General features: G+C 47.1%; 4 protein-coding genes across 4 annotated transcripts; 1 reads left to right on the top strand and 3 right to left on the bottom strand.

Moving 5' to 3' along the window:
* Positions 1-25,760: 25,760 nt before the first annotated feature.
* EGR4 (early growth response 4) lies at positions 25,761-28,460 on the bottom strand. Its single transcript, XM_069976054.1, has 2 exons — positions 28,331-28,460; positions 25,761-27,046 (listed from the first exon to the last, which is right to left on the bottom strand). The coding sequence occupies exons 1-2, from the start codon at positions 28,458-28,460 to the stop codon at positions 25,761-25,763; spliced, it is 1,416 nt and encodes a 471-aa protein (XP_069832155.1).
* A 24,349-nt stretch (positions 28,461-52,809) lies between these two features.
* On the top strand, positions 52,810-75,277 carry ALMS1 (ALMS1 centrosome and basal body associated protein). Its single transcript, XM_069977138.1, has 18 exons — positions 52,810-53,033; positions 58,599-58,770; positions 58,848-59,034; positions 59,859-61,848; positions 62,689-62,848; positions 63,070-64,248; positions 64,328-64,452; positions 67,406-68,708; positions 69,223-69,339; positions 70,169-70,321; positions 70,828-71,825; positions 71,938-72,043; positions 72,156-72,332; positions 72,430-72,683; positions 72,771-72,933; positions 74,251-74,314; positions 74,598-74,697; positions 74,991-75,277. Exons 1-18 carry the CDS (start codon positions 53,004-53,006, stop codon positions 75,033-75,035), a joined length of 7,323 nt encoding a protein of 2,440 aa, XP_069833239.1. The 5' UTR covers positions 52,810-53,003; the 3' UTR covers positions 75,036-75,277.
* An 849-nt stretch (positions 75,278-76,126) lies between these two features.
* On the bottom strand, positions 76,127-79,044 carry AP5S1 (adaptor related protein complex 5 subunit sigma 1). The gene is made up of 4 exons (XM_069976281.1): positions 78,774-79,044; positions 77,731-77,780; positions 77,451-77,635; positions 76,127-77,368 (listed from the first exon to the last, which is right to left on the bottom strand). Exons 3-4 carry the CDS (start codon positions 77,624-77,626, stop codon positions 76,942-76,944), a joined length of 603 nt encoding a protein of 200 aa, XP_069832382.1. The 5' UTR covers positions 77,627-77,635; positions 77,731-77,780; positions 78,774-79,044; the 3' UTR covers positions 76,127-76,941.
* An 11,106-nt stretch (positions 79,045-90,150) lies between these two features.
* CDC25B (cell division cycle 25B) lies at positions 90,151-103,182 on the bottom strand. Its single transcript, XM_069976280.1, has 16 exons — positions 102,485-103,182; positions 98,599-98,696; positions 98,469-98,520; positions 95,768-95,809; positions 95,410-95,443; positions 94,733-94,843; positions 94,540-94,644; positions 94,322-94,453; positions 94,163-94,237; positions 93,876-94,061; positions 93,487-93,582; positions 93,310-93,372; positions 93,055-93,153; positions 92,821-92,954; positions 92,403-92,514; positions 90,151-91,780 (listed from the first exon to the last, which is right to left on the bottom strand). The coding sequence occupies exons 1-16, from the start codon at positions 102,661-102,663 to the stop codon at positions 91,640-91,642; spliced, it is 1,659 nt and encodes a 552-aa protein (XP_069832381.1). The 5' UTR covers positions 102,664-103,182; the 3' UTR covers positions 90,151-91,639.
* Between the last annotated feature and the right edge of the window lie 40,997 nt (positions 103,183-144,179).

Raw genomic sequence — 144,179 nt, 5'->3', positions numbered from 1 at the left:
ATGTCCCTGGTGATCAGTGGTTTAGTGCTGATGTCCCTGGTGATCAGTGGTTTAGTGCTCATGTCCTGGTGATCAGGGGTTTAGTGCTCATGTCCCTGGTGATCAGTGGTTTAGTTCTCATGTCCCTGGTGATCAGCGGTTTAGTGCTCATGTCCCTGGTGATCAGTGGTTTAGTTCTCATGTCCCTGGTGATCAGTGGTTTAGTGCTCATGTTCCTGGTAATCAGTGGTTTAGTGCTCATGTTCCTGGTGATCAGTGATTTAGTGCTCATGTCCCTGCTGATCAGCGGTTTAGTTCTCATGTCCCTGATGATCAGTGGTTTAGTGCTCATGTCCCTGGTGATCAGTGGTTTAGTGCTCATGTCCCTGGTGATCAGTGGTTTAGTGCTCATGTCCCTGGTGGTCAGTGGTTTAGTGCTCATGTCCCTGGTGATCAGTGGTTTAGTTCTCATGTCCCTGATGATCAGTGGTTTAGTGCTCATGTCCCTGGTGATCAGCGGTTTAGTGCTCATGTTCCTGGTAATCAGTGGTTTAGTGCTCATGTTCCTGGTGATCAGTGATTTAGTTCTCATGTCCCTGGTGATCAGCGGTTTAGTGCTCATGTCCCTGGTGATCAGTGGTTTAGTGCTCATGTCCCTGGTGGTCAGTGGTTTAGTTCTCATGTTCCAGCTAATCAGTGGTTTAGTGCTCATGTCCCTGGTGGTCAGTGGTTTAGTTCTTATGTCCCTGGTGATCAGCGGTTTAGTGCTCATGTCCCTGGTGATCATTGGTTTAGTGCTCATGTCCCTGGTGATCAGCGGTTTAGTTCTCATGTCCCTGGTGATCAGCGGTTTAGTTCTCATGTCCCTGGTGATCAGCGGTTTAGTTATCATGTCCCTGGTCATCAGCGGTTTAGTGCTCATGTTCCTGGTAATCAGTGGTTTAGTGCTCATGTCCCTGGTGATCAGCGGTTTAGTGCTCATGTCCCTGGTGATCAGTGGTTTAGTGCTCATGTCCCTGGTGATCAGTGGTTGTGTGCCTATGGCCCAGGTGTCCAGTAGCCACATACCAGTGCCTGAGCAGACTTTCAGTAGTTTCTGTTATCTAGAAAGGTTCCTCTTGAAGCCTTCAGCTATCGGACATGGAGATCACATGGAGATCACACGTACTGGTTTCCACCAGTATCGGATGTGACTGGTGGGGTCTCCTCATCAATCTCATGAGATCTGAGATTCCCCGGAACTGGAACCATGAGCAGTAGAAATGGGTCTGGACTCCACCGTAGCCCCTTCCTGTAGTAACCAGCGGTGGCCCCCATCATCCTCCATGGCTCCCCCGTACATCAGGAAGTCATTCTTCACTGGATCTCCTCATGGGTTTTATGTAGAAGAAAACTATGGGGGAGATTTATTCAACATGGTGTAAAGTGAGACTGGCTCAGTTGCCTCTAGCGACCAATCAGATTCCACCTTTCATTCCTCACAGACTCTTTGGAAAATGAAAGGTGGAATCTGATTGGTTGCTAGGGGCAACTGGGCCAGTGTCACTTTACACCATGTTTGATAACTCTCCCCCTAAGTCTTCTCCTATTGTAAGCAGATGTTGGTCCAGGCTACCACCTTGGTCCATTGTCTTGTATGAGACCTCTCAGATCTATTCTGGTGGAGGAAGCGCACATGCTCGCAAAATGGCCGTCATGAGTACGTTGTCTGTGTAGGAGCGTGGCGTCTGCCGTCCCGTAAGATGTATGTATCCATTTTGTCTGCAATGCAATAAAGAAGCATCGCATCAGTGACTTCATTGTGCTGCGGACCAGCGAAGAGGACACATCGGGGTGAGTATAGAGCTCTCCCCACCCCCTCCCCAGCACTGCACCCCTCCCAGCAAGGAAGGGGGGGGTCACTTAACCCCTTCCTTGCTGGGATGGGTGCAGTCTGACATCAGTCTGGCCCCCAAGGGGTTAAGGGGGATGCAATACAACCTCCCTTAACCCCTTGGGGGCCAGACTGTAAGCAGCGATCTGTAAAGATGCTGCATACTGTAAGGTGCACAACACCGCTCACAATGATGGGTGTTGTGCTCCTGTTTGTGTGTTTTTTGTGTGTTTCTCCCTTTTTGTTTTTCAGATATCGGTATCCTGGGGATTACGTCGGATTACGTGGACTACGTCGATGACCAGCAGTTGTTTGTTGTTGTTTTTTTAATAAAATGGTCAATGAGGGGTGTGGGGGTGTTTTTATTTGAATAAAAATTTTTTTTAACTTGTCTCTTGTCTTTATTTCTTTACTTTATAGACTTAGTAGTGGAAGCCGTCTAATAGACGGAATCCATTACTAAGTTGGTGCCTAGTGTTAGCCGGTATAAAATGGCTAACACTAACCCCCCATTATTACCCCAGTACCCAATGCCACCAGGGGTACTGGGAAGAGCGGGTGCCAGTGGTCCCGGAGCGTCAAAATTGGCGCTCCTGGACCGGGCGGCAGCAGGCTGGTAAGATTTAGGCTGGGGAGGGCCTAAACCAATGGCTCTTCCCACCCTGGTGTTACCAGGCTGCTGTCGTTTGGTTTTTAACCCGGCTGGTTATAAAAATAGGGGGGACCCTATACGTTTTTTTTAAAAAAATAAATAAATAAATAATTAAAAAAAAACGCATAGGGTGCCCCCTATTTTTATAACCAGCCGGGTTAAAAACCAAACGACAGCAGCCTGGTAACACCAGGGTGGGAAGAGCCATTGGTTTAGGCCCTCCCCAGCCTAAATCTTACCAGCCTGCTGCCGCCCCAGTCCAGGAGCGCCAATTTTGACGCTCCGGGACCACTGGCACCCGGCTCTCCCCAGTACCCCTGGTGGCATTGGGTACTGGGGTAATAATAGGGGGTTAGTGTTAGCCATTTTATACCGGCTAACACTAGGCCCCAACTTAGTAGTGGATTCTGTCTATTAGACGGCTTCCACTACTAAGTCTATAAAGTAAAGAAATAAAGACAAGACACAAGTTAAAAAAATATTTTATTCAAATAAAAACACCCCCACACCCCTCATTGACCATTTTATTAAAAAAAAAACAACAAACAACCGCTGGTCATCGACGTAGTCCACGGAATCCGACGTAATCCCCAGGATACCGATATCTGAAAAACAAAAAGGGAGAAACACACAAAAAACACACAAACAGGAGCACAACACCCATCATTGTGAGCGGTGTTGTGCACCTTACAGTATGCAGCATCTTTACAGATCGCTGCTTACAGTCTGGCCCCCAAGGGGTTAAGGGAGGATGTATTGTATCCCCCTTAACCCCTTGGGGGCCAGACTGATGTCAGACTGCACCCATCCCAGTAAGGAAGGGGTTAAGTGACCCCCCTTCCTTGCTGGGAGGGGTGCAGTGCTGGAGAGGGGGTGGGGAGAGCTGTATACTCACCCCGATGTGTCCTCTTCGCTGGTCCGCAGCACAATGAAGTCACTGTACTGCGGACCGACTCTTTATATGTGTGCTGAGCCGATCAGCCAATCAGCTGAGCGCACATATAATTCTAAATGTTTCTTCTAATAATGCTATTGTGATAACATAATTAGAAGAAACATTTGATGTTTTAATTACAGTAAAGTGATGATTAGTACAGAATGCTCTATTACCGGGAATATGAATTAACGGCTTACTGGAGCTTCCTGTACTAATTAATATTTAATTAAGAAAACACATTTTCGTTGTAATAAAATCAGTTTCGTTGTTCAATAATTTAATTTAAATTAATCCATTATTGTGCAATTAAATATACTGTCAAAAAATAAATATATATATAAATATACATTTATTTATATATATATATATATATATATATATATATATATATATATATTTATTTTAACAGTATATTTAATTGCAAAATGATGGAATCGTTTAAATTAAATTATTGAACAATGAAAGAGACTTTATTACAACGAAAATGTGTTTTATTAATTCAATAGATTAACCATGAGAGACATCGGCATACTGCAGAGGATCGCAAACCCCGGTAATAGCGATTCCTGTAAACTGTTTCCCTGCTTTCCCAGATGCATCCAGAGGTGTTTGCATCACTTTCTTAAGATTTTATTTGTTATTTTTAGTTGAACCAGATTTCCAAGTAAATGACTGTATGTTTTCAGCCGCATGTCTATTTTTTCCCACGGCAGTAGTTTCAGCCGCACATTTCCAGCCGCATAAAAAATACAGCCGCACACATACATAGTGTGAACATAGCCCCAATCCGCAAATTTCAGTCAGTAACAATCCGCAAATTCAGTCCGTATTGCATCCGTTTTGCATCCGTAAAACAATACGGACCCCATAGAGTTGTATTGGGTGTGTCAGTTACTGTCCGTACTAGGGCCTGTCCTTTTTTTTTTTTGCGGAAGGGATTGCAGCCCAGTACACAACACGGATGTGTGTATGCGTCCATTGAAATACATTGGTCCTATTTTTCTGCGGATCCGTAATTGCGGACAGGAACAGGATGTGTGAATAGGGTGTTAAGTGATGAAATTGTAAAACTCCCCTTTCGGGAATATTTTCTGTCCCAGTTGTCATGGTGATTTGAGCTGAATAGTTACAGCTTCCATAATTTCTATGACCTGCTAGAGACGATGTGTACAGGACTCGGTGCTCCGCTCTCAGCTCTGCTGCTTCTACGCTTATCGGACAGAAGACGGACGGGACAGCTGCAAATGTGGACACATCCTAATCCTGGTACCTTCTCATATCATGTGTCTAATGGTAGAACTTATCCCAAACAGGTATCCAGGACCTCGTGCTACTCAGGGTACAGACCCGTCACATCTGTCACACCGCACACTCAGGAGCGCTGCCCACAAGTTTCTACATGGACCATCAAGGGTTAATTCCCGGGAAAAGGTCAGAGAGATGACAGTATAACCGGTGATATCAGAAACCTTCTACACAGATGAGAACCCAGGGGCAACTAATGTGGAGAGTCCTCCGAAATTGCATCCCAAGTATTTATTTATTCTACTCTTTATAGTGTTATTATAGCAGTTATAGGGGCAGTATTATAGTATCTTCTTGTATATAGGAGCAGTATTATAGTAGTTATATTCTTGTATATAGGAGCAGTATTATAGTATCTTCTTGTATATAGGAGCAGTATTATAGTAGTTATATTCTTGTATATAGGAGCAGTATTATAGTATCTTCTTGTATATAGGAGCAGTGTTATAGTAGTTATATTCTTGTATATAGGAGCAGTATTATAGTATCTTCTTGTATATAGGAGCAGTGTTATAGTAGTTATATTCTTGTATATAGGAGCAGTATTATAGTATCTTCTTGTATATAGGAGCAGTGTTATAGTAGTTATATTCTTGTATATAGGAGCAGTATTATAGTATCTTCTTGTATATAGGAGCAGTGTTATAGTAGTTATATTCCTGTATATAGGAGCAGTATTATAGTAGTTATATTCTTGTATATAGGAGCAGTATTATAGTAGTTATATTCCTGTATATAGGAGCAGTATTATAGTAGTTATATTCTTGTATATAGGAGCAGTATTATAGTAGATATATTCCTGTATATAGGAGAAGTATTATAGTAGTTATATTCTTGTATATAGGAGAAGTATTATAGTAGTTATATTCTTGTATATAGGAGCAGTGTTATAGTAGTTATATTCCTGTATATAGGAGCAGTATTATAGTAGTTATATTCCTGTATATATGAGGCAGTATTATAGTATCTTCTTGTATATAGGAGCCGTGTTATAGTAGTTATATTCCTGTATATAGGAGCAGTATTATAGTAGTTATATTCCTGTATATAGGAGCAGTATTATAGTAGTTATATTCTTGTATATAGGGAGCAGTATTATAGTAGTTATATTCCTGTATATAGAAGCATTATTATAGTAGTCATATCCCTATATATAGGAGCAGTATTTAGTATTTATATTCCTGTATACAGGAGCAGTATTATAGTAGTTATATTCTTGTATATATGAGCAGTATTATAGTAGTTATATTCTTGTATATAGGAGCAGTATTATAGTAGTTATTTTCTTGTATATAGGGGGCAGTATTATAGTAGTTATTGGTGTGGTGAGAGTTCCGGCCGGCACTAACTGTAAGGTACACCCGAAATAGGAAGCCCGGGACTAGAGTCTAGAGCAAACAAACTGTATCCGAACCACGGAACGGCGGTGCAGAGACAGATAAAGCAGGGTATATAATTAAGGGTCAAGAAACAGAGTCTCGCACTCACCGGACTGAAGCTGCAAGTGGTTTATTTCCGATATATCAGAATCAGCATGGCGGGGAGAGGGGAGATGGCAAAGCAGGTGTGTTCAGCAGGAGCAACAAATGTTTCACGCCTTCAGTGGCGCTTCGTCGGGCTAGGAACGCCATGTACGTGCAGGGGAGGTGCTTATGTAACAATGCGGTTAACAATAAAGTTGTTGAAAAACAATCAATAAAGTTATTACAAAGAACAAAATAAAAAACAATAACCGATCAAATCGGAAAACAGTTACAACAGAGTATTAAGGTCGTTCCTCTCGTTGAGGCCATTCGGCCCCGTGGCATCTAAGCGTAGAATCCATCGGGTTTCCCGCTTGAGGAGAAGCTTTAATCTGTCTTCCCCATTGCTGGGGGGATCTACTCGTTCCAAACCTATGAACTGTAGTGACTTAGTGTCACTGGCATGGATAGTACGTATATGGTCAATTAACCTGGGGACCCCCTTTCCCGTGCGGACAGAGTACTGATGTTCTTTAAAACGTGTCCACAAGGGACGTTTTGTTTTCCCAACATAGTACCTGCCACACGGGCAGAGGATGGCATACACGACATGGGTCGTTCTGCAGGTTATAAAGTCACGGACATAGCATTCTCTGCCGCCGAGGTTGACATATGCTTTGTTCAACATTTGGGGGCAGTAATGACAAGTGCCACACTGCTTGTTGCCTTCCGGCAAGTTGCGATCCAGCCAGCTCCTATTTTGGGTGGCCGGACTCTCAGTCAGAGAGTCCCCTATAGTGGTACTTTTTTTGAAGGTGATCAGGGGCTTACGATCAACCACATCCTTCAGATCACTGTCGTGCTGCAATAAGAACCAATGTCTTTTTATGATGCTGGTCACCATGTCATTCTGATTGCTGTTCTGCAACGCAAAAGTGAATCTTTTGTTGCTAGGGTCAAAGGACTTTTTTGACTGTCTGCTGGAATTAGCAGACAAGAGTGAGGTTCTAGAGAGGGTATTGGCTCTGGCATGTGCCTCCTCTAGGAGGTGGGCGGGATAACCTCTATTTAGTAAGCGGGCTTTAAGACTGGTAGCTTGCTGTTGAAAACCTGCTTCAGTGCTATTAATGCGTTTTAACCGCAACATTTGGCTAAAGGGTATTGATCTTTTTGTCTGCGGTGGATGGGAACTAAAATGTAATAATGAATTACCAGCGGTCTTCTTGCGGAAAACAGTGGTATTCAAACCATGGGGTGAAGCTTCAACCAAAACATCAAGAAACTCAAGCGTGTTACCACCAAAACATTGTGTAAAAAACATATTACGTGAGTTATGATGATTAAGGAAAGAAACAAAACCCTGAAATTCCTCCTTAGTGCCTTTCCAAACAACAAAAATATCGTCCACATAACGGTGGAAAGAAACGATACTGGTGATGTAGGGATTGCATGGAGCAAAAACTAAATCCATTTCCAATTGTGCCAGAAAGAGATTGGCATACGTACAGGAGACCGGCGTGCCCATTGCAGTGCCGGTCTCCTGACGGTACCAATCTCCTCTGTAAGTAAAACAGTTATTACCCAAAACAAACAGCAAAGCATCCCGCACAAAATTACGAAAGTTCAAAGGCTTCTCTAGGCGACCGAGGATGCGATCGACAGCCTCCACACCAGCATCATGTGGGATGCGGGTGTAGAGGCTCTCCACATCCACGGAAGCCAGGGCGAAATCGGATTGCCAGTGGACATCAGCCAAGACCTGTAGAAAACTGTTAGTATCTTTAAGGTACGTAACAAAACACTGCAGGATCTGGCGAAGCGCCCAGTCCAGATACTGAGAAAGACCCTCGGTCACTGAGCCGACCGCCGAAACGATAGGGCGACCCGGCGGTCGGCTTAGCGATTTATGGATCTTGGGGAGCAGATACCATTTTGGAATACGGGGGGACTCAGGGATGAGCCGCTCCGCCGTTTTACGGTCTATGGCACCGGTCTGCATGTGGACGTGCAGCAGGGAGTGCAACTGTTCCTTGATCGAGACTGTGGGGTCTTTACTCAGTCTGCTGTAAGTGGTAGTGTCCCGTAGTTGCCGTGTGGCCTCGAGGTGGTAGTCCTCCTGGGTCATAATAACGGCAGCGCCGCCTTTGTCAGTGCGGCGGACCAGCAAATCAGGTCTGGATTTTAGCCACGATAGGGCCCGATGTTCACGGTCCGTCAAGTTGGAAGAGGGTGCCGGGTAAGAGAGTGCCTTGACATCTCTCAGGACTGCCTTGTGGAACAAATCCAATGGGCTACCTGGGGTAATTTGGGGCGAGAATGTAGAAGGGTTTCCCCCGGTGAAAGGGGCATCTGTAGACACTATGGCGTTAGGGGTCAAGTCCACTTCGGTGGTATTTTCTGCCATGGAGGCGAGATCCGCAAGGCACCCCTGCTCTCGGGTGTCAAAGGCAGTGGGAGGGAAGAACCCCAGTGGGCCGATGTGATATTGTACGTCTAGGGTGCTGTTAGCTGATCCTGTTTTCTTCTGCGTGGAAAAGAACTTGTGGAGGTTAATTTTACGTATTGCTTTATGCAGATCGCTCTCAAAGATCGTAAAAGAGAATTTCTCATTAATGCCAAAGTTTAGTCCTTTATTAAGCAGAGACTCACAGCCGTCCGGGAGGACAATACCTGCCAGATTGACTACTGCCGGAGGGTCTATTGTCGCCGCCATGAGACTTGTTTCCTTTTTAGCGGACCTCGATTGGGGCCGTCTCCTCTTCTTCCCGCCCCTGCGGGTCGGCCGCCTAAAGGGGCTAACGTTTGGGGGTGATTGGGACCACTGTCAGATTGGCTCGACTCGGAGTCGGTAGTCCAGAAATCGGATATCCTCCGAGTAGATTTTGGCTTCCTTTTGCCTTTTGTGTTCCAATCAAAAATTCTCCCCTGATCGTAGTCAGCCTTGTCTCTCACGAATTTCTCTCTTTTCCGGTCCTTGATGTCTGTTTGGAGAGTTACTAGACGTTTCTCGAGCTTATTCAGAAAAATCGTGGACTCGTTGTCAGGGAGTCTAGTACGGTATTCTGTTTTGCTCTTCAGCAACTCAGTGGTGATGCGCTCATATTCAAACTGGCTCCTTCTCAGCACAATTTTGGTGAGGTTCAGAGCGTGTAGATGGTGCGCCTCCTGCCATTCCTTCAGAAACGCATCGTCGTCTTGGTATTGCGACGGTGACTTGTAAGTGCGAAGTCCTCGGGGGACTCGGTTGCTGTCTACATAGGACTGGAGGGAGTTCACTGTCCAAAACGATATGATTTCCTTTTCAGCTAGAGAACTGATCCGATTCTCCAAGTACCTAAGTCCTATAACCTGCACCTCCTCCTTGCTGTTACAGGAGGTGAAGAACACACCTGCGCCCACTCTCCCTGCGCTTAGAGCCTCTGTAGATGCTGAAGCTCCTGTGTCCATACTAGGGTCCTGGTGTCCGTCTGGTTGTGCCTGGGTCGGTGGAGGAAAAGACATGATGATATTGGCGTGGTGAGAGTTCCGGCCGGCACTAACTGTAAGGTACACCCGAAATAGGAAGCCCGGGACTAGAGTCTAGAGCAAACAAACTGTATCCGAACCACGGAACGGCGGTGCAGAGACAGATAAAGCAGGGTATATAATTAAGGGTCAAGAAACAGAGTCTCGCACTCACCGGACTGAAGCTGCAAGTGGTTTATTTCCGATACATCAGAATCAGCATGGCGGGGAGAGGGGAGATGGCAAAGCAGGTGTGTTCAGCAGGAGCAACAAATGTTTCACGCCTTCAGTGGCACTTCGTCGGGCTAGGAACGCCGTGTACGTGCAGGGGAGGTGCTTATGTAACAAAGTAGTTATATTCTTGTATATAGGAGCAGTATTATAGTAGTTATATTCCTGTATATAGGAGCAGTATTATAGTAGTTATGCGGTTCAGGGAAGAAAAAGAGTGCTGCACCTCACACCTATGGCTGATACTAGTGCCGCTAGGCTAAATAAAAAACACATCAGAATTTTGTGTATGAATTGATCAAGCCATACTGCCCCATGTACCTCGTGCCGGTATCTGATACACATGGGTCCCTACACTAAGTCCACACCGTGCCAGTCAGTGGCCACCAACCCCGCAGGCGTGCACAGTCAGGGAACGGGGGCCATGGGACGGCCCTGCGACCCCCATGCCACAGGACCAGACCCAAAAACACCACACCAGAACCCGGCCAGCACCACCGGCGGAGAAGGTCGCCCCCAAGCAGCACAAGTCTGGATAAGGAATTACACTCACCATAGCTGCAGCAAACAGAATGGGAAAAAACAGGAGGGATTAAAACCATGTGCACTCAGGTGTCTCCTGCTAATTGCGGTCATGTGGGTCTCACCAGGAGGAGTGCAAAACACGGAGAAAAGAGAGAAACAAAATGCGGTTCAGGGAGTGGAGTTAGCGTAGGGACCCGTGTGGACCAGAGGACCTGCGCGGTGGTACACGGGGCAATATGGCTTGATCAATTCATATACAGACACTCTGGTGTTGATTTTTAATATAGGCCTAGCGGCATTAGTATCAGCCATAGATGGGATGTGCAGCCGTTCCATTCTCTCCAGTTCGTGTTTTACAGTTCTCCCTCTCTGAACAGCTAGCACTCCTTTATAAGACCCACATGACCAAAATTAGCAGGATATGCCTGTGCTTACATGTCTGGACCCTATGTCTTCCCCATTTTGTGAGAGCAGCAATGGTAAGTGTAATACCATATCCATACTTGTGTCGTTTGGGGGCAGCCTTCCCCGCCGGTGGTGCTGGCTGGGTTTTGGTGGGGCTTTTTGGGTCTGGTCCTGTGACATTGGGGTGGCAGGGCCGTTCCATGGCCTCCCTTCCCTGTACGTGCACGCTTTGCAGGGTTGGCGGTCGCTGACCGACACAGTGTGGAGTTAGCGTAGGGACCCGTGTGGACCAGAGGACCTGCGCGGTGGTACACGGGGCAATATGGCTTGATCAATTCATATACAGACACTCTGGTGTTGATTTTAATATAGGCCTAGCGGCATTAGTATCAGCCATAGATGGGATGTGCAGCGGTTCCATTCTCTCCAGTTCGTGTATTATAGTAGTTATATTCTTGTATATAGGAGGCAGTATTATAGTATTTATATTCTTGTATATAGGAGCAGTATTATAGTAGTTATATTCTTGTATATAGGAGCAGTATTATAGTAGTTATATTCCTGTATATAGGAGGCAGTATTATAGTAGTTATATTCCTGTATATAGGAGGCAGTATTATAGTAGTTATATTCCTGTATATAGGAGGCAGTATTATAGTATTTATATTCCTGTATACAGGAGCAGTATTATAGTAGTTATATTCTTGTATATAGGAGCAGTATTATAGTAGTTATATTCCTGTATATAGGAGCAGTATTATAGTAGTTATATCCCTGTATATAGGAGCAGTATTATAGTAGTTATATTCTTGTATATAGGAGCAGTATTATAGTAGTTATATTCTTGTATATAGGAGCAGTATTATAGTAGTTATATTCTTGTATATAGGAGCAGTATTATAGTAGTTATATTCCTGTATATAGGAGCAGTATTATAGTAGTTATATCCCTGTATATAGGAGCAGTATTATAGTAGTTATATTCTTGTATATAGAAGCAGTATTATAGTAGTTATATTCTTGTATATAGGAGCAGTATTATAGTAGTTATATTCTTGTATATAGGAGCAGTATTATAGTAGTTATATTCCTGTATATAGGAGCAGTATTATAGTAGTTATATTCCTGTATATAGGGGGCAGTATTATAGTAGTTATATTCTTGTATATAGGAGCAGTATTATAGTAGTTATGGTAGGTGAGAGAAGTTCAGCCGGCACCAGCTGATATCAACAATTGAATAGAACCGAGGACCAAATCAATGCAGTCAACAATGAATGTAGGTAAACCTTGTAAACCGGGGTGCTTGAAACATAGGAGATAAATCAAAATGTGCAATGGAGTAAGAGGAATCCGCACTCACCGGTAAGCAGAGAAAGCAGGTTTATTGATCCATACACCAGAGGCTAGGGCTGGGAGGGGGAAGGTGTTACGCAGGTGTGCTCCTTACAGCAACAATTGTTTCTCGCCTGCTCGGCGCTTCGTCTGGCTGTGAGCAACGTCAGAGGAAGGGGGAGGTACATTATATGCAAAATACAGGTGCGGGATGAAAACAAATCAGATACACCATAAACGTGAAGAAAACACAAACCAATATTTTCAATAAACCTGCTTTCTCTGCTTACCGGTGAGTGCGGATTCCTCTTTCTCCATTGCACATTATAGTAGTTATATTCCTGTATATAGGAGCTGTATTATAGTAGTTATGGTTCAGGGAAGAAAAAGAGTGCTGCACCTCACACCTATGACTGATACTAGTACCTCTAGGCTGCATAAAAAACATCAGAATTCTGTATGTGAATTGATCAAGCCACACTGCCCCATGTACCGCGTGCAGGTATCTGATACACATGGGTCCCTACACTAAGTCCACACTGTGCCGGTCAGTGACCACCACCCCCGCAGGCGTGCACAGTCAGGGAAGGGAGGCCATGGAACGGCCCTGCAACCCCCGTGCCACAGGACCAGACCCAAAAATGCCACACCAAAACCCAGCCAGCACCACCAGCGGAGGAAGCTGCCCCCAAACAGCACAAGTCTGGATAAGGTATTGCACTCACCATAGCTGTCACAGATAGAATGGGACAGACAGGAGGGATTAAAACCATGAGCACTCAGGTGACTCCTGCTAATTGCGGTCATGTGGGTCTTACAGGAGGAGTGCAAATCACGTAGAAAAGAGAGACACAAAATACGGTTCAGGGAAGAAAAAGAGTGCTCATGGTTTTAATCTTTCCTGTCTGTCCCTTTCTATCTGTGATGGTGAGTGTAATACCTTATCCAGACTTGTGCTGTTTGGGGGCAGCTTCCTCCGCCGGTGGTGCTGGCTGGGTTTTGGTGTGGCATTTTTGGGTCTGGTCCTGTGGCATGGGGGTTGCAGGGCCGTTCCATGGCCTCCCTTCCCTGACTGTGCACGCCTGCAGGGGTGGTGGTCACTGACCGGCACAGTTTGGACTTAGTGTAGGGACCCATGTGTATCAGATACCTGCACGCGGTACATGGGGCAGTGTGGCTTGATCAATTCACATACAGAATTCTGATGTTTTTTATGCAGCCGACAAGCATTAGTGTCAGCCATAGGTGTGAGGTGCAGCACTCTTTTTCTTCCCTGAACCATTATAGTAGTTATGTTCTTTTATGTCCATAGATAAATACAGGACCCTTTTTTGACCCTTAAAATACAACATTAAAGATCTGGGATTTAGGACGATCACCCCAGAAAATGGATGTCACTGGGACATTTCATTCCCCACCATAATGTTGTTTCTCTACTCTCAAGGCAAATGTTTCAGCTATGAGTTTTGCAGAGAAGGTAAGCGCAGTGATTCAGCGGTGACTACTCTCATCCCAGGGGGGTATCTGGAGGAAGAGCAAGCTGCAGCAAGGAGACAATAGTAACACATAGCAGACCCATGTCCCTCCATATACATATGCAACAGCATCCCGGCTGAGAGTAAAGAGAAAGGAAGAGTGCCGGGTGAGGGACAAGGTTACTGTGACATTATTACTGTGACCTCCATGGAGAAGCGGTCTGGTGACGTTACCTAAACACTATAACTGAAATTACCATGCAGACATCCAGGTTATACCAGCATGGCCCATATCACTTTATACATATAGGAGATACCAAGGTTATACCAGCATAGCCCATATCACTTTATACATATAGGAGATACCAAGGTTATACCAGCATGGCCCATACCACTGTATACATATAGGAGATACCAAGGTTATACCAGCATGGCCCATATTACTGTATACATATAGGAGATACCAAGGTTATACCAGCATGGCCCATATTACTGTATACATATAGGAGATACCAAGGTTATACCAGCATGGCCCATATTACTGTATACATATAGGAGATACCAAGGTTATATCAGCATGGCCCAAATCACTTTATACATATAGGAGATACCAAGGTTATATCAGCATGGCCCATATCACTTTATACATATAGGAGATACCAAGGTTATACCAGCATGGCCCATACCACTGTATACATATAGGAGATACCAAGGTTATACCAGCATGGCCCATATTACTGTATACATATAGGAGATACCAAGGTTATACCAGCATGGCCCATATTACTGTATACATATAGGAGATACGAAGGTTATACCAGCATGGCCCATATTACTGTATACATATAGGAGATACCAAGGTTATATCAGCATGGCCCAAATCACTTTATACATATAGGAGATACCAAGGTTATATCAGCATGGCCCATATCACTGTATACACATAGGAGATACCAAGCTTATACCAGCATGGCCCATATCACTGTATACATATAGGAGATACCAAGGTTATACCAGCATGGCCCATATCACTTTATACATATAGGAGATACCAAGGTTATACCAGCATGGCCCATATCACTGTATACATATAGGAGATACCAAGGTTATACCAGCATGGCCCATATTACTGTATACATATAGGAGATACCAAGGTTATACCAGCATGGCCCATATTACTGTATACATATAGGAGATACCAAGGTTATATCAGCATGGCCCATATCACTGTATACACATAGGAGATACCAAGCTTATAACAGCATGGCCCAGATCACTATATACATATAGGAGATACCAAGCTTATACCAGCATGGTCTATATCACAGTATACAGATAGGACATACCCAGGTTATACCAGCATGGCCCATATCACTTTATACATATAGGAGATACCAAGCTTATACCAGCATGGCCCATATCACTATATACACATAGGAGATACCCAGGTTATATCAGCATGGCCCATATCACTGTATACACATGGGAGATACCAAGCTTATACCAGTATGGCCCAGACCACTATATACATATAGGAGATACCAAGCTTATACCAGCATGGCCCATATCACTGTATACATATAGGAGATACTCAGGTTATACCAGCATGGTTCATATCACAGTATACAGATAGGAGATACCCAGGTTATACCAGCATGGTCCATATTACTATATACATATAGGATATACCCAGGTTATACCAGCATGGCCCATATTACTATATATTTATATAGGAGATACCCAGGTTATACCAGCATGGCCCATATCACTGTATACATATAGGAGATACCCAGATTATACCAGCATGGTCCATATTACTTTATACATATAGGAGATACCCAGGTAATACCAGCATGGTCCATATCACTGTATACATATAGGAGATACCCAGGTTATACCAGCATGGTCCCTATTACTTTATACATATAGGAGATACCCAGGTAATACCAGCATGGTCCATATCACTGTATACACGTCCCCTTGTCCCCCTGATGTGAGACCCTCATACATGTCCTCTTGTGCCCCTGATGTGAGACTCTCATCCATGTCCTCTTGTGCCCCTGATGTGAGACCCTCATACATACCTCCTTTTCCCCCCTGATGTAAGACCCTCATACACGTCTCCTTGTCCCCCTGATGTTAGACCCTCATACACGTCCCCTTGTACCCCTGATGTGAGACCCTCATACACGTCCCCTTGTCCCCCTGATGTGAGACCCTCATACACGTCCCCTTGTTCCCCTGATGTGAGACCCTCATATACGTTCCCTTGTGCCCCTAATGTCAGACCCTCATACACGTCCCCTTGTCCCACTGATGTCAGACCCTCATACACGTCCCCTTGTCCCCCTGATGTAAGACCCTCATACATGTCTTCTGTGCCCCTGATGTGAGACCCTCATACATGTCCTCTGTGCCCCTGATTTAAGACCCTCATACATGTCCCCTTGTGCCCCTAATGTGAGACCTTCATACACGTCCCCTTGTGCCCCTGATGTAAGACCCTCATACATGTCCTCTGTGCCCCTAATGTGAGACCCCCATACACGTCCCCTTGTCCCCCTGATGTAAGACCCTCATACATGTCCTCTGTGCCCCTAATGTGAGACCCTCATACACGTCCCCTTGTCCCCCTGATGTAAGACCCTCATACATTTCCTCTGTGCCCCTAATGTGAGACCCTCATACACGTCCCCTTGTCCCCCTGATGTAAGACCCTCATACACGTCCCCTTGTGCCCCTGATGTAAGACCCTCATACACGTCCCCTTGTGCCCCTGATGTAAGACCCTCATACACGTCCCCTTGTCCCCCTGATGTAAGACCCTCATACATGTCCTCTGTGCCCCTGATGTGAGACCCTCATACACGTCCCCTTGTGCCCCTGATGTGAGACCCTCACACACTGACATAGGTGTGAGTGACATAGTAAATCAAAGAGAAGAAACTTGTGACCTGGATCCTTATCTGGAATGATATTTGGGAGGACACTCGTCCCCTCGCGCCGTCCTCTTTTATTGAGGGGTTTGGAGTTTTGCCTCCATTGTGGCCATCATTGGTGCTGTGGATAAACCAAGTTCGATGTTTATGAGCAGTCGTCCCCATTGTTCCCTATCAGAGAGCGATACAATACTGGCATGATTGGGTGGCGGCTGAGAGCGGCTGACACACGCACTCATTACGTAAGGAAGTCTTTGTGCCACACCGGGAGGGATGCTATAATCTGTTACTCTTCACTTTCTGTCAATGACGAGGTGTTATAGTAAACTACACTGAATGATCCTTCCTACACACAGTGCCCCCCCCCTCCCGGGCGCGGATACTTCACCCGCAGCCAATGGCGAACGCTGGATCCCAGAATGAAGGATGTAAGACGCCAGGAAAGCTATTCATTATCCTAATCAGACTGCAGAGTGCTACAATACAGGTGACATCAACAGTGTCAACAACTGGCTCACTGCCAGGCACAAGCATCAGTGACATCATACCCAACTGTGGGGGGTTGGCATCCGTGACATCATACCTAACTACATCGAGGGAGGGCATCAGTGACATCATACCCAACTATGGGGGGCTTCAGGGACATCATACCCAAGTACAGGGAGGGGTGGCATTAGTGACTTTATACCCAAATACAGGGAGGGGGGGCATCAGTGACATCATACCCAACTACAGGGGTCATCAGTGACATACCCAACTACAGGGGGCATCAGTGACATCATACCCAACTACAGGGGGCATCAGTGACATCATACCCAACTATGGAGGAAAACAGTGACATCATACCCAACTACAGGGAGGGGGCATCAGTGACATCATACCCAACTACAGGAAGGGAGGCATCAGTGACATCATACCCAACTACAAAGAGGGGCATCAGTGACATCATACCCAACTACAGGGGGCATCAGTGACATCATACCCAACTATGGAGGAAAACAGTGACATCATACCCAACTACAGGGAGGGGGCATCAGTGACATCATACCCAACTACAAAGAGGGGCATCAGTGACATCATACCCAACTATGGGGGAAAACAGTGACATCATACCCAACTACAGGGAGGGGGCATCAGTGACATCATACCCAACTACAGGGGGCACCAGTGACATCATACCCAACTATGGGGGAAAACAGAGACATCATACCCAACTACAGGGAGGGGGCATCAGTGACATCATACCCAACTACAAAGAGGGGCATCAGTGACATCATACCTAAACCAAATACCCATACACTTTTTTATAATCACTGCATGTGGAGAGAGCTTATAGGCTCAGCCAATTTACGGAGTGCCAACCAGTTACCATAGCAACCAAAGACCCTCTAAAGGCCTATGTGGCTGCCATGGAGTCTCTGCTAACAGTCTGCCTCAGGCAGACTGTACTAGTGCAGATCACTGCAATACAATAGTGTAAGCAATCAGATGATCCAGAGGGGTATAAAGGATGTACAAAAATATATTTATTTTAAAAAATCCTCAACGTAAAAGTTTATATCACCCCTCCTTCACATTCAGTATATAAAAAGTACAACAAGAATAATAAATAAACCGAAGTAATAATATATAATAAAAACAACAAGAAAAATAAATAAATGAAAAAATAATTCAGTTTTTTGGTCTCATCACGTCATAAACAAAATGAATAAAATGGCAAAACATCGGGGCTGTTTTACTGTTCCCAGCAGTAAATTGTCAGGTTTTTGTCCATTTTCCCAGTCGGTATATTGTTCCAACATATTTACTACTGATGTGCGACACAATTTTTCCAAAAATCTAAAAAAAACGTCCTTTTGGGGAAAAAAACCTGCCAAGTGGGCGTGTCATGGGCGTGTCCTTTAAAACCCGACACAACCGACAGATTAACTGAGGTTTTGTATTCTAAAAGTCACTTCTAGTGCATAATTGTAAAAGTAGTTTAATATAATAAACACAATATAAACGTGTCCTGTTATAATGGTACTGACCTGACTAATCGGGCATCCTCTACGTCTAGAGGAAAGAAGATTTCACCATCAGCATCGACGCGGGTTCTTTACTGAACGAGCGGTAAGACTGTGGAACTCTCTGCCACATGACATGTCATGGCCGATTCATTAAAGAAGTTCAAGTGAGGCCTGAAGGACTCTTCTTTCAACCTTATTCACTATGTTACTATGTGGTTACAAGTTAGCTTTACCGCACAGTGAACAGCGGATACAATGCGGCTCCTATAAGGAGAGGAAGAGAAAAACAAATTACCGACATGGAACTTTCCCCTTAGGAGTTAATGTGCGCGGCAGCAGCGGGATCATAATGGGAAGGTGGGGATTGTGTGACATAATGGAGGAGGTAGTGAATGTTAGCGGGATCTGGCGGTGTAATAGCCTAGTCCTGTGGACTGTGAGAGGGGCAGCGGGGGGCAGAGAGAGGTATAAGTGCCCCCAAATCACAGGGTCCGGGGGGAGAGCAGCTCTGAATCACTGAGGTACAACCAATAGGGAGAACTAACCATGTACACCTCCTATAATGTGTACTACCCACAGCTGAGAGGTCGTTACTGTGTATCAGCGGCACTGATCTCTTCCATCACTCACTGATCTCTTCCCTCACTCACTAATCTCTTTCCTCAGTCACTGATCTCTTCCCTTAGACATTGATCTCTTTCCTCAGGCACGGATCTCTTTCCTCAGTCACTGGTCTTTTCTCTCAGGCACTGATCTCTCTTCCCTCAGGCACTGATCTCTCTTCCCTCAGGCACTGATCTCTCTTCCCTCAGCCACTGATCTTTTTTCCCTCAGCCACTGATCTCTTTCCTCAGGCACTGATCCCTTTCCTCAGGCACTGATCTCTTTCCTCAGTCACTGATCTTTTCCCTCAGGCACTGATCTCTCTTCCCTCAGCCACTGATCTTTTTTCCCTCAGCCACTGATCCCTTTCCTCAGGCACGGATCTCTTTCCTCAGGCACTGATCCCTTTCCTCAGGCACGGATCTCTTTCCTCAGGCACTGATCTCTTTCCTCAGGCACGGATCTCTTTCCTCAGGCACGGATCTCTTTCCTCAGGCACTGATCTCTTTCCATAGGCACTGATCTCTTCCCTCAGTCCCTGATCTCTTCCCTCAGTCAATTATCTCTTCCCTCAGGCACTGATCTCTTTCCCCAGTCACTGATCTCTTCCCTCAGGCACTGATCTCTTTCCCCAGTCACTGATCTCTTCCCTCAGGCACTGATCTCTTTCACCAGTCACTGATCTCTTACCTCAGGCACTGATCTCTTTTCTCAGTCACTGATCTCTTTTCTCAATCACTGATCTCTTCCCTCAGTGACATCATACCCAACTACAGGGGGCACCAGTGACATCATACCCAACTATGGGGGAAAACAGAGACATCATACCCAACTACAGGGAGGGGGCATCAGTGACATCATACCCAACTACAAAGAGGGGCATCAGTGACATCATACCTAAACCAAATACCCATACACTTTTTTATAATCACTGCATGTGGAGAGGGCTCATAGGCTCAGCCAATTTTCGGGGTGCCAACCAGTTACCATAGCAACCAAAGACCCTCTAAAGGCCTATGTGGCTGCCATGGAGTCTCTGCTAACAGAGTCTGCCTCAGGCAGACTGTACTAGTGCAGATCACTGCAATACAATAGTGTAAGCAATCAGATGATCCAGAGGGGTATAAAGGATGTACAAAAATATATTTATTTAAAAAATCCTCAACGTAAAAGTTTATATCACCTCTCCTTCACATTCATTATATAAAAAGTACAACAAGAATAATAAATAAACCGAACTAATAATATATAACAAAAACAACAAGAAGAATAAATAAATGAAAAAATAATGAATAAACATAAACAAAATGAATAAAATGTCAAAACATCGGGGCTGATTTACTGTTCCCAGCAGTAAATTGTCAGGTTTTTGTCCACTTCCCTCACTCACTAATCTCTTTCCCCAGCCACTGATCTCTCTTCCCTCAGCCACTGATCTCTCTTTCCTCAGCCACTGATCTCTCTTTCCTCAGCCACTGATCTCTTTCCTCATCCACTGTTCTCTCTTTCCTCAGCCACTGATCTCTTTCCTCAGCCACTGATCTCTTCCCTCAGTCAATTAGCTCTTCCCTCAGCCACTGATCTCTCTTTCCTCAGCCACTGATCTCTCTTTCCTCAGCCACTGATCTTTTCCCTCAGCCACTGATCTCTCTTTCCTCAGCCACTGATCTCTCTTTCCTCAGCCACTGATCTCTCTTCCCTCAGCCACTGATCTCTCTTTCCTCATCCACTGATCTCTCTTTCCTCAGCCACTGATCTCTCTTTCCTCAGCCACTGATCTCTCTTTCCTCAGCCACTGATCTCTTTCCTCAGCCACTGATCTCTTCCCTCAGTCAATTAGCTCTTCCCTCAGGCACTGATCTCTTTCCCCAGTCACTGATCTCTTTCCTCAGGCACTGATCTCTTTCCCCAGTCACTGATCTCTTTCCCCAGTCACTGATCTCTTTCCTCAGGCACTGATCTCTTCCCTCAGGCACTGATCTCTTTTCTCAGCCTCTGATCTCTTCCCTCAGTCACTGATCTCTTCCCTCAGTCACTGATCTCTTCCCTCAGGCACTAATCTTTTCCCTCAGTCACTGATCTCTTTCCTCAGGCACTGATCTCTTTCTCAGGCATTGATCTCTTCCCTCAGTCACTGATCTCTTCCCTTAGTCACTGATCTCTTTTCTCAGCCACTGATCTCTGTCCTCAGTCACTGATCTCTTCCCTCAGTCACTGATCTCTTCCCTCACTCACTGATCTCTTTCCTCACTCACTGATCTTTTCCCTCAGTCACTGATCTCTTCCCTCAGTCACTGATCTCTTTTCTCAGCCACTGATCTCCTCCCTCAGTCACTGATCTCCTCCCTCAGTCACTGATCTCTTCCCTCAGTCACTGATCTCTTCCCTCCGTCACTGATCACTTTCCTCAGCCACTGATCTCTTCCCTCAGGCACTGATCTCTTTCCTCAGGAACTGATCTCTTTCCTCAGGCACTGATATTTTCCCTCAGTCACTGATCTCTTCCCTCAGTCACTGATCTCTTCCCTTAGTCAATGATCTCTTCCCTCAGGCACTGATCTCTTTCCCTATTCACTGATCTCTTCCCTCAGACAATGATCTCTTTTCTCAGCCTCTGATCTCTTCCCTCAGTCACTGATCTCTTCCCTCAGGCACTAATCTTTTCCCTCAGTCACTGATCTCTTTCCTCAGGCACTGATCTCTTTCTCAGGCACTGATCTCTTCCCTCAGTCACTGATCTCTTCCCTTAGTCACTGATCTCTTTTCTCAGCCACTGATCTCTGTCCTCAGTCACTGATCTCTTCCCTCAGTCACTGATCTCTTCCCTCACTCACTGATCTCTTTCTTCACTCACTGATCTTTTCCCTCAGTCACTGATCTCTTCCCTCAGTCACTGATCTCTTTTCTCATCCACTGATCTCCTCCCTCAGTCACTGATCTCCTCCCTCAGTCACTGATCTCTTCCCTCAGTCACTGATCTCTTCCCTCCGTCACTGATCACTTTCCTCAGTCACTGATCTCTTCCCTCAGCCACTGATCTCTTCCCTCAGCCACTGATCTCTTCCCTCAGGCACTGATCTCTTTCCTCAGGAACTGATATTTTCCCTCAGTCACTGGTCTCTTCCCTCAGGCACTGATCTCTTTCCTCAGGAACTGATCTCTTTCCTCAGGCACTGATATTTTCCCTCAGTCACTGATCTCTTCCCTCAGTCACTGATCTCTTCCCTTAGTCAATGATCTCTTCCCTCAGGCACTGATCTCTTTCCCTATTCACTGATCTCTTCCCTCAGACACTGATCTCTTCCCTCAGGCACTGATATTTTCCCTCAGGCACTGATCTCTTCCCTCAGTCACTGATCTTTTCCCTCAGCCACTGATCTCTCTTCCCTCAGCCACTGATCTCTCTTCCCTCAGCCACTGATCTCTCTTCCCTCAGCCACTGATCTCTTTCCTCAGTCACTGATCTCTTTCCTCAGGCACTGATCTCTTTCCTCAGGCACTGATCTCTTCCCTCAGTCACTGATCTCTTCCCTTAGCCACTGATCTCTTTTCTCAGTCACTGATCTCTATTGTATACTCTGAGCATGATGGCACGGGCTACCTGATAATATTATAATAGATGGGATCATACCCCCTATGGTAGATCAGTGAGGATGCCCTCCTGAGACCCCCTGCATTGGATTATCCCACAGTCACTTATCAGAACCCCTATGCTCCACAGCTCATGTCCATAACACTTAAGGCCAGGTTCACACCATGTAAAAACAACAACCATTGTTATGAAATACGGTCGTTGTTTTTACGTAGTATGAACCTGGCCTAAAGGGGTATTCCCATCTAAGCAGGCATATGTTTAATAGATGTGAATCCCAGCTCTGGGTCCCTCATCTAACCCACAAACCAGTGTTTCCTTTCATAGTAAGCATTTTATGTAAGTCCCATTGCTTTTAATGGGAACTTCACCATGCACTATCCGGTAATAAATCATACACCTGTGCACTGTGCAATTCTGTACTTGTGAACATGCATTAGAGGTACATACATATGGGTTAGAGGCTGATACAGGACATGCTAAACCCCCAGCAATGCCTCCAGTGTTATAATAGTCAAAGTTGAGTGTTAGAGTAAAAGCAGGTAGAGAATTAGAGTAGTAGTATTAGGTTATGGTTGTAGTAGTATATTAGGTGGGGTATTAGAGTAGTAGTATTAGGTTATGGTTGTAGTAGTATATTAGGTGGAGTATTAGAGTAGTAGTATTAGATTATGGTTGTATTAGTATATTAGGTGGAGTATTAGAGTAGTAGTATATTAGGTAGAGTATTAGTATGAGATTATAGTTGTAGTAGTATATTAGGGGGAGTATTAGAGTATTAGTATGAGATTATAGTTGTAGTAGTATATTAGGTGGAGTATTAGAGTATTAGTATGAGATTATAGTTGTAGTATATTAGGTAGAGTATTAGAGTAGTAGTATGAGATTATAGTTGTGGTAGTATATTAGGGGGAGTATTAGATTATTAGTATGAGATTATAGTTGTAGTAGTATATTAGGTGGAGTATTAGAGTATTAGTATGAGATTATAGTTGTAGTATATTAGGTAGAGTATTGGAGTACTGTATTAGTCTGAGATGGGCATTATAGTAAATTTGTAGTAGTATATTAGGTGGAGTATTAGAGTATTAGTATGAGATTATAGTTGTAGTAGTATATTAGGTGGAGTATTAGAGTAGTAGTATGAGATTATAGTTGTATTAGTATATTAGGTGGAGTATTAGAGTAGTAGTATTAGATTATGGTTGTATTAGTATATTATGTGGAGTATTAGTATGAGATTATAGTTGTAGTAGTATATTAGGGGGAGTATTAGAGTATTAGTATGAGATTATGGTTGTAGTAGTATATTAGGTGGAGTATTAGAGTAGTAGTATTAGATTATGGTTGTATTAGTATATTATGTGGAGTATTAGTATGAGATTATAGTTGTAGTAGTATATTAGGGGGAGTATTAGAGTATTAGTATGAGATTATGGTTGTAGTAGTATATTAGGTGGAGTATTAGAGTAGTAGTATTAGATTATGGTTGTATTAGTATATTAGGTGGAGTATTAGTATGAGATTATAGTTGTAGTAGTATATTAGGGGGAGTATTAGAGTATTAGTATGAGATTATAGTTGTAGTAGTATATTAGGTGGAGTATTTGGAGTATTAGTATGAGATTATAGTTGTAGTAGTATATTAGGTGGAGTATTAGAGTAGTAGTATATTAGGTAGAGTATTAGTATGAGATTATAGTTGTAGTAGTATATTAGGGGGAGTATTAGAGTATTAGTATGAGATTATAGTTGTAGTAGTATATTAGGTGGAGTATTAGAGTATTAGTATGAGATTATAGTTGTAGTATATTAGGTAGAGTATTAGAGTAGTAGTATGAGATTATAGTTGTGGTAGTATATTAGGGGGAGTATTAGATTATTAGTATGAGATTATAGTTGTAGTAGTATATTAGGTGGAGTATTAGAGTATTAGTATGAGATTATAGTTGTAGTATATTAGGTAGAGTATTGGAGTACTGTATTAGTCTGAGATGGGCATTATAGTAAATTTGTAGTAGTATATTAGGTGGAGTATTAGAGTATTAGTATGAGATTATAGTTGTAGTAGTAGTATATTAGGTGGAGTATTAGAGTATTAGTATGAGATTATAGTTGTAGTAGTATATTAGGTGGAGTATTAGAGTAGTAGTATGATATAGGCATTATAGTACAGTTGTAGTAGTATATTAGATGGCGTACTTGTCCCTTATAAGCAGCAGGACCACCATTCTAGGTATAACAACCCCCCACCCCCACCCCCACGATCCCTATAATAAAAGTCACATGACCAGGTGATGTTGGTGAATCACAACCAGCTTTATTTCTTTGAAAAAATAAACATTTGAAATTTTCACTTTCATCTGAATTTTTTTTTTAATACAAAAATGATAAATACAAGTAAGCAGCGGCTGCCATAAAACTCCAGCATCAGCGTCTATACAAAGAGGATACAGGCGTAATAACAGTTCTCTAAAAATAGGATCCAACCATCTGTACAAGCCGAGCGTCCACTCCTAGCAGCAGTGAGACCAGACTCCCATCATTGTCAGTGGACTACTCCGCCATCATCCACACACACGCACACACACTAAGTGCCTGACAGCAGGGGAACAGTCCATGTCTAATGCAATGCAGTCTCTATATATATATACAGCTCTGCAGTATCCGCAGAGAACGTCTCTCCTTCCACGCTGCTCCCACAGTCGGAGCTGTCCAGGTGCTGAAGCATGGTCCTGATATAAGTATACATCACCAGTCCTGTATACACCACATAGAGAACAGAGGACGGAGCCATGCAAGGAACAGCCGAGCCACAAGCCACACTAGATCCTCCCAAGGAGTAGTGGAGGCTAGAGCTGACAACCTGGAGGAGACAAGTGGCATCTCCAAGGAAGAGTAAAGTAAAGCCAAGTAACACCCTGGTCTAGGGTCTTCACAGGGTGCTGAAGGACAGTCCCATGGAGTAAAAGCCAAGTCCCTTGAGTTTCTCCTCAGTCCTGGTCTTCTGCTTCAGGTGCACCTTGCCATGTCGCTTCTTCTCGTCGCTCCGGGCAAACCTCCTGCCGCAGAGGTCACAGGAGAAGGGCTTCTCGCCGGTGTGGGTCCTAATGTGGGTGGTGAGGTGGTCACTGCGGCTGAAGTTCCTCAGGCAGATCCTGCACTGGAAGGGCTTGTGCCCAGTGTGGATCCTCAGGTGCCTGTTGAGCTCATCTGACCTGGCGAAGCTCCTGATGCAGCTCTCCACCGGGCAGGCGAAGGCCTTCTCATGGGGCTTGGGCCGAAAGCATTTGGCCGGAAACTTGTTCCTGCGGTATTTCTTTCTGGGTTCAGCCAGTGTGTTGGGAGGGAGGATGCTGTCCGCTGTTGGTGAAAGACCCAGAAAGTCAGTGGAGATGACTGGAGGAGAATGCTGAGGGTATGCTTCCTCCCGGCTCATTAGGCCCGACACGGAGGATTGGTGGCCCAGTTGGTACTTGATGTCTGACAGCAGCTGAGGCTTAAGGTCAACCTGAGTCTCAGTGAAGTCATAAGAGTTAGGCTGAGGGGTGAAGTCCATGTTGTACAGGGCAGACTCCTCACCAGGGAGGGTGCCCACTTGGGACTGGCAGCAGGAGGCCATTAGGTTCTCCACTTTAGATTCCAAGGGATGAAACACAGGAGAAGAGTTGTCAGGGGGCAGAAAGCCATCTGTAGGGTAGGAAGCCTGGCCAAAGTTCTGAGATGCCTGTGAGTCCCACTGGCCACTGAAAGAATCCAATGTGGGGGAGATGGGGGACAGGTCCATGTCGTGCTTGTTGGAGACCACTTTAGAGTCAAAGAAGCATTGGGTGGAGCAGGAAGAGCCCAGGTTGGGTGAGCTGGGCACCTGGTGGATGTCCTCGGTGCTGCTGAAGGCAGAATACAGCTGCCCAGAGAAGCCCTGCCCCACCGAGATGTTCAGGTTGGGCTGACAGCCAGAGTACAGGTCCATGTGGTTCTGGATGGCCTCAGGGAGCGAGTAGAGAGAATCCTGACGGGTCACACGAGGAGGCGCAGAGAAAGGAGACAGTCCAAGGATCCCAGACATGATGTTAAACAAGGCTTCTGGGTCATGGCTGTGCTCTGGGCCTGACTCTATGAAGAAGCTCCCAGAGTAGTTAAGAGGGAGAGGTGGGGAGGGCTGGCTGCTTAGGAAGAGGTAGTCGGAGGCTTCCTCACTCAAAGGACTCCCATAGACACCTGAGGGGGGAAAGAACAGCTGTGGTGAGTTCAGTGCCTGCAGGACCCCCATATACACACCCAAGGCCAATACCACCGAGCACTACACCCCGTGCTTCTGTCATTGCACCCCATCCTTCCACCATTCTACCCCATCCTTTTACCTTGCACCACATCCTTCCACCATTGTCCCACATCCTTCCACTATTATACCCCATCCTTCCACCATTCTACCCCATCCTTTTACCTTGCACCCCATCCTTCCACCATTGCACACCATCCTTCCACCATTGCACCCTATCCTTCCACCATTGCACCCCATCTTTCCATATTATACCCTATCCTTCCACCATTGCACCCATTCTTCCACCATTATACCCCATCCTTTCACCATTGCACCCCATCCTCCCACCAATATACCCTATCCTTCCCCCATTGCACCCCATCTATCCACCAATATACCCCATCCTTCCACCATTGCACCCCATCCTTCCACCATTCTACCCCATCCTTTTACCTTGCACCCCATCCTTCCACCATTGCACCCCATCCTTCCACCATTGTACCCCATCCTTCCACCATTGTACCCTGTCCTTCCACCATTGCACCCCATCCTTCCACATTATACCCTATCCTTCCACCATTGCACCTATTCTTCCACCATTATACCCCATTCTTCCACCATTAAACCCCATCCTTTCACCATTGAACCTATCCTCCCACCATTATACCCTATCCTTCCACCATTGCACCCCATCCTTCCACCATTATACCCCATTCTTCCACCATTGCACCCTATTCTTCCACTATTTCCCCCATTCTTCCACCATTATACCACATCCTTCCACCATTGTCCCCCATCCTTCCACCATTGCACCCCATTCCTCCACCATTGCCCTTATTCTTCCAATATTATACCCCATTCTTCCACCATTGCACCCCATTCTTCAGCCATTTCATCTTACCTTTAAAATACTTCACCCCCATCTATTAACCATTACACCCCCAATCCTTCAACCATCACTCTTCTATTAACCCTTTCACCCCACTCTTCTACCACTGCTTTAACTCTTACATCCTCATCCATTGCTTGTAAGCCCCCCTTATACACCTACACAAGTATTGCCCCCCTTATACACCTACACAAGTATTGCCCCTCTTATACACCTACACAAGTATTGCTCCCCTGCCTTGAATCCACAGCATTGACATGACAGCCTGAGTCTTGGAGCCCCCCATGCACCGCCCCCATTTGCAGTGTTCCTATGATCCCCCCATATCCCCTCCAGATAGGTGGGCTCTTACCTCTAGGGTATTGGGGGGCTTCTGGGCTGCTCTGCGCTGCTGCTGGCTGCTCCCCTGTTGCCCCCAGGCTCTGCTCCCCTTCCTCCTCCGGGTATTTGGAGTAGATGGAGTCCTGGCAAGAGAGATCCATGATGGTGAGCTGCATATGAGGCTGCTGCTGCTGTAGGGGGCAGCTGTGTGCCGGGCTGGGGCTGCTGCTGCTGCTGTAGGGGGCAGCTGTGTGCCGGGCTGGGGCTGCTGCTGCTGCTGTAGGGGGCAGCTGTGTGCCGGGCTGGGGCTGCTGCTGCTGTAGGGGGCAGCTGTGTGCCGGGCTGGGGCTGCTGCTGCTGCTGTAGGGGGCAGCTGTGTGCCGGGCTGGGGCTGCTGCTGCTGTAGGGGGCAGCTGTGTGCCGGGCTGGGGCTGCTGCTGCTGCTGTAGGGGGCAGCTGTGTGCCGGGCTGGGGCTGCTGCTGCTGCTGTAGGGGGCAGCTGTGTGCCGGGCTGGGGCTGCTGCTGCTGCTGTAGGGGGCAGCTGTGTGCCGGGCTGGGGCTGCTGCTGCTGTAGGGGGCAGCTGTGTGCCGGGCTGGGGCTGCTGCTGCTGCTGTAGGGGGCAGCTGTGTGCCGGGCTGGGGCTGCTGCTGCTGCTGTAGGGGGCAGCTGTGTGCCGGGCTGGGGCTGCTGCTGCTGCTGTAGGGGGCAGCTGTGTGCCGGGCTGGGGCTGCTGCTGCTGCTGCTGCTGTAGGGGGCAGCTGTGTGCCGGGCTGCTGCCTTGCTGTGCTGAGGAGGAGATGCTGCTCCTGTATCCATGCTCCTGCCTTGCCTCCTCCTTATATATGCAGCAGGGGCAGCCCCTGATCTTCCGCTGCCTGGGATCTCTCCATTTCAGGAGTCTCCAGTGATGCTGCTGTGACGTAAATGCCCATATATGGACACAGGATGTAGGATGGGGACTCCCAAAAAGGAGATCTCTCCTTATTGTGACGCCTCCCGGCTACTGCTGCTGCTGCTTCTTGTTGTTGTGATGTTTTTTTTTTTCTTCTTCTTTTAATAAAACCTGTGCAGGAAAGTTGTGAATTCTCAACACTTCAGAAGGAGCAGATCTGAGGGGAGGGGCTGGGGTGGGGGTAGCATTCAGGGGTGGGGGTCAGGTTAAAGGGGTCATAGAAGTAGGAATAGGGTGATGAGGGATATACAGGGTAATAGGGGAAGGTATGAGGGGCTGGGAAGGGGTGATGAAGAAAGGTTTTAGGGAGAGAATTCAGGGGGACTTGGGGTAAAAGTAAATAGGGTAATGGAAAAGGATACAGGGGGATGGGGAAAGTGTAGAGACATAAAGGAGGTGGAGGGAAGATATGGGGGTGGGGAGAAGATATGGGGGGAGATACAGAGGGTGTAGGGAAGATACAGGGGGGCTGATAAGATACGGGGGTGTAGGGAAGATACAGGGGGTGGGGAGAAGATGCAGGGGGAGAGAGGATACAGGGAATGGGGGAAAATACAGAGGGTGGGGAGAAGATACAAGGGGTGTAGGGAAGATACAGGGGGCTGATAAGATACAGGTGGTGGAGAGAAGATGCAGGGGGTGTGGGGAAGATACAGAGGGTGGGGAGAAGATACAGGGGATGGGGAGAAGATACAGGGGAGGGGAGAAGATACAGAGGGTGGGAAGAAGATACAGTGGGTGGGGAGAAGATATGGGGGATGGGGAGAAGATACAGGGAGTGGGGAGAAGATATGGGGGCTGATAAGATACAGGGAGTGGAGAGAAGATACAGGGAATGGGGAGAAGATATGGGGGGCTCATAAGACACAGAGGGTGTAGGGAAGATACAGAGGGTGGGGAGAAGATACAGAGGGTTGGGGAAGATACAGGGGGTGGGAAGAAGATATGGGGGGGCTGATAAGATACAGGTGGTGGAGAGAAGATGCAGGGGGTGTGGGGAAGATACAGAGGGTGGGGAGAAGATACAGGGGATGGGGAGAAGATACAGGGGATGGGGAGAAGATACAGGGGAGGGGAGAAGATACAGAGGGTGGGAAGAAGATACAGTGGGTGGGGAGAAGATATGGGGGATGGGGAGAAGATACAGGGAGTGGGGAGAAGATATGGGGGCTGATAAGATACAGGGAGTGGAGAGAAGATACAGGGAATGGGGAGAAGATATGGGGGGCTCATAAGACACAGAGGGTGTAGGGAAGATACAGAGGGTGGGGAGAAGATACAGAGGGTTGGGGAAGATACAGGGGGTGGGAAGAAGATATGGGGGGGCTGATAAGATACAGAGGGTGGGGAGAAGATACAGGAGGTGAAGAGAAGATACAGGGGATGTAGGGAAGATACAGAGAGTGGGGAGAAGATACAGGGGGTGGGGGGAAGATACAGGGGGTGGGGGGAAGATACAGGAGGTGAAGAGAAGATACAGGGGATGTAGGGAAGATACAGAGAGTGGGGAGAAGATACAGGGGGTGGAGAGAAGATACAGGGGGGCTGATAAGAAGATACAGGGGGTGTAGAGAAGATTCGGGGGATCTGCCAGGAAGATACCACCAATAATTATACCATTTATACAGCTTTAACCCTTCATTTCCCATATTGAATTATAATGGTATTTTGTCGTATTTTTGTCGTATTTTGCGCAGGTGCAGGAATTATGCTCCTCTGATCCTACAGCAAAGAGCCTCCACCATGATGATTGTTGTTTCTTCTCTCAATGGTCTTTATGGTCTAAAAAATATTTGGAACCCAGAGACAACTCCATTGTTGACCTTGTTCTGCTGATGGGACTTGTAGTACAAGCTCTAGTGGACTAGGTTTTTGAACATACAGGTATAGGGCCACACAGGTGCATTACCCCAGCAGCAGACGCTTAGTAGTTATTATGGTACATACAATCCTGCTCAGGCTAGTATACAAATGACATGGTGCACTGCTGACCTCTAGTGCTCATCTCAGGTATTACAAATATTTTTTTTGCCCATCATTTTGAGATTGATGATTTTCACTGCGTTAAAGTATTGGATTTTCCCTTACATAACTGACGGTTCCTGTACATGTATTACTGCAGAAATCACCTGACTGAAGAGCTACAATGAAAACAGGATACTTAAAGGAGAAGCCCGGGGAAATAAAAAAAATATTCAGTATGGGCCCTGCGTCCTCCCAGCACCACAGTATGGGCCCTGTTCCCTCCCAGTCCCTATGTCATCCCAGCACCGCATCCTGATACGGTAGATGGAATGCCCACCCTCAGCTAGTCAGTGACTGGGGCAGGACACCGCTACAGTCACTGACTGCCTGAGAGAGCTATCTCCCACCCTTTCCCACCAGGTTGTGACGTAACAAGAAAGAGAGAGAAAATGATATCCAGCAGGGTCCAGGAGCCTGGTGATGCAGCACTGCACAGGCACATGGACTGGTAAGTATAGTTTTTTTTATTAAGTTCACCACCACCCCTGCCTGCACTGGAATTGTGAATATTGTCAGACATTTCTTTTAAGGTCAAATATCCAAGACCAAGATCCATTCTTTGCTTAACCTTTGTTAGCGAATCCCCAGCAGGACCCAATCATGTGGAGTGGAAAGTAGCACACTGCCCAGGGTTCTCAACCTCTAGCTCCTCCAGCTCCTTCCAGGTACTTCCAGCAGCATCAGCCAATGAAACAATTCACTACAAGTAAGAATTGTTACTATGCTTTGTACTGAAGGTGATCCAGTAGGTAAGTGTTGTTACAGTTATCTGTGTGATAAGCAAAGGATTAATGCTGGTTCTAATGCAGAAGCACACGTAACATAGATGTAGGCCATATGACTACTATGGGGCCCTCCGAGAGATTGGCCAGCCTTGATTTGTCCCATCCCCTATGATACAAGATCATGTGACCTTTATTTCTTATAGACAAGCCTGGCACCATAATCATGGGGGGGGGGGGGGGGGAGCATTCTCCTGCTTTTTCCATCCTATAGAATTTAACAAAGTGTTTATTAACTGACAGCAAGCAGAGGTTATAAAAACCCCTAGTAAACTGCATAACTCCAATCACGGGACAGTGTACAGGACATAAATAAACATTTATACCAAAGCTATATACCATATTTACCAGCCAGACCACTGCTTTTAGAGCAGATCGATGGTCGGTAACCTAGGCTGTCAACAATGGGATTTAAAGAGCAGCATATCGGGAGAAGGAGCTATGTTTGCTAAATTAATATACAGTAATACCTCAGTTTTCGAACGCTTTGGAACTCGAACTGCTTGGTATTCGAACGAAAATTTACCCAGAAGTAGTGTTTGGAATTCGAACTTTGCTCGGTTTTCGAACGTTTTTGCGAGCGTGGATGGTGGGTTGTACCTGGCGAGTTAGGCAGTGGTGAGGCTTCCCATACAGTACAGTGCTGTATAAGACTGCTGGAGTGCATATACAGTGCAGTAGTAGTACAGGCAGTGCACCACCATCTCCCATACATTACACTGCTTGCATGGGGGGGGACGCTATACAGTAAAGGATGGGTTAGGAGTTGGTGACTACTGTACTATAATTGCTGGTTCTGATGAACATTTCTTATGTTTAATGTCCTGTACAGTATAGTGCTGTTCTGTACTGTACTGTAGTGATTATACTGAGCACTTATCAGTGTAATAAATAAGTATTGCAGGTAATTATTGGTGGCTGCTGGAACCAATTAATCACATTTACATTATTTCCTATGGGAAGACACTGCTTGGTTCTCAAACTGCCTTCTGGAACCAATTAAGTTCGAGAACCGAGGTACCACTGTATTTGCAAAAATATTGAACTTGACGTGTCCTACAAGTATACTTATATTAGTTGAGCTGGGAGTACCCCTTCAAGTATTCTACTGCTCTGTTATATATAGCAGTGAGGATGAGAGGGGAATCTATGAACTTATATGGGCTATATTATATTTGGTGTTTTCAGATCTAGGGAGGTGAGCGCCCCCTGGTGGATGACAGGAAATGCTACAGTCCTGCTGAAGACCGCAAAATGAATGTGAGAACCCAATGTGAGTAGAACTGACCACAAGCAGAAGCAACTGACAATGAGCTAAGTGAACAGTGCACAGAACCGACCATGGGCTAAAGCAACCATGAGCTTAACCAATGTACTGTAAACAGAACTGACCTTGTGTAATACCAACTAGGGGCAAAATCGAACATGAAAAAAACTAACCATGAATTAAACTATCCATGAGCAGAACCGACTATAAGCAGAACCAAACAAGAGCCGAACTGACCTTGGGCAGAACCAATAATGGGCAAACCTGGCCACAAGCTGAATCTGCAGTGAGTACTGACTCATAGCAGAACCAACATAAGTAGAATCAATTTGGTAGATCTTGCCATGAGCAGAACTAACCCTGAGGAGAACAAACCAAGAGTAAAACACACTATGAACTAGATTGACCCTGAGGAGAAGCTACTTTGAGCAGAACCGACCCTAATGAGAACCAACTATGAGTAGAAACGACAATTAGGAAAACTCACTATGAGCAGAACCAACCTTCAGAAGCAACCAACAGTCCATGAATAGAACCTACTATGAGTAGGAGAACTGACTATGACCAGAACCGACCCTAGGGGGAACAGATTATGAGTATAACCCAACTAGAGGAAAACAGAATATCAGCAGAATCAACTCTAAGGCACACTGACTATGAGAAAAGGAACCCTTTGGGGAACCTACTATAAATAGAATCGACTCTCAGGAAAACCAACTATGGACACAACCAACCCTGAAGAGAACGTACTATGAGTAGAATCAACTGTTAGGCAAACCTACTATGAGAATAACCAACCCAGAGGAAAACTGACTATGGGTAGAATCAACTCTAAGGAGAAACTACTATAAACAGAACAAACACTGAGGAGAACCAGCTATGAGCGAAAACGACCAAACGGTGAACCAACTATAAGCAGAACCAACCCTGAGCCCTGAGTAGAACCAACTATGAGCAGAATTAACCCTGAGGAGAACAGACTATCAGTAGAATCAACTCTGATGAGAACTGACTATGAACAGAACCAACCATGAGTAGAACCTGCTATGGGTAGAACTGACTATGAGTAGAATTGAGCCAGAGGAGAACTCGCTATGACCAGTAGTGACCCTGCGAAGACCCTACTATGAGCAGAATCAACCAGGAAGAGTACCTAGTATGAGAAGAATTGACCCTAAGGAGAACCGAATATAAACAGAACCGACCCTGAGGAGAACCGTCTATGAGCAAAACCAAGCCCGAGGAGAACAGACTATGAGTAGAATCAACTCTGAGGAAAACCGACTATGAATTAACCCTGAGTAGAACCTACTATGAACAGAACTGACGCTTATGAGAACCGACTCAGCAGAGCCGACCTTCAGGATAATAGAATATGAGTGGAATCGACTCTAAGGAGAACCGACTATAAGCAAAACCAACCCTGAGGAGAACCAGGTGTGAGCAAAACCCACCCTGAGGAGAACCTATCAGCAGAACTAAGTCGGAGAACAAACTATGATTAGAACTGAATATGAGTAGAACCATCCCAGAGGAGAACCGACTATGAGTAGAATTAACTCTAAGGAGAACTTACCATTAATAGAACCAATCATGAATAGAACCTACTATGAGTAGAATCGACTCTTAGGAGACCCTGCCATGAACAGAACCAACTCTGAGGACAACCGTCTATGAGCAGAACTGACCATAAGGTGAACCAACTATAAGAAGAACCAACCCTGAGAAGAACCACCCTAAGAAGTACTTACTATGGGTAGAACCAACCATGAAGAGAATCAACCCAGAGAAGAACCCACTATGACCAGAACCGACCCAGAGAAGAGCTAATGAGCAGAACCGACCCTGAGAAGAACCAGCTACGAGCAGAACCAACCACGAGAAGAACTGACTATGAGCAAAACCGAGCCTGTGGAAAACAGACTGAGTAGAGTCAACTCTAAGGAGAACTGACTGTGAACAGAACCGACCCTGAGGAGAACCTACTATGAGCAGAACTGACCCTAAAAAGAACCGACCCTGAGAACAAATGAATATGAGTAGAATCGGCTCTAAGGAGAACCGACTATGAGCAAAACCAACTCTGAGGGTCTGGTGATGTTGTTAGGTCTTAGTGAAGGTGCTGAGGCGTGATGAAAGTTCTGGGCTCTGGTGAAGCTGTCGGTGCTGAGGTTAAAGTCTGGTAAGGGTTTACAATCTGCAGAAAGGACTGGTGGGTGGCATTAGTAGTGCTGTCAGGTATCATACATGTTGTGCTGTCAGGGATCATACATGTAGTGCTGTCAGGGATTATACATGTAGTGCTGTCAGGGATTATACATGTAGTGCTGTCAGGGATCATACATGTAGTGCTGTCAGGGATCATACATGTATTGCTGTCAGGGATTATACATGTAGTGCTGTCAGGGATCATACATGTAGTGCTGTCAGGGATCATACATGTAGTGCTGTCAGGGATCATACATGTAGTGCTGTTAGGAATCATACATGTAGTGTTGTCAGGGATCATACATGTAGTGCTGTCAGGGATTATACATGTAGTGCTGTCAGGGATCATACATGTAGTGCTGTTAGGAATCATACATGTAGTGCTGTCAGGGATCATACATGTAGTGCTGTTAGGAATCATACATGTAGCGCTGCCAGGGATCATACATGTAGTGCTGCCAGGTATCATACATGTATTGCTGTTAGGAATCATACATGTAGTGCTGTCAGGGATTATACATGTAGCGCTGCCAGGGATCATACATGTAGTGCTGTCAGGGATCATACATGTAGTGCTGTCAGGGATCATACATGTAGTGCTGCCAGGGATCATACATGTAGTGCTGTCAGGGATTATACATGTAGTGCTGTCAGGGATCATACATGTAGTGCTGTCAGGGATCATACATGTAGTGCTGTCAGGGATTATACATGTAGTGCTGTCAGGGATCATACATGTAGTGCTGCCAGGGATCATACATGTAGTGTTGTCATGTATCATACATGTAGTGCTGTTAGGAATCATACATGTAGTTCTGTTAGGAATCATACATGTAGTGCTGTTAGGAATCATACATGTTGTGCTGTCAGGGATTATACATGTTGTGCTGTCAGGGATTATACATGTAGTGCTGTTAGGAATCATACATGTAGTGCTGTTAGGAATCATACATGTAGTGCTGTTAGGAATCATACATGTTGTGCTGTCAGGGATTATACATGTTGTGCTGTCAGGGATTATACATGTAGTGCTGTTAGGAATCATACATGTAGTGCTGTTAGGAATCATACATGTAGTGCTGTTAGGAATCATACATGTAGTGCTGTCAGGAATCATACATGTAGTGCTGTTAGAAATCATACATGTAGTGCTGTCAGGGATCATACATGTAGTGCTGTCAGGGATTATACATGTAGTGCTGTCAGGGATTATACATGTTGTGCTGTTAGGAATCATACATGTAGTGCTGTCAGGTATCATACATGTAGTGCTGTTAGGAATCATACATGTAGTGCTATTAGGAATCATACATGTAGTGCTGTCAGGTATCATACATGTAGTGCTGTCAGGGATCATACATGTAGTGCTGTCAGGGATTATACATGTAGTGCTGTCAGGGATTATACATGTAGTGCTGTTAGGAATCATACATGTAGTGCTGTCAGGGATTATACATGTAGTGCTGTTAGGAATCATACATGTAGTGCTGTTAGGAGTCATACATGTAGTGCTGCCAGGTATCATACATGTAGTGCTGTCAGGTATCATACATGTAGTGCTGTCAGGGATCATACATGTAGTGCTGTCAGGTATCATACATGTAGTGCTGTCAGGGATCATACATGTAGTGTTGCTATGAATTATACATGTAGTGCTGTCAGGGATCATACATGTAGTGCTGCTATGAATCATACATGTAGTGCTGTCAGGGATTATACATGTAGTGCTGTTAGGAATCATACATGTAGTGCTGTTAGGGATTATACATGTAGTGCTGCCAGGGATTATACATGTAGTGCTGTCAGGGATCATACATGTAGTGCTGTCAGGTATCATACATGTAGTGCTGTCAGGGATTATACATGTAGTGCTGTTAGGAATCATACATGTAGTGCTGTTAGGAATCATACATGTAGTGCTGTTAGGAATTATACATGTAGTGCTGTTAGGAATCATACATGTAGTGCTGTTAGGTATCATACATGTAGTGCTGTTAGGAATCATACATGTAGTGCTGTTAGGAATTATACATGTAGTGCTGTTAGGAATCATACATGTAGTGCTGTTAGGTATCATACATGTAGTGCTGTTAGGAATCATACATGTAGTGCTGTTAGGAATCATACATGTAGTGCTGTTAGGAATCATACATGTAGTGCTGTTAGGAATTATACATGTAGTGCTGTTAGGTATCATACATGTAGTGCTGTCAGGGATCATACATGTAGTGCTGTTAGGGATTATACATGTAGTGCTGCCAGGGATTATACATGTAGTGCTGTTAGGAATCATACATGGAATCCATATCCCGGGCAGATAAGCAGTGAATCCTGGAGCGTTGAGCGATTGCATCTCCATATATAGAGCTGGATGAGAGAGGAATCCCCGTGTGCTGATGATGAGTGTTTCCTGCCGCCCCAGCACCCCGGAGAGGTGTTCCCCGGATCATGTGTCTCCTGTAGATTATAAGACGTTGCAGCCCTGGCTACTGTGGGTCCACAACTTCCTGAACCGTCTGTAAATACAAGGCACGGATTAGCATTGATTCTACTGTAACCAATTTAATGTTTGTCTAACATCCAAGAATTGTAAATCTCTTCTTCCTCCCTGGGTCCAGAAGCTCACAGTCTAATCTCACACAGGGCCCCTTTAATAGGAAATATGTCAGTATACATTTGGAGCATGGGAGGAATCTTGGAGAACACTATATACAGTATGTGGACTTTTCCTGTATTGCAGATTATAGGGATCCCCCGGGTAGTACTGGCTTCAGTCGCCTCTAGACCATTGTTCCCATCACGGTGTCCACTCCGCTCAGCACACAGAAGGACCTAGTGGGGGAACCTGCAGCACATTCCCCAGTATTATCAGCCTTCTGGGGATTGTTCTACCAGATGGTCCAGTGTGTAGACATATCTTGTGTCTGGGCCTCTGCCAGCTGGAGAGTCAGCGTTACTATTGTGTACGGAGCCCCTGGATGCTGAACGATGTCTGAATCAGAGCTGATATAAAAATATCATCCTGGAATCAGAAGATAAACAGGAGAGAAGACCATCTATGGAAACTCAGGAGTAAACTCCATCATCTGTGCTGTGAATCTACTAATATCTCTTGTAGGAAGAAGAGCCAGTGTGTTCTCTACTGCCGGAAGCAGGATTCTCTGCTGAGAACATCACCTAGAGTAAGAAAATGTCTCCAGAGTAAAGGACCTGGGCCATGACCAGGAGTGATCTGCTGGGATCTGAGAAAGATCTACAGAAAACAGGACCAGAGCCATGACCAGGAGTGATCAGCTGTAAGAGAGTTCTACAGAGACTAGGACCAGGAGTGATCTGCTGTAAGAGGGATCTACAGAGAATAGGACCAGGAGTGATCAGCTGTAAGAGAGATCTACAGAGAACAGGACCAGGACTGATCAGCTGTAAGAGAGGTCTACGGAGAATAGGACCAGGAGTGATCAGCTGTAAGAGAGTTCTACGGAGAATAGGACCAGGAGTGATCAGCTGTAAGAGAGATCTACAGAGAACAGGACCAGGGCCCAGACCAGGACTGATCAGCTGTAAGCAGGGGCGTAGCTAGGATTCACGGGGCCCCATAGCAAAAAAATTTAACGGGTCCCCCTCCCCTACGCACAACACAAAGCACTGCACATATATCTGCTTTACTGCTGGTGCACTGATAACCCCTGACCTCTGCGTATTTTACTTTCCTACTTGATTGCCAGCTGGAGAACAGAGGTTAGAGGTTATCAGAACAGTGAAGCAGAGATCTCTGTCTTCTGCTTGTTAACACCTTTTTTTGTGTTGCAGCATGTAAGTAAACATTGGGTCACTTACACACTGTAGTACATAAGGGATTAAGCAGAAGGACACAGCTCTTACCTTCTCCCCTGGGCCCCCCTCCTGCACGGGCCCCATAGCAACTGCCTACCTTGCCTCTATGGTAGCCATACCTCCCAACTTTTGCAAAGAGCAAAGAGGGACATGTGCGCCGCGGTCCCCATAGCCACGCCCCATAGCCACGCCCCCATAGCAAACCTCCATAGCCACGCCCCCATAGCAACCCTCCATAGCCACTCCCCTACAGTCACCACATGCTGCTGACTGAATAGTGCCCTATACAGTATCCAATCCCCCATTATAGTGCCCCACATAGTATCCAATCCCCCATTATAGTGCCCCACATAGTAGCCAATCCCCCCATATAATGCCCCACATAGTAGCCAATCCCCCCATATAGTGCCCCACATAGTAGCCAATCCCCCCATATAGTGCCCACATAGTAGCCAATCCCCATATAGTGCCCCACATAGTAGCCAATCCCCTCATATATGCCCCACATAGTAGCCAATGCCCCCATATAGTGCCCCACATAGTAGCCAATGCCCCCATATAGTGCCCCACATAGTAGCCAATGCCCCCATATAGTGCACCACATAGTAGCCAATGCCCCCATATAGTGCCCCACATATTATCCAATCCCCCATATAGTGCCCCACATAGTAGCCAATGCCCCCATATAGTGCCCCACATAGTAGCCAATCCCCCATATATGCCCACATAGTAGCCAATCCCCCCATATATGCCCCACATAGTATCCAATCCCCCATATATTAGCCAATCCCCATATAGTGCCCCACATAGTAGCCAATCCCCATATAGTGCCCCACATAGTAGCCAATCCTCCATATATGCCCCACATAGTAGCCAATGCACCCATATAGTGCCCCACATAGTAGCCAATCCCCCATATATGCCCCACATAGTAGCCAATCCCCCCATATAGTGCCCCACATAGTAGCCAATCCCCCATATAGTGCCCCACATATTATCCAATCCCCCCATATAGTAGCCAATCCCCCATATATGCCCCACATAGTAGCCAATGCCCCCATATAGTGCCCCACATAGTAGCTAATGCCCCCATATAGTGCCCCACATAGTAGCCAATGCCCCCATATAGTGCCCCACATAGTAGCCAATGCCCCCATATAGTGCCCCACATAGTAGCCAATGCCCCCATATAGTGCCCCACATAGTAGCCAATGCCCCCATATAGTGCCCCACATAGTAGCCAATCCCCCATATAGTGCCCCACATAGTAGCCAATCCCCCATATAGTGCCCCACATAGTAGCCAATCCCCCATATAGTGCCCCACATAGTAGCCAATCCCCCATATAGTGCCCCACATAGTAGCCAATCCCCCATATAGTGCCCCACATAGTAGCCAATCCCCCATATAGTGCCCCACATAGTAGCCAATCCCCCATATAGTGCCCCACATAGTAGCCAATCCCCCATATAAGCCCCACATAGTAGCCAATCCCCCATATAGTGCCCCACATAGTAGCCAATTCCCCCATTTCTGTGGCCCCAGCAGAAAAAACAATAAACCAGTAACTCACCTGTCCTCCGGTCCCAGCAGCTCCTCTCCCGGCAGAGCGCGCACTCCCGTCATCCTCCGGGGCGGGCAGCGGGGTATACAGACACTGACTGTGCCGGAAGTAATTCATGATGGAGGCTGCAGGTCACTTCCGGTACAGTCAGTGCCTCTGTACCCCGCTGCCCGCCCCGGAGGATGACGGGAGTGCGCGCTCTGCCGGGAGAGGAGCTGCTGGGACCGGAGGACAGGTGAGTTACTGGTTTGTTGTTTTTTTCGCTGGGGCCACATATAATGCGGGACACTGGGGGCCGTTCCGGGACCGCGGGACAGCACCCCGAAAACGGGACTGTCCCGCGAAATCCGGGACGGTTGGGAGGTATGGGTAGCTATGCCACTGGCTGTAAGAGAGGTCTACAGAGAACAGGACTAGGGCCATGACCAGGAGTGACCTGCTGTAAGAGAAGCCTACAGAGAACAGGACCAGGGACGTGACCAGAAGTCATCTGCTGTAAGAGAGGTTTACAGAGAACTAAACTAGGGGCATGACCAGGAAAGATCTGCTGTAAGTGAGGACTACAGAGAAGAGGACCAGGGCCATGACCAGGAGTTATCTGCTGTAAGAGAGATTTCCGGAGAACAGGGCCAGGGCCATGACCAGGAGTTATCTGCTGTAAGAGAGATTTGCGGAGAACAGGGCCAGGGCCATGACCAGGAGTTATCTGCTGTAAGAGAGATTTCCGGAGAACAGGACCAGGGACATGACCAGGAGTGATCTGTGTAAGAGAGGTTTACAGGACAAGTAGACCAGGGGCATGACATGAAATGGCCTGCTGTAAGAGAGGCTTATAGAGAACAGGACCAAGGCCATTACTGGCATGATCTGCTGTAGGAAAGATCTACAGAGAACAGGACCAGGTGTATGATCAGGAGTGATCTGCTGTAGAAGAGGTTTACAGAGAACTAGACCAGAGACATGACCAGGAGTCATCTGCTGTAAGAGAGGTCTACAGAGAACAGGACCAAGGCAATGACCAGGAGTGACCTACTCTAAGAGAGGTCTACACAGAACAAAACCAGTGGCATGACCAGGAGTAATCTGCTCTAAGAGAGGTTTACAGAGAACAGGACCAGTGGCATGACCAGGAGTGATCTGAGTTAAGAGAGGTCTCCAGAGAACAGGACCAGGGCCATGACCACCAGTGATCTGCTGTATGACAGATCTCTGAAGAACAGCACCAGGAGTAGGACCAAAAGTCATCTGCTGTAAGAGAGGTTTACAGAGAACAGGACCAGGGCAATGACCAGCAGTGATGTGCTGTAAAAGAGATCTACAGGGTACAGGACCAGGGCCTTGACCAGTAGTGACCTGCTTTAGGAGAGGCCTACAGAGAACAGGACCAGGGACGTGACCAGAAGTTATCTGCTTTAAGAGATGTTTACAGAGAACTAGACTAGGGGCATGACTAGAAAAGATCTGCTGTAAGTGAGGCCTACAGAAAACAGGACCAGGGGGATGGCCAGGAATTATCTGCTGTAAGAGAGGCCTACAGAGAACAGGACCAGGGGTATGACCAGGAATGATCTGCTGTAAGAGAGGCCTACAGAAAACAGGACCAGGGGTATGACCAGAAAAGATCTGCTGTAAGAGAGGCCTACAGAAAACAGGACCAGGGGTATGACCAGAAAAGATCTGCTGTAAGTGAGGCCTACAGAAAACAGGACCAGGGGGATGGCCAGGAATTATCTGCTGTAAGAGAGGCCTACAGAAAACAGGACCAGGGGTATGACCAGAAAAGATCTGCTGTAAGTGAGGCCTACAGAAAACAGGACCAGTGGGATGGCCAGGAATTATCTGCTGTAAGAGAGGCCTACAGAAAACAGGACCAGGGGTATGACCAGAAAAGATCTGCTGTAAGTGAGGCCTACAGAAAACAGGACCAGGGGGATGGCCAGGAATTATCTGCTGTAAGAGAGGCCTACAGAGAACAGGACCAGGGGTATGACCAGGAATGATCTGCTGTAAGAGAGGCCTACAGAGAACAGGACCAGGGGTATGACCAGGAATGATCTGCTGTAAGAGAGGCCTACAGAAAACAGGACCAGGGGTATGACCAGAAAAGATCTGCTGTAAGTGAGGCCTACAGAAAACAGGACCAGGGGGATGGCCAGGAATTATCTGCTGTAAGAGAGGCCTACAGAAAACAGGACCAGGGGTATGGCCAGGAATTATCTGCTGTAAGAGAGGCCTACAGAGAACAGGACCAGGGGTATGGCCAGGAATTATCTGCTGTAAGAGAGGCCTACAGAAAACAGGACCAGGGGTATGACCAGAAAAGATCTGCTGTAAGTGAGGCCTACAGAAAACAGGACCAGGGGGATGGCCAGGAATTATCTGCTGTAAGAGAGGCCTACAGAAAACAGGACCAGGGGTATGGCCAGGAATTATCTGCTGTAAGAGAGGCCTACAGAGAACAGGACCAGGGGTATGGCCAGGAATTATCTGCTGTAAGAGAGGCCTACAGAAAACAGGACCAGGGGTATGGCCAGGAATTATCTGCTGTAAGAGAGGCCTACAGAGAACAGGACCAGGGGTATGGCCAGGAATTATCTGCTGTAAGAGAGGCCTACAGAAAACAGGACAAGGGGTATGACTAGGAATGATCTGCTGTAAGAGAGGCCTACAGATAACAGGACCAGAGGCATGACAAAGAGTGATCTGCTGTAAGAGAGGCCTACAGAGAACAGGACCAGGGGCATGACCAGGAGCGATCTGCTGTAAGAGTAACCTACAGAGAACAGGAGCAGATGCATGACCAGGAGTGATCTGCTTTAGATGATGCCTATAGAAAACAAGACCAGGGCCATGACCAGGAGTGATCTGCTTTAGAAGAGGCCTTTAGGAACAAGACCAGGTCCATGACCAGAAGTGATCTGCCGTAAGAGAGATGTACAGAGAACAGGACCAGGGGCATGACCAGGTGTGACCTGTTGTAAGAGAGGCCTACAGAGAACAGGAGCAAGGCCATGACCAAGAGTGATCTTCTGTAAGAGAGGTCTGCAGAGAACAGGAGCAAGGCCATGACCAAGAGTGATCTTCTGTAAGAAAGGTTTGCAGAGAACAGGACCAGGTGCATGACCAGGAGTGATCTGCTGTAGAAGAGGTTTACAGAGAACTAGACCAGAGACATGACCAGGAGTCATCTGCTGTAAGAGAGGTCTACAGAGAACAGGACCAAGGCAATGACCAGGAGTGACCTACTCTAAGAGAGGTCTACACAGAACAGGACCAGTGATCTGCTGTTAGAGAGGTCAGGACCAGGGGAGTGATCTAAGGGATGTATGAGAGGTCTACAAAGATTAAGGGTAGGGACCATGACCATGATCTGTTGGAGTTTAAATTATACAATTTATAATTAGTCCATCGGTACAAGGTTATGGGGCTCTCCTGAGACTGTACTGACAGATTATGTCAATAGAGAAAGGGGTTTGTGTGTGATCACTCCCAACCTCTTTGCTCTTAGAGACATAAGCCACCGCTAGAGCAGTCTGGCTGTGGCTTACCCCTTCCCAAAGAGAACACAGGAATGTGCAGCCGTGCCGAACATTTGTGTGTATAGGGAGGAGAGATAACTGTTAGCTAAACTATTGGCCAACATTTTTTAAAGGTTTATGGCCAATAAGAAAGGTCTACACAAGAACCAAGACTCATAACCTGGGATGATCTCAATGGATCTAAGAGAGTACTCTAGAGATCAGGTCCAGGGGTCATAACCAGGAATGTTCTCAAAGGCGCTAAGAGAGGTCTACAGAGAGCAGAACCAAGACTCATAACCTGAAATTATTTCAAGGTCTTTAAGAGAGGTCTACACAGAGAAAAACCAAGGCTCATAATCTGGGACGATCTCAATGGATCTAAGAGAGGTCTACAGAGAGCAGAACCAAGACTCATCATCTTAAATGATCTCAATGGATCTATGAGAGATCTCCAGATGACAGGTCCAGGAGTCATAACCAGGAATGATCTGCTGGGATCTTAGAGAAGTCTACACAGAGGAGAACCAAGACTCATAACCTGGAATGATCTCAAGGGATCTAACAGAGAGCAGAGTTAGGGCCCTATTCCACCGGGCGATTATCGTTCGCATAATCGTTAACGATCTCAAACGACCGCTATTGCGAAAGACCTGAAAACGTTCACTCATTTCCATGGAACGATAATCGTTACTTATGATCGTATTTGCGATCGTTTATTCTTCGCTATTTATTTGCTATTGCGTTCATATCTACTGCAAGCGACGGAACGACATCTTATCCAATGCGAACGATTTGCGAACGTTTTGCGAACGAGCAACGATAAAAATAGATGCAGGTCTTATAAAGCAATCAACAATTTCTCGTTCGGTCGTTAATCGTTAACTGCATTTCAACCGAACGATTATTATTTAGATTCGAACGATTTAACGATAATCTGAACGATAATCGTCCGGTGGAATAGGGCCCTAAAATCTAGGGACCCTGGGTAATACTGGGTGACTACAAGCCAAACAGTTGGAATTGCTTTGTGTAATATGACTATAGACTATAGAACATGACCAGGAATGGTGGCTGTGCTCAGTGCATAGTACTGGGGTCCAGGGCTCAGATCCCACCAAGGAGTTTATATGTTCTCCCATGTAAAACAAAGGAAACAAACATTTATAGGCAGCTGGATATGTGATATATAAGTTACTGTACAGTATAGCAGCATGTGGTATATAATGTATAGTAACTGTATAACCCTGATAACACAGCAGCTGGATATGTGATATATTAGTTACTGTACAGTATAGCAGCATGTGGTGTATAATGTATAGTAACTGTATAACCCTGATAACACAGCTGCTGGATATGTGATATATAAGTTACTGTACAGTATAGCAGCATGTGGTATATAATGTATAGTAACTGTATAACCCTGATAACACAGCAGCTGAATATGTGATATATAAGTTACTGTACAGTATAGCAGCATGTGGTGTATAATGTATAGTAACTGTATAACCCTGATAACACAGCAGCTGGATATGTGATATATAAGTTACTGTACAGTATAGCAATCAGCATGTGGTGTATAATGTATAGTAACTGTACAACCCTGATAACACAGCAGCTGGATATGTGATATATAAGTTACTGTACAGTATAGCAGCATGTGGTGTATAATGTATAGTAACTGTATAACCCTGATAACACAGCAGCTGAATATGTGATATATAAGTTACTGTACAGTATAGCAGCATGTGGAGTATAATGTATAGTAACTGTATAACCCTGATAACACAGCTGCTGGATATGTGATATATAAGTTACTGTACAGTATAGCAGCATGTGGTGTATAATGTGTAGTAACTGTATAACCCTGATAACACAGCAGCTGGATATGTGATATTATAAGTTACTGTACAGTATAGCAATCAGCATGTGGTATATAATGTATAGTAACTGTATAACGCTGATAACACTGCAGCTGGATATGTGATATATAAGTTACTGTACAGTATAACAATCAGCATGTGGTGTATAATGTATAGTAACTGTATAACCCTGATAACACAGCAGCTGGATATGTGATATATAAGTTACTGTACAGTATAGCAGCATGTGGTGTATAATGTATAGTAACTGTATAACCCTGATAACACAGCAGCTGGATATGTGATATATAAGTTACTGTACAGTATAGTAGTATGTGGATTGTGGTGTATAATGTATAGTAACTGTATAACCCTGATAACACAGCTGCTAGATATGTGATATATAAGTTACTGAACAGTATAGCAATCAGCATGTGGTGTATAATGTATAGTAACTGTATAACCCTGATAACACAGCAGCTGGATATGTGATATATAAGTTACTGTACAGTATAGCAGCATGTGGTGTATAATGTATAGTAACTGTATAACCCTGATAACACAGCAGCAGCTGGATATGTGATATATAAGTTACTGTACAGTATAGCAGCATGTGGTATATAATGTATAGTAACTGTATAACCCTGATAACACTGCAGCTGGATATGTGATATATAAGTTACTGTACAGCATAGCAATCAGCATGTGGTATATAATGTATAGTAACTGTATAACCCTGATAACACAGCAGCTGGATATGTGATATATAAGTTACTGTACAGTATAGCAGCATGTGGTGTATAATGTATAGTAACTGTATAACCCTGATAACACAGCAGCTGGATATGTGATATATAAGTTACTGTACAGTATAGCAGCATGTGGTGTATAATGTATAGTAACTGTATAACCCTGATAACACAGCAGCTGGATATGTGATATATACCTACAGCATACACATCACACCGGACAGGATTAGATACATCACACAGGACAGGATTAGATACATCACACAGGACAGGATTAGATACATCACACAGGACAGGATTAGATACAGCACACACTTCACTCAGGACAGGATTAGATACATCACACCAGACAGGATTAGATACATCACACAGGACTGGATTAGATACATCACACAGGACAGGATTAGATACATCACACACTTCACCCAGGACAGGATTAGATACAGCACACACATTACACAGGAAAGGATTAGATACAGCACACAGTACAGGATTAGATACAGCACACACATCACACCAGACAGGATTAGATACAGCACACAGGACAGGATTAGATACAGCACACACATCACACAGGACAGGATTAGATACAGCACACAGGACAGGATTAGATACAGCACACAGGACAGGATTAGATACAGCACACAGGACAGGATTAGATACAGCACACAGGACAGGATTAGATACAGCACACATATCACACAGGACAGGATTAGATACAGCACACACATCACACAGGACAGGATTAGACAGAGGACAGGATTAGATACAGCACACATATCACACAGGACAGGATTAGATACATCACACAGGACAGGATTAGATACATCACACAGGACAGGATTAGATACATCACACCGGACAGGATTAGATACATCACACCGAACAGGATTAGATACACCACACATGACAGGATTAGATACATCACACAGGACAGGATTAGACACATCACACCGGACAGGATTAGATACAGCACACACATCACACAGGACAGGATTAGATACAGCACACAGGACAGGATTAGATACAGCACACAGGACAGGATTAGATGCATCACACAGGACAGGATTAGATACATCACACAGGACAGGATTAGATACAGGACAGGCTCCCTGCCTCCCCTCCTCCATCTTTCGCTGGGTAACACATTGGGTACAGCAGGATCTGAGATGAGTCACGGCTGTCAGGGATGAATATTCTCACAGATTTCATTATCTCCTCCTCTGCTGCGCTCTTGTCACCTGTGTCCTTGTATCAATCTGTAACCCTCAGTAACCCCCACCTCACAGTCACATGATACATAGGGACCACCACCTTATGCCACCACAACTCCAGAGTGTCAGGGAGACCAGAAACCCTGTAAGACTAATACCTATAGGGGGCTCCCGGGGTCACCAGCTGTCAGAAACCCTGTAAGACTAATACCTATAGGGGGCTCCCGGGGTCACCAGCTGCCAGAAACCCTGTAAGACTAATACCTATAGGGGGCTCCCGGGGTCACCAGCTGCCAGAAACCCTGTAAGACTAATACCTATAGGGGGCTCCCGGGGTCACCAGCTGTCAGAAACCCTGTAAGACTAATACCTATAGGGGGCTCCCGGGGTCACCAGCTGTCAGAAACCCTGTAAGACTAATACCTATAGGGGGCTCCCCCGGGGTCACCAGCTGCCAGAAACCCTGTAAGACTAATACCTATAGGGGGCTCCCGGGGTCACCAGCTGTCAGAAACCCTGTAAGACTAATAACTATAGGGGGCTCCCCCAGGGTCACCAGGTGTCAGAAACCCTGTAAGACTAATACCTATAGGGGGCTCCCGGGGTCACCAGGTGTCAGAAACCCTGTAAGACTAATACCTAAAGGGGCCCCCCCCCGGGGGTCACCAGGTGTCAGAAACCCTGTAAGACTAATACCTATAGGGGGCTCCCGGGGTCACCAGCTGCCAGAAACCCTGTAAGACTAATACCTATAGGGGGCTCCCGGGGTCACCAGCTGCCAGAAACCCTGTAAGACTAATACCTATAGGGGGCTCCCCAGGCATCAGAGAGAACTGAGACCCTGTAAAACTAATAACAATAGAGGGCTCCTCACCTGGGGAAGAACCAGAAGTATAACTGTGAGGAGGTTACTAGGGAGATGTCCCAGTGTACAGGGGCAGCACCAGAGGATAAAGGAGGCCATCAGGGAAGTGTGGGGAGCAGACGTAAGAGAGATGTAGGAATGTACAGCATGGTGGACAGGTCAGTACAGTAATGCTAATAATTCTAATAGCCCGTAGTGTTTATATTCCAGCAGGTAATCCAGTAATGGGGCCACCCCTCCCCCACATCACAGCGGAGCATCCCTGATAAATATTCATTCCAGCTAATCATCCCATAATAGACGAGCCGCTTCACACTCAACCGGGAGGATTGTGATTGCTTCTCGGCTCCTCCACAATGGGACTGACTCATCCCGACAGGAGGAATTATCATAGTCACCAAGACACCAGTGCCGATCAGGGAAGGAGAAGGTGAGGGGGGTGTCTTACCCCCTGTATGGCAAGAGGAAGCCTCACTGCACCCAATACACAGTGCCTGACCCCACACAGGGCTCCCCGGTCATAACTGCAGGGAAACATCTGCTACAAGAACTATAAGCAGAATAGTGAGTGCAGCTCTGGAGTATAATACAGGATGCGACTCAGGATCAGTACAGGATCAGTAATGTAATGTATGTACCCAGGGACCCCACCAGCAGAATAGTGAGTGCAGCTCTGGAGTATTATACAGGATGCGACTCAGGATCAGTACAGGATCAGTAATGTAATGTATGTACCCAGGGACCCCACCAGCAGAATAGTGAGTGCAGCTCTGGAGTATAATACCGGATATAACTCAGGATCAGTAATGTAATGTATGTACACAGTGACCTCACCAGCAGAATAGTGAGTGCAGCTCTGGAGGATAATACATGATAAGTATTGTAATGTATGTACACAGTGACCACTATAATCTCAATGGGTTGTAATACACTGCTCAAAAAATAAAGGGAACACTTAAACACAATATAGCTCTAAGTCAATGACACTTCTGCAAAATCAGCCTGCCCAGTTATGAAGCAGCTCTGATTGTGAATCAGTTTCTCCTATGGAGCAATTAACAGGTAAAAATACTGGGCAAATAAGTAGGACACCCCCTATAAAGGACTGGTACTGAAGGTGGTGACCACAGACCATTTCTCTGTTCCCATACTTCCTGACTGTTGTGTTGGTCACTTTGCATTTTGTCATTGCTCTCAGGCCTAGAGGTAAAATGAGTGATTGACATATGCTGGTGCGGTTGGGGTTCCTCCTAATGCAGGACAATGCTAGACCTCATGTGGCTGGAGTGTCAGCAGTTCCTGCAGGATGAAGGCAGTGAAGCTATGGACTGGCCACCCGTTCCCCAGACCTGAATCCGACTGAGCACATCCAGCACATCATGTGTCTTCCATCCACCAACGTCACGTTGCAGGTCGCCATTGGATAATACATGTGATTTCCATTGATGATGTTTGTGTGGTTTTGTTGTCAGCACATTCAGCTTTGTACAGAACAAAGTATTCAATAAGAAAATTTCATTCATTCAGATCTAGGACGTTTTATTAGCGTGCTCCCTTTATTTTTTGAGTAATGTATATATACAGTGGTCCCTCAACATACGATATTAATTGGTTCCAGGCAGTAGCAGTCTTCGGCACCAAGCACCCCAAGCAATCGCTTGGAGCCCCCAACATCCCAGGGGGCCCCCACGCCCCGCTCTTCTCTTGTGCTCAAGACTGCTAGACAGGGCCGCTGCCCCGCTCGCTGCTTTGATCTGAACTGTAACTATGAGCACTCGTAATGAGCGCTCACAGTTACATACAGCAGCAGCACTGACAGGGCGGGAGCCATTGGCTCCCTTCCTGTCAGTCACTCTTGTGGCCGCAGGAAGGGTTTTCCCTGCGGTCACAAGTTGCCGCTCTGTCCTTGTGGTGTCGGTGCTCCAGTGACATCACTGGAGCATTGGCGCCAGGACAAGGGGAGAGCGGTCTCTTGTGACCGCAGGGAAAACCCTTGCGGCCACAAGAGTGAAGAGAAGAGGAGACGCCCGTACCCAGGTGAGTATGTGTTTGTGTTATATACTATATGGGAGGGGGAGCACACAGGGGCCTGTGTAACTGGGAAGTCGCACAACAGGGGTCTATATAAATGGGGGGAGCACACAGTGGGGCTATATAACGGGGAAGACACAGGGGGGCTATATATAACTGGGGGAGCACACAGGGGGGCTATAGACTACTGGGGCTTCACAGAGGGGTCTATATACTACTTGGGTCAGCACACAGGGGGTCTATATACTACTTGGGGCAGCAGAATGGGGGGCTATAGACTACTGGGGCTTCACAGAGGGGTCTATATACAACTGGGGGAGCACACAGGAGGTCTATATCCAAGCGGGGGAGCACACAGGGGGGCTATATACTACTGGGGGAGCACACAGGGGGTCTACAGTATATACTACTGGGGTAGCACACAGGCGTCTATATACTACTGGTGGGGCACACAGGGGGTCTATATACTACTGGAAGAACACACAGAGGGTCTATATACTACTGGTGGGGCACACAGGGGGTCTATATACTACTGGGGGCAGCACACAGGGGGTCTATATATAACGGGGAGCACACAGGGGGTCTATTTATAACTAGGCGAGCACACAGGGGGTCTATATATAACTGGGGCAGCACACAAGGGGTCTATATACTACTGGGGGAGCACAAAGGGATCTATATAATACTGGTGGAGCACACAGGGGGTCTATATACTACTGTGGGAACCACACAGGGGGTTTATATACTACTGGAGGAACACACAGGGGTCTATATCCAAGGGGGGGAGCACACAGGAGGTCTATATCCAAGTGGGGGAGCACACAGGGGGGCTATATACCACTGAGGGAGCACACAGGGGGGCTATATACCACTGAGGGAGCACACAGGGGAGCTATATACAAGTGGGGGAGCACAGGGGAGCTAAATACTACTGGGGGAACCACACAGGGGGTTTATATACTACTGGAGGAGGACACAGAGGTCTATATCCAAGTGGGGGAGCACACAGGAGGTATATGTAACGGGGGGCAGCACACGGGGTATGTACGACTAGGGGCAGCACACAGGGGGTTTATATACAACTGGGACAGCACACAGGGGGTCTATATACTTTTGGGGGAGCACATGGGGGGATATATATAACTAGGGGAACACACAGGCGTCTATACACTACTAGGGGAAGCACACAAGGGGTATATACTACTAAGGGGAAGCACACAAGGGGTATATACTACTGAGGGGAAGCACACAAGGGGTAAATACTACTGGCAGCTGCGCACAAGGGGTATATACTACTGGGGGCAGCACACAGCGGTCTATTGTTGTGGAGTGCGTGTCGGGGGGGGGCAGACATAACTTCGCTTGGGGCCCCAGAAATGCCAAGACCGCCCCTGGTTCCAGGACGTCCATTGTATGTTGGAAATATTGTATCATGAGGCCATTGTAAGTTGAGGGATCACTGTACTGCATGTAATCTCCGTGATGAAGGGTTTGACATGTAATACAGTCTACATCCAGCAGGTGGCGCTGCCTTCATCATCAGGGCTTCTTTTGTAGTACCACATTTTCCGTATAGATGGCGCTCATCCACTTGTTAAAGTTTAGTGCAGTCTACACCGGGCAGATGTCGCCCTCTACTTCCTGTTAGAAAAGCGCAGTAGATGTGAAATTGATGTCCGCCGGCAGGGGTCGCTGCGCTCCCTCCTCTCTTCCCGCTCTGGCCCCCGGGCCGCGTCCATAGTAACGGCCGGGTGTGAGCGGCGCGAGAGCGGAGGGACGAGGGGAGAGCAGTGCGCAGGCGCCGGGGACACCGACCGAGACACAGCCGGACATGGACGGGGAAGAGACGGCTGCCGCTGCGGTGAGAAGACACAGGGTGTCACCTATATGCTACGTCACTGCGGATACATTATATCCTGTGTATTATATCTACAGCCTGTTATATCCCCTATGTTATATCTACAGCCTGTTATATCCCCTATATATTCCCTATATTATATCTACAGCCTGTTATATCCTGTATATTATATCTGCAGCCTGTTATATCCCCTATATATTCCCTATATTATATCTACAGCCTGTTATATCCCCTATATATCCCCTATATTATATCTGCAGCCTGTTATATCCCCTATATTATATCTGCAGCCTGTTATATCCCCTATATTAAATCTACAGCCTGGTATATCCTGTATATTATATCTACAGCCTGTTATATACCCTATATATCCTGTATTATATATATATACAGCCTGTTATATCCCCTATATATCCCCTATATTATATCTACAGCCTGTTATATCCCCTATATTATATCTACAGCCTGTTATATCCCCTATATTATATCTACAGCCTGTTATATAGGGGATATAACAGGCTATAGATTTAATATAGGGGATATAACAGGCTGTAGATATAACATAGGGGATATAACAGGCTGCAGATATAATATAGGGGATATATACAGGATATAACAGGCTGTAGATATAATATAGGGGATATATAGGGTATATAACAGGCTGTAGATATAATATAGGGGATATATAGGGGATATAACAGGCTGTATATATAATATAGGGGATATAACAGGCTGTATATATAATATAGGGGATATAACAGGCTGTAGATATAATATAGGGGATATAACAGGCTGTAGATATAACATAGGGGATATAATAGGCTGTAGATATAACATAGGGGATATATAGGGGATATAACAGGCTGTAGATATAATATAGGGCAGGCGTGGGGAACCTTTTCCATGTCGAGGGCCGGTCGGGCATTAATAAAATCATTCGAGGGCCGCATACCGTGCGCGGCAGTTAGTAGCGGGGGTTTGCAGCACCCAGGACAAGGCATAGTATTGTTCGCCTAGTGCCCCTGCTATTGTAGTTAACCCCCAGTGATGCCCCTTGTAGTCTAGTTAACCCCCAAGTCATGTCCCTGGTAGCCTAGCCAACCCCCATCAGGCATGTCCCTGGTAGCCTAGTTGTCCCCCCCATCAGTCATGTCCCTGGTAGCCTAGTTGTCCCCCCCCATCAGTCATGTCCCTGGTAGCCTAGTTATTCCCCCCCCATCAGTCATGTCCCTGGTAGCCTAGTTATTCCCCCCCCATCAGTCATGTCCCTGGTGGCCTAGTTATCCCCCCATCAGTCATGTCCCTGGTAGCCTAGTTGTCCCCCCCCATCAGTCATGTCCCTGGTAGCCTAGTTGCCCCCCCCCATCAGTCATGTCCCTGGTAGCCTAGTTGTCCCCCCCCATCAGTCATGTCTCTGGTAGCCTAGTTGTCCCCCCCATCAGTCATGTCCCTGGTAGCCTAGTTGTCCCCCCCATCAGTCATGTCCCTGGTAGCCTAGTTGTCCCCCCCCATCAGTCATGTCTCTGGTAGCCTAGTTGTCCCCCCCATCAGTCATGTCCCTGGTGGCCTAGTTGTCCCCCCCCCCCCATCAGGCATGTCCCTGGTAGCCTCGTTATTCCCCCCCCCCCCATCAGGCATGTCCCTGGTAGCCTAGTTAACCCCCATCAGGCATGTCCCTGGTAGCCTAGTTGTCCCCCCCCCCCCCATCAGTTATGTCCCTGGTAGCCTAGTTATTCCCCTCCCCCCCCCCCCATCAGTCATGTCCCTGGTAGCCTAGTTATTCCCCCCCCCATCAGTCATGTCTCTGGTAGCCTAGTTATTCCCCCCCCCCCATCAGGCATGTCCCTGGTAGCCTAGTTGTCCCCCCCATCAGTCATGTCCCTGGTAGCCTAGTTGTCCCCCCCATCAGTCATGTCCCTGGTAGCCTAGTTGTCCCCCCCATCAGTCATGTCCCTGGTTGCCTAGTTGCCCCCCCCATCAGTCATGTCCCTGGGATCCTAGTTAACCCCCAAATAAAAAAATAAACATCCCACTCACCTTACCTCCGCTCCCACGCTGTCCAGGTCCTCTTCTCTCCCAGGTCCTCTGTGCCAGTCTTTCTCCTGCAGGCGGCGCGCGATGAAATGACGTCATCGCGCGCGGCCCGCAAGAGACTAAAGACACGCGCCGCTCTGCTGGGGAAGAAGCCGGCACAGACAGCATCCTCCGGTGTCCGCCAGCTGTCACAGACACCGGAGGATGCGGTGTATGCCGGCTTCTTCCCCAGCAGAGCGGCGAGCATCACAGGGGAGCTGCGGGCCGCATCGGGAGGTCTCAGGGGCCGGATGCGGCCCGCGGGCCGGAGGTTCCCCACCCCTGATATAGGGGATATATACAGGATATAACAGGCTGTAGATATAACATAGGGGATATAACAGGCTGTAGATATAACATAGGGTATATATACAGGATATAACAGGCTGTAGATATAATATAGGGGATATTACAGGCTGTAGATATAATATAGGGGATATATACAGGATATAACAGGCTGTAGATATAATATAGGGGATATTACAGGCTGTAGATATAATATAGGGGATATATCCCCTATATTATATCTACAGCCTGTTATATCCCCTATATATCCCCTATGTTATATCTACAGCCTCTTATATCCCCTATATTATATCTACAGCCTGTTATATCCCCTATATATCCCCTATATTATATCTACAGCCTCTTATATCCTGTATATATCCCCTATATTATATCTTCAGCCTGTTATATCCCCTATATATCCCCTATATTATATTTACAGCCTGTTATATCCCCTATATATCCCCTATATTATATCTACAGCCTGTTATATCCTGTATATATCCCCTATATTATATCTACAGCCTGTTATATCCCCTATATTATATCTGCAGCCTGTTATATCCCCTATATTATATCTACAGCCTGTTATATCCCCTATATTATATCTACAGCCTGGTATATCCCCTATATTATATCTACAGCCTGTTATATCCCCTATATATCCCCTATATTATATCTACAGCCTGTTATATCCCCTATATTATATCTGCAGCCTGTTATATCCCCTATATATCCCCTATATTATATCTACAGCCTGTTATATCCCCTATATTATATCTGCAGCCTGTTATATCCCCTATATTATATCTGCAGCCTGTTATATCCCCTATATATCCCCTATATTATATCTACAGCCTGGTATATACCCTATATATCCCCTATATTATATCTGCAGCCTGTTATATCCCCTATATTATATCTGCAGCCTGTTATATCCCCTATATTATATCTACAGCCTGTTATATCCCCTATATTATATCTACAGCCTGTTATATCCCCTATATATCCCCTATATTATATCTGCAGCCTGTTATATTCCCTATATATCCCCTATATTATATCTGCAGCCTGTTATATCCCCTATATATCCCCTATGTTATATCTACAGCCTGTTATATCCTGTATATATCCCCTATATTACATCTACAGCCTGTTATATACCCTATATATCCCCTATATTATATCTGCAGCCTGTTATATCCCTTATATATCCTGTATGTTATATCTACAGCCTGTTATATCCCCTATATTATATCTACAGCCTGTTATATACCCTATAAATCCCCTATTTTATATCTACAGCCTGTTATATACCCTATATATCCCCTATATTATATCTGCAGCCTGTTATATACCCTATATATCCCCTATATTATATCTACAGCCTGTTATATCCCCTATATTATATCTACAGCCTGTTATATCCCCTATATTATATCTACAGCCTGTTATATCCCCTATATTATATCTACAGCCTGTTATATCCCCTATATTATATCTACAGCCTGTTATATCCCGTATATATCCCCTATATGATATCTACAGCCTGTTATATCCCCTATATATCCCCTATATGATATCTACAGCCTGTTATATCCCCTATATTATATCTACAGCCTGTTATATCCCGTATATATCCCCTATATGATATCTACAGCCTGTTATATCCCCTATATTATATATACAGCCTGTTATATCCCCTATATTATATCTGCAGCCTGTTATATCCCCTATATATCCCCTATATTATATCTACAGCCTGTTATATCCCCTATATATCCACTATATTATATCTACAGCCTCTTATATCCCCTATATTATATATACAGCCTGTTATATCCCCTATATTATATCTACAGCCTGTTATATCCCCTATATTATATCTACAGCCTGTTATATCCCGTATATATCCCCTATATTATATCTACAGCCTGTTATATCCCCTATATTATATATACAGCCTGTTATATCCCCTATATTATATCTGCAGCCTGTTATATCCCCTATATATCCCCTATGTTATATCTACAGCCTGTTATATCCCCTATATTATATCTACAGCCTGTTATATCCCCTATATATCCCCTATATTATATCTACAGCCTGTTATATACCCTATATATCCCCTATATTATATCTGCAGCCTGTTATATCCCTTATATATCCTGTATGTTATATCTACAGCCTATTATATCCCTTATATATCCTGTATACATCCTATGTATTATATGTACAGTCTGGTATAATGTATAATATCCGGATGCATCTCACGTGTTTATGTTGTTTCTTATTTACCTGGTGATGATCCCGCAGGAGTTTCCTAATGATGAGCTGAGTGTCGGGGGATCTCCCTGCGGGGGGCGCCAGCTGTTCAGTATCTCAGCAACCTGATCCTGTAGTATATGACATGGGGATCTTGTGTCTGATCATGTCATTATATTATATCAGTGATGTCACACAGGGGGCGGGGCTGTGACTACCTCTCACACATGGTATACGAAATTGTCAAGTAATAGATGGATATCTGCAGTATACGGTGTGTGGATCACATTTTATTATATTAGTGATGACATACAGGGGGCGGGGCTGTGACTACCCCCCTGTGATATGGGTCAGGTTGTAGATATATACAGTATATGGTGTGTGGATCACATGGCATTATATCAGTGATGTCATACAGGGGGCGGGGCTGTGACTACCTCCCGTGTTATGTGGCAGGTGTAGATATCTGTAGTATACAGTCTGTATATCTCACATCATCTCCCATACCCTCCTGTAGAGTGTTTGGCTCTTCTCCTCTATGAGTCACTTATATTTCTGGCAGCTTTTTTTTCTTTTTTGCCTATTAGATTATTTTTCTGTATTTTACCGTCTGTTATGTCACATTGATGAACAAAAGCCTCGCCTGTGTCGGCTGTATGGAGCCGCTATAAATATCACCCAAGAATAACCTTTATGGCTTTTACAGCTTTTAATGTTTTAATTAGTTTTTTTTTATTATTATTCTTAATGAAAGAAAAAATGCTGCCGCGGGATCGGCTGTGCGTCACCTCTTTTGTTTGTTTTTTACATAAGAGGTAGCGGTGCCGTGAATGGCGTCTTCTGTATCTCCCTGTCGTTGGTGACGTCATGTTTGGGGCACAGATTACGTTAGTTACGGACGATGGGTGTCTGTCGTGTGAGGTAACAGGTCGATGTGTTGTGCAGGCGGCGGAATCGTGGTACCATCTCCCGGCAGTGGAGGACGTCAGTGTCGCCATGCCCACGCTTAGTGAGACGGCCGCCCGCGGGGAGCACACAGACTTCCCCAGCCTGGAGGAGGGAACGCTGCTGTCAGAGACGGAGCTGAGCAAAGGACGGACGTGGCCATCACAGCTGGGTAAGGACCTGTCAGTGACCGCCCTGTCCTCAGGACTAAGCAGATGTAGTAATGGTTGTACTGTGTTTATATGGCAGAGGTCCAGGACAGCCGGCTATCTCCACGCCTGCCTCTCATGGCCACAGTGTCCACCCCAGAGGTTCAGGACAGCTACCTGTCTCCCCACCTGCCTCTCATGACCACCGACTCCACCACCACAGGACACAAGTTCTTTGAAGACACTTTGTTCCAGAAGACAGAGGTCGAGGACTTTGCTCCTCTAAGGTACTAAGGTTATTGATCTTCACCCGTACAGACAATATCTAAAGGTGATAGAGCATAACAAAGTGGTCACAAGGGGTCCCCTGCCATATCGAACATTGGGACGCCAAAATTCCTACTGGGCTGAGCTGTGGGTCGTGGTTGTGTAAAACCACCGTAAATAGACATGTGCAGCTTTTTTGTTGTTGTTGTTTGCTCTATAGAGAGGAGTGTCCTCACACATGCCCAGCCCACTGCCCAGGCTTTGGGGTCCTCGCTCTTGAGATGACAGGGGTCCCATCAGTCAGACCCTTCACAATCTTAGTTATGTCCTGTCTTGTGGATACTGAATGTAGGGCATAACCTGTTAAGATGGGGATATGCCGTTAAATTTTGGTCACGCTTGCCTTGAGAAAAAGATTGCTGCTACTTCTAGAAACAACAATAGGTGGTCCATAGATTGGAGACGAGAAATAAATGGACCCATGCTGCAGCCCCTTTGACAACAGCCACCATTTGTTGCTGTACGTATGCTAAAAGGGCTCTCCAAACCTGAATGCTAGGGCAGCTACCTATGTATGAACATAGTGGAGAAGGCCCATCCAGCCTCGCTGGACCACGGTCCTATAAGGGTCTGTGTTTTCTTTGAATGATGTCAGTGATTGGATTATCTAGAAAGTCCCAGAAATGGTCCTCATCACAGGCCCGGCCCGATTTAGTACATGGTTGCCTACCCATTGCAGACTGGGGAAAAAGAGCGACTCACGATGATGGGTGACCAGATAGACAGTTCACACGTGTCTTGTTCTCTGTGTTTTGTGTGACCATTCTTCTTTGTATAATTCTAGAGCGTCGCTGGACATGTCGCAATTCTCGGGACCCCCATCAAAGTCGTTGCAGATGAGGGATGCGGTGGAGTTAGCTAGTAAAGAAGTGACAATGGACCTAGGTGAAAGTAACGTGTCTCTGTCCCAGCATTACATGAGGACAGCCATGGAGGATACTGCAGACGCTGGTGGGCTGCAGTATCTCTCACAACACCCACTGTCTTTTAGCCATGGAGAAAAAGATGCTAAAGACACTGAGCCTCAATCAGGGGTCTTAGAACTTACACCTCCTGATGACATTCAACCTGAAGTAGTCAAGATAGGCAAGGCGCTCCAAGGTGACGATGGGGCCTTCTTAAGCAGCAGTGTCCCTGCCCCTGTGTTGTTGGAGCTGCTGGAGAAAGAAGTGGGCATGTCTAGTAGCAGTGGACGCTCCTCTAGACGTTCCTCCAAATCTTCCTCTGCCAGTGGGTCGGGGAATGTGCGTGAGATGAAAGTGCAAGAACCTGATCCAGAACATCAGGACGTTCCCTCCTTGGTTCCTGGTGTGATCACAGATCCCAGGACAACTTCTGACCAGTCATTAGAAGAGTCGTTCAGAGACTCCAGTGAAGTGGATTTCTTCCAAGATCTTCAAAAAGAAACTGAAGATCCCAATGAATCCGGTCGACTAAACCGATCTGGGATCACCCTGCGAGAGATCAAACCACCTTCACTGACAGAAACTCTACACAAGCAACTCTGCTCCGAAATCCAGCAGCGATACCAGGAACGGGACATGTCAGATGCGACAAAAAGCAGGAGAGAGGCTGCCAGTCCTCAAGGTTCAAAAATCTCCACTGACCCTCCCGCTAAGGTAGATGACACAATGATGGATACCCGCCTACCGGATGAGCTGAGTACATCCTCTCGTTGTAGCATAGAACGTGGCCATAAGGAGACAGAGATGTCACAGGCAGGAAACACTCCCGTAGACGAGGCGTCCTTCATTGGCAGATTACCTCATCCCATCTCTCAGTCCACACCGGGAACCTTTTCAATGAATCGGAAGCCACTGTCTGGTAGAATCCAGCAAATCAAAGCCAAGCTGACCGGATCTGATATGTCTCTGAATGAAGAGCCTTCCAGTGAGTCCTCCCCCCATAATGCTGCTCAGTCTGCTCTTCCCCATTCTATCCAGAGCAGCCAAGGATACCCGGAGAGTAGTGACTCTCAGAGATCATTGTCTCCACCTAGAAGGAGGATTCAGTCTCTTCCCAGTCTGAATTATATTGAAAAGGTTGGGGCCTGGAACACCAACCAGTCATTTGATGCCTTGCTCCTCCGAGGTATAACCGGTGTGTCTCCTAAGAAGTTGGCCTATGATGCAGTGGCCGATTCCTTAAATCGAATGCTGTCCAGTCAAGCAGGTGCCACAGCGTCTAAGAAAGGGCTGTCCGCCTCATTCAATGCCACGTCCTCTATGACCAATCTGAGCGTGACAGAGAAGGAGTTATCCACCACCTCCCAGATCACCAGATCTCGGTCTTACTACTCTGTTTTACCCAGAGGAGATCAGACCCAAGCAACCGTCCAACCCTTAGAGGTACATGAGAGGACCTTGTCCGGGTCGTCACAGTCCCCGGTCTCCAGAGGGTCGTCCTCCACCAGTGATAATGCCGGTAAGTGGGTGGAAAGTAACACTGGAGATTCCAGCCATGGAGGCCGTGATCTTCCTGCAATGAAAACTTCTTCAGAGTTAAAGGACAAGTCACTTAGTGGACAAAGAGAAGAATTTGATGCATCAGAGAATCCGAGTCGCAATGTAGTAACAATGGATCGATTCAGTGATGTTTCATTCGATCAGGATTATGCCAATAGCTCTCATTCCAGTAACCGGGAGAAGGAAGTGCTGCTGGGATCTCAGACTGCAGCAGAGCATGATCTTATCGGGTCCAGAGGCAGTGACAACCTGTCATCTACTGAAGAGACGCCGGGGAAGGAGGAGCTAGACATAGAAGAAAGAATACCTGTAAGTAGATCGCTGTGCATCCATAGTGATTGTACCAGCAGAATAGTGAGTGCAGCTCTGGAGTATAAGGGCCCATTCACACTACGGATTTGGAGCAGAGATTCCGCCAGGAACTTCCATATGCGGACTCCGCGCTGAATCCCTCCTGCTATATCTTTAAATGGGAGGGCTCACGCGCCTCAACTCAAATAATTGACATGTCACTACTTTGAGCGGAGGTGTGCGAGGCCTTCCATTCAAAGACATAACAGGAGGCATTTAGCACAGAGTCCGCAGATGGATGTAACTCAGGATCAGTACAGGATAAGTAATGTAATGTATGTACACAGTGACCTCACCAGCAGAATAGTGAGTGCAGCTCTGCAGTATAATATTGCCCTTTATAGGATATCACTAAGGAATCTGCTTTGTATAATAAAAGATGACTTTCCATGAGAGATCCTGCAGTTCTGATCCCTCCTGTCGTAGACTTAATAAAGAGACTTTGTCACCTTCAAAACACATCCTAAACTTTAGACAACGTAACTTATCAGTCAGTAGAATAAACAAAGCTGATTCTATCTTTCTATGTTCTTGCACTCCTTTGCTATAGGCCACAAATAAAGGAGTCTATAAGTCGTCCTCTCCAATATATTCTGGAGGCTAAGTCGTCGTCTCTATGCAGCAACATGCCCAGTTTGTAGACTTACAGTGACAAAATGCAAAAGAGTAGAAGGATACAAATGACGGATTTGGAATCAGCACCCTTTATCCTTCTTACAGATACCTTTAGTTTAGTGGTTGAGGCAGGGGGGTTGAAGGTGACAGCCCCTTTAACCAGGGTCCTTCTCTCTCTGGCAGACATACCTCAGGAACCTTGGCATTGATCAGTCCCCCACCACTATCCTCACACCATTTGCACCCAAAGGCCCCATTCGGGAACCAGAGTTCTCCCCATCAGAGCTAAGAACAATCAAGGGATCCACAGCGACGCCTAGCCGGAGTATGAGACTGTCTGAAGGTAAGTGTCTGACCCTCTGCTGCCCTCCTCTTTCATAGCTGCCAGTGCTGTTATACAGCTGACAACTCTTGCGCCCCCTGCTGGTTCGTGGTCTGTCCAGTATCATGCAGTATTTATCCACATCCCCTACCAGTAGTAGTGAATGTACACAGCTTGTTCACACACTTGTATTACCTGCAATGCTTACCATTACTAATACGATTCCTTCTCCTCCCGGTTAGGGGGCTCCCAGAGCGCGGTGAACATCTCCCAGTCCAGCCTGTATTCATCCACTTCCACCACCAGCGTATCTATTCCTATGGGATCAGAAGCCGGGCCTGAGTCTCCTTTGCCCACAGAGTTGTCTCCTCCTTTTGTCTCTGGATCTGCTGATGACAGGCCGATCAGCCAGGACGACACTATGACGCGAGGTGTTGGGAGAGATTTAGGGGTGTTCTCTGACCACGTGGCCATGTCCCCAGCCCATCAGCCAGTACATAATCTTAGTTTGAGTGAGAAGCCACCTCAGGGTTTCATCAATGAAGACACCATGGAGTCCACACAAGTCAAGCAGCTGATAGAGCAGTTTGAGGCCGGTGGGTGTGACGGGACCACCCCGTATAATCCTATACACGAGCATGCATCATCCTTACAGGATCACCCCACAAGACCTCCCATCATGGATCCTGTCAATGACTCGTTTGTTGGGTCCAAAACCCTGAAAGAGATCCAGAAGCTCTTGGCACAAGCAGAAGGTGTTGGTCTTGATAGAACGGGTTCAGGTTTACACCGAGTGTCTCCTGTAGAGGATCCATACCTTGAGTCTCCTCCTTCAAAGTGTCTCAATCTAGGAGACTCCCTGAAGTCTATGAACAGCAGATCGGCAAGTCCCATGGACCTCCTGGTGAAGGACATGTCCTGGGACTCCTCATTCAATAGCAGCTTAACAGGCGACCACTTGGCCAATAAAGATTCGGCAGCGACCTGGGACATAGACTCTCTTAATAGTTCTTCTTACTTAGAAATCTCTGGAAACAGAAACACCCTGGCCGCACCAGCGGGTCAGTGGGGGCGGGCAGAACCAGAGGGCTGCAGTAAAGCCACAACCAGTAAGATGATGCCATCTGCTATTCCGCTCCAGGAGGCTAATGTCAGGGGGGAAAGGGAAATTCTGGCCATGGCGGAGAAGGTGCAGAGAAGTGAACAACTATTAAGCTGCGTGTCGACTTCGGTGGGAGGATTGAAGAACACTTTGGCAGTAACGGGATCCGGTTACATTCGGGGGAGGGAGGCCGAAAGTGATGAAAGTAGTGGAGACTCCCTGGCTGCCCGAGTTACAAGCCTCCTGAGAAACAAGACCCCATCGACTTATACGGTGCAAGCGACACAAAGAGCAGAGGAGGCGGAAAGGAGAGCACGGGGTATGGCGCCACATATAATAGACATACATGTACATAGACATAGCTGACTCGTCTCTGAAGTAACTGATCTTTCCTTAAGGTTCAGTGAAGCTAAAGCTGACCAGTCACCTGATGACGGCCGACACGGAGCTGAGCGAAGAGGACAGAAGACGGATAGAGGAGATCAAGAGAGAACTGCTGCAGAGTGCAAAGGAGGCAGAGAAGGTGCATATACTGATACCTGCTAAAGTGCGGGAGCGCAGAGTGTGTTATACTGACCAGCCACTGCATTTAAGGGGGCGCCATTGAGTGACACATGGAGGCGCAGTTATCCTGGTGTAAGGGCTTGGCTGGGATTGTTGTCATTGCCTTCCATAAGAAGGGGGTACCAGTGAGTGACACTTGGGGGGCAGTTATCCTGGTCTGACGGCAGGGCTGGGATTGTTGTCATTGCCTTCCATAAGAAGGGGGCGCCAGTGAGTGACACACAGGGGGCAGTGACCCTGGTGTGACGGCGGGGCTGGGATTGTTTTCTTTGCCTCCCAGTAACATTTCTATACTTGTTATGATGCAGCGACCTGTACGGATAGCAGGTAAGTTCAGTCTCTGCAGTGTGCGGTGAATCTCTGCATGCTGCCATAATGTCTAAGTATGTAACCACCACTAGGGGGCACTTTTCCAGTTCGGATGTCTTCACTACGACTTATGGTGCCGTCTTCTGTTTCATTCTTGTGTCAGGAAATGTTCCTCAACTTTCTAATAAGCTCTGTTTGACACCCCCCCCCCCCCCCCCCATTGTGACAATCTCTGCTTGCTGTCAGTGAATGGGGACATGTACATTGAGAGGCTTTTAATCCCGTACAGACTAGAGATGAGCGCACCTTGAGCACTCTTGTCTTCGTCCAAACCTTAGTGTGCAGCATTTGATTACCGGTGGCTGAAGAAGTTGGATGCAGCCCTAGGGAGTCCTGGAAAACACGGATACAGCCTATATATCCAGTCTACGGTATCCAACTTTTTCAGCCACCGATAATCTGATGCGGCATGCTGGGGTTCACTAATTTCTAGTACAGATGTAATATTTCTCTAGTCAGAAACACACATCTCCTGCCTTGAGGATTGGCTACAGTGTACAAGTGTAGCTAAAGCCCTATTGATGTCTCCTTTCAGGTCTTTTCAGCTTGGTCATGGACTGTACGTATGTACAGTATATACATTGGTAGGGGAGACCTGAAATGTGATGTGAATGGGACCTGAAAGCATTGATCTCTTAGTATGAGTAAAATTGTCGCACACCCCCACCAGTGAGAAATTAGGTCAGGATGGAGCTTTCAGCCTCCGATTGTAAAGGGAACCAAACAGCCCATTTGGCTGATATGGTTCCCAGGAGCGCTGTATACAGCTCCTGACAGCGTGCTCAGAGGGGATGATTGACAGGCAGAGGGGCCAGTAACGGACCTCTCTGCCTGTCAATCATCCCTTCCAAGCGCGCTGACAGGCAGAGAGCGGTGACTAGACACGTCCGGGAGCCGCCCAGATGACTACCTCCCTGCCTCTGCCTGTCGCGTGCCCAGGGGATTAAACTCTTTTTCTCTGGTATAAAGCTCCTGCAGCAGCTGCGGCTGGTATGTGCCGCGGCTGCTGCAGGGGCTTTATACAGCGCTCCTGGGAACCATATCAGCCCAATTGAGCTGATCGGTTCCCTTTAAAGGGGTAGTTCAGCGGAAAAAAAAAATAAAAAATCTTTCAAATCAACTGTTGCCGGAACGTGCAAGAGATTTGTAGTTTATTTCTATTAAAACATCTCCAGTCTTCCAGTACTTATCAGCTGCTGTATGTCCTGCAGGAAGTGGTGTATGCTCTCCAGTCTGACACAGTGCTCTCTGCTGCCATCTCTGTCCATGTCAGCAACTGTCCAGAGCCGCAGCAAATCCCCATAGAAAAATCTAGACTCAAAAGAATACCACTTTCTGCAGGACATACGGCAGCTGATAAGTACTGGAAGACTGGAGATTTTTTAATAGGAGTAAATTACAAATCTCTGGCACTAGTTGATTTGAAAGAAAATATGTTTTTCCCCTTTAAGAACAGGAGTTCAGTTCACTGAGAGCAAGCAGAGATCTCGCAGTCACAGTATGTGTGTTAGGTATCTTCTCATTGTCACCCAGTTTCCTGCTTGCTGTGTGATTCCAGAACATTGCAGTTAATTTTCTTTGCATGAACCTAGTAGCAGCAGGTAAAGTACTACAACTCTCAGCATGCCCACGCCAGTATAGCCTCTTCCGAGCAGCACCCTGACTCCCATAAATAGTCATCTTTTCTATAAGTATAAAGCCGCCATAGCGTTGACTTCCCTGAGAGGATCCGCCTGATGTTTACAATGAAGCACGGGGGAGGGGGTTCCCTGAAAAGCTCCATATAACAATGTCCCATCCCATTCTACAAAGCTTCTGGTACAGCAGCGACTGCCGGCCCTGACCCCGACTCCCGGAAGTGGTATTTATAGCTTTCATTCAGCGCAGCCTCTTTTATCCAGACCGTGTTGTGATGATGTCGTCCTTGTATCAAACGCTTTTATAGACCCGGTGAGATATTTATAACCGTGAAAAGCTCTGAGCGCAGAACATGGAAGAAAACGGGCAAAGAAAGGAAGCGTGGGCGGCCAGGTTTCCAAGATCTCCATGCTGCGGCCCTGGAATAACCACTGTTAACTCCTTAGTGTGACATGGAGATTGCAGCGGTCATAGCGGATATATATTTACATCATAACTGATCCTGGCTGTATAACCCTCTAGGTGCCATGGACCCTAGCAAATGCGTCATCCAGGCAGTTAGGAACTTGGTGGTGGCTTCTCTCTTCTCCGATTTCCCACCCACATGGTGCGGTTATAGCAGCCGGGGGTCGAATAAAAGCTCTGCCATGCAAGTAATCCTAAGGGGGCAGGATGTACTAGGAGAACTAAGGTAGAAGAGCTACTGGCAGAGGGCAGGGTGTACTACGGTGGAAGGTCTAGGGGCAGAAAACAAGGTCGTTCTAAGGAGGCAGGTCTAGCGTCAGAAGGGAAGGTATACTAGGAGTCCTAAAGTGGGAAAAAGAGGGGAAAAAACTCACTGTAAAAAAAAGTTGTATGACAAATTTATAAAATCGTTCACTGTTCTATCACACTGTTGTTTCCAGGATTATTCTCGGCCAGCTTCTTCCAGGGAGACGGGGGAGTTCAGGTTACGGCTGACCCCATCACCAGTCCTGTTACCTGTAACTAGTTCTTATGAAGACACAAAAGATAAAAGATCCGATGTCCAAGACAATGCCGCATATGGAGAAATGACTGTAGATGCATCTGCCCAGCCTCTGCCAGTATCTTACCAACAAGATCCAACCACAGCATTGGTAAAGAATACTCATGAGCTGGAGAGACAAAGCGTAAAACCCACTGAAGAGGCCACAAAACCAATATCTTCTATCACGTTTTCCTCCCGTAAACGTTCTTCACCACTGTCCGCCTCTCCCGATGGAGGTTCTCAACCGACTTATCCCGAGCTACAAGGCTTCTTCGATAAGTCGTCAGCAAACCAAGGTTTTGACCATAAATGCTCTCCCTTACCACCAGTGTCTCATGATGTCCATCAGATTTATCACCCATACCCGGCTGACAAAGATTCGGTTCCTACTTTAGCGACTGGTGGTGAATTTACAAACCAAGAATTTGCAGCACGTTCCTGGGCTGTCGATAAAGGATCCTCTGCAACCACATCCATACAGCAGACGTCTGCTCCATCTGATGAGAGAGTTAGATCATGGCACCAAAAGGAAAATGTAAATCCAAAAGGTTCCCTAGTCATTGATCATGGTCATCAGGTGAAGATCGGTGGTGGTAATGACCAACTAAAAACATATAGTGGATCCGATAAGGGTGAGAAATCTGGTGAAGATGGACTACCCCAAACCAGACCAACTCTGTCTTCTCCGACACGGAAAGCCCTTTCTTGTATCCATGTGACAATCTCTCCGAAAGATGACTTGAAAGTTCTCGATGTGTCCAAAGCCCTGGTGACAGTGGATGCTGAGAGTCGTTCATTGGCTTTGGAACCAAGAGAAAATGTTGACGTGTCCCGGTCGTCTTCTGCAAACATCTTTGGAAATGGCAAAGTTTTAAGCCTTAACAACTTATCTGCGGGCACCGTCCCACTCAGAAGTCCACACCCTATAGGAGACGGTATGCATGAGTATCGTGACCGATTCATGAGAAAAGAAAGCCTTCGTGACAGATGGATCCAGCCTGAGAGGCAACTCTCTCCATTGTCTGATGCCACAACCCAGATAACCACCGAAAGTCCAGAGAAAACCACCTTTTCAGCTGAAATCTTTGTTGATGGGTCACTAAGAGAAGCCTCCACATCTTCAATCCTGAAAGTCAACCAGACTCCTGAACATCAGACGTCCCCCCAGACTCCGCTGTCCTATCTGTCCCGGGCTACCGGTGAGCACTCTAACTTTATTTAGACTGTGAGTTATATCCCATGACCTTGAGGAAACCTTTATTTACATGTAGAATGATGTCATGTCCTGCAGTAGAACTTAGTGATGTCATCCGCTTCAGGGACATAACCACTGTTATTGGCCAAAGGACATCTTAAGCAGAGCAGGTGTTGTCCTGAACGTTGTGGACCCACATCTTGCATAACATGGGTTGGGCACCATTGTAGCCAGAGGGACTTATACCCCCCTTTGAGGTCATGGGCTAGGTTGGAGTTCTTAAACAATCATAGAGGCCACTTCTAGTCTAGTAGCCACCATATCATAGGATGTTCAGTAATGTGAAGCTGCAGGATCTGTAACTCTGCTCCACACAGGATAATACAGATGTCTTGTTAGGTGCAGAGAGGCCTATGTTCTCCCATACAGTAAGGCCCGGGTGTGACTACTACTTCAGCCCCCACGCTTATATAGCTATGCCTCATATAACATTGTGATCTTTTATCCCTATGACACAGATCAGCCTTTGCTGCTGCCATACCGGCCCCCCGGGAGCCCAGAACTGTTCTATGTGCCCTTCATGGGAGAAGGGTCCAGGATGTCCCCAGTCAGCACCATCGAGAGCTCCCACCCAGGTACAGACACTTAGTCCCTCAACCCTACAGAATAAGGCTATGTTCACATGATGTGAACACCCGGCCGTTCCGTGACCCCGACCGGATCACGGAATAGTCGGTCTTAGCCCGGATCATCCCAGCCGGTACTTAAGTACCGTCCGGTCTCTTTCCGGTCGCGGAGCTCTGATGCGGGCACATCAGCGTGCGCCCGCATCAGAGCTTCCCATAGCACACAGTGAAGCAAGCGGCTGGAGCCGCTTGCTTCACTGTGTGAACTGACAGGTCTTTCTGCGGCCAGAATTCACTGAATTCCGGCCGCAGAAAACTGACATGTCAGTTTTATCCGGCGCCACATGGGATCCCGGCCGGAGCGCATACGATGTGTGTACGCTCTGGCCGGGATCCCATTGAACATAAGGCATTGTTACACACCCCAAAACTACGGCCTTAGTTCTGCGGCGAGAACTACGGCTGTAGTTTTACGTAGTGTGAATATAGCCTAAAGCCTATAAGATAAGGGCTATGTATCTTGCTGTCACTATATGAGTAAGGAAGCATTATAAGATGTGAAGCCCCCTTTGTGATTCATAATGTTATATAATATGTATTGTTGTAGTTCTTTGGGATGTCATTGGGATTTCATACCGTATGGCCTCAATATCCAATATCCCCCGTACATTACACTTCTTCTTAGTATCCGGTGTAGTCGTAGTTCATCATCTTTCTATGGTGACTATTTCTATGTAACCTCTAATGACCCACACATCACCCGCTCCCATGTACCTCCAAGTGTGTATATGGTTTTTAGGCTTATGATAAAGTATCTCCTCTTCTTCTTCATTTACAGGCTCCAATGACGCCATTTCCCCAAAGTTTCCCCTGGACATATTGGGGTCCACTACAGAGAAGTTATCGGATCCCACTATACCCAGACACCGGGATGGCATCTACAGCAAAGAGCCAAGTCCCAAAACTGCAGAGAGGAAGCAACCGGCAAGAGGTGAGCGGCAACAACATGCCCGCCACAACATGTGCACAAAGCTACATCATGTCCAACATGCACCAGTCACATCCAGAGCTGCATTCATACTTCTGGCAACTGCACTGTGTACAAAAGAACAGTCACTGTGCATTGGTGCTGTATCCATTGTCACTATACTCATCTATCAGCTGCCCTTTAGACAGAAAACGTGGCAGCAGTTCACATGTGACCACCATTCCTACAGGAGCCCCATTCTCCAGATCATGAGGGATCTGACCATTTATTCTCTAGATAATGGATGATAAAGGAGATATATTGTCATTCGGATTGGTGGGAGAAGGCCGCCCCCATGTAGTCCCCCTCCTTTATACTCTGTGGGGGGGATACATGGTTGTAGCAGTTGATGTGATTGGAGTATAAGATGTCATGTAAATCAGGATCAGTAAAGCTGCTCAATAACATTATGCCTACACGTTTCTGACACCACTTCTATGGAGTCTCCTTCAATGTTTTTTCTCTTTTAGTTTCAACTGATGACCTGAGATCTTCCGGTCATACATTGAAGTCAGCTCACACTCCGCCGAAGGACTCAGGGAGTCGCAGTAACTTGTCATATAGCACTGTCCATCCCAGCAGCCATGAGTCCATTCTCCAATCGCACCCTGGGGGGCTGCAGCCGGATCTGGCTTCTTCGCTGGGGGATGATGACTTCTTTCCTTTACAACCAGAAATTGACTATTCTGAACGATTGGATGTGAAGCCACCAGCAAGGACCCTGAAGGTGAAAGAGAAGAGGAAAGCTTGCCCTGAAATTTCTGTCCGGACCCATTCAAAACCAGGCAGTCCAGTAGACAGCACCCTGGAGAAGAGTTACTCCAGAAGCAGGGCCATGGGTAGAGCCAGGAGCTCAGGTCAGAGCATTGTCTCCAACCAGAGCCTGGACGATCTCTGGGCTCGCTATACAGAAAGGAGAAGAGAGACACCTGAGTCCAGCAGCAAGCTGGAGATATCACTGGTGGAACGTCTGGAGCGGCTGGCCCGGCTGCTGCAGAACCCTCTGTCCCGCTCACTCATATCCTCCACAGAGAATGACGAAAACCATCAGGAGACAAAGAAGGCCGCCCGGGAGCAGTGGTACAGGAGGAAGCTTGGAGTGGACTTTCCAGAGGATGACTCAGTAAGTAAACCCTACGAGGATGGTCCTGACAGCGCCTCGCTGCATTCTGAGGGGAGAAGCTCGGTGACCGATAGTGCCACCGCCACCACGGAATCACAGGTGGGCAGCGACGCCTCATCCCAGACTGCCGGCAGTGGCTCAGTTTCCACCATAGACACCATCCGACTGATCAACGCTTTTGGACCCGAGAGGGTACTCCCTTCATCGAGGCTCAGCCGTCTCTACAGCACCATTGACATGCAAAAGAAGCGCACAGACGAGGTGGCAAGGGGATCGAAACGTGGGTCTGCAGGTCGGGGGCAGTCCAAGATGGAGATGCAGGAACTCCTGAAGAGTCACAGTAAGGTACAGGAAAGTTCTCATATGGGGATCTAGGAACAGAACCCATGTTGTTGCTTAACTCTTGGTCTATGACCATCTCTGGTGAGTGTTCTCACAGTATCTCTTGCTCCTTAAGATGGTGGATGTGGAATCTCTCGCCTCAACAAGCGGTTTATGGGAACCAAGCCCAGCACTGAGACAGAAGAAGAGCAGCAGGGGACTGAGCAAGGGTGTCCAGGCTGGTAGGTCATCCTGGGTGCTGGTGAAGGTGTCTGGAGTTGTCCAACTGTGTTTGTGTGGCCTCTTCCTATCTTCACGTCATTCACTCACATTGTGTGTTGATGGTTGTTGTAGGAGAGCTGGAGATCGTAATGAGCGCCACCAGGAAGAACACCCGAGATGTTGGCACCACTTTTCCATCTCCAGGAGGTGAGCGTCTCAGGTCTGTGACTGATCCTGCTGTGAATCTGGAGGCCAACGTGAGAATGTCCAACAGTAAAGTAAAGGCGGCATCGCAGTACATCTCACACGGTAGGTCATGTCTCCCACTTCTATACCAGTGAGTCTGAGAGGCCGGGTCTCCTCTCTATGGATCATTGTTATAATCGTCCTTTTTGATCACACACAGGGCTGAGCTGGTTTGTTCCTGCTGAAGACCTTAAATCTGAGTCTCGGAAGGAGAATGAGCCGAGGGTTCAGAGAGGTCCAGGACCAGCCTGGTATGAGCCAGTGACCAGCACCAAACCCTGGAGAGAACCTTTGCGGGAGATGAATGAACAGGATCGGGGCACAGTGAGAGCAAAAAGCCCAAATCGCCAAATCCGAGTCTCCCCCGGTGCCAAGGACAAGCCGACCAAACCATTTATCAGAGTGACCCTGCAGGTAAGGGGGCCCGTGTCAGGGATGGGGGGGCTTAAGCGATACAGCCTCCATCGGGGTTTGGTCTTATTCTCTAGCCTTATGTCTTAGGAGTCTCTAAGGTCTCATCGGCCAGATTTCATCTTCCGCTCTGGGGAGAGAGTAAAGCGTCTGCAGCTACACGCTGAGGAACGCAAACTACAAAGTGTGTTCCAGAGTGAAAGAGAGGCGCTCTTCAACCAGCCACCAAGAAATGGAGTCCCCCATTATAAAGGTGATGAAATGACCCCTATGTCCTCAAGTGGGCTTTCCTTTGCTTTGGTATAGAGGTGGGCTTTTCTAACTTTCCTTTGCCTTGGACTTGATGATCGTTTTCCTTTAGTCTTTAGGCTTGCTTTCCTTTTCCCTGGTCACAAGGCTAGCTTTCCTCAGTCTCAAAGCTCATTTTCCTCTCCCTTTGTCTCTAAGCTCGCTACTTTCTTCTCCCTCGTTCTCGAGCCTCGCTCCTTTCCTTCTGTCTAGGTCTCGAGGCTCGCTCCTTTCCTCTCCCTCGGTCTCGAGGCTCGCTCCTTTCCTCTCCCTCGGTCTCGAGCCTCGCTCCTTTCCTCTCCCTCGGTCTCGAGCCTCGCTCCTTTCCTTCTGTCTAGGTGTCGAGGCTCGCTCCTTTCCTCTCCCTCGGTCTCGAGCCTCGCTCCTTTCCTTCTGTCTAGGTGTCGAGGCTCGCTCCTTTCCTCTCCCTCGGTCTCGAGGCTTGCTTCTTTCCTCTCTCTCGGTCTCGAGCCTCGCTTTTTCCTTCTGTCTCGGTCTCGAGGCTCGCTCCTTTCCTTCTGTCTAGGTCTCGAGCCTCGCTCCTTTCCTCTCCCTCGGTCTCGAGGCTCGCTCCTTTCCTCTCCCTCGGTCTCGAGGCTCGCTCCTTTCCTCTCCCTCGGTCTCGAGGCTCGCTCCTTTCCTCTCCCTCGGTCTCGAGGCTCGCTCCTTTCCTCTCCCTCGGTCTCGAGGCTCGCTCCTTTCCTCTCCCTCGGTCTCGAGGCTCGCTCCTTTCCTCTCCCTCGGTCTCGAGGCTCGCTCCTTTCCTCTCCCTCGGTCTCGAGGCTCGCTCCTTTCCTCTCCCTCGGTCTCGAGGCTCGCTCCTTTCCTCTCCCTCGGTCTCGAGGCTCGCTCCTTTCCTCTCCCCCGGTCTCGAGGCTCGCTCCTTTCCTCTCCCTCGGTCTCGAGGCTCGCTCCTTTCCTCTCCCTCGGTCTCGAGGCTCGCTCCTTTCCTCTCCCTCGGTCTCGAGGCTCGCTCCTTTCCTCTCCCTCGGTCTCGAGGCTCGCTCCTTTCCTCTCCCTCGGTCTCGAGGCTCGCTCCTTTCCTCTCCCTCGGTCTCGAGGCTCGCTCCTTTCCTCTCCCTCGGTCTCGAGGCTCGCTCCTTTCCTCTCCCTCGGTCTCGAGGCTCGCTCCTTTCCTCTCCCTCGGTCTCGAGGCTCGCTCCTTTCCTCTCCCTCGGTCTCGAGGCTCGCTCCTTTCCTCTCCATCGGACTAATACGGGGTCAAGGATACAAGATGCCTCCACGTGTCGCCTCTTCATCACACATGTTACTTTTCTTTTAGATTCCAGATCATCGCAGCAGAGTCGAACCATCCCAAAAAAAGAAATGATTGAGAGGTCAAAGAGGTGAGAAGCCGAGCTAAGATGTTATATGTGTGATCACATCTAATGGGAGCGTTAGTACTGAGGAGTGACAGGAGGAAGTGTGTATCCGGTGTGTGGGCTGTCATGTGGCAGGCATCATGACTTTATATGTCTCAGTGGTGGACTACAAGTGACAGTGTGCTTGGAGTGATGCTGGGTAGTGCTGAGCAGTAAATAGATGCATTGGAGAGGCGGCCATAGTGCCCTGATATACTGTAGTCCCCCCCATACGCTCATTGATTCCTCCATATTATCATTATTTCAGGATTTATGAGCAGCTTCCAGAAATCAGGAAGAGAAAGGAGGAAGAGAAGAGGAGGTCGGAGTATGAGACCTATCGTGTGAAAGCCCAGCTGTACCGGAAGGTGAGAGCAGCATCCCCTTACCTGTCTGATGTCAGGACCATCATGTGACTACTGATCAGTGTACAGAGGGGAAATCTACTCTCTCCAGCAGCACAGAGTATTTCAGGAGAGTAACAATCTAATCTTGAGGGAGGTCGTAGAGTGCACCCAACCCCCCACCCCCACCCCCAGACCACAGGATCAGACAACATCACTTGTCCTGAAAAACTCTGTGCTGCTGGGGGGACATGGCTCTTCTCATTATGGAATAACTTTTTATTATGATTTTTTTTTTCTTCTTTCCTTTCTTGTAGAAAGTGACCAATCGCATCCTGGGCAGGAAGACCCCCTGGAACTGAAGCTGAGCCCTCCCATCCTACCCCTAAACTCCACCCCCTTCTCCTGACATGTGGCAGTAGACTCCACCCCTTCTTACCCTGATGTGAAAATAAAAGCATCACCCTTTATCCTGTCATATGCCAGAACAAGCTCCGCCTCCCCAACATGTCAGCACAAGCTCCGCCTCCAACATGTGTCAGCACAAGCTCCAACCCTCTTCTATCTGTCTTTTTCTTTGTAGATTTTGGTAACTTATTTTGTAATAGAAGTTTTATATTTTTATATTTTTGCTTTTTATAATAATTTAAATAAATGTAATATATAAATCTTCACTTCCCTCCGTGATTTCATAAAGATCCAGAACATAGCAAGGGTCAGCCTTATCCTCCTGCCCCCTCCAGAGCTGCAATCACACTTCTGCTGCTTTCCTGTTAGGTCTCAGGCTGCAGGAGGGAAGTGGGGTGTCGGCATTGTATGTACGGTGCCCCCCCCCCCCGGGGGGCAGGAGTATGAGAACCTAATGCCCCAGTACGACCAACAGTGAGACTCAATGGAGCTGAGTACCCCGCCCTAGACCGTCCTAATACCCCATGTACTAGGTAAATACAATGCTTGATCAATGGCTGAAGAATACCGTACAAACGGCACGACAACTCCTATAACAGACGAGATCCATCCTGGCAGGGGCTGTGGTACAATCATACTGCCCGAGGCATAATACATAATAATGGTGGACAACACAGAAGATCCCCGAAACCAGAGGAGAAAGCTGGAAGCAAGGAATACAATGTCGGAGAGAGATTCCGGCACACAGGCCGCACAGTGATTTCTATCTCCTTGTTTCCAGCATTTCCCTCTTGTAGAGGATTATAGGGACTGTGCCGGGGATCTCCTCTCTCCATGATATTTATGTGCATGTACTGGCGGTGTCTGTGTGTATATAACTCTGCCCGGGCACTATCAGGATGATAATACCGCACACCCTGCACCGCTATCACACCGCCCAGATTTTCTTTATGTTGATGTTTGTGTCCTTAAATGGAGCCGACTCTGCCCCCTCAGCATCAGCCGCACGAGACCCCACCCCGAGCAGAGACCATGGCAAACACTGTTAGAAAACTGCAGCAGTTTATTTACATAGCACCGAAACGCGGGGGTGGTATGGAGGGCGGCACAGTATGTTGGGCTTCTCTGTGGGGGGGATGGTAAGGAGGGCGGCACAGTATGTTGGGCTCCTCTGTGGGGGGGATGGTAAGGAGGGCGGCACAGTATGTTGGGCTCCTCTGGGGGGGGGGGTATAGAGGGTGGCACAGTATGTTGGGCTTCTCTGGGGGGGGGGGGGTATAGTGGGCAGCATAATATGTTGGGCTTCTCTGGGGGGGTATAGAGGGCGGCACAGTATGTTGGGCTCCTCTGAGGGGGGGATGGTAAGGAGAGCTGCACAGTATGTTGGGCTCCGGATGGTAAGGAGGGCGGCACAGTATGTTGGGCTCCGGATGGTAAGGAGAGCTGCACAGTATGTTGGGCTCCGGATGGTAAGGAGGGCGGCACAGTATGTTGGGCTCCTCTGAGGGGGGGATGGTATGTTGGGCTCCTCTGAGGGGGGGATGGTATGTTGGGCTCCTCTGAGGGGGGGATGGTATGTTGGGCTCCTCTGAGGGGGGGATGGTATGTTGGGCTCCTCTGGGGGGGGGGTATAGAGGGCGGCACAATATGTTGGGCTTCTCTGGGGGGGGGGGGGTATAGAGGGCGGCACAATGTGTTGGGCTCCTCTGGGGGGGGGGTATAGAGGGCGGCACAATATGTTGGGCTCCTCTGAGGGGGGGATGGTATGTTGGGCTCCTCTGGGGGGGGGGGGGGGGTATAGAGGGCGGCACAATATGTTGGGCTTCTCTGAGGGGGGGGTGGTTTAGTATTTTGGCCTCCTCAGAGGGTCATGCTTCCGCTCAGCTCCTTCTCTAGCGCTTGCACAGCCTGGTGGCTGAGGAACAGCAGCGCCCCCTGTGGGATGAACTTGTCCAGTGTCAGCTCCACCTTATCGGCCCGGAGGATGGTGTTGCTGCTGTGCGTCAGGAGGCGCAGGGTCTCTAGCAGATACTTCACCATCATCCTCAGCGTCATCTCGCCCAGCGTCAGGTTCTCGTGGGGGTCACAAATGAGAGAGAAGCCCAGGGCGTGCACCCCCACCCACAGCACTGTCACCTCCTGCAGGAAGGGCGCCCCCGCCGGCAGCCCCAGCACTCCCACATCCTCCTCATGCAGAGAGACAGTCTCCTCCGGGACGTGGGCGGTAAAGTCAGCGGTGGGACGAGCGGAGAGCTGCCGCCTCAGGAGACACTGCGACTCCACCTGTCTGAGGGGACAGAGACAGCAATGCGTTATGGGAGGGACCAGGAAGCCATGCTGCCCCCTGCTGGATTATTATATTATATTACCGGGCCACATCCGCCATTTGCTCCTTCCTGCTGACTGTCTCCTTCTCCAGGAAGTGTTCATCCATCCGATGCTGCTCGTCCACAAACCGGCAGGAGAAGAGACGCTGATACAGGACCCTGCAGGGCTCCCCGCCACCAGGGGGCCCCACTGTATGGATGATGAAGCCGTATACCATAGTGCCACTCTGCAATACAACACAGCAGTGTGAGGGGGAGACATGGGCCGGGGATATATTATACACTGTACATTATAACCCTGGGACCCCCCACAGTCACTCACCTCCTGTGGATCAGGGATAGGACTCCAGGTGCTGAGGTCCTCCGCTCAAACTGCAGGGGAGAGAGAACATGAGATACTGCGGTGATAACACAGCACAGGATGACATCACAGTCCGATAACATCACAGCCACATAACAGCCAAGGATGACATCACAGTCCCATATCACAGCACAGGATGACATCACAGCCCCATATCACAGCACAGGATGACATCACAGTCCGATAACATCACAGGATGACATCACAGCCCCATAACACAGCACAGGATGACATCACAGCCCCATAACACAGCACAGGATGACATCACAGCCCCATAACACAGCACAGGATGACATCACAGCCCCATAACACAGCACAGGATGACATCACAGCCCCATATCACAGCACAGGATGACATCACAGTCCGATAACATCACAGGATGACATCACAGCCACATAACAGCACAGGATGACATCACAGCCCCATAACACAGCACAGGATGACATCACAGCCCCATAACACAGCACAGGATGACATCACAGCCCCATAACACAGCACAGGATGACATCACAGCCCCATAACACAGCACAGGATGATATCACAGCACAGGATGACATCACAGCCCCATAACACAGCACAGGATGACATCACAGCCCCATAATACAGCACAGGATGACATCACAGCCCCATAACACAGCACAGGATGACATCACAGCCCCATAACACAGCACAGGATGACATCACAGCCCCATAATACAGCACAGGATGACATCACAGCCCCATAGCACAGCACAGGATGACATCACAGCCCCATAATACAGCACAGGATGACATCACAGCCCCATAACACAGTACAGGATGATATCACAGCACAGGATGACATCACAGCCCCATAACACAGTACAGGATGACATCACAGCCCCATATCACAGCACAGGATGACATCACAGCCCCATAACACAACACAGGATGACATCACAGCCCCATATCACAGCACAGGATGACATCACAGCCCCATAACAGTACGGGATGACTCCTCCAGACACGCTGCCGCTCCTCATACCTGTTCCGCCGTGTCTATACTGAGCCGCATACACATGCAGCAGCCAAGATATAAAACTTCTTGTCACATGACCGCTTTACAATGTACGTCACTTCCGGTCTACATTAAGGGGGATGCCGGGATTTGTAGTCACTTTGGCGGTTCGGTTCCTTCGGTTAAATTATCAAAGAAGCTGCCGGAGGAAAAGCCGGTGACCATCTGACCGCAACAACGTACAGTGCCGCTTCAGAGCGCCGCTAGTGGTGACTTGTAGAGACTCAACCGTTACTATAACACATTGCCGGAAACCGATGATATCGGTGCGCCATCTAGTGTTTTATTATAGACAGTGCAGCCATTGTAATATACCCGATCAGTGGACTTCGCGCGCCACCCTGTGGTTACATATAGTAAGTACAGTCATGGCAAGTATAATGGTGGCTGATAATTATCGATCTAATCAGTGCGTCACCTGCAATCATCACTGCACTTACTACAGGTGACCACTGGGGGGCAATGATCATATCGATCAGTCACCATTGTACTTACCATGACTGCACTTACCACAGGTGACCACTGGGGGGCAATGATCATATCGATCAGTCACCATTGTACTTACCATGACTGCACTTACTACAGGTGACCACTGGGGGGCAATGATCATATCGATCAGTCACCATTGTACTTACCATGACTGCACTTACTACAGGTGACCACTGGGGGGCAATGATCATGACTGCACTGCATGACTGCATATTAATTCAGTGCCCCCCAGATCTGTGATTGCTGCCCCCCTGACAGATCTGTATAACCAATCCCTGCTAACAGGAGATGTTCCTGATGATTGGAGAACGGCCAATGTTATACCAATCCACAAGAGGGGGAATAGAGAAGAGCCCAGTAACTACAGGCCAGTGAGCCTGACATCTGTAGTAGTGAAAATGATGGGAACTCTTCTAAAAAAGAAGATAATAGATCACCTAAGAATCAACAATTTGATGGATCCAAACCAGCATGGCTTTACTGAGGGCCGATCATGTCAGACTAATCTCATTGATTTCTTTGATTATGCCACAAAAGTGCTGGATGAAGGTGGTGCTGTGGATATCGTCTATCTGGACTTCAGCAAAGCCGCAGATACAGTTCCCCATAAAGAGCTGATAGAGAAGTTGGAGAAAATTGGACTTAATCCCTGGATAGTTCAGTGGATTTGTGGTTGGCTGAAGGAGAGATATCAGAGGGTTGTTGGTAATGTTGTATATTCCGAGCAGAGACTGGTTACAAGTGGTGTGCCACAAGGGTCTGTTCTGGGTCCTATTCTTTTAAATATGTTTGTAAGTGACATAGGAGAAGGGTTGGTAGGTAAAGTTTGTCTGTTTGCTGACGACACAAAAGTGTGCAATAGGGTGGATATTCCTGGAGGTGTCAGTAATATGGAAAATGATTTAGCTTTGCTAGATAAGTGGTCCAAACATTGGAAATTGAAGTTCAATGTTTCCAAATGTAAAATAATGCACTTGGGGAGGAGGAATCCTCTATCCGAGTATCACATCGGCAGTACTGTGTTGGAAAAGACTTCAGAAGAGAAGGATTTAGGGGTAGTGATATCACACAGCCTTAAAATGAGTCACCAGTCCAACCGGGCGGTGGAGAAAGCAAATCGTATGCTGGGGTGTATATATATAATGGTATGCTGGGGTGTATAGCTAGAGGTATAACCAGTAGGAAGCGGGAGATTGTGATCCCGCTGTATATATATATAATGGTATGCTGGGCTGTATATATATATATATATATATATATATATATATAATGGTATGCTGGGCTATATATATATAATGGTATGCTGGGGTGTATAGCTAGAGGTATAACCAGTAGGAAGAGAGAGAGTGTGATCCCGCTGTATAGAGCTCTGGTGAGGCCACATCTGGAATACTGTGTCCAGTTCTGGAGACCTCACCTAAAAGAGGACATTGATAAAATAGAACGGGTCCAAAGACGGGCTACAAAAATGGTGGAGGGTGTGAGGCATAAACCATATCAGGAAAGACTTAAAGATTTGAATCTGTATAGTCTGGAGGAAAGACGGGAAAGGGGGGACATGATTGAAACCTTTAAGTATGTTAAGGGACTAAATCATGTTCAAGAGGGGAGTGTTTTTAGTAAAAAACTGAGCTCAAGAACAAGAGGACACAGTGAGAGGTTAGTTTGGGGAAAGATTAGAAGCAATGTAAGAAAATATTATTTTACTGAAAGAGTAGTAGATACCTGGAACAAACTTCCAGCAGAGGTGGTTGGTAACTCTACAATAACAGAATTTAAACACGCCTGAGATATATCTATCCTAAGATAATAAGAAAGAAAATACTAAAAGGGCAGACTAGATGGACCCAATGGTCTTTTTCTGCCGACAATCTTCTATGTTTCTATGTTTCTATCAGTCACCATTATACTTACCATGACTGCACTTACCACAGTTGACCACTGGGGGGCACTGAACATGTTTCTATGTTTCTATCAGTCACCATTATAATTACCATGACTGCACTTACTACAGGTGACCACTGGGGGCACTGAACAACAGGTCAACAAAAAAAATTTTTTTTACTGGTGTCCAAAATATTTTAATGAATTTGGGGTATTTTTGGGGTGCTGATTCTGAATATGCTATCAGTTTTGCCAGATTGGCTCAAGTTTTTGAGATTTATAGCACTTGTTGGTAAATGCGACGCATCATCTCATTAATTTCTTTGGATTAGTACTTGAACTGAGCAGTTCTCAATATAGTTTTTTGTTAATTAGTGTTCTAAAAGTTTGTTCATAGCTTGATTTTTGCACTAACTTTATGTTGTTGTCTGTTTTCCAGTGAAAAGCATGAACTCATCAAGAAGAAGTTGTCTTAACGATCCAGACTCATGCTGCGTTTACACAGACAGATTTATCTGACAGATCTTTGAAGCCAAAACCAGGAACAGACTATAAACAGGGATCAGGTCATAAAGGAAAGACTGGGATCTATCCTCTTTTCAAATCCATTCCTGGCTTTGGCTTCCAAAATCTGTCAGATAAATCTTTCTGTGTAAACGCACCCTCATTCTGTTACATTTGTGGTGAATATACACTGCAAAAACATAGAAGAAACATAACAGACTTCATAAAAAAAGTGTATTTGGCCTATTTTGGGGTTATGCTTGGGGCACCACACATAGTGTGCAAAGCATGTATCGAATTATTACGAAAATGGAGCAAAGGACAAAGAAAAAGCTTCAAACTAGTTAAAATAAACTAAAATCAACATTTACTTTGTTAAATTTATTGTATTCATGACAATATCAATAAAGTTAATGCGCGTGTAGCAAATTACGTCTTTTTTTTTACACATTTCACGAAAAATCTCAAAAACTTGAGCCAATCTGGCAAAACTGATGACATATTCAGAATCAACACCCCAAAGTTACCCTAAATTCGTTGAAATATCTTTGGCCCCAAAAATGCTGTTGACCTGTGTTATCAGTCACCATTGTACTTACCATGACTGCACTTACTACAGGTGACCACTGGGGGGCACTGAACATATTAATTATCAGTCACCATTGTACTTACCATGACTGCACTTACTACAGGTGATCACTGGGGGGCACTGATGATATTGATTATCAGTTACCATTGTACTTAACATGACTGTACTTACTACAGGTGACCACTGGGGGGCACTGAACATATTGATCAGTCACCATTGTACTTACCATGACTGCACTTACTACAGGTGACCACTGGGGGCACTGAACATATTAATTATCAGTCACCATTATACTTACCATTACTGTACCTACTACAGGTGACCACCAGGTGGACACTGATTACATTCATTGTCATTCACCATTGTACCTACCAAGATCGCACTTAGTACAGGTGACCACTAGGGGCGCGCTGTACATATACATTATCATTCACCACTGTACTTGCCGCACTTACTATCAGTGACCAATGGGGGCGCACTGATCATATCAATAACTATATCTAGAGATGAGCGAACCTGGAGCATGCTCGAGTCGATCCGAACCCGAACATTCGGCATTTGATTAGTGGTGGCTGCTGAAGTTGGATAAACCCCTAAGGCTATGTGGAAAACATGGATATAGTCATTGGCTGCATCCATGTTTTCCAGACAACCTTAGAGCTTTATCCACGTTCAGCAGCCCCCGCTAATCAAATACCGAACCCGGTTCGCTCATCTCTCTAACTATATCTGTTATCAGCCATGTCAGGCATAAAGGCAGAACCAGGGGCAAGGAGGCCACAAAAGTGGGGGTTGGGCAGTGTGACACCCAGTGGCCATTAAACATATAGGGCAGGATCTCTGCTTGCTGTCAGTGAGCGGGAACATTCCTATATTCAATGACTGCAATCCTGTACAGACCTCACACTTCTTGGTTCTTGGTAGAATAGAAAACCAGGCCCATCCCTCCTGAGAGTTCCCAGACTCCCCAGCAGGGGGCAGTGTTGCCCAATAAATTCTTATGTGACCTCTGGTAAACCTGACCTCAGATCTCACCTTGTGTAAGAGCAGAAGAGTCAGAGAGATCATGAGGATCAGCAGGAAAAAAGTGTCAGGAGGGGGCAGCACAGCCTTGTCATAGCAGGAATCCCCGCAACGCATCCACTGGTTTACAGAGCTGTGTCCTATATGTGATACTACAGCCTGTGCCCCTCTATCAGAGCCGGGGTCATGTGTCCTATATGTGATACTACAGCCTGTGCCCCTCTCCCTACCAGAGCCGGGGGTCACATGTCCTATATGTGATACTACAGCTTGTGCCCTCTATCAGAGCCGGGGTCATGTGTCCTATATGTGATACTACAGCTTGTGCCCTCTATCAGAGCCGGGGTCATGTGTCCTATATGTGATACTACAGCCTGTGCCCCCCTATCAGAGCCGGGGGTCACATGTCCTATATGTGATACTACAGCCTGTGCCCCTCTATCAGAGCCGGGGTCATGTGTCCTATATGTGATACTACAGCCTGTGCCCCCCTATCAGAGCCGGGGGTCACATGTCCTATATGTGATACTACAGCCTGTGCCCTCTATCAGAGCCGGGGGTCACATGTCCTATATGTGATACTACAGCCTGTGCCCTCTATCAGAGCCGGGGGTCATGTGTCCTATATGTGATACTACAGCCTGTGCCCCTCTATCAGAGTCGGGGGTCATGTGTCCTATATGTGATACTACAGCCTGTGCCCTCTATCAGAGCCGGGGGTCATGTGTCCTATATGTGATACTACAGCCTGTGCCCTCTATCAGAGCCGGGGGTCATGTGTCCTATATGTGATACTACAGCCTGTGCCCCTCTACCAGAGCCGGGGTCATGTGTCCTATATGTGATACTACAGCCTGTGCCCTCTATCAGAGATGGGGGTCATGTGTCCTATATGTGATACTACAGCCTGTGCCCTCTACCAGAGATGGGGGTCATGTGTCCTATATGTGATACTACAGCCTGTGCCCCTCTATCAGAGATGGGGGTCATGTGTCCTATATGTGATACTACAGCCTGTGCCCCTCTATCAGAGCTGGGGGTCATGTGTCCTATATGTGATACTACAGCCTGTGCTCCTCTATCAGAGCTGGGGGTCATGTGTCCTATATGTGATACTACAGCCTGTGCCCTCTATCAGAGCCGGGGGTCATGTGTCCTATATGTGATACTACAGCCTGTGCCCCTCTATCAGAGCCGGGGTCATGTGTCCTATATGTGATACTACAGCCTGTGCCCCCTATCAGAGCCGGGGGTCATGTGTCCTATATGTGATACTACAGCCTGTGCCCCTCTATCAGAGCCGGGGTCATGTGTCCTATATGTGATACTACAGCCTGTGCCCCTCCACCAAGGTGGGGGCCACCAAGGAAGCTCATTTGCATATACTGCTTAGGGCCATATCTCAGGAACTGGAGCACCGACTTACAAGTGCAGCACAGCAATCATCTCAGCGTTGTGGTACCGATCCAGCAATACTAGGCTAGGATAGACAGGGTTTCTACTCCATTCCCTTTAAATTTTAAAGTTTGTAGGAAATTGTATCAGTGAAGAAGTGCACCCTGGACTCCTCCAGCCATAGTCCTCACACCACCTCCGCTCCAGGCAGTCAGTATACATGATGCTGTTACCCCCATCCTGGAGCTGCCCCTGTCATACATGTTTGCAGCGCTGTCTGTCCCCTCCATACTATAGAGCAGGTGGGCTGTGGGCTATGGAAGCGAAGGCGTCAAAGCCTCCAGGTCTCCAGGACATCAAAGTGCAGGATTCTCACTTCACCTTCTGTTCCTTATTAGATGTCAAGTGTAAGGACCGAGGAAGGGGGCAATTACTGCTATGCATCTACACCATCCGGGAGGTACAGGAAGGGAGGCCCGATACTACAAGGAGAGAATTCTTGTATATAGGAGCAGTATTATAGTAGTTATATTCTTGTATATAGGAGCAGTATTATAGTAGTTATATTCTTGTACATAGGAGCGGTATTATAGTAGTTATATTCCTGTATATAGGAGCAGTATTATAGTAGTTATATTCTTGTATATAGGAGCAGTATTATAGTAGTTATATTCCTGTATATAGGAGGCAGTATTATAGTAGTTATATTCCTGTATATAGGAGCAGTATTATAGTAGGTATATTCTTGTATATAGGAGCAGTATTATAGTAGTTATATTCTTGTATATAGGAGCAGTATTATAGTAGTTATATTCTTGTATATAGGAGCAGTATTATAGTACTTATATTCTTGTATATAGGAGCAGTATTATAGTAGTTATATTCTTGTATATAGGAGCAGTATTATAGTAGTTATATTCCTGTATATAGGAGCAGTATTATAGTAGTTGTATTCTTGTATATAGGAGCAGTATTATAGTAGTTATATTCTTATATATAGGGAGCAGTATTATAGCAGTTATATTCCTGTATATAGGAGCAGTATTATAGTAGTTATATTCTTGTATATAGGGGTCAGTATTATAGTAGTTATATTCCTGTATATAGGAGCAGTATTATAGTAGTTATATTCTTGTATATAGGAGCAGTGTTATAGTAGTTATATCCCTGTACATAGGAGCAGTATTATAGTAGTCGTATTCTTGTATATAGGGGGCAGTATTATAGTAGTTATATCCCTGTATATAGGAGCAGTATTATAGTAGTCGTATTCTTGTATATAGGGGGCAGTATTATAGTATATCCCTGTATATAGGAGCAGTATTATCGTAGTCGTATTCTTGTATATAGGGGGCAGTATTATAGTATATTCCTGTATATAGGGTAGTATTATAGTGGGTATATGAGAGGATCCTGTAGCAGTCCATCTTCCGGCCTCTGGCGTTGCTCCTTTAGGGGTGGAGGGGTTTCTTTTACTTTGTTATGGTTATATATATACACAGGGGTAGTTTGTTACCATCTCAGACCCCGTAGATTCCTCTTGTACAGGCGCCGGATGTTTCACCCTCAGATATTCAGTAAATGAAGCGCAACTAGAAATACCTGAAAATAATGACAAGATGTGACCAGAACCTGACCGGAGGCGAATGCCATTCCACAGCGCCTGCATTATGTAATAGTAATATATACCCAGAGCTTCTAGGCTTATGTACCTAATCCAGGCATGTGGGATACCGTCCGCTGAGCTGATGTATCTAATATTACCATGTGTGATGCTCCTTGTTGAGCCATGTATCTAAGTCTCCCCTGTGTGATACACACTTCTACATTCCTCATGCTCCTCTGGTAATTAGAATAGTTGACATTTCCTGCTGTAGATAATGGGGGCGGCCGTGGCATCTGCCTGCAGGGACATTCCTGCCATATATACACCACCACCACCACCGCACCGTGTAGCCTTCACTACTGACCAGCCATCATAGGCGTTACCTGTGTGGGAGAAGAATATACACAGCTATAGCTGACCAGGAGCACATCTATATATCTATATACCAGCTGGATCTCTGTGATTGTGGCATCTATACACTAGCTGGGTATCTGTGCATGTGGCATCTATACACCAGCCAGGTCGCTGTGCAGGTGGCATCTATACACTAGCTGGGTCGCTGTGCATGTGGCATCTATACACTAGCTGGGTCGCTGTGCAGGTGGCATCTATACACTAGCTGGGTCGCTGTACATGTGGCATCTATACACTAGCTGGGTCGCTGTGCAGGTGGCATCTATACACTAGCTGGGTATCTGTGCATGTGGCATCTATACACCAGCCAGGTCGCTGTACATGTGGCATCTATACACTAGCCAGGTCGCTGTACATGTGGCATCTATACACCAGCCAGGTCGCTGTGCAGGTGGCATCTATACACTAGCTGGGTCGCTGTACATGTGGCATCTATACACTAGCCAGGTCGCTGTACATGTGGCATCTATACACTAGCTGGGTCGCTGTGCAGGTGGCATCTATACACTAGCTGGGTATCTGTGCATGTGGCATCTATACACCAGCCAGGTCGCTGTACATGTGGCATCTATACACTAGCCAGGTCGCTGTACATGTGGCATCTATACACCAGCCAGGTCGCTGTGCAGGTGGCATCTATACACTAGCTGGGTCGCTGTACATGTGGCATCTATACACTAGCCAGGTCGCTGTACATGTGGCATCTATACACTAGCCGGGTCGCTGTGCAGGTGGCATCTATACACTAGCCGGGTCGCTGTGCAGGTGGCATCTATACACTAGCTGGGTCGCTGTGCATGTGGCATCTATACACTAGCTGGGTCGCTGTGCAGGTGGCATCTATACACTAGCTGGGTATCTGTGCATGTGGCATCTATACACCAGCCAGGTCGCTGTGCAGGTGGCATCTATACACTAGCCAGGTCGCTGTACATGTGGCATCTATACACTAGCCAGGTCGCTGTACATGTGGCATCTATACACTAGCCGGGTCGCTGTACATGTGGCATCTATACACTAGCCGGGTCGCTGTGCAGGTGGCATCTATACACTAGCCGGGTCGCTGTGCAGCTGGCATCTATACACTAGCCGGGTATCTGTACATGTGGCATCTATACACTAGCCGGGTCGCTGTGCAGGTGGCATCTATACATTAGCCGGGTATCTGTACATGTGGCATCTATACACTAGCTAGGTCTCTGTACATGTGGGATCTATATTTTGGTCCTTGCAGTCTGTGCGGTAATACCAGCGCTGCAGGAAGTGGATGCAATTCCTCCCGTTAACATCATGTAAATTTGGGAGGGGCCATAATGCACAGATCATGGCTGTCCTTCTGTTCATACAGAGATATATGTGATGTGGTACAGATGACATCATATAGCCTGAGAGGGTATAGGATGGGATATCAGATATCCGCCTATAAAGCATAGAGGACAGGGATGGGGAACCTTCGGCCCTCCAGCTAGTGCAGAACTACAATTACCATCATTCTGAGGTTATAGGGGGTAAAATCTGATTATTTATAGAGTGGATGCCAATGCGCCCCCTGCTGGGCGCTCAGAGACGGACAGAGCGCTTACGTAACAGACTGAATGCATCCACAGCTGACGGCCTTAGTACTAGGATTCTCCTGAGAACAGGTCTGTCAGATGTGTCCGGTATTAGGAGGCTCCGCACTCACATTATGTCTAACGCTCTCAGTGATCCTCAGAAAATGTGGTTTTTCAGGCTAAGGAAAAAAAAAATATGTTTTTCATCCTCTGCTTTGGGCGGTTTATTGGCTATTTTTACATTTCTCTGGCTATTTATCCTAATTTACAGCGTGTTATAGACTACAGCAGAACCTTCAGCCCCCAAACATGGCAGAAATGTTTATGTCACAGACAGGGGCGTAGCTGAAGCCTTGTGGGCCCTGGTGTACCCCCCAGATCAGACAGAGTAAACACACAGGAGAGACTCAGGCTGCACAACTGTAACTCCCATGATACGCCATTGACAGTCCATGCTGGAGGTTGTAGTTATGGAACCTGGCGAGCCACAGACTGCGGGGCATGATGGTAGTCTTACCTGTCCTGGCTCCTGCTATGTTCCAGTGCTCTGGCCTCCTCTGGTCAGGTCTGCATCCTGTGTAATGTGGGCGGAGCTAATCACTGCTCTCTGGCATCACACAGGAAGTGGCAGGACAGGGAGCACAGGGCTCAGTGATTGCCAATACAACTCAATGGGAAGAGAGCAGCCTGCAGTATTGCTTATCACAGACGATTCAGGACAGCCGCAGAGTGACGGGATGTGCTGAGATGGGCCCCATTAATGTACAGGCCTGGTTGCAGTGGCAACTGCTGTGACCCCTATAGCATCGGTCATCATATACATCAAAATAAGCCCTGTAAATGCCCCAAAATAGCTATTCTGGATAGTAAAATTAAGAATATGTGAGAGACTTCAAAGAATTAAATTAAAAAAATAAAAATTTGCAGCCTAGATAGCTTGTATATACCCAACAGACAGCTCGTATATAGCTGAAATATAACCTGTATATAGCCAACAGGATTATGAAGGGAAACCTGCAAAAGGAGATTTGTTTTCTCTGCTACAAGAGAGTTCTCCTCCCACGTGACTGTGTAACCAGAGGAATGACGACAACAAGTTACCAAACATATCAACATATTTCCTACAAATGAATCAGATCTCTGAATGTATCCCCCCCCCCCCCCCCCCCCCACATCGCAGCATCGGCCTCACTCATAGCTCTATGAGCAAAAAATCACCATTGCCATTTTCTATTGGCTTTTTAATACTTGCATTTTTTTTTTATATAAATAATTACATAAATAAAGTATAAAACTAATTTTATACTTACAAATACAAGTAAACACATCCCTCCTCAAGCCTCATAGCGTTCCTGGATCCGGTTCACCGCAGTCAGGGTCCTGCAGCTCTGCTAGCTGCAATGTCACGCCCCCGGCTGAGAGACTGCCCGCTCAGCCACTCAGTGACTGGGGTGGGACACAGACCCGCTCACTGACTGGCTGAGGAGGCAATCGCTCAGCCGAACCAGGACGTTGCTGCTGGAAGAGCTGCAGGACCCCAGAGCAGCAATGGGTTTCAAGCAGAAGATGACAGCCGGCTGCTGTGAACGGGAGCCGAGAAACAAAGGCACGGGAAGGGTGAGTTCACTTGTGTATTATTTTCGCTCCCCCCCCCCCCGCCTGCCGATTTTAGGAACTTCCTCTTTAAAAAGGGTGAGACCCCATGTACTCAGGTTGTGCGTAATATTAGAACTCTGCTCCATCCACTTCAATAGAACTGAGCTGCAGTACCGCACCCAAACTGAGGACAAGAGTGGCGCTGTTTCTGGGATCCCGGATAGCCCCATTAATACATCATTACTGATGTCAGACAGATCACACATTCACATCACTTTATAACAATCACTTTTTATTATCCCTGAATTTTTTGACATTTTTAAACAGCAAAAAAAGCATAAAGGGGGGCGAGCATTACAAGCTGTATATAGCAAATAACCAGCTATATATCCCATAGTCTCATCATGGGTGGGGGGGCACAACAGATTGTTGTTACAGGATCGCATTATTTTAGAATCTCAAAAAAAAAAAAAAAAAAAAGGTAATTGTGCAAAACCAGATAAATACAAGAAGCATAAATTATATGTGAGGATTTACAGATGGCGGGGCATTATATATATCATATATAGGATTGTTATACAGCGGGGGCTCGAAATCTCCAGCATTCTTTAAAAAGGAAACATGGGCAACGCAAGAGACGTCTCTGAAAACCACAACTAGCACTAATACAAGATGACACCTTCAGGAGAGGAGCGAACACGGGAACATTTTATAGAAATTAGCAAAAAAAATAGAATAAAAAAAATGAGAAGTGCTTTTTACTATGATTTCTATAAAATCTGCTCCCTCCATCATAGTAATATAGGGGGAGGGGGGGGGAACTTAGAAAAAATTACCAAAAAAGTTAGTATTTTTACAGCAGATGATTATGTTGAATTTTCTTGGATTATTCCGTCATATAAATTGGAATTTACGGTAAAACATTGAAATGTTCTGGAAATTTCCAAAGACGTCTCAAATTCATCATCCTCATTGAACTTGTGGGGTTCACAGTTATTACACATTAGCTGCCATCTTGTAAGCCGTAATAAGTATCAGTCATCCCTTGTAATACAATACAATCCTTGGGAATTGTAGATTTAAAGTGAACCATTCATCTGTGGAAAGGGGGGGGGGGGGGGGGTGTCAGCCATTTTACCCATATAGAGGCCATTGTGGAAACCACTGACGTGGTTAAATCCTATAGGTGGTCTGATGGGTCACACATGGAATGGAAAATGGCTGCCTCCTCCATCAATAAGCGAGGTCCAGGCCAGTGACCTTCCTCCGCTCAATAATACATGGTAATATTCCTCTATATATGTGGGTAATACTCATATATTAACATATGTAAATATATACATATAAACCCTATAAAACAAAGTGAACAAGCAAGTAAAGCCGGGAGATATAAAAAGGTTATAAAGAAAAAAATAAAATAAAAGGCCACCGCCCTTCATCCTTATTCAGGGGCAAGGAGGAAGTAGCAGCTGGCGGCTTCTCCTGAGTAAGGTGGCGGCAATGCCTGGAGCCCGGCTGATCGTGCAAAGCAGAAGCAGCTGCCACCACCTTGTAATACTTGGTAAAAGTGCAAGTGCAACAACGAGTATACACACACATAACACAACAAATACAGCTGGAGACCTCACTGAGTCTTTGTTCCATGCAGGACACCATAGGCAGGTGTAATCCTGTCTCCATATACAAAATGGCGGATCCATCAGATGACCCCCAGCCTGGTGGGCACAAAGTGGATAATAACACAGCTCAGAGACAGGCATCAGGCCGGAGGATGGACAGGTTATAACTTCATCTGCTGTCTGTAGATCTCCCGCTTACTCCGGTCGCCTCCCCAGGTACGGCTCTTGGAACGGAAAAGCTTTAAGTGTTCCTTAAAGTCTTTGTGATACATGGAGCGGTAAGACTGCGGCTCGCAGAGAGTCTGCAACAGAGGGAAAGGGGTGAGTTAAAGCCCAATTCATCTTCTAGAAAACACAACATTGTGTGGTGTAGACTTCCAAGACTACAACGTCTATTCAGACCTGTGTCTCCATGGTAACAGACTACAAAAAAAGCCCTGTGTAGTCCCATCCTTACTTTATCTTACAGACAGATGGGTGTGACACTGCAGGATCAGACTTTTAGTCTGTTACCAAGGAGACATACATATATATACACTGCAGCTGCAGAAACAGCAGGATTTTGTATTGTTTAATTAAAATCTATGGTAAAAGCCGCTTTACATGGCTTGAAAGGGTGGGTTCACACTGAGGAATTGTCGCGGATAAATTCAGCGGAATTCCATCGGCTGTACGCGCGCTCAATAGACACCATTCTATGGGCCGGCTGATTCCGCATTCCGCCCGTGCATAGAATGGTGCGTGGCCGTGAGCGCGTACAGCCGACAGAATTCTGCGGAATTTATCCGCCAGAATTCCTCAGTGTGAACCCACCCTATTGGTGGACACGGGTTGTAAGGCAGTATTCCAATCTGATGCAATTACCCTTTAACCCAATGAAGACCAATAGCGCTATTCCCACCAGGCGGCGGTGCAGTCACTCACCTGGTAGCTGGGGAAGAAATCCTTGTAGCCCCCCTTCAGCACATACAGTTCAGGGTAGTGCAGTTTGGGGTATTCATTGCTTTTTCTGTCCTGTTGCCTAACAAAACGGCACCTGTCGGGCAAAGAGACAGTGTGAGAATTCACAGAAAAAGAAGCAGCATTTTGAATAAACTGTTGAGTTTAAAGGGATTATCCAGGCCTAGAAAACATGGCACTTTCGTTCCAAAAACAGCACCACTCTTCCTCAGGTTGGGTGTTGTATTATAGCTCAGTGCCATTGAGGTGAATGAGCAAGAGTTATAATACCAAAAACAAACTGAGGACAGGGGTGGATACGATTAGAGGCAGTATAAAGGGGAGCACTGGCACAGGTAAGTGATATAGTAAGGGTATACATATGTGTGAGGAGGAGACTTACATGCGGGGGCCTCGCTCCGAGGAGAATTCACAATGGAAGATGACAATCACTCTTTTATCCTCGCTGCTCGATACAATCGGTTTCTTAAGGAGGAAGTCTGCCACATCCTGTTCCATCGGGAGATTTACTGCCCCCTAAAGGAAGAAGAACACACTGCATTAAAAACAATCACATTTGTATATATACACACACACACTGTACATGTGATTTAACAATAGGAAGCTCCGCACTTACCGTGATGTGCCCACCCTCATACTCATACGGGTAGCGGCAGTCTATGATCACACAGCGATCAATGTGATCCTGGTACTTTCCCTTCAGCACTTCATTCATCTGAAGGGACAAAAAGAAGCATTATACCTTCTGCTGTATAGGGTATGTGCACACACACACACACACACACACACATACATATATATATACACATACACACACACAGTATGTGTGTATGTATATACTCATGGCCGACACAAGGGCCACCACACTTACCATATCTGGAGTGATGTACTTGAGACCATTGTCTGGACCGTCTACCGTCCTCAATAAATACTTCTATAAAACAAAATACAATACATTTTTATAATAATTTACTATATGCACTATATTTCTTATTATCTTTTCGCTTTATTATACATCACTAAACTTATATTATTTTTGGCCTCTTACCTTGGAGGAGTCACCAATCAAATCCCCTTGGTCATTGTCTAGAAATTTTTCAACTGTTTCGACACAAAGAGACTTGGAACGTCCCAACTTCATTTTCTATTATGAAAAAGAGGAGACATTTAGTGATATATCATCCATATACTGTTACTATGAGATGGAGTCATCATCCATATACTGTTACCATGTGATGGAGTCATCATCCATATACTGTTATATGTTACTATGTGGTAGTTATCATCCATATACTGTTATATGTTACAATGTGATAGAGTTATCATCCATATACTGTTACTATGTGATGGCGTCATCATGCACATACTGTTATATGTTACCATGTGATGGAGTCATCATCCATATACTATGTGATTTTTCAGGTCTCATCTACTTACAGGCTCAATCGGCTCCAGCACCACTTTGTCCACAGAGGCTGATGTCAGATTTTTAAGCCTCTTTGTTTTCACCGGGGGATCGTCATCATCTGGCCTGTCCAGCCGTTTTAGGATCGGTCGTATGAGGCTGCTTGGCATGGACGGTGAGCGGAAGAGGCGGCGACATTTGCTTCTTATGACCAAATCCTACAGAAGGTGAAACAAGTGGTCACAAAGGGAACCAGACCCCACTATAGTTACAGACCACCTGAGGCCCCTTGGTGACCCAGAATAATGGGTCAACTTACCGCATCATGGTTCTCTTCCTTCTTCAGGGGGGCGGTCAGCAGGCTCTCCATCCCAGTAGGAAGGTCTGGTTCACCCTGAGAATGCAGCAGATTAGTAAAATGCAGACTAGACCATAGAAAGGAAAGGTTCAGCTCATTACAATGACATGGCAGACGTACCTGGACATCGTCATCCATGATCTCCATGAAGCCATCGTCATCATCATCGTTAACAGAAAACGTTAAGGAAGACTTGCGTAACCTGACAGGACTTTCAGAATCCAGGTCGCACTCCACTCTCTCAGGTGAGAACTGGAATAGGAACGTTAATATGTGAGTTATAGCGCCCCCTGGTGGTGGGGTATATAGACATTTAATAGCAGCAGTAAGAGGCTCACCATGAGGGCAGGGGCAGAGTTCGGCCTTGACTTGAAGGACTCATTGCTACGTAACCGGATCCTGGATAATGGACACATGGACGGCCTTTTGAATAAGAAGACTTCCTGCAAAAGGATCAAATATCAGGGTTATAAACGGAGATCAATGGGGGCAAATAATCAGAGAAGGCAACAGGTTATCAACCAGACTTACATTCTCCTTGTTGTCTTTAGCTGCTGGGAGACCCTCAGAGGGACTGGTGGCATCTAGGTCTGAGGTACTGGAGAGTCTTCTTAGGAGGGGGCTTCCCCGGAGGAGCGTCACCTATAACCAGACACATGGTCAGTGATGACAGACATATACAGATAGGGGGCAGTACAGACAGACAGCCATATGCTGCTATATACAGATAGATGGTCAGAGTGATTATAGCTATATGCTGCCATATACAAATAGATGGTCGTGATGATAGCTATATACAGATAGGGCTATAGTATCTATAACTGGACAGATGGTCAGTGATGATAGCTATATACAGGTAGGGGGCAGTGCAGAAAGCCAGCCATATGCTGCCATATACAGATAAGACTGTAGCACCTATAACCAGACAGATGGTCAGAGTGATGATAGCTATATATGCTGCTATATACAGAGATAGGGCTATAGCACCTATAATTGGACAGATGGTCACAGTGTTGATAGCCACATGCTGGAATATACAGATATATACAGGCTATATACAGGAAGCAGCAGAACTAACAGGATTATCCCAGATTTACAACCTACACAGAGCCATTCCAGGTATGTTACTGATATCAGCCCCCTCCCCCCATGGGAGAGTATATGTGGGGTATACAAGGAGATGCATCCTGTGACCCGAGGACACTTACCGGCAATGACTGTCTTCTGGTCAGCGGCTTCAAGCTGCAAGGACAAGATCGGGAAAGATGTGAGATCTTGGGCTGAAATTTTGGCAAGGGTATTATTAGAGTTCTATTATACTAGGCTGTGTAATGAGGCTAGCGATCAGCTGATTGATCACTGTCTGCTCCATGTAATAAGGCATGTGCGGCCAATGTCAGGGCCCTTAGGGTTATTACACGTCAATAAGACTCGGAAACGTCTCCGCTACACAGGGCGACATTTCCATCAGAGAAGGGGCAGAGGAAGGGGGTGTCAGCGCCACACGACCGGACGCCTCTCAATTCTATAAGTGATCAGCAAAGCAAACAAACAAATCATACTCACTCATTGTGTAAGATGCCGTCCTCTAAAATAGACTTCTCAAAGCTGAAAAGGAAGGAAAAGAGAGAATTAGCCACTGGCTCCCATCCTGTGCAAGGAAACTAAAAATAGATACGGGACGGGGTAAACATGAGCGAGGTGGAGCGAGGGGCTACACAGCATAAACTATATATATATATATATATATATATATATATATATATATATATATATATATATATTCACACACTGAAACCTACAGACACACTGAGCATCCATATTACGTCTGCACATCCCGGCCTGAACGCGAGTCTGGTGACCTGAAGTGACTCTGTCTGGTCAGGACTCGCAGCCATAATACAGGTGCAGAAAAAAATGTGTTACGGTGGTGTGAACACTGCCATAGAGGTCAGCTCACCCCAGGGCCCACTTTATTCTATGCAAATGAAATAAAATGAAAGACTATAGAGAATATGCCAGTAGAGGAGGAGTTCTTGTCCCATGGCTGCCGACACCTCCCCCTCTCCCCGTCAGGCTCAGCTCCCTCCACCTGTATGTAAATGGTCGGCCTTTTGTTGTCCTGCTCCTAAGCCTGGAGCAGGCGTCAGGCCGGGCCCGCAGCTGTCTGATAAGTGTGGCATCTGAAAAGCTTCTATTCAGCTTATTCATTACAGAACAGCAGGCATCCGGCGGGAGCACGTGTGCGGCCATACAGATGGTGCAGAGCCCGGCAGATGGGGGGCACCACTGTCCAATTACCTTACAGCGGGGGATTACTCTACAGACGGCCATTGTGCCCCCTCCCTGCACTGCTCTCTATTCATTGCTTGCAGCCCGTACCCCATTCACTGCAATACTACAGCCACAACTGGGGGGTGGAATATAGATAGCGCAGGAATTCATCCCCCCTTCTTAGAGAGAGCAGAAAGTGGGGTATATAGTCTGGGGTGAGGGGGGGTTAGAGGTGTAGGAAACCAAGCAGCTGTTCTCTATAGGGCGAGTGGTAAACATGACCCCCCCACCCATCTCCTGTCTCTTTGTGCAGCGTCTCTATGAACACAGTTCATGAAGTGGCGACAGGTGCCCGGCAGCCGAAACACCAGACTGACCCCAATTAGGGCGGATATTATCCCTGCAAAAAGGAGGGCGGAAGGGGGGGGCACGTGTGGCCACAGTGTTATTCTTCCATCATATCTGACATCTCTGTCAACACAAAGAACACCTGTCACCAGCACTAAAGCCATAAATCGTGTCCCCTATCCTCCCCCCACACAACCGCAGTGAATGTTATTGTAAAATGCACCAAATTTTATTATAATGGATTAACAATAAAGTTCATTGAAAAAAAAAAATTGCATGTTAGGAATAACACTAGAAATCTGATGAGTTGCTATGGGCAACCAGAGTAACCACCAATCAAATGCCAGCTTTCATTCTCTATAGTTGGAATGATAGACTGCAGATCTGACAAGTTGCTATGGGCAACCAAAAAAATATTGGCTTTCATTTTCCAACGGGGGATTTGATTGGTTGCTATGGGCAACTGCCTGACAGCCTGATGTACAAGTATTAACACATCTGCTTTTTTTAAATAAACTTTATCGATTTTTTTAAAATAAACTTTTATCTTTCAAATCACAAACCATAATTCCTTTTCAATAAACTTTATCCGTTTTTAAACATAGAATGTTGATCTCCAGCTAGTGACTGCTGCAAAACTACAACCCCCAGCATGCCCTGACAGCCTTCGGCTGTCAGGGCATGCTGGGAGTTGTAGTTTTGCAGCAGCTGGATTGGAAATGGCTGCTGTAGAGCCTGGCATACAGCACTGACTACCATCAAGCGATCCCTTGGGGTCAGGAATTTACAGCCACATTCCTCCAACCTCCCAGGGCCGGAGAACAAAGCGGCCGTCTATGTTACAAAGAACGAAACTGGAAGCCAGCGGCCACTTTCCCTGCCTCCTCCGCCATGTCACTTTCTGGTGATGAAAAAACTAGAGTTTTTCACAAAAATTTTATACCACGAAACCAGGGTAAGCTGGGGTTTCTGCGTTTCTTCCTGTGATGATGGGCGGTGTCAGGTGATGGCGGCAGGTTGTAAGGGGAGACAATAGATGGATTATATCCCCGCAGCAGCTGTCACCGCAGCGCCCCCCCCCCCCCTTCCCAGTCCCACAGCTGTCGCTGCACATTCCTGCAGGGGCTGCTCTATGACTATGCGTAAGGCGGATGATGCTCACTCCTGTCATATACAACCTAAAGGGGAAATAGGGACAACTAGCGAATATTGATGATAACCACTCCAAACACGTGCAGCCAGAGAATGACCCCCATCATTCAGCTAGCTATCCTGTGTACCCCTTTAAAGGGGAACAGTAGGTGCCAGAGATTTGGAATTTACTGCTATTAAAAAAATCTCAAGTCTTCCAGTACTTATCAGCTGCTGTATGTCCTGCAGGAGGGGTGTATTCTTTCTAGTCTGGAGAGCAGGATAGGTTTTCTGTGGGAATTTGCTCCTGCTCTGGACAGTTCCTGACATGAACAGAGGTGGCAGCAGTGAGCACTGTGTCAGGCTGGAATGAATACACCACTTCCTGCAGGGCATACAGCAGCTGATAAGTAATGGAAGGTTTGAGTTTGTTTTTTTTAATAGGAGTAAATGACAAATCTCTGGAACTTTCTGGCACCAGCTGATTTGATACAAGAGACAAATAGATACTTACATTTCTGTGGGTGTGTCCGGGTCCAGGGGGCTGGGGTAATCCAAACATAAACCTGGAGGACAGAGAAAGGGTTAATAAACGCGTATAATCACAGATGTGTGGATATAATAATCCCCATTATAATACCTACCGGAATCGGAGGAGTCGGAGGAGGCGGTGCGGGTCAGGCAGGAGATCTGGCTCTGATAGGACGACAGCTCCCGTCTTCTCTTCGGGGTCTCGCTCTGGCTGTAATGGAGGAGAGGATAAGAAGGCTGATTAGTCATCAGGAAGGAGAGATGATGTGGGACTACAAGTAACAGCAAGGCCTGGATCCCATCAGCCCACTGGGGGCGCTGTTTTATTACACTTAATACATAATACTGAAGGGTTAGTCCGGATGTGATACCTCTGCCTGGTGACAGGGCAAGGAGTCATAAGGCAGGATGGAGTGTAGGCCCCATCCTCCACTAATGCCCAACATCACTGTGTATAGAGCCCGGCCAGGTGTCAGCGCAGCGGCTCTGCTACATTGTATCAGATGACGCTGCCAGGGTCTATGAGGTCCGGCCACAATACAGTGTTACTACATCTGTGGTGTCAGCGCAGCGGCTCTGCTACATTGTATGAGATGACGCTGCCAGGGTCTATGAGGTCCGGCCACAATACAGTGTTACTACATCTGTGGGGTCAGCGCAGCGGCTCTGCTACATTGTATCAGGAGATCCCCAGAACATGCTGCACAGAGGATAGCACACAGCAAGCAGTAGTGACATGAACAATCACTACAGCCCCCCATGTATCCTAGTCCCCCACACTGTACCCTTCTGCCTTATATACACAGCACTGACACAGCCACTTCTCACCAGGCCTCATATATACAGCACTGTATACAGCCACTATCCACCAGGCCTCATATACAGAGCACTGTATACAGCCACTACCCACCAGGCCTCATATACACAGAACTGTACACAACCACTATCCACCAATCCTCATATATACAGCACTGTATACAGCCACTATCCACCAGGCCTCATATATACAGCACCGTATACAGCCACTATCCACCAGTCCTCATATACAGAGCACTGTATATAGCCACTATCCACCAGTCCTCATATACAGAGCACTGTATACAGCCACTACCCACCAGGCCTCATATACACAGAACGGCACACAACCACTATCCACCAGGCCTCATATATACAGCACTGTATACAGCCACTATCCACCAGGCCTCATATATACAGCACTGTATACAGCCACTATCCACCAGTCCTCATATACAGAGCACTGTATATAGCCACTATCCACCAGTCCTCATATACAGAGCACTGTATACAGCCACTACCCACCAGGCCTCATATACACAGAACTGTACACAACCACTATCCACCAGGCCTCATATACACAGCACTGTATACAGCCACTACTTACCAGGCCTCTTATATACAGCACTGTATACAGCCACTACTTACCAGGCCTCTTATATACAGCACTGTATACAGCCACTATCCACCAGGCCTCATATACACAGCACTATATACAGCCGCCATCCACCAGGACTCATATACACAGCACTGTACACAACCACTACCCACCAGGCCTCATATACACAGCACTGTATACAACCACTATCCACCAGGCCTCATATACAGAGCACTGTATACAACCACTATCCACCAGTCCTCATATACAGAGCACTGTATACAACCACTACCCACCAGGCCTCATATACACAGAACTGTATACAGCCACTACTCACCAGGCCTCATATACACAGCACTGTACACAGACACTACTCACCAGGCCTCATATACACAGCACTGTACACAGCCACTACTCACCAGGCCTCATATACACAGAACTGTATACAGCCCCTATCCACAGCACTGCATACAGCCACCATCCACCAGGCCTCATATACACAGCACTGTAAAGTCTATAGAATGCATCATGTATCCAGCAGTGTAAATCAGTAGACAACATAATATACAGCACTGTACACACATGCTATGCACAGTATATCAGTATACCCAGCAGTGTACAATATATCAGTATACCTAGCACTGTACAATATACCAGTATACCCAGCAGTGTACAGTAAGTATACCAGTATACCCAGCACTGTACAATATACCAGTATACCCAGCACTGTACAGTATGTCAGTATACCCAGCACTGTACAATATACCAGTATACCCAGCACTGTGCAATATATCAGTATACCCAGCAGTGTACAGTATGTATCCCCAGCAGTGTATGGTATACCCAGCACTGTGCAGTATGTCCCCAGCAGTGTATGGTATACCCTGCAGTGTACAGTATGTATCCCCAGCAGTGTATGGTATACCCAGCACTGTACAGTATATCCCCAGCAGTGTATGGTATCCCCTGCAGTGTACAGTATGTATCCCCAGCAGTGTATGGTATACCCAGCACTGTACAGTATATCCCCAGCAGTGTATGGTATACCCAGCAGTGTACAGTATGTATCCCCAGCACTGTACAGTATATCCCCAGCAGTGTATGGTATACCCAGCACTGTACAGTATATCCCCAGCAGTGTACAGTATACCCAGCACTGTACAGTATATCCCCAGCAGTGTACAGTATACCCAGCACTGTACAGTATATCCCCAGCACTGTGCAGTATGTATCCCCAGTAGTGTACAGTATCCCCTGCAGTGTACAGTATCCCCAGCACTGTACAGTATATCCCCAGCAGTGTACAGTATATCCCCAGCAGTGTACAGTATATCCCCAGCAGTGTACAGTATATCCCCAGAACTGTACAGTATATCCCCAGCAGTGTACAGTATACCCAGCACTGTACAGTATATCCCCAGCACTGTGCAGTATGTATCCCCAGTAGTGTACAGTATCCCCAGCAGTGTACAGTATATCCCCAGCAGTGTACAGTATATCCCCAGCAGTGTATGGTATCCCCAGCAGTGTACAGTATACATGTATCCCCAGCAGTGTACAGTATATCCCCAGCACTGTACAGTATATCCCCAGCACTGTACAGTATATCCCCAGCAGTGTATGGTATCCCCAGCAGTGTACAGTATATCCCCAGCACTGTACAGTATATCCCCAGCACTGTACAGTATATCCCCAGCAGTGTATGGTATACCCAGCACTGTACAGTATGTATCCCCAGCAGTGTACAGTATACCCAGCAGTGTACAGTATGTATCCCCAGCAGTGTATGGTATACCCAGCAGTGTACAGTATATCCCCAGCAGTGTATGGTATACCCAGCAGTGTACAGTATATCCCCAGCACTGTGCAGTATGTATCCCCAGCAGTGTACAGTATATCCCCAGCAGTGTACAGTATATCCCCAGCACTGTACAGTATATCCCCAGCACTGTACAGTATATCCCCAGCAGTGTATGGTATCCCCAGCAGTGTACAGTATATCCCCAGCACTGTACAGTATATCCCCAGCAGTGTATGGTATACCCAGCACTGTACAGTATGTATCCCCAGCAGTGTACAGTATACCCAGCAGTGTACAGTATGTATCCCCAGCAGTGTATGGTATACCCAGCAGTGTACAGTATATCCCCAGCACTGTGCAGTATGTATCCCCAGCAGTGTACAGTATATCCCCAGCACTGTGCAGTATGTATCCCCAGCAGTGTACAGTATATCCCCAGCAGTGTACAGTATATCCCCAGCAGTGTACAGTATCCCCAGCAGTGTACAGTATATCCCCAGCAGTGTACAGTATATCCCCAGCAGTGTACAGTATCCCCAGCACTGTACAGTATATCCCCAGCAGTGTATGGTATACCCTGCAGTGTACAGTATATACCCAGCACTGTACAGTATGTATCCCCTGCAGTGTACAGTATACATGTATCCCCAGCAGTGTATGGTATACCCAGCACTGTACAGTATGTATCCCCTGCAGTGTACAGTATACATGTATCCCCAGCAGTGTATGGTATACCCAGCACTGTACAGTATGTATCCCCAGCAGTGTACAGTATCCCCAGCAGTGTACATATAGAGCTTCTTACCTCCCCAGGCCGGTGAGCCGGTTCATGGTGAAGGCCAGGCTGGTGACCGGGGACAGCACCCCCCCGGTGTCCGGGTACATCAGGCTCCGGCCGCAGGGCAGCAGGGTGCAGGGCCGGGGCAGGGCGGCGGGGGGGCGGCTGGGACTGAACTCGCTCAGCAGCTTCTCCATCTCCATCATATACAGCAGGAAAGTGTGCAGGACAGCGGACCGGGGTGTGCAGAACAGCGTCAGCGGGCAGAACAGCGGGGCCGGAGTGTGCAGAACAGCGTCAGCGGGCAGAACAGCGGGGCCGGAGTGTGCAGAACAGCGTCAGCGGCCAGAACAGCGTCAGCGTGCAGAGAAAGCAAGAAGTGTGCAGAAAAGCGTCAGCTAGCATCCAGGGAGCTCAGAACAGCGTCAGCTAGCATCCAGGAGGCGCAGAACAGCGTCAGCTAGCATCCAGGGAGCGCAGAACAGCGTCAGCTAGCATCCAGGGAGCGCAGAACAGCGTCAGCTAGCATCCGGGGAGCGCGGAGCAGCAGGGTCCACAGCGGGCAGCGTAACGCGGCATGCAGAGCAGTGTGCAGTACAGCGGCGGCGGGTCACACGGGGCTCCTTAGCCGGGCCTAGTCCTCTTCGGGGCCACACAGCACCGTGTCCGCCGCCGCCCGGGCCTCCTCTGCTCCGCTGCTTCCACTTTACATTTATATTCGAATCATAACACAGACAGGCGGCGGGGAGACAGCCAATCAGCGGCCGGGGCGGGGCGTGCGGGGAGGGGCGTGTACTGTGAGTGCTGGACCAGTGATGTCACATGCTGTCATGTAGTGTAATCTAAGGTACTGTAATATGGTATACTGTAGTGTAATCTAAGGTACTGTACTGTAATATGGTATACTGTATTGTAATCTAAGGTACTGTAATATAGTATACTGTAGTGTAATCTAAGGTACTGTAATATAGTATACTGTAGTGTAATCTAAGGTACTGTAATATAGTATACTGTAGTGTAATCTAAGGTACTGTAATCTAGTATACTGTAGTGTAATCTAAGGTACTGTACTGTAATATGGTATACTGTATTGTAATCTAAGGTACTGTACTGTAATATGGTATACTGTATTGTAATCTAAGGTACTGTAATCTAGTATACTGTAGTGTAATCTAACGTACTGTAATCTAGTATACTGTAGTGTAATCTAAGATACTGTAGTGTAATCTAAACTACTGTAGTGTAATATGGTATACTGTAGTGTAATCTAGTATACTGTAGTGTAATATGGTATACTGTAGTGTAATCTAGTATACTGTAGTGTAATATGGTATACTGTAGTGTAATCTAGTATACTGTAGTGTAATTTAAGGTACTGTAATATATACTGTAGTGTAATCTAGGGTACTGTAATATTATATACTGTAGTGTAATCTAAGGTGCTGTAGTGTAATATACTGTAGTGTTATATCATGTAATGTAATATAGTGTACAGCTATATCATGTAATATAATATACCGTAGAGTTATATTGTGTACTGTAGTGTAATATACTATAGTGTTGTATCATGTAGAGTAGCATATTATAGTGTAGTACTGTAATTCAATCTTATATCATACAATGCAGTAGTATAATATAATGTTATATCATGTAGCGTAGTGTAATAAGCTATAATACTATTTACTGTAGTGTAATATAATGTAGTGTTATATCATTTGGTGTAATATACCATAATACTATATAATTTCCTGTCATAAAGTATTATGTACTACAGCAGGTACAGTCTTCATCTGGTGCAGACATTTACTCCTAGATGTAGCTGCTTTGGGGTGTCAACATGGCCGCCATTGTGTACAGACAGTGGTCCCTGGATTAGGTTAAACATATATGATAAAGATAAGAGCTGTACACGGCCGCCGTATTCCTGCAGTTATCAAGTTTCCAGGTGGCGCTATAATACAATTCACAGTATAATATATGACCATCAACATGGCCGCCATCCCAGCCCCCACACAAGACTCCACATCTGTCCTCCTGTCAGGTGTCTAGTCAGCATTATAATACAATGGAACATTATATAATGCACTGTATAACAATCAACATGGCCGCCATCCCAGCCCCCACACAGGACTCCACGTCTGTCCTCCTGTCAGCTGTCTAGTCAGCATTATAATCCAATCTAACATTATGTAATGTACTGTATAACAACCAACATGGCCACCATCCCAACCCCCACACAGGACTCCACGTCTGTCCTCCTGTCAGCTGTCTAGTCAGCATTATAATCCAATCTAACATTATGTAATGTACTGTATAACAACCAACATGGACGCCATCCCAGCCCCCACACAGGACTCCACGTCTGTCCTCCTGTCAGCTGTCTAGTCAGCATTATAATCCAATCTAACATTATGTAATGTACTGTATAACAACCAACATGGACGCCATCCCAGCCCCCACACAGGACTCCACGTCTGTCCTCCTGTCAGCTGTCTAGTCAGCATTATAATCCAATCTAACATTATAAAATGCAATGTATAACAACCAACATGGCCGCCATCCCAGCTCCCACACAGGACTCCACGTCTGTCCTCCTGTCAGCTGTCTAGTCAGCATTATAATCCAATCTAACATTATAAAATGCAATGTATAACAACCAACATGGCCGCCATCCCAGCTCCCACACAGGACTCCACGTCTGTCCTCCTGTCAGGTGTCTAGTCAGCATTATAATCCAATCTAACATTATAAAATGCAATGTATAACAACCAACATGGCCGCCATCCCAACCCCCACACAGGACTCCACGTCTGTCCTCCTGTCAGGTGTCTAGTCAGCATTATAATCCAATCTAACATTATATAATGCACTGTATAACAACCAACATGGCCACCATCCCAGCCCCCACACAGGACACTGCCCCCAGCACTGTGGCCCCATGTCTGTCCTTCTGCAGTATAGTATAGACGGGCGGTGTTGTCAGGTGTCTAGTCAGCATTATAATACAATGGAACATTATATAATGTAATAAATGACAACCAACATGGCTGTCATCCCAGCCCCCACACATAAGACTGCCCCCAGCACTGTGGCCGCCATGTCTGTCCTCCTGCAGTGTAGTTTAGACATGGAGAGTTGTCAGGTTTCTATGCAGGACAGGCAGTGTTGTCACTGTGCCCAGTGTGTGCTCAATGTGAGCTCTGTGTGTGCCCGGTGTGCCCCCATTGTGTGCCACTTAAGTACTCTGTGTGCACTCATGTGTAGGAAATCTGAGTAATCCTTATACACACAGGGCCCCATAGCAGTGTCAGTCACACAGGGCCCCCATAGCAGTGTTAGTCACACAGGGCCCCCATAGCAGTGTCAGTCACACAGGGCCCTTATAGCAGTGTCAGTCACACAGGGCCCCCCAAAGCAGTGTCAGTCACACAGGGCCCCCCATAGCAGTGTCAGTCACACAGGGCCCCCATAGCAGTGTCAGTCACACAGGCCCCTCCAATGCAATGTCAGTTACACAGAGCCCCCCAATGCAGTGTCAGTCACACAGGGCCCCCATAGCAGTGTCAGTCACACAACACCCCCCATAGCAGTGTCAGTCACACAGGCCCCCCCAATGCAGTGTCAGTTACACAGGGCCCCCATAGCAGTGTCAGTCACACAGGGCCCCCCAATGCAGTGTCAGTTATACAGGGCCCCCCAAAGCAGTGTCAGTCACACAGGGCCCCCCATAGCAGTGTCAGTCACACAGGGCCCCCATAGCAGTGTCAGTCACACAGGCCCCTCCAATGCAATGTCAGTTACACAGAGCCCCCCAATGCAGTGTCAGTCACACAGGGCCCCCATAGCAGTGTCAGTCACACAACGCCCCCCATAGCAGTGTCAGTCACACAGGCCCCCCCAATGCAGTGTCAGTTACACAGGGCCCCCATAGCAGTGTCAGTCACACAGGGCCCCCCAATGCAGTGTCAGTTATACAGGGCCCCCCAATGCAGTGTCAGTCACACAGGGCCCCCATAGCAGTGTCAGTCACACAACCCCCCCCCCCCCCATAGCAGTGTCAGTCACACAGGGCCCCCCAATGCAGTGTCAGTCACACAGGGCCCCCATAGCAGTGTCAGTCACACCCCCCCCCCCCATAGCAGTGTCAGTCACACAGGGCCCCCATAGCAGTGTCAGTTACACAGGGCCCCCCAATGCAGTGTCAGTTACACAGGGCCCCCATAGCAGTGTCAGTCACACAACACCCCCCATAGCAGTGTCAGTCACACAACACCCCCCATAGCAGCGTCAGTCACACAGGGCCCCCATAACAGTGTCAGTCACACAGGGCCCCCATAGCAGTGTCAGTCACACAGGGCCTCCATAGCAGTGTCAGTCACACAGGGCCCCATAGCAGTATCAGTCACACAGAGTCCCCCATAGCAGTGTTAGACACATAGGGTCCCCCATAACAGTGTTAGACACACATGCCCCCCCCCCCCCATAGCAGTGTCAGCAGCCATAGGTGTGATATGTTGGTTATGATATTGCCGGCCCCCTGTGTGGATGAGTTGGGGGCCCAGCTGTACCTGGTGGGGGGAGGGAGCAGATAATGGACCGTCTATTGATATGGATGTTTTGCTGTTTGCTTTCAGGTGAAAACGCCGGACCCTCCCGCTGGCAGTGATATGCGAGGCCCATGGGGTCCGCACCCCTCCCCCGCTCACTGGACAGGTTTATACCCACTGCTGTTTGTCTTATGTAAATCTTCATCATTTACAACTTTCCCATAGACCTGATGTTTATAACATCTCTGCTGGCTGTCAGTAACAGGTATCAGTGTATATAACATCTCTGCTGGCTGTCAGTAACAGGTATCAGTGTATATAAGATCTCTGCTGGGTGTCAGTGACAGGCATCAGTGTGTATAAGATCTCTGCTGGCTTTCAGTGACAGGCATCAGTGTGTATAAGATCTCTGCTGGCTGTCAGTGACAGGCATCAATGTGTATAACCTCTCCGCTCGCTGTCAGTGACCTCCCCTTATCTAATAGCTGACACAGCTGAGGTGTTGTTACAGTGTATCAGTGTCACTTTTGCTCTGTGTGTGCCTCATACAGATACAGTGTAACATCTGTGACCAGACAGAGGCAGAATAGAGTGTGAGCTCTGTGGGTCAGTATGGGGGGGTTGGGGATTGGCACCTGGCTGCTCAGTGCCCCCAGGGCCCATCCTGTCCTCAGGGCACCAGATGGCACATGTGGTCACACCTCTGCACTATCACGCTTTTATGTGATACCTGGACTCCACGTGGTAATGGTGGGTTATTGGTTTATTGTTCTGTGGATTGTTACGTTATGATTTTAAAAATTATTTTTGAAAAAGATGACATATAATATATATGTCTGACACTCAGTACACCTAAACCACACCCATTACTAAGCAATGGGTGAGGAGGAGGATGATGAGGTTGATGAGGAGGAAGATATGATGATGGCAGTGCAGCCCTTACTACTATTATTCCTTCTGTAACCCCTATACCTACACCCTATATTACTGTAACCCTTATACCTACACCCTATACTACTGTAACCCCTATACCTACACCCTATACTACTGTAACCCTTATACCTACACCCTATACTACTGTAACCCTTATACCTACATCCTATACTACTGTAACACTTATACCTACACCCTATACTACTGTAACCCCTATACCTACACCCTATACTACTGTAACCCTTATACCTACATCCTATACTACTGTAACCCTTATACCTACATCCTATACTACTGTAACCCTTATACATACACCCTATACTACTGTAACCCTTATACCTACACCCTATACTACTGTAACCCTTATACCTACACCCTATACTACTGTAACCCTTATACATACACCCTATACTACTGTAACCCTTATACCTACACCCTATACTACTGTAACCCTTATACCTACACCCTATACTACTGTAACCCTTATACATACACCCTATACTACTGTAACCCCTATACCTACACCCTATACTACTGTAACCCCTATACCTACACCCTATACTACTGTAACCCCTATACCTACACCCTATACTACTGTAACCCCTATACCTACACCCTATACTACTGTAACCCCTATACCTACACCCTATACTACTGTAACCCCTTTACCTACACCCTATACTACTGCAACCCTTATACCTACATCCTATACTACTGTAACCCTTATACCTACACCCTATACTACTGTAACCCCTATACCTACACCCTATACTACTGTAACCCTTATACCTACATCCTATACTACTGTAACACTTATACCTACACCCTATACTACTGTAACCCCTATACCTACACCCTATACTACTGCAACCCCTATCCCTACACCCTATACTACTGTAACCCTTATACCTACATCCTATACTACTGTAACCCTTATACCTACATCCTATACTACTGTAACCCTTATACCTACACCCTATACTACTGTAACCCCTATACCTACACCCTATACTACTGCAACCCCTATCCCTACACCCCTGAGGAGGGCGCTGTGGAGACATGTGTACAGTTCTCATCCTTACAGATCTATATAATATTTAGGCGTCCATAGAGATGACGATGTCCGTTGGCGGCCCACCAACATCCCCCCCACCCTGACTCTTGTCCCCCTGGGTCTTGTAGTGTTAGTAAAGGACGAGGTGGCGGCAGGACAAAGCCATTGTACTTCTATTCACCACATAGGCATTCCTGGAGGGCCTGCTAAGCAATGGAGACCCCCCAATATCATTCATCTTTATACCCCTCCCCCAGCCTGTAAAAATCATCACCCCCACCCCAGATATAGGTAAACACTGGGCACAGGGACATTGTCTGCTGGCTGGAACACATCCCAATAACATCAATGGCAAAGCTGAGGACCCCAGTGTCAGAGCCCCTACATAATATCAGGGGATTTATTCTTATTATTACTACTGTTTAAGTTAAGAAGGATATTGACCCCCTTAAGTATATAGAGCCCCATAGGACAGACAGCATAGATATGAAGTATATAGGAGCCCCATAGGACAGACAGCATAGATATGAAGTATATAGGAGCCCCATAGGACAGACAGCATAGAAGACATGAAGTATATAGGAGCCCCATAGGACAGACAGTATAGATATGAAGTATGTAGGAGCCCCATAGGACAGACAGTATAGATATGAAGTATATAGGAGCCCCATAGGACAGACAGTATAGATATGAAGTATATAGGAGCCCCATAGGACAGACAGTATAGATATGAAGTATATAGGAGCCCCATAGGACAGACAGTATAGATATGAAGTATATAGGAGCCCCATAGGACAGACAGTATAGATATGAAGTATATAGGAGCCCCATAGGACAGACAGTATAGAAGACATGAAGTATATAGGAGCCCCATAGGACAGACAGTATAGATATGAAGTATATAGGAGCCCCATAGGACAGACAGTATAGATATGAAGTATATAGGAGCCCCATGGGACAGACAGCATAGAAGACATGAAGTATATAGGAGCCCCATAGGACAGACAGCATAGAAGACATGAAGTATATAGGAGCCCCATAGGACAGACAGTATAGATATGAAGTATATAGGAGCCCCATAGGACAGACAGCATAGATATGAAGTGTATAGGAGCCCCATAGGACAGACAGTATAGATATGAAGTATGTAGGAGCTCCATAGGACAGACAGTATAGATATGAAGTATATAGGAGCCCCATAGGACAGACAGTATAGATATGAAGTATATAGGAGCCCCATAGGACAGACAGCATAGATATGAAGTATATAGGAGCCCCATAGGACAGACAGTATAGATATGAAGTATATAGGAGCCCCATAGGACAGACAGTATAGATATGAAGTGTATAGGAGCCCCATAGGACAGACAGTATAGAAGACATGAAGTATATAGGAGCCCCATAGGACAGACAGCATAGAAGACATGAAGTATATAGGAGCCCCATAGGACAGACAGCATAGAAGACATGAAGTATATAGGAGCCCCATAGGACAGACAGTATAGATATGAAGTATATAGGAGCCCCATAGGGCAGACAGTATAGATATGAAGTATATAGGAGCCCCATAGGGCAGACAGTATAGATATGAAGTATATAGGAGCCCCATAGGACAGGCAGTATAGATATGAAGTATATAGGAGCCCCATAGGACAGACAGTATAGATATGAAGTATATAGGAGCCCCATAGGGCAGACAGTATAGAGGGGTTGGGGGCCGGGCCTGTTATACAGGTGAGTGACAGGAGAGCGGCAGAACTGCTTCACCTATGAGCCCTGCAGGGTGTTGCCCACTGTACGCCCACTCTTCTTCATATTTGCAGGGTGTGGTGACAGCACTAATCTGCCGGAATAAAGGCGAAGGATTGTCAGCGACCGACGTCTACTACAAGGCTATATACTGATATATATTTACGTGTACACGGGGATATCTATCTATCTATCTATCTATCTATCTATCTATCTATCTATCTATCTCCTATCTATCTACAGTATCTATCTATCTATCTATCTATCTATCTATCTATCTATCTATCTATCTATCTATCTATCTATCTACAGTATCTATCTATCTATCTATCTATCTATCTATCTATCTATCTATCTATCTCCTATCTATCTATCTCCTATCTATCTATCTATCTCCTATCTATCTATCTCCTATCTATCTATCTCCTATCTATCTATCTATCTATCTATCTATCTATCTATCTATCTATCTATCTATCTATCTATCTATCTACAGTATCTATCTATCTATCTATCTATCTATCTATCTATCTATCTATCTATCTATCTATCTATCTATCTATCTATCTATCTCCTATCATCTGTCTATCTATCTATCTATCTCCTATCTATCTATCTCCTATCTATCTATCTATCTATCTATCTATCTATCTCCTATCTATCTATCTATCTATCTATCTATCTATCTATCTATCTATCTCCTATCTATCTATCTATCTATCTATCTATCTATCTATCTATCTATCTCCTATCTATCTCCTATCTATCTATCTATCTATCTATCTATCTATCTATCTATCTATCTATCTCCTATCCATCCAGAGATATTATACTGCAGTATACACAGTGTCATGGCGGTGGTCTCCTCTCTATCACACATTATACCTCCCTCTCAGGTTCTGTGTCTCACATATTTCGTGCTGTCTGGGAATGGAAAGATAAACATAGATGTGTTCAGCAGCCCGGTGTATGCGGAGCCGTCATGCAGAACCTGTAAGGATTCCACCTGTCAAACATGCAGAGGGTCACTACACATACAGGGAGTCATTATACATATAGAGGGTCACTACACATACAGGGAGTCATTATACATATAGAGGGTCACTACACATACAGGGAGTCATTATACATATAGAGGGTCACTACACATACAGGGAGTCATTATACATATAGAGGGTCACTACACATACAGGGAGTCATTATACATATAGAGGGTCACTACACATACAGGGAGTCACTATACATATAGAGGGTCACTACACATACAGGGAGTCACTATACATATAGAGGGCCACTACACATACAGGGAGTCACTATACATATAGAGGGTCACTACACATACAGGGAGTCATTATACATATAGAGGGTCACTACACATACAGGGAGTCATTATACATATAGAGGGTCACTACACATACAGGGAGTCATTATACATATAGAGGGTCACTACACATACAGGGAGTCATTATACATATAGAGGGTCACTACACATACAGGGAGTCATTATACATATAGAGGGTCACTACACATACAGGGAGTCATTATACATATAGAGGGTCACTACACATACAGGGAGTCACTATACATATAGAGGGTCACTACACATACAGGGAGTCACTATACATATAGAGGGCCACTACACATACAGGGAGTCACTATACATATAGAGGGTCACTACACATACAGGGAGTCATTATACATATAGAGGGTAACTACACATATAGAGGGTCACTATACATATAGAGGGTCACTACACATACAGGGAGTCACTATACATATAGAGGGTCACTACACATATAGAGGGTCACTATGCATACAGGGAGTCACTATACATATAGAGGGTCACTACACATATAGAGGGTCACTACACATACAGGGAGTCACTACACATACAGGGAGTCACTATGCATACAGGGAGTCACTATACATATAGAGAATAACTACACATACAGGGAGTCACTACACATATAGAGGGTCACTACACATACAGGGAGTCACTACACATATAGAGGGTCACTACACATACAGGGAGTCACTATGCATATAGAGGGTCACTACACATATAGAGGGTCACTACACATACAGGGAGTCACTATGCATACAGGGAGTCACTACACATACAGGGAGTCACTATGCATACAGGGAGTCACTATACATATAGAGGGTCACTACACATACAGGGAGTCACTACACATACAGGGAGTCACTACACATACAGGGAGTCACTACACATACAATGGGATGGATCAGGGATGGACTAGGAGGCAAATATTATATGAGGTCAGATTACATATAACCCTATATACATATTATATGGGGAGGGGTGGATATATAACCCTATATACATGTGTTATGGGAGGGGTGGATATATAACCCTATATACATATTATATGGGGGAGGGGTAGACTGTTATCCCCTTGTATACAGCACATATAACCTTATATACATGTAATCTCATACAGCGAGGATGTGGCTATAGAACCCTATATACATATTGTTATACATGTAGCCTCCTCCTTCAGGGGGTCCCAGCACATCACCTGCCATGACAGTATATGGGGCCGGTCACCTCATATCACTGCGGTGTGTATATATATATATATATATATATATATATATATATATATATATATATATATTCTGCTTTATCTTTATTTGGAGGGAATCCTCCTGTAACAATGGCCCCCGTGCTCCGTCCTCGGCCCCGGCCGGTGGGGGGTATGAATGGGATTCCCACGGCTGTTGTCATGAATTACACTCATCGTTACAGGAGGCCCTTGTGATGGACACCTCTAAGTGAGGCCTGGAGACCCCTCACACTCCACTCACCCTCCCCGCCCCCCTCCTTGGTTCCTTCTTAACCTTTAAACCTTGCTGGGTCAGCAGAGAAGGAAGGGAGGATGGGGAACCCCACAGTGGTGATAGGGAGCCCCCCACATGTGTGATGGGAGGGAGGATGGGGACCCCCACAGTGGTGATAGGGAGCCCCCCACATGTGTGATTAGAGGGAGGACCCCCACAGTGGTGATAGGGAACCCCCCACATGTGTGATAAGAAGGAGGATGGGGACCCCCACAGTGGTGATAGGGAGCCCCCCACATGTATGATAAGAGGGAGGATGGGGACCCCCACAGTGGTGATAGGGAGCCCCCCCCCCACATGTGTGATAAGAAGGAGGATGGGGACCCCCGCAGTGGTTATAGGGAGCCCCCCACATGTGTAGGACCTCTATGTAGAATCCACAGTCTCTCGGAGGGGATTCTATGATGGGATCTGGTCGGCAGGTTTTCCTTCCATCTATTTGCATCATAAAGACCCCGGGACTGTTCGTTTACACGTATACAACATGTATGGCCGCCCCGCGGAGAGAGAGCGGGATATGCTGTACGGCCCATTATACTGCCTGGGGGCGCTGTACGGCTATCTACCTGTCCGCCAGGACATCAGATGGGGGGGGCACATACTTTCCCCCATAGGACAGATAGCTTAGGTCACATCGGGTGCCCTGTAGGTCACATCCTGCCTCATGTCCCTATAGAATTACTCACATAAATGGCAAATAACATCACAAAACCATAGAAAGCAATGCGACCGATCATGATAGGTCCTGTTATGTATGTGGCGCCTCCTCCTCATCTCTGGCCGTTGACGGTATGACATACTGACTATAAGAAAGGTTCCATCTGTCCAGAGCAGGCGGATAGTGATGGGCGAGGGTGAGGACGGCCATTATCCCTCCAATAGGAGAAAGCACTCATTACATGTAAGGGGACACTCACCTCCGCACAATGGGGATCTCTACTATAAAGCCTGTGTTATGTCATCACTCCGGCTCTATTTGTCCATTATTATATGAATACCAGGGGGGCTTATAGTTTATTCACAACCCAGTAATTATATTATAAGCACCCTGTAATCTGTGTATATCATATGGCGTGACATGGTCCTAGTGCTAGACCTGGTGACCAGTGATTATCATCACCTCTCTGCAAGGCCGGGTTATAAGGAGTTACCGTCTCTTTAAGATTCTGGGAGTGATAGATCATACACAGTAGGATTGTGGGACCCCCGGGGGTCTTCCATAATCACTGCTTTATATGGAGATATTTACGAGTCTCCTCCACATACTAAAGAAACCCCACAGCTTCCTATTTCCCTATTAAATAGATGCCAGGAGCTGAGCCCACCAGGACAGTGGCCATAACAGCTTTAATGTGTAAATTGTATCGTGTGACTCCATGACTACAGAGCGATTCACATGGAAAATACGTCGTCAATGCTGCGCAACCCAATAAATCCTGAGATTCCGGGGGTAAGGATATAATATAATCTACCAGTGTACACCAGGGAATATAATATAACTAATCTCCCACTATACACCAGGGAATATAATATAACTCATCTCCCACTATACACCAGGGAATATAATATAACTCATCTCCCACTATACACCAGGGAATATAATATAACTCATCTCCCACTGTACACCAGGGATTATAATATAATTTATCTCCCACTGTTCACCAGGGAATATAATAATATGTATATAGGGTTATATATCCACCCCTCCCCATATAATATGTATACAGGGTTATACATCCCCCCTCCCCCAATATAATATGTATATAGGGTTATATATCCACCCCTCCTCATATAATATGTATATAGGGTTATATATCCACCCCTCCCCATATAATATGTATATAGGGACGGGTTATATATCCACCCCTCCCCATATAATATGTATATAGGGTTATATATCCACCCCTCCCCATATAATATGTATATAGGGTTATATATCCACCCCTCCCCTTATAATATGTATATAGAGTTATATATCCACCCCTTCCCATATAATATGTATATAGGGTTATATATCCACCCCTCCCCATATAATATGTATATAGGGTTATATATCCCCCTCCCCCCATATAATAGGTATATAGGGTTATATATCCACCCCTCCCCATATAATATGTATATAGGGTTATATATCCACCGCTGCCCATATAATATGTATATAGGGTTATATATCCACCCCTCCGCATATAATATGTATATAGGGTTACATATCCACCCCTCCCCATATAACTTGTATACAGGGTTATACATCCCCCTCCCCCATATAATATGTATATAGGGTTATACATCCCACCTCCTCCATATAATATGTATATAGGGTTATATATCCACCCTTCCGCATATAATATGTATATAGGGTTATATATCTCCCTTCCCCCCCATATAATATGTATATAGGGTTATATATCCACCCCTCCCCATATAATATGTATATAGGGACGGGTTATATATCCACCCCTCCCCATATAATATGTATATAGGGTTACATATCTACCCCTCCCCATATAATATGTATATAGGGTTATATATCCACCCCTCTTCCCCCTCAGAATCATCAGGGATGATTTCTTGCTGTTCCTGGTATTTGTCTCTATTGTTGGATCCCATACAAGGTGTTTTCCCTATGAAAGGCCTCCCTGGACCCGCGCCCTGTCTCTGCTGACCAGAACAATCCCATTCTATGTAAAGCAACCCACCCCTGCCGCCCCTGTTTATGTCCCCGAGCGGAGACCGGGACGAGACCCAATCCACAACCCCGGGAACCAAAGGACCCATCCCCTTCCTATGGGTGGGACAGCTGGGTGACCACCAGTACCATAGCCTGGGATGGGGCTGTATATCAGGTGTTGCAGGGATTTATTATGAAATTCCTTTAATCCATAAATCCAATAACCCAGCATTAGTATTTGGAGGTTTCCATTCTTCCCTGTGATCACCTGCTCACACAGAATAGCTGATAATCCCATCCCTATTAGCTTCCATTCATGCCGGATTAAAGGAATTGTCCTGTAGTTTGTAGTATTTTGGTGGGAAATGCCTTGTATGCGGCGGCGGTGCTGGTGGCCCCTGGTCCCCCGCCACCTGTCACCTCAGTGCCCCAGGCTAGTGAATACCTAACAGAGCATGGCTGTGGTCTCCTTCACACCAGTCCTCCCGCCTGTTGTCAGGATTTCCCTCCATCCCCCAGGGCAGGGATTCCTGCATTGTAGAGGGCCTGCTGCCCTGTAATCCGCACCACTGCTATTTAACCCCTGCCTGTCCTTCTCCACATAGGGCAAAGCTATTAGATAGGGACAACCTATATATACTGTGTATATGATCATGATGTGTTACCCCAGGGAGATCTAGGCTGGTGCTGACAGTGACCGGACATCTGCTGACAAGTATACATATGTTTATGGATGATGATTTGGTAAAACAGAACCCAAGTACAGCTAAAAAGTGTTGTCAAAGAGACAGAATTCCCGGAGGGCTCCACGGGCTCTTGAGACAGAACACAGAGTCTGTTGAACCTAGGCTTCTTGGGATCTCAGGCCTAGGCCCAAGTTTAGGAGATACCCTCCCTGTGGTTATAAGATGTCCTAGAGATCTGTGTGACCCCCAACACTGCTCTGAGATCTGTGTGACCCCAACACTGCTCTGAGATCTGTGACCCCCAACACTGCTCTGAGATCTGTGACCCCCAACACTGCTCTGAGATCTGTGACCCACAACACTGCTCTGAGATCTGTGACCCCCAACATTGCTCTGAGATCTGTGACCCCCAACACTGCTCTGAGATCTGTGACCCCCAACACTGCTCTGAGATCTGTGACCCCCAACACTGCTCTGAGATCTGTGACCCCCAACACTGCTCTGAGATCTGTGACCCACAACACTGCTCTGAGATCTGTGACCCCCAACACTGCTCTGAGATCTGTGACCCACAACACTGCTCTGAGATCTGTGACCCCCAACACTGCTCTGAGATCTGTGACCCAAACACTGCTCTGAGATCTGTGACCCCCAACACTGCTGTGAGATCTGTGACCCCCAACACTGCTCTGAGATCTGTGTGACCCCAACAATGACCTGACTAAAGTTAGAGTTCCGTTGTTTACAGCACTGTCCATGACCAAATATATATTAAACCAGCAAGCTTCTGTGCTCATACATGTGTATTACAACCAGCAAGCTTCTGGGCCCATACATGTGTATTACAACCAGCAAGCTTCTGGGCCCATACGTGTGTATTACAACCAGCAAGCTTCTGGGCCCATACGTGTGTATTACAACCAGCAAGCTTCTGGGCCCATACGTGTGTATTACAACCAGCAAGCTTCTGGGCCCATACGTGTGTATTACAACCAGCAAGCTTCTGGGCCCATACGTGTGTATTACAACCAGCAAGCTTCTGGGCCCATACGTGTGTATTACAACCAGCAAGCTTCTGGGCCCATATGAGTGTATTACAACCAGCAAGCTTCTGGGCCCATATGAGTGTATTACAACCAGCAAGCTTCTGTGCCCTCCGGGGTATTTGTGCCCAGTAAAGTCTTCTGTTTCCTCAGTTGGGCCTATGGTTACGTCCTCCATGCTCGGTGATGGTGTAATGACAGTCTCCATGTAATTATTGGACAATTAGTCTCAGTGATTCCCGGTGACCTTCTGATGGTCGCTCATATGGTCTCCCTCATTCGGGGCTGTATACAGGTGACTGACGGCTGGGACCATCTCACCTGTAATGACTATTATAGCCCGGGGCTGGAACAAATCACTGCACAATTACTGAGAGTGCGGAGGTCTAGAGGGGTCACCTATAGTCACTGCCCTGGCTGCTGAGATAGATGGAGCTGTAGAAACACAGCAGGCTCTGATAATGCTGACAACATAGACTCCTCTGCCATACTGTACTGTGGCACATAGACTCCTCCGCCATACTGTACTGTGGCACATAGACTCCTCCGCCATACTGTACTGTGGCACATAGAGATCTCCGCCATACTGTACTGTGGCCCATAGAGTCCTCCGCCATACTGTACTGTGGCACATAGACTCCTCCGCCATACTGTACTGTGGCACATAGACTCCTCCGCCATACTGTACTGTGGCACATAGACTCCTCCACCATACTGTACTGTGGCACATAGACTCCTCCGCCATACTGTATTGTGGCACATAGACTCCTCCACCATACTGTACTGTGGCACATAGACTCCTCCGCCATACTGTACTGTGGCACATAGACTCCTCTGCCATACTGCACTGTGGCACATAGACTCCTCCGCCATACTGTACTGTGGCACCTAGCATGCCCTGTGCGTCCAGGCTCGGCCTTGTGCAATGTCTCTGAAATATTGAAATTAAATGGTGACCGAGTAACATGCATGCAATGTCAGAATACAGCTGCCCAAATAACAAAGCCATGCCGTGCTGCCACCACCATTCACAGCAAATAATATACTGTAACATGCAACACAGTGTAAATACCGTCATATTGTGCTGAGATATTGTGCTGAGAGATATACAGTCAGAGCCATGCAATGTAAATACCAAGTGCCATTTAATGCAAATACTGACAAACTGGGCTCATATAAACCCGCTATTCACTGCAAAGTTTCTGTATAGTGCCCCTCAATGTAAATACTGACATACTGTGCTCAAGAATACTGCCATACACTGCAAATACTATGTGACTTCCACCATAATGTGCTCAAATATTGCTATCTGCAATATGCGGATGTCCTGGACAGTACTACAAGTTAAATCCCGCCATACAGTGCTGAAATAATACCAACTATAATATACTCTACAATATTATTCAAAGTAAATATCACCATATGATGCTGTAATGATGCCGCCTTTTACTGCAGCAGTAATTTACTGTACAGTGTCAGACAATGTAACTACTATCAGTGCTGAAATAATACCGCAAGCTTATAGTGCTATATAATAGTACAATACTATGTATAAGTAATACTGTTATATATATACTGCTATATATCTGTGATGGTTGAAGCTTCAGGTGTTGGGCCATGTGCGGGAGCTGGATTACATGGTAACAGTGCTGCCCCATATGTGCCATAGGGAAATGTTATATGGCAGTGTAGTAGGGGGTCAAATTAAAGTCTATGGCCCTCCATGGATGTATACATAGTCAGGAATGTGGTCCATGTGATGGGATGGATAGGGGGATTAGATCACTCTGGGCCACTCTGGGCCCTCACAGCCTCTTATAATGTGTGTGTGTGTAGTAACAGCCCCCCACCTGTTATCAGTGTCTTTTCTATCAACTGCTAATAGGTTCTGTATCCTGGACACTACGGACGCCCTGCTGCGCATACAATGACCGTATTCTGGATACTCAGGTACTGATACCGCTGGGGCAGGGAGCTCACACTCTCCGGGTGATGTATCCCAGATACTCAGGTACTGATACCGCTGGGGCAGGAGCTCACACTCTGCGGGTGATGTATCCCAGATACTCAGGTACTGATACTGCTGGGGCAGGAGCTTACACTCTGCGGGTGATGTATCCCAGATACTCGGGTACTGATACCGCTGGGGCAGGAGCTCACACTCTCCGGGTGATGTATCCCAGATACTCAGGGACTGATACCGCTGGGGCAGGAGCTCACACTCTGCGGGTGATGTATCCCAGATACTCGGGTACTGATACCGCTGGGGCAGGAGCTCACACTCTCCGGGTGATGTATCCCAGATACTCGGTACTGATACAGCTGGGGCAGGGAGCTCACACTCCGCGGGTGATGTATCCCAGATACTCGGTACTGATACCGCTGGGGCAGGAGCTCACACTCTGCGGGTGATGTATCCCAGATACTCGGTACTGATACCGCTGGGGCAGGAGCTCACACTCTCCGGGTGATGTATCCCAGATACTCGGGTACTGATACCGCTGGGGCAGGAGCTCACACTCTGCGGGTGATGTATCCCAGATACTCGGTACTGATACCGCTGGGGCAGGAGCTCACACTCTCCGGGTGATGTATCCCAGATACTCGGTACTGATACAGCTGGGGCAGGAGCTCACACTCTGCGGGTGATGTATCCCAGATACTCGGTACTGATACCGCTGGGGCAGGAGCTCACACTCTCCGGGTGATGTATCCCAGATACTCGGTACTGATACAGCTGGGGCAGGAGCTCACACTCTGCGGGTGATGTATCCCAGATACTCGGTACTGATACCGCTGGGGCAGGAGCTCACACTCTGCGGGTGATGTATCCCAGATACTCGGGTACTGATACCGCTGGGGCAGGAGCCCACACTCTCCGGGTGATGTATCCCTGATACTCAGGTACTGATACCGCTGGGGCAGGAGCTCACACTCTCCGGGTGATGTATCCCAGATACTCGGTACTGATACCGCTGGGGCAGGAGCTCACACTCTCCGGGTGATGTATCCCTGATACTCGATTACGGATACTGCTGATACCATAATTCATAATTCATGAGTGTAGTCACACAGGAGGGCGATATAACCGACTCCACACCATACCCACCAAACTTATATAGTGACATGATGAGTCATGGTGAGTCCAGGGTATGGGGGGCAGGGGGGGCAGGGTGTTGGGGTTGAGTCCAGGGTATGTGGGATGAGGCCTTGGTGTGTGTGTGGGTGAGTCCAGGGTATGTGGGATGAGTCCTTGGTGTGTGTGTGTGGGGGTGAGTCCAGGTTATGGGGGGCAGGGGCGCTCTGTGTAATAGAAGTGAATGGAGAGTTAATAGAGATGACTGGGTGGAGGGGACACAGACACTTCAGGACAGATGTCCATTGTGGGGGCTCCTCAGCCATTGTCCATCAGGCGGCTGCCAGCTGTCTCTAAGGACCCGGCCTTCTATTCTTCCATAGAAAAGAGCGGGACTTCAAGGAGCTGCAAGGATTAACCCAGTGATTGCTGGAAGTACAGCTCTTTTATACTGTACTATGTATTACTACACTATTATACTCCATCACAGTATATTATACTGCACTGTAATATACTATATTATTATAACATTATACACTGTTATACTCTATCACATTATATTATATTACACCACACGATATTAGAGTCTATGACATTACAGAGCACGGTATCATATTATAATTACTCACTATTATTCTATATTTTATTACATTATACTGTCTCAATGTGAAATCTCCTGTTTTATATATATATTATATTATATTATACTACCATACATTATATACAGAATGATACTTTATATTTTACTTTATTAAAGGGGTATTCCAACCTCCAGTAAGTCATCCCCATCCCCAGGAGAGGTAAGTGACTGAGATCCATAGAGAATACACGGAGGAGCAGTGCGCAGTGTGTCACCACTTCTATAGAGCCAGGAGACGATCACGTATCCCCTATCCTGTTATATCACACACCCCATTACATTATTATCGTATACTATATAACATCCATATACGTTCACACCATGTCACCAGAATTCCCATCACTTATGTGCCATATCTTGTATGTATACTGTAGCTCTATTAGTAGATGACACTTAGGGGGACATGTATCAACTGGCGTACAGGGGTTTTTCGGCGGAAAGTGCTGATTTGCGCATTATTTTATTCGCAAATGGCTTTCCGCCGGGTACGTTGGGGGGCGGGGAAGGGGTGTGAAGGGGGCCAAAAGTAATGCCGAAAACCTACTCCAGTCCTCAGCTGGCGTAGGTTTTCGGCCGTGCGCAGTCCGCCTCTACATAAATCCCCGTAGCGCCGGAGATGCGGGGACATTTTTAAGTCTGGCGTAAAAAACGTCGGACTTAATAAATGTCCCCCTATGTCTATTAAAGTCAATGGGTGCAGAACAGGTCGGACACAGTATATACATAGTAATAAGCCCTCAGCTGGTATTCTGACACACAACAGCAATGTACCCCGACATATAAAGTGAATGAACTGGAAGTAAACGGTCTTATAAATCTCCTACTTGTAGGATCCACTTTGATACGAGCGCTGATCTCCTAGATGGGCACTGCTGACATGGTTCACTATGAGGATCTGGTGACATGGTTCACTATGAGGATCTGCTGACATGGTTCACTATGAGGATCTGGTGACATGGTTCACTATGAGGATCTGGTGATATGATTCACTATTATGATCTGGTGACATGGTTCACTATGAGGATCTGGTGATATGGTTTACTATAGGGATCTGGTGACATGGTTCACTATGGGGATTTGGTGACATGGTTCACTATGGCGATATGGTGATATGGTTCACTATGGTGATCTGGTGATATGATTCACTGTTATGATCTGGTGACATGGTTCAGTATGGGGATCTGGTCATATGGTTCATTATTAGGATCAGGTCATATGGTTCACTATGAGGATCTGGTTATATGGTTCACTATGGGGATCTGGTGACATGATTCACTATGAGGATCTGGTGACATGGTTCAGTATGGGGATCTGGTCATATGGTTCATTATTAGGATCAGGTCATATGGTTCACTATGAGGATCTGGTTATATGGTTCACTATGGGGATCTGGTGACATGGTTCACTATGAGGATCTGGTGACATGGTTCAGTATGGGGATCTGGTGACATGGTTCACTATGAGGATCTGGTGATATGGTTCACTATGAGGATCTGGTAATATGGTTCACTATTATGATCTGGTGACATGGTTCACTATGAGGATCTGGTGATATGGTTCACTATGGGGATCTGGTGACATGGTTCACTATGAGGATCTGGTGATATGGTTCACTATGGCGATCTGGTGACATGGTTCACTATGAGGATCTGGTGACATGGTTCACTATGGAGATTTGGTGACATGGTTCACTATGGAGATTTGGTGACATGGTTCAGTATGGGGATCTGGTCATATGGTTCACTATGGGGATCTGGTGACATGGTTCACTATGAGGGTCTGGTGACATGGTTTACTATGGGGATCTGGTAATATGGTTCACTATGAGGATCTGGTGATATGGTTCACTATGAGGATCTGGTAATATGGTTCACTATGAGGATCTGGTGACATGGTTCACTATGAGGATCTGGTGATATGGTTCACTATGGGGATCTGGTGACATGGTTCACTATGAGGATCTGGTGATATGGTTCACTATGGCGATCTGGTGACATGGTTCACTATGAGGATCTGGTGACATGGTTCACTATGGAGATTTGGTGACATGGTTCACTATGGAGATTTGGTGACATGGTTCAGTATGGGGATCTGGTCATATGGTTCACTATGGGGATCTGGTGACATGGTTCACTATGAGGGTCTGGTGACATGGTTTACTATGGGGATCTGGTGACATGGTTCACTATGGGGATTTGGTGACATGGTTTACTATGGGGATCTGGTGACATGGTTTACTATGGGGATCTGGTGACATGATTCACTATGGGGATCTGGTGACATGGTTTACTATGGGGATCTGGTGACATGGTTTACTATGGGGATCTGGTGACATGATTCACTATGGGGATCTGGTGACATGGTTCTTTATGGGCAATGGTGACATGGTTCACTATGGGCACTGGTGACTGGTTACATGATCCTTCATAATCTTTACTATTCATCAGCTTCAGTGCTCTTACAGTAAAAAAGACCTCTCACCTACAGACACTTTTCTCTGTGTCCTTTTATATATGACATGTTCCCTGTTATGTCTCAGAATAAAACAAATGGGGACTCTGTTGGGCGTCTTGACCTGAAGATGGTGGATTGTGAATATGAAGAGCCTGCTCTTACAGTGAAGAAGACTTCCCACCGCTAGAGATGTTTTTCTTTAGCCTCTGCTCAATATAACAAGTTTCTGGATTCCATAGAAAAATCTAGACCCTGCTGGGCGTCTAGACCTAAAGCTGTGGGATTGTGTGTAGAGCCTGATGAGAGGGAAGCTGTGTGGCCCCTGCTGTGCTGTGACAGGCCCGGGCCCCCCGGGTCACATTGTCATGGTTACATCTCTGTTGTGACAACAGTTGGGTGTAAAATGTATCCAGTCACTAACTACAAACATTAACCATCAGCGACTTTGTGATAATGACTCAAGTGCAAATAAAGCACAAGTGCACCATGAGGAGCGCCCCCTAGAGGGACAGCTGTACACTATGGAGATAGAAGTGCTGACTCTGGGGCCCCACAGTGACCCCACATACACCAGCATCTTCCTCATTTCCTGATATTACATAGCGGTACAATCCCTCAGCTAATTTCCACCGGACACATTATAGACAGGTCAGTGCCCCTATACACAGCGCCCATCATGGCCCCCCGCCCTTGCCCCCTCATACACACACTTATGGGTAATGCACATTCACAATGGATGGAGATAAAGTGCAAAACCAGAGCACGTTCACCAGGTGGAGACGTAACCAGAGCCGTTTATCACCCCCAACATGTGTGACAGCTGACACCCTATTCACCCAGATAAGAGACTGACTGCATATAAACAACCAAAAGACAGAATCCAGCCCCAAATAACACAAAGACACCACAAACAAGACATCAACTATAAAGAAAAGTCTATATATATGAAAAGTAAAGGATATACTGGAAATGGAGAATAATTTTATAATTTAATTTATATATAATAAAGTAATCAATAATCAACAAATGAATTATGAAATTAATAACTATAATATATAGAGAAAACCATTGAAATAGAAAAATAAATATATTCTAAACAGTTATATGCGATGGAAAAAAAAAGTAAAGGTATAAAAACATGAAATAGTCAATAAATGGAATAAATGAAAATAAAATACTACATCGAATGAGAAAAATAGAGAGCATTGTTAAATACAGAAGAGGTTACATCGAATGGATATAATATATAATATGGATAAAATACATTAAAAAAATGATTAAATAGATAAAATGAAGATAGAAAAACAAAATAACTATGTAAAAAGAAAGGATCATTGAGGTGTAAATAGATATAAAAAACATATAAACAATAGGTTCAATACATAATTGATAAACAACAGAATCAACTTAAAATAAAAAATTATAGTAGTACTATTACTACTACTACTACTACTACTACTACTACTACTACTACTATTACTACTACTACTACTACTATTACTACTACTACTACTACTACTAATAATAATAACAACAACAATACTGATAACTCTTCCTTACAAAAAATTCACCATTGTCAGCTTTGAAACCATCAATAGGACGTCTACTGCTGATGGTTTCCAGTTCATAAACAAACGACTAATAAATACTATAGGAAGATTCCAGAAATTAAAGTGTTGGTTACCTAAAATCCATTGTGGTCAATTGGAAACCATCAGTAGTGCAGTCACTGCTGATGGTTTCCAACCGATAAGAAAACTGTATGCAATAAAATGACAAACTAATAGTAATCCTATTGTCACCAATAAGGGGATGGAAGAAGACGTGTGCCCATTTATGCTGTGCCCCACTGTGTGCCCTCTTAGCTATTCGGTCACATGACCCCCTCCTATTTAGCACATTCTTGCTTAACATTCAGCCTATGGTTTATTAGTGATTGTTAGGTCCTTTGTGCTGATGTGTCCAGTTGTGGCCCCTGAGTTTATGGCCTGGGGGCCCTTTGTGTCCATAGAAACCAGTAGATGCTAAAGAGCAACAACTGCAGATGAGTGGGGGAAGCCATTAGCATGTTATGGGGGAGGGGGTCATTATTATCATATATTTGATGGGCTGTTGGGTCACGTAATAATCAGTATGTAGATTGGGGGGGAACAACGCCGATGACATCATCAGTTTCACCCTCCAGAGACGCTGGCAGCGTGCCACGCCGGGGGGAACAATGGAGTCACTGAGCCTGAAAGAAGACAATTTACATCTCATTATTATCAGAGGACGCCAAACTCTGCCCACCGCTTGTATTATAATATCTGGGGGGGGGGGGTAGGTCGGACCCCACCACCATCCCCCACCCTCCACCCTCCACCCCACCGCTTGTATGATAATATCTGAGGGGGGTGTCGGACCCCACCCTCCACCCCACCGCTTGTATTATAATATATGGGGGGGGGGGAGACCCCATCACCACTTCACAGCTTGTATTATAATATATGGGGAGGGGTATCAGACCCCACCACCACTCCACAGCTTGTATTATAATATATGGGGAGGGGGATCAGACCCCACCACCACTCCACAGCTTGTATTATAATATATGGGGAGGGGGATCAGACCCCACCACCTCTCTACAGCTTGGCCTGAAATTTGTCTTGTTTAAACAGGAAGAACAATATTACTCCATAATGAGAGAAGGGAGCTGACCCCTGACCCCGCGCGCTCAGACCCTCACAATGGGGGCTGTGTTCCCTTCGTGTAGTCTGAGACCCCAAATTACTAGATAAACAGACACTTAAGTATAGAGGCTGTGAACCCCCCCGACCCTGCAGCCAGAGACGAGGGGCCCCTCAAAGACACAACATGACACATAGAGAATGAAAGTATCTACAGGAACAGAGAGCTTTGTATCTAAGCCTGTCATGTCTGAAATTTCTGATATTGTCTGCTGAGAGTGTATCTAAGCCTGTCATATGTGATACCATCTGCTGAGAGTGTATGTAAGCCTGTCATGTGGGATATTATATGTTGACAGTGTATCTAAGTATGCCATGTGTGATACTGCCTACTGAGCTGATGTATCTAAGCCTGCCATGTGCTATACTGTTTGTTTAGCTGATGTATCTAAGCCTGTCATGTGTTATATTGTCCTCTCAGAGTGTATCTAAGTCTGTCATGTGAGATATTGTCTGCTGAGAGTGTATTTAGGTATGTCAGGTGCGATACTGTCTGCTGTGCTCATGTATCTAAGCCTGTCATGTGATAATGTCTGCTGAGCCCTGTATCGAAGCCTGTCACGTATTATGCCGTCTACCGAACTGATGTATCTAAGCCTGTCATGTTTAATATTATAATATATAGTTGTATAACACTGTCTGCTAAGCAACTCTGTCTAAGCCGTGTATAATGTATGATACTTTGCTGCTGACCTGTGTATCTAAGCCTGCCGTTTGTGATACCATCTGCTAAACTGTGTATCTAAGTCTGTCATGTAGGATACTGTTTGCTGAGCTTCTATATCTAAGTAAATATCATGGAGGATGTTGTCTTCTAAGCTGTGTATTTAAGCTTATCATGTGTGATACTATTTGCTGAACAGTGTATCTTAGCCTGTTATGTGTGATACTATCTGCTGAGCTTCTGAATCTAAGCCTATCATGGCTTATACTGTCTGCTGAGCTGTGTTTCCAAGTTTGTTATCTTTAACACAGTGCTGCTGAACCATGTATCTAAGCCTTTCTGGTGTGATACAGTTTGCTGAGTTGTGTATCTAAGCTGATCATGTTTGATACTTCTCTCCTCTGCAGTATTATCATTGCTATCTTTACACAGACACACCAGCCATGTGATTTTTGCCCTTCAGAGCTGTCAGGTCATAGTCCGGTTATTATAGTTCATTACCGATATCTGCAGGCAGGTGAGGAGCGTTCACACACGTAAGGTTTGGCTACAGGCATCTGAGCACATGTCCCTCACAGGGAAAATATAAGGAAACAATTGCCCCATTGCGGTGTAAAAAAAGTGAGGGTCTCCTCAAATAAACTGCACAGACAGCTACATTATACAATATATGGGGACCGTAATGGGGTACAACTACGCCCCAACATTGCTCAACTGCTGCTCTGATTTTTATTTTACATTTTTTTATATAGTTTTCTATACCGCATCTGATAATCCAGAATATCTGATAATCTGGCACCTCCTCAGTATATATACTATCTGTATGTAGGCTGATATATCAGGAATGAGTTACTGCTGATAAGAACAGATCCCGCTCTGCTTCCCGTAAGTCGTACAGTAAGAGGGTGCGGACTATTAATATATAACTGGGTGTTATCTGAATATCGCTCCCGCTATGTGGGTGGCCGGTCTCTCTCTAGGACTCCATGCTTGGAAGGCCAGGCTGGGCCACCTCTATGGTATCAGGTGTCTGCCCTCTATTTCTTGGGCCCTGCTGTTCTCTCAGGTCTCATCTTCCTCTTCACAATAGTTTTGTCCAATCCCTATTTTGTATCTATCCAAAACGCCATCCTCATTAATGTACATGTATAGCCGTCACTCTTTACGCAGGCATACATGTGAACATTGATGTGGGTGGTGGGCTTGGGGCATACCGTTTCAGTCAGGTGTAGGGACTATGTTAGGTGTATTGCTCCATACTTGGGGCGGGGGTATCAATATCAAGGGGGTAAGCCAGTACTACAACCTACTAAACATTGTTCCCAGGACTCTCTATAATCCTATTATGGAGGTGAATTCCTCCTCAGGATCAGTAGATAGATCTGCAGATATCACTCCTGTGAGGCGGAGATCATTCTCCTGATACAGTGATCCCTACAGCGCGACCTCCATTGTCCTGATGAACAATATGGCGGCTGTGCTTCCACTGTAATCTGTCAGCCATTAGAGAGCGGCCTGTGAATGAAGCTTCCTTTCCCGGCAGATAACAGCCCCATTACTTACCCCTCGCACGTCCTCAATGAGTTTACTAAGTGACAATTACAGGACGGGGCACTATTTGACTATAGATAGTGACCTGATGCTTAATGGTGAGATAACACTGGACTGTGGGGGGTGGGGGCTAGTGATCACGTGTACGCAGTCACACTGCTGAGCTATGAGGACAGTGCACCACGCGTTTCCATCCACATAACATATATATGATGTTCCACCAAACAATAATCCATATCAATATTCACACATATACACAGATTACTGCTGGAGGATGTAGACATTGATGTGGATGGTGATAGGAATCCACACAGTTTCTATGACAACGCTGCACCTGAGAGAAATCAGATGGAACATGGTGTCATCAGAATCTGTCAGTACTGCCACCCCAGGCTTCAGGCCTGTATAACCTCGCCCCTGACTATGATTGGGAGACCTGTATAACAAGACCTGATAGTTATTGATATGGATGGTGATGTGAATTCACACACGGGGAGATTTATCAAACATGGTGTAAAGTGAAACTGGCCCAGTTGCCCCTAGCAACCAATCAGATTCCACCTTTCATTCCTCACAGACTCTTTGGAAAATGAAAGGTGAATCTGATTGGTTGCTAGGGGCAACTGAGCCAGTATCACTTTACACCATGTTTGATAAATCTCCCCCAAGGTCTCTATGATAGACACCCCTATTCCCCAAATTTGAAGGAGAGGGAGGCCCAGTGGTCAATCCATTAGTTGATCAAGCTTCATATCTGTGGTAGGGGTACCAGTATAAGAAGACCTGATAGATGTTGATTGAGATGGTGATTCCAATCAACACATGGTCTCCATGACAACAGTTTACCGGACAGGAATCAGAAGGGGCAAGATGTCATCAGAATCTTCAGGCTTTGGGCCTATGACTTGGTGGTCAGTGGTCTGTGCCATCCCTGATCACTTTACTGTATATTGATGTGGATGGTGATTTTTGATCTCCATGACAACGGTGTATGTGACAGACATTAGTAGGACTGGATTTGAATCCATACAAGGTCTCCATGACATCAGAGGGGGTTGTGATGTCATAAGACTCTCTCAGTAGTACAGCCTCAGGCTTTGGGCCTGTAACTTTTTCAGTGGGAATGGGGGTTTCCTGTTCTTTGGTGGTCAGCACCCACATGGTCTATGGTGGGAGGACCTTATATAGATAGTTTTGGATCTCGATTTAACCCTTTTTTTCCATTGTTGTCCATCTACCATTTATCCCAGGCTGGTAGGAATCCCACTATGGAGCCTGAAGTGGCTGATAACAGAGAGCAGTGAGTGATAGTCATCTGCATGTCCACAGGAGACAGTTGCCTGCAGGTGTAGTGTTCCTTTAAGAGATGGGAGTGCTGTGTGAGCAGAGGATCGGGCGGATTTCACAAGTCTTCGAGGTTTCCTGTTGACTTCCTTGTTGTGTTTGGTTTGACGCTTTGTGACATGAAAGGATGGAACATTTGCCGAAAATCAAGTCCTGGGGGCGTCTGTTTACTCCTAATGACTGATAAATGCAGGAGCCCCGGGGCCCCAACACATAGGGGGTGCAAGATGCTGATAGGGAAGTCACTATAAACAGCTGGATAGAATGGGGGCAGGATTAGGCTTAGTGGTCGCTGTTGTCCGCAGTTTACGTTATGCACCAGGTACTAATCTTGAAGGGAATTTAGGTGGATTGTCCCTTTAAGAAGCAGAAGGCCCTTTGTCTGTGTATGACATGCTGCTAATCCTGGCCATATGTTCTGTGTGAGCGGGGTCCGGGCAGCTGGTGTCATCTGTAAGGTGGAGCAGCCCGGAGGTCGCACATTGTGGCTTTTACATCAAAGGCTTCTGGGGTATAGGAGTGCGGCAGGTGCCCCGCGCCATCCCGGGAATAATGTGCAACCTGAATCCGCTAATACCCCTGATCCCTCTGTAGTATATGGAGTCACTGGATAACACTATATAGAATCACCTCTTCATGGTTGGCAGCAACCTACAGTAACACAGTCTGTGCCAAACCTGTATTGGGGGTCTATGGTCTATGGTCCATATATTGGTGGTCAGGACTATGGTCCCTATATTTGGGAGCAGGACTGTGGTCTCTATATTGATGAGCAGGACTATGGTCCCTACTAACTAAACGTATATGTCACTATCTGACTGGGCCATAAGTACAATGAAATTAAAAATCAAGCCGCATAGCCCCTCAACTAGTTTCACCCATACATGGGCTTCATCAGGAGCGCCACCCACATAAGCCCTCCTCCTGATGAAGCCCATGTATGGGTGAAACTAGTTGAGGGGCTATGCGGCTTGATTTTTAATTTCATTGTACTTATGGCCCAGTCAGATAGTGACATATACTTTTAGTTAGTCAGTAGACTGCAGCTACTATGACTATATGAATGTGATAACAGTCTATTCTAGATGGCTATGAGAGCAATGTGGTTTTAATGAGCACAACTTTACACCTATTATTTCTTAGTTGAGAGCCATTAAAAGTTACGTTTTACTCAGTGGAAGGTCCTACTGGATGTGATTTGGGCTTGTGGCCCTTATGAGTTTGTTTCCATTGGTTAATACTATCCAGACTACCTTCCTTTAGGGCACATTATTTTTGTTTGGTTATATTGGGAGTAGGCCTATGGTCCATAGATTTGGCGGAGACCTATGGTCCCTATATTAGGTGGAGGCCTATGGTGCCCATATTGGGGGGCAGGCCCATGGCCCCTATATTGTGGAAAAGGACTATGGCCCCTATATTGTGGAAAAGGACTATGGTCCCTATATTGGGGGTCAGGACTGCTCCCCCTTTGATCCTTGCCCCCTGCACGGTGGGTGAAGGCAGATCAGGATTTTTTCCAGCCTCTGTGGACATTTACATGTGAAGTGACTGATGAGCCGCCCGCGTCCAGCACACTGGGGGTGGGGGGCATTGTTCTGTGCAGTGTAGATGCCCCCCGGGGTCTATTGTAAGATCTAGTCAGACCAGGTTGATCAAATTTTACTGGTTGCAGAAATTTAGTTCAATTGACATTGAAGCTCTTAGCCCGGCACCAGTGATGTGTGATGCCTGGGTGGGGACTGGCAGGTGATGCAGTGCATAGAGTGGGCACTCACTACTAATGTGTCATGCCTTGGTGGGGACTGACAGGTGATACAGTGCACAGGGCACCAGGGCGGGCACTCACCAGTTATGTGTGATGCCCAGGCAGGGACTCGCAGGTGTTACAGTGCACAGGGCGGGCACTCACTACTAATGCATGATGCCTGGGCAGGGACTGGCAGGTAATGCAGTGCACAGGGCACCAGGGCGGACACTCACCAGTAATGTGTGATGCCCAGGCAGGGACTGGCAGGTGTTACAGTGCACAGGGCGGGCACTCAATACTAATGTATGATGCCTGGGCAGGGACTGGCAGGTAATGCAGTGCACAGGGCACCAGGCAGGTGATGCAGGGCACCAGGGCGGGCACTCACCAGTAATGTGTGATGCCCGGGTGGGGACTGGCAGGTGATACAGTGCACAGGGTGGGCACTCACTACAAATGTGTGATGCCCTGGCGGGGACTGGCAGGTGATACAGGGCACCAGGGTGGGCACTCACCAGTTATGTGTGATGCCTGAGCAGGGACTGGCAGGTGGTACAGGGTACCGGGGCGGGCACGCACCAGTAATGTATGATGCCCAGGCAGGGGTTATAGGAGGGTACGCTGGCTCTTTTCCCTAATTTGGATCCAGTGTTTGTAGCGCCCCCTCCTGATCAGATAACTTGCAATGAAATGGCGGCTTATAATGATACATCAGGTGGCGGGGAGGGGGTCTGCAGAGGAGCCGTTAGGGGAGGCAGCCCTCTACACCATTATAACTCGGAGCTGACATGTAATAATGTAATAAGTCACCTGATCATCTCTACAATGGGGCCCCAGACAAAAGGTTCAGTGGAGCAGGGTGTATGTGACAAGGGCCCGGCGGGGGGCAAAGGATCACAGCTGGGGGAGGAAGTGAGGGGAGTTAATAAATGTATGAGGTGGTCTCCAACTGCTGAGACCCCCCACTGAGTGATTACCATCCAGCCCTATAGAGGGACATATGTCCTCATATCACTGCAGTCACCAACACCTCTGCTGCCATCTACAGGTGGAAGCTGGTAATGCAGGCTAGACAAAGAGGATGACTGCCTCAAGTGGAGAGGTATAGTAACAGCAGCAGGGACAGAAATAACACCAGGGCTGCCCCCTAGAGGACAAAGGGAATCAGAACAATCAGAAGAGGACATTTCTGGAATGCTGTATCATAGCATAGCGTCAGCTTTCTGGGACTTGTAGTTTCATAACAGCTGCTGTGTAATATCTATGCACAGTATAGAAATGAGGGGTCTGGATCCCATGACTGCCCCATCTGCCCCTCCATATTGTCTCTGTGTAACAGGACTCTGCTGTATCCGGAGTCTTTTGTCACCGTCCACCTGTGCAGGTCCCCAGAGAGGAGAACAGGTGCGATGCTCTGCGGAGGGGAGGGGGCATCCCGGGGGGCAGGGGAGATGACTTCGGAGGTATGTAGAGGACGAGTCCCCGCTGACCCACACTGCTATACTGTGCTGCCATTGTATAGTCAGCCTCACAGAGTCCTAAGTGATCTGCCATGTGGTGACCCCTCCAATACTAAATACTGCCCCCTGTGGTCTCCACTAGTATCTGTGACCCCTCCTATACTACCCCCTGTGGTCTCCACTAGTATCTGTGACCCCTCCTATACTACCCCCTGTGGTCTCCACCAGTATCTGTGACCTCTCCTATACTGCCCCCTGTGGTCTCCACTAGTATCTGTGACCCCTCCTATACTGCCCCCTGTGGTCTCCACCAGTATCTGTGACCCCTCCAATACTAAATACTGCCCCCTGTGGTCTCCACTAGTATCTGTGACCCCTCCTTTACTGCCCCCTGTGGTCTCCACTAGTATCTGTGACCTCTCCTATACTGCCCCCTGTGGTCTCCACCAGTAACTGTGACCTCCTCCTATACTGCCCCCTGTGGTCTCCACCAGTAACTGTGACCCCTCCTATACTGCCCCTGTGGTCTCCTTTACTATCTGTGACCTCTCCTATACTGCCCCCTGTGGTCTACACTAGTATCTGTGACCTCTCCTATACTGCCCCCTGTGGTCTCCACCAGTATCTGTGACCTCTCCTATACTGCCCCCTGTGGTCTCCACTAGTATCTGTGACCCCTCCTATACTGCCCCCTGTGGTCTCCACCAGTATCTGTGACCCCTCCAATACTAAATACTGCCCCCTGTGGTCTCCACTAGTATCTGTGACCCCTCCTTTACTACCCCCTGTGGTCTCCACCAGTATCTGTGACCTCTCCTATACTGCCCCCTGTGGTCTCCACCAGTATCTGTGACCCCTCCTATACTGCCCCCTGTGGTCTCCACTAGTATCTGTGACCTCTCCTATACTGCCCCCTGTGGTCTCCACCAGTAACTGTTACTGCTACATCTAGGGCTGCCCCCTAGAGGACAAAGGGAATCAGAACAATCAGAAGAGGACATTTCTGGAATGCTGTATCATAGCATAGCGTCAGCTTTCTGGGACTCGTAGTTTCATAACAGCTGCTGTGTAATATCTATGCACAGTATAGAAATGAGGGGTCTGGATCCCATGACTGCCCCATCTGCCCCTCCATATTGTCTCTGTGTAACAGGACTCTGCTGTATCCGGAGTCTTTTGTCACCGTCCACCTGTGCAGGTCCCCAGAGAGGAGAACAGGTGCGATGCTCTGCGGAGGGGAGGGGGCATCCCGGGGGGCAGGGGAGATGACTTCGGAGGTATGTAGAGGACGAGTCCCCGCTGACCCACACTGCTATACTGTGCTGCCATTGTATAGTCAGCCTCACAGAGTCCTAAGTGATCTGCCATGTGGTGACCCCTCCAATACTAAATACTGCCCCCTGTGGTCTCCACTAGTATCTGTGACCCCTCCTATACTGCCCCCTGTGGTCTCCACTAGTATCTGTGACCCCTCCTATACTGCCCCCTGTGGTCTCCACCAGTATCTGTGACCCCTCCAATACTAAATACTGCCCCCTGTGGTCTCCACTAGTATCTGTGACCCCTCCTTTACTGCCCCCTGCTGTCTCCACTAGTATCTGTGACCCCTCCTATACTACCCCCTGTGGTCTCCACCAGTATCTGTGACCTCTCCTATACTGCCCCCTGTGGTCTCCACCAGTATCTGTGACCCCTCCTATACTGCCCCCTGTGGTCTCCACTAGTATCTGTGACCTCTCCTATACTGCCCCCTGTGGTCTCCACCAGTAACTGTTACCTCCTCCTATACTGCCCCTGTGGTCTCCACCAGTAACTGTGACCTCCTCCTATACTGCCCACTGTGGTCTCCACCAGTAACTGTGACCCCTCCTATATTGCCCCCTGTGGTCTCCACTAGTATCTGTGACCCCTCCTATACTACCCCCTGTGGTCTCCACCAGTATCTGTGACCTCTCCTATACTGCCCCCTGTGGTCTCCACTAGTATCTGTGACCTCTCCTATACTGCCCCCTGTGGTCTCCACCAGTAACTGTGACCTCCTCCTATACTGCCCCCTGTGGTCTCCACTAGTATCTGTGACCTCTCCTATACTGCCCCCTGTGGTCTCCACTAGTATCTGTGACCTCCTCCTATACTGCCCCCTGTGGTCTCCACCAGTAACTGTGACCCCTCCTATACTGCCCCTGTGGTCTCCTTTACTATCTGTGACCTCTCCTATACTGCCCCCTGTGGTCTACACTAGTATCTGTGACCTCTCCTATACTGCCCCCTGTGGTCTCCACCAGTATCTGTGACCTCTCCTATACTGCCCCCTGTGGTCTCCACTAGTATCTGTGACCTCTCCTATACTGCCCCCTGTGGTCTCCACCAGTATCTGTGACCCCTCCTATACTGCCCCCTGTGGTTTCCACTAGTATCTGTGACCCCTCATCAGGGCCGTTTCTAGGGGCGGGCGAGACGGGCCACCGCACGGGGCGCCCACAGCTAGGGGGCGCCCTGCGGCACACGACAGTACCTGGCCCGCAGCCCCCGCATCATTAGGACTGGCCCGAGGATCTGGAATCTAAGTTCCAGATCCCCTGGCCAGAGAGACCTTTAGCTGTACGTACACACGCACAGATAAAGGGAACAGCAGCCGGGGCAGAGACACAGAGGCTTCCTGTGCAGGCGGCCTCTGTATGACAGGTGGCTGCCTGCACCGGAAGCCAGAAGAGGACGGGACTCACCGAGAAGAGGAGCTGGAGGCAGCAGGGGGAGAGGTTGAGTATCTGGTGGGGGATCCAGCACAGAGGGAGCCCCGATATGTCCCGATAAGCCCCCCCCCCCGCGATAAGCCCCGCCCCCGCGATAAGCCCCGCCCCTCGCGCCAAAGTTTACATGTCATCCAGCTCTCCCAGCATCCTGTATGTCAGTGTATAATGGAGGTCACCCAGCTCTCCCAGCATCCTGTATGTCAGTGTAATGGAGGTCACCCAGCTCTCCCAGCATCCTGTATGTCAGTGTAATGGAGGTCATCCAACTCTCCCAGCATTCTGTATGTCAGTGTGATGGAGGTCACCCAGCTTCCAGCATCCTTTATGTCAGTATAATGGAGGTCATACAGCTTTTCCAGCATCCTGTATGTCAGTGTATAATGGAGGTCATACAGCTTTCCCAGTATCCTGTATGTCAGTGTATAATTGAGGTCACCCAGCTTTCCTAGCATCCTGTATGTCAGTGTATAATGCAGGTCACCAGCTTTCCCAGTATCCTGTATGTCAGTGTATAATGGAGGTCATACAGCTTTTCCAGCATCCTGTATGTCAGTGTATAATGGAGGTCATACAGCTTTCCCAGTATCCTGTATGTCAGTGTATAATTGAGGTCACACAGCTTTCCCAGTATCCTGTATGTCAGTGTATAATGGAGGTCACCAGCTTTCCCAGCATCCTGTATGTCAGTGTGATGGAGGTCACCCAGCTTTCCCAGCATCCTGTATGTCAGTGTATAATGGAGGTCACCAGCTTTCCTAGCATCCTGTATGTCAGTGTATAATGCAGGTCACCAGCTTTCCCAGTATCCTGTATGTCAGTGTATAATGGAGGTCACCAGCTTTCCCAGTATCCTGTATGTCAGTGTATAATGGAGGTCACCAGCTTTCCCAGCATCCTGTATGTCAGTGTGATGGAGGTCACCCAGCTTTCCCAGCATCCTGTATGTCAGTGTATAATGGAGGTCACCAGCTTTCCTAGCATCCTGTATGTCAGTGTATAATGCAGGTCACCAGCTTTCCCAGTATCCTGTATGTCAGTGTATAATGGAGGTCACCAGCTTTCCCAGTATCCTGTATGTCAGTGTATAATGGAGGTCACCAGCTTTCCTAGCATCCTGTATGTCAGTGTATAATGCAGGTCACCAGCTTTCCCAGTATCCTGTATGTCAGTGTATAATAGAGGTCACCCAGCTCTCCCAGCATCCTGTATGTCAGTGTATAATGGAGGTCACCAGCTTTCCCAGCATACAATTTGGGACCTTATAAGTGGGAAAAGGGGAAGTTGCTGGAAGTGCGGAGCCTGAGATGTTTGTCTCACAGGTTCTAAAGAGATGAATTGTAGCTGCAAAAAACCGTCATGGAGGCCGGGGCCAGATGGAGAGGGAAAGGGACCCGTCAGATCAAAGAAGACGTCACCTGTGAGTCACTGTATAATGATTTTGTATTCAGTGGAACATTATTTGGCAGGGGTGCAACACTGTTCTATGCCGCAATACACACACTGCTTCTTTCTAATAACCCGAATCTTGATAGAAGCTCCCCTACCTTCCTTCCCCAGGGCTGAACTGAGTGAGTGAGGGGGGGGGGGGGGCGCTTTCATCAAGACTCGCCCTGTTGTCAAAATGACCTAGAAACTGCCCTGCCCCTCATACTGCCCCCTGTGGTCTCCACCGGTATCTGTGACCTCTCCTATACTGCCCCCTGTGGTCTCCACCAGTATCTGTGACCTCTCCTATACTACCCCCTGTGGTCTCCACTAGTATCTGTGACCTCTCCTATACTGCCCCCTGTGGTCTCCAACAGTAACTGTGACCTCTCCTATACTGCCCCCTGTGGTCTCCACCAGTATCTGTCACCTCTCCTATACTGCCCCCTGTGGTCTCCACTAGTATCTGTGACCCCTCCTATACTGCCCCCTGTGGTCTCCACCAGTATCTGTCACCTCTCCTATACTGCCCCCTGTGGTCTCCACTAGTATCTGTGACCCCTCCTATACTGCCCCCTGTGGTCTCCACCAGTATCTGTGACCTCTCCTATACTGCCCACTGTGGTCTCCACCGGTATCTGTGACCTCTCCTATACTGCCCCCTGTGGTCTCCACTAGTATCTGTGACTCCTCCTATACTGCCCCCTGTGGTCTCCACTAGTATCTGTGACCTCTCCTATACTGCCCCCTGTGGTCTCCACTAGTATCTGTGACCCCTCCTATACTGCCCCCTGTGGTCTCCAACAGTAACTGTGACCTCTCCTATACTGCCCCCTGTGGTCTGCACCAGTAACTGTGACTCCTCCTATACTGCCCCCTGTGGTCTCCCCTAGTATCTGTGACCCCTCCTATACTGCCCACTGTGGTCTCCACCGGTATCTGTGACCTCTCCTATACTGCCCCCTGTGGTCTCCACCAGTATCTGTGACCTCTCCTATACTGCCCCCTGTGGTCTCCACCAGTAACTGTGACTCCTCCTATACTGCCCCCTGTGGTCTCCACCGGTATCTGTGACCTCTCCTATACTGCCCCCTGTGGTCTCCACCAGTATCTGTGACCCCTCCTATACTGCCCCCTGTGGTCTCCACCGGTATCTGTGACCTCTCCTATACTGCCCCCTGTGGTCTCCACCAGTATCTGTGACCTCTCCTATACTACCCCCTGTGGTCTCCACTAGTATCTGTGACCTCTCCTATACTGCCCCCTGTGGTCTCCAACAGTAACTGTGACCTCTCCTATACTGCCCCCTGTGGTCTCCACCAGTATCTGTCACCTCTCCTATACTGCCCCCTGTGGTCTCCACTAGTATCTGTGACCCCTCCTATACTGCCCCCTGTGGTCTCCACCAGTATCTGTCACCTCTCCTATACTGCCCCCTGTGGTCTCCACTAGTATCTGTGACCCCTCCTATACTGCCCCCTGTGGTCTCCACTAGTATCTGTGACCCCTCCTATACTGCCCCCTGTGGTCTCCACCAGTATCTGTGACCTCTCCTATACTGCCCACTGTGGTCTCTACCGGTATCTGTGACCTCTCCTATACTGCCCCCTGTGGTCTCCACTAGTATCTGTGACTCCTCCTATACTGCCCCCTGTGGTCTCCACTAGTATCTGTGACCTCTCCTATACTGCCCCCTGTGGTCTCCACTAGTATCTGTGACCCCTCCTATACTGCCCCCTGTGGTCTCCACTAGTATCTGTGACCCCTCCTATACTGCCCCCTGTGGTCTCCACCAGTAACTGTGATCCCCTCCTATACTGCCCCCTGTGGTCTCCACTAGTATCTGTGACCCCTCCTATACTGCCCCCTGTGGTCTCCACTAGTATCTGTGACCTCTCCTATACAGCCCCCCTGTGGTCTCCACTAGTATCTGTGACCCCTCCTATACTGCCCCCTGCTGTCTCCACCAGTAACTGTGACCCCTCCTATACTGCCCCCCTGTGGTCTCCACTAGTAACTGTGACCTCTCCTATACTGCCCCCTGTGGTCTCCACTAGTAACTGTGACCCCTCCTATACTGCCCCCTGTGGTCTCCACTACTATCTGTGACCCCCTCTCCTATACTGCCCCCTGTGGTCTCCACTAGTATCTGTGACCCCCTCTCCTATACTGCCCCCTGTGGTCTCCAACGGTAACTGTGACCCCTCCTATACTGCCCCCTGTGTTCTCCACCAGTTACTGTGACCTCTCCTATACTGCCCCCTGTGGTCTTCACTAGTAACTGTGACCTCCTCCTATACTGCCCCCTGTGGTCTCCACTAGTATCTGTGACCCCTACTATACTGCCCCCTCTGGTCTACACTAGTATCTGTGACCCCTCCTATACTGCCCCCTGTGGTCTCCACCAGTAACTGTGACCCCGCCTATACTGCCCCCTGTGGTCTCCACCGGTATCTGTGACCTCTCCTATACTGCCCCCTGTGGTCTCCACTAGTATCTGTGACCCCCTTCTATACTGCCCCCTGTGGTCTCCACTAGTATCTGTGACCAGTGGCGTAGCCACCGTGGTCGCGGGGGTCGCCGCCGCGACCGGGCCCGCCACAAGGGGGGCCCGCGGGGCCCCCCGATCAATCACTCTTGTGACCGCAAGCATTGTTTTGCTTGCGGTCACAAGAGTCTGGCTCCGTCTTTCCCCGGCTGCTGCGCGGCTGCCGGGGGTGTCGCGTCTTACCCCCGGCAGCGCGCGCATCCCAGAACTCCCTGCGCGCCTTGGGCCCTGACTTCCGGTTTCCGGCGCGCAGGGAGTTCTGGGATGCGCGCGCTGCCGGGGATAAGACGCGACACCCCCGGCAGCCGCGCAGCAGCCGGGGACAGACCAGGAGGAGTGAGAATCAACGTGGGAGCGCGATGTCAGGTGAGTTAAGTTTTGTTTTTTTTATCAGCCTGTACGGGTGGGGGGAAAGGAGGGGGGCATCTATGAGGGTGGGGGGGAAGGAGGGGGCCATCTATGAGGGTGGGGGGAAAGGAGGGGGCCATCTATGAGGGTGGGGGGGAAGGAGGGGGCCATCTATGAGGGTGGGGGGAAAGGAGGGGGCCATCTATGAGGGTGGGGGGAAAGGAGGGGGCCATCTATGAGGGTGGGGGGAAAGGAGGGGGCCATCTATGAGGGTGGGGGGAAGGAGGGGGCTATCTATGAGGGTGGGGGGGAAAGGAGGGGGCCATCTATGAGGGTGGGGGGAAAGGAGGGGGCCATCTATGAGGGTGGGGGGGAAGGAGAGGGGCATCTATGAGGGTGGGGGGGAAGGAGGGGGGCATTTATGAGGGTGGGGGGGAAGGAGGGGGGCATTTATGAGGGTGGGGGGAAAGAGGAGCAATCTATGAGGGTGGGGGGAAAGAGGGGCCATCTATGAGGGTGGGGGGAAAGAGGGGCCATCTATGAGGGTGGGGGGAAAGAGGGGCCATCTATGAGGGTGGGGGGAAAGAGGGGGGGCCATCTATGAGGGTGGGGGGGGGGGAGGGGACCATCTATAAGGGAGGGAGGAAGGGGACCATCTATAAAGGGGGGGAAAGGGGACCATCTATAAGGGAGGGGGGGGGAGGGGGGGGAGGGGACCATCTATAAAGGGGGGGAAAGGGGACCATCTATAAGGGAGGGGGGGAAGGGGACCATCTTTAAGGGAGGGGGGGGAAGGGGACCATCTATAAGGGAGGAGGGGGGGGAAGGGGACCATCTATAAGGGAGGGGGGGGGAAGGGGACCATCTATAAGGGAGGGTGGGGGGGAGAGGGGGCCATCTATAAGGGAGGGGGGGGAGAGAGGGGGCCATCTATAAGGGAGGGGGTAGAGGGGGCCATCTATAAGGGAGGGGGTAGAGGGGGCCATCTATAAGGGAGGGGGTAGAGGGGGCCATCTATAAGGGAGGGGGCCATCTATTTGGGGGGGCAACATAGGGGGAGAGGGAATACACAGAGGGGGGCATATATTATTAGGGGGTCACATAGAGTCAGGGCTACCCACTAAATGAGGGTGTAAAGGGGACAGTACAGATGTGCAGTGTGTAGAGAGATGGAGATGGTGTCAGAGTGAGGAGCCTAATATGTCTGTCTGGCAGATTCTGTGGATTCGTGGCTCGGAGAAGTTCTCATAACGGCCCAGGATGGATGGAGAAGAAGATGAAAAGGGAAGAACTCCGATCAGAAAAGACGTCTCCTGTGAGTCACCTGATATATCTGCACTGTAATGTATATGGTGTATAGAGCCTGTGTAGAGCTGGGGCCACCTCTATATGACTGGATGAGGTGATTTAGTATACTGGATTTGGTCAGTAACAATATGGTGGTGATGGTAGTGGTTGTGGTGTGGCGGTAATGTTTCCTCCCTATATACTGGTATTACTGGTAATATTGGTCTCAGTATACAGGATTTGGTCGGTAACAGTATGGCGGTAATAGGTAATATCTGTCTTGGTGTGTGTGTGTGTATATATATATATATATATATATATATATATATATATATATATACAGTGGTACCTTGGTTTAAGAGTAACTTCGTTTAAGAGCGTTTTGGTTTAACTTGGACTTGGTTTAAGAGCATTGCTTTGGTTTAAGAACTTCCTGTATTGGGTGGGAGCGCGAGTGGAGAAGGGGCATGGCCTGCATAGCGGGGTCTACAGCACTGTACTCTAAACACCTTCCAAATCATAGCAGATCCCCTTCAGGCTGGGGCTTACATCAGGGGACAGGACTGTGGGGGGGGGGGGTAATCTCTCCATAGCTGTAACCCCTCTCTCCCCGGACAGAGAGTGCTGCTATACTGTGCCCACATCTGTCCTGCTCATTCCTTCATGCTCCCTGCAGTCTCTGTCAGCCCTTGTGTTTCCCATCCTCTCCATTACTGTACAGTACAGAATAATAAATATATTTGGGGTGCGGAACCAATTGTCTGCATTTACATGATTTCTTATAGGAAAATTTGCTTTGGTTTAAGAGTGGATTTGGATTACAAGCACGGTCCTGGAACGAATTATGCTCATAATCCAAGGCACCACTGTGTGTGTATATATATATATATATATATATATATATACACACACACACACAACAATAGCATCACTTGGTCGTGAAAGGAGGGGGGGGGGCCCAAGTTGGCCTCTCGCACCAGGGCCCAGGAGACATTAGCTACGCCCCTGTCTGTGACATCTCCTATACTGCCCCCCTGTGGTCTCCACATGTATCTGTGACCCCTCCTATACTGCCCCCTGTGGTCTCCACATGTATCTGTGACCCCTCCTATACTGCCCCCTGTGGTCTCCACTAGTATCTGTGACCTCTCCTATACTGCCCCCTGTGGTCTCCACTAGTATCTGTGACCCCTCCTATACTGCCCCCTGTGGTCTCCACCACTATCTGTGACCTCTCCTATACTGCCCCCTGTAGTCTCCAATAGTATCTGTGACCCCTCCTATACTGCCCCCTGTGGTCTCCACCACTATCTGTGACCCCTCCTATACTGCCCCCTGTGGTCTCCACTAGTATCTGTGACCCCTCTTATACTGCCCCCTGTGGTCTCCACTAGTATCTGTGACCTCTCCTATACTGCCCCCTGTGGTCTCCACTAGTATCTGTGAACCCTCCTATACTGCCCCCTGTGGTATCCACTAGTATCTGTGACCCCTCCTATACTACCCCCTGTGGTCTCCCCTAGTATCTGTGACCTCTCCTATACTGCCCACTGTGGTCTCCACCAGTATCTGTGACTCCTCCTATACTGCCCCCTGTGGTATCCACTAGTATCTGTGACCTCCTCCTATACTGCCCCCTGTGGTCTCCCCTAGTATCTGTGATTCCTCCTATACTGCCCCCCTGTGGTCTCTACCAGTAACTGTGACCCCTCCTATACTGCCCCCCTGTGGTCTCTACCAGTAACTGTGACCTCTCCTATACTGCCCCCTGTGGTCTCCACCAGTAACTGTGACCTCTCCTATACTGCCCCCTGTGGTCTCCACCAGTAACTGTGACCCCCCCTCCTATACTGCCCCCTGTGGTCTCCACCAGTAACTATGACCCCTCCTATACTGCCCCCTGTGGTCTCCACCAGTATCTGTGACCCCTCCTATACTGCCCCCTGTGGTCTCTACTAGTATCTGTGACCTCTCCTATACTGCCCCCCTGTGGTCTCCACTAGTATCTGTGACCTCTCCTATACTGCCCCCCTGTGGTCTCCACTAGTAACTGTGACTCCTCCTATACTGCCCCCTGTGGTCTCCACTAGTATCTGTGACCCCTCCTATACTGCCCCCCTGTGGTCTCCACCAGTAACTGTGACTCCTCCTATA

This window comes from Dendropsophus ebraccatus, chromosome 7, assembly GCF_027789765.1.
Source record: "Dendropsophus ebraccatus isolate aDenEbr1 chromosome 7, aDenEbr1.pat, whole genome shotgun sequence".
Classification (NCBI taxonomy): domain Eukaryota; kingdom Metazoa; phylum Chordata; class Amphibia; order Anura; family Hylidae; genus Dendropsophus; species Dendropsophus ebraccatus.
The sequence above is the reverse complement of the archived record's forward strand: the minus strand, read 5'-3'. Positions and strand labels throughout refer to the sequence as shown.

What these genes read in the sequence shown, in the direction of transcription:
- EGR4 (XM_069976054.1), bottom strand. Translation starts at nt 28,460, where the DNA reads ATGGATCTCTCTTGCCAGGACTCCATCTACTCCAAATACCCGGAGGAG. An exon ending in AGCCCCCCAATACCCTAGAG is followed by an intron (nt 27,047 to 28,330) that starts GTAAGAGCCCAC and finishes TTCCCCCCTCAG; the next exon opens with GTGTCTATGGGAGTCCTTTG.
- ALMS1 (XM_069977138.1), top strand. Translation starts at nt 53,004, where the DNA reads ATGGACGGGGAAGAGACGGCTGCCGCTGCG. An exon ending in GGCGGAAAGGAGAGCACGGG is followed by an intron (nt 64,249 to 64,327) that starts GTATGGCGCCAC and finishes TCTTTCCTTAAG; the next exon opens with GTTCAGTGAAGCTAAAGCTG. An exon ending in ATCGCAGTACATCTCACACG is followed by an intron (nt 72,333 to 72,429) that starts GTAGGTCATGTC and finishes GATCACACACAG; the next exon opens with GGCTGAGCTGGTTTGTTCCT.
- AP5S1 (XM_069976281.1), bottom strand. Translation starts at nt 77,626, where the DNA reads ATGGTATACGGCTTCATCATCCATACAGTGGGGCCCCCTGGTGGCGGG. An exon ending in CAAATGGCGGATGTGGCCCG is followed by an intron (nt 77,369 to 77,450) that starts GTAATATAATAT and finishes CTGTCCCCTCAG; the next exon opens with ACAGGTGGAGTCGCAGTGTC.
- CDC25B (XM_069976280.1), bottom strand. Translation starts at nt 102,663, where the DNA reads ATGATGGAGATGGAGAAGCTGCTGAGCGAGTTCAGTCCCAGCCGCCCC. An exon ending in ACTCTGCCCCTGCCCTCATG is followed by an intron (nt 94,454 to 94,539) that starts GTGAGCCTCTTA and finishes TTCCTATTCCAG; the next exon opens with TTCTCACCTGAGAGAGTGGA. An exon ending in ATGAGGGTGGGCACATCACG is followed by an intron (nt 92,955 to 93,054) that starts GTAAGTGCGGAG and finishes TTCTTCCTTTAG; the next exon opens with GGGGCAGTAAATCTCCCGAT.